Raw genomic sequence first — 144179 nt, 5'->3', positions numbered from 1 at the left:
TGTGTATGATCTGGGCTGGGGGTTGGGGTGCTGAAGAGTAAGAATCTACTAAAGATAACTCCAACATTTCTAGCTGAGGTGACTGATGGATACTAATACCAGTCAGAAAATTAGGAAAAAAGACTGTAGGGTAGGGGTGTCGAACTCAATCAGAGAAGGGGCCAAAATCTAAAATCCAGCCTAAATCGCAGGCCGAATGGTTTACTGAACAGTCATAAACTGTCATTGTGATGGAAATGCAGCGGAGTGCAGTGATGACAGCGCGGTGCGGGCCACATTGCAAGGCCTGGTGGGACGGATTTGGCCCGCGGGCCTTGTGTTTGACACATGTGCTGTAGGGGAACAGGGTAGAATGAGCCTAGTTTTGACAAGGAAACTTTAAGTAATGAGCAGGCAATTAGAAATACAGTTGTGTGGTATTTAAAGCTGCTGATGAAGTAGCACTCTAAAACTACTCTCAGTAGTAGTTGCTACTGCTGCTACTACCAGTAGTAGCTAGTTTCTGAACTGAGAGGCTCTGGGTCACTAACAATTCAGGGGGTGAAAAGACATCTTATATGGAGATACAGATTTCTTATTAATCCAACATGAGGAGCTCAATACCCCCATTTCAATATTTAAAAAGCTGTGATCTCATTTGTTTCAAGGCTGGCAAAGAGAGTCAGCCTCCCACTCTGACTTCCAATCTCCGTGACAAGCAGCAATCGCCGTAGTCAGTACAGGTGCTCTCCTGCCCGGACACCCAATCCTTCACCCGGGGCACCGCACTTACACTTGGTAACCCACCTCCACAGAAGGACTGACAGAATCTTACAAACACAAGGGACAATTCCACCACTATATTCAGTATTGGTCGACTTTATTATAGCATCATTTCTGGTTCTGTATTATTTTAAAGAGGCTGCTGAGAAACTTAAGGAGATAATGAAAAAGTCAACAAAAATATTACAGGAACAAGGAAAGATGAAAGGAAATGAGGTGTTTCACTGAGGAATAAACAGCTATTGAATGACTTAGTTATCTTCAAGTATACTAAGGGTTATTATGGATAGAACGTTGTTCTGTACCAACAAGGAAAAAACTGGTTGAAACTGTGGCTTCCAGGCAGGAGGCTGGGCAACAGATGATCTTAAAGAGCTGGACCCTTCCGGTTCACAAATACTAGAAACTGTGTGGAGGCACCCGAGAAGATGTGCAGGAGTGACAATAAGAATGCTTTTCTGATTGGGATGAGAAAAAAGTTCTGGAAACGGATAGTGGTGATGATTGCACAACCTGTAAATCTATTGAATACTTTAAAAAAAAAAAAGCAGCTTTAAAACTCCTTACATTTCTCAGGTACTGACATGCTAAAATAAGCATAAGAAGTTGGGTATACCAGTGAGAAATACTAAGATAATCAGGACTTGTAGTAAATGGTTCAAATATCTCCTCTCAAATACTAGAAGTTGATACAGAGCCATGGTGTAGAAACCGAACTACGGCCTGTCGCATGATAGCAAGAGGAGGAGGAGGAGAAAGGAGATAGGGTCCTTGCCTGTGTGACAGCCTTCCCTAGAAATCTCAGCCGACGAGTCTACAAGCAAAGAAATTTGAAGACTCAGTGCTATGAAAGGCCCTAGAGTTGGCACTGATTCCAAACCCATGTTGACACACAGATGCTATCAAGGACCCACCTGGCCGCCCTCACGGGCAACAGCCATGCTTATAAGAGACAAGACTGGGATTCTAACTCAGCAAAAATGGTCTGAAAAGCATTAGCTTGTAGAACAGGGAATGGTTTCTAGGTGAGACCTTTTTTTCCAATGCAATGTTAAGCAGAATCCCAATAAATGAAGAAGAACACCGTTCTGCTGAAGAGAACATGCTAGAACACACATTCCTGAATCAGTGCTCGCAATACATTCAAGAATTCCAAGTGCGATACACACACAGTCTAAATGTCACTGAGAATGAAAGAGGCAAAAAAGTGGCTAAAGAACCATTTACTTGGTTGGATCAAATACTATGATTGGGAGCATCTAGACTGCAAATTTATTGCCACATGTTTGAGAGCACTGTTAAACTGAAATAATTAAGTAGGCCAATGTATACATGGCATTTTCATTTAAAGGACATCCAAATTCCTTAAAAATCTATTTAGATAATATTTAATTCATTCATCCATTCAATCAATGTTTATTGTACTGTTACTAAATATAAGATACCGTGACCAAAAAGAAAAGAAAAAGAAACAGGCTCTCCCTTTCAGGGGTTTGCAGTCCGACATGGAAGACAAATGAATGCACAGATAATTCTAATTCAATGCCTCTCTTCAAACACATGGGCAGGCTTACCCAGTATGGGCTGCCTGCTGCCAGGGCGGGAGGCTGGAGCTCTGTAAGCAGGCTATGAAGGTGAAGCCAGCCCAGGACAGGTGCAAGAGGGAATGGATCCTCGCTGGAAGATAGGTCTTCAAAGCAAAAGGGGCTAAAAAACTTTGAGACCTGTATTAAGGGCCAACGGAGCATAGAAATACCTGGAAGTGATCAAGGACCAGCAATTGAAATGGGCTGTCAAGCTGCTTCTCAAATGTGCTCCTCAAAGAACACTTTAAAGAAAAATAAACATCCATGAAAGAGTCTGGGGCAACGTCCTGCGAGGGGAATAAAGAACAATTTTCTTTGATGTCTTTGTTTTACCTTTAAAAATTAATGTCAATATTATACCCTGCTCTCTACCCCCGAAGATGTGCAGATTCCCATAGCCCATGAAACAACACAGGGCCCACAGTTACACACCTGCCAGGTAAGATGCACTGGCCAATGGGAGGGTGGGCTGGACTGTCAGAGGCAGCAAAGGGCTGCTGCTTTTAAGTAGGGCTTTTAAATGTCCTTCCTGTGTTCTAGGAACACAGGTGCCTGTTCCCATAATGAAACAGGCAAACCAAGAGGATGTATGATAAATTCCTTGGGCATTGCATAAATTACGAGTGTTTCAGAAATCAGAGAGGAAGAGAGCATTTAAACTGGGAGGATGAAAGCCTGCTTCAGGAAGCTGATAAGATTTGAGTAGTCAATAAAAGATGCTCAGCATTTCCATGGGTGGTTTTGGAAAAAGGGAATTAAACTGAGGGCAGAGGAAAACAAAGAGGATGATGGTGAATAAGCTTTGTTGAAGTAAAGGCATTGAATGGGCAAAGTCAGAGACAGAAGGATTTTGATGATTTTACTTTATCTTGAAAATAACAGGATATCAATGAAGATTTTTCATAAGAGAATGGTATGACACGGCTAGAACTACCCAACTGATTCAGGGTATCTTCTATCCCTCCGCCAAATGTTCTTACATGAACAACTAACTTTTATTTTATAATAACTATAACATGGTTGTCCTACCGAATATTCCTTTCAAGTGTAACTCATCATTAAGTGACTAGGTCAGAAGCCACCATTTCAAGTAATGTTCAGGAGTAATAGGGCCAAAAAGTTAAAATCCCAAATATAGAGAGGTATTATAAATCAAAGAAGACAAATACTAACAATGGAAAAATGAGCAAAGAACATGAACATGTAATTTATAAGAGAAACTAGAGGCCCAGTGCATGAATTCCTGCACTTGAGGGTGGGCTTCTCTGCCTGGCCTGTGCTCTCTAACAGTCCAGGAGCCCTGGGGGATGTCTGACTGACAGCTTAGTGGGCCTAAGCCGTCAGTTGGATATCATTAGCATTGCCACGGAGGCGGGAGAGGCTCCCATCACTGCCACTGTGCTTGCCAGCCATGAGCCGGGCTTCTGGCTGAGCGCCCCTCCCCCCCCCTGTGGGAGCACACTCACCACCAGGGGGCCGCTCCTGTGTTGAGTGTCTGTCCCCTGGTGGTCAGCACTCATCATAGTGACAGGTCATTCCATCATTTGGTCATCTGCATATTAGCCTTTTATTATGTAGGATATGCTGTAGATGAGGCCCCCTAGAGCCATAAAAAATGCAAAAAATTCACTGTTAACTCATTCTCGAATTGCCCCCACTTAAAATCAAATCGACCTACTGGAGTGTGTGCTGCACTTAGGGAACCAGTGGGCTTGACGCTTTTCCTCTCTGAGCTTCATTTCTGAACACACACACATATACCACGGGAATTGTAATCTCTTCTCTGCCTGCCTCACTGGGTTGTCATGAGGAGGTTCTGAGCTAATAAACCTAGAAATGTTTCATCACATAAGTGATGTCTAAACAGGAAGGGATTGTTAATTTTAAGCTCACTGGTATCCTTGCAGGTAGCAGGTGCTGATTAGGGGAGGAGGGCATGATTGTTTCCTGGGACTGTAGCTGTGGAAGCTTTGCAGAGGGTTCCGCAGCCCTGTAGTGGTGGTGGTGGTCGTCTCTGGAGGCACTGGGGGGGGGGGGTGGTGGTGGCAGGGAGTTTGGGAAGTGCTAGGAGGGAGGGTGGTGAGGCCCAAGGGGGAGTAACTGTCAAACCTTTCTGGTTGGTGCCATTCTTTAAATTGTATGCGGCCATTTTGCAGGTGTACGTGTTCAGGTTGGAATTCCAATCTCCTGGAGTGGGGTGAGGGCCTGGCCTGGGCAGAGCCAGGTGGGCTAGGAGAACAGGTTTAGCCGTGCCCCCAGTGAGGTTCAGAGCGCTTCCTCTGCGGAGACAGCTCAGCGCTGCTGCTGTCAGGGGGAAGGGTCTGACCCTGGAGGACCGCTCAGGCCTGCCTCCACCCGGGTCTGGAGGAGACGTATGCCTCACCCCAGGTGCCTCATGGGCGCTGAGAGGTGGTCACCGGCGTGCTACTGTTGTGGCCCCCCTGGCGGGGATGGCAGGGGAAGAGATTGGGAGTTGGAGATGCGGGCTGGAGCTACCCTTGAGGATGGGTCTTCTCCCCGTCTGGTCAGCCTCCCCGTCCTCCCAGGGGTGCAGGGGTTGGGGTAGGGTGTAGGGTGTCCGTCCGTCCCCCAGGGAGTGCGGGGCTGGGGTAGGGTGTCCGTCCGTCCCCCAGGGAGTGCGGGCTGGGGTAGGGTGGTGGTCCGTCCCCCAGGGAGTGCGGGCTGGGGTAGGGTGTCCGTCCATCCCCCAGGGGGTGCGGGGCTGGGGTAGGGTGGTGGTCCGTCCCCCAGGGAGTGCGGGGCTGGGGTAGGGTGTCCGTCCATCCCCCAGGGGTTGCGGGGCTGGGGTAGGGTGTCTGTCCGTCCCCCAGGGGGTGCAGGGCTGGGGTAGGGTGGTGGTCCGTCCCCCAGGGAGTGTGGGGGCTGGGGTAGGGTGGTGGTCCATCCCCCAGGGGGTGCGGGCTGGGGTAGGGTGGTGGTCAGTCCCCCAGGGGGTGCGGGGCTGGGGTAGGGTGTCCGTCCGTCCCCCAGGGAGTGCGGGCTGGGGTAGGGTGTCTGTCCGTCCCCCAGGGAGTGCGGGGGCTGGAGTAAGGTGGTGGTCCGTCCCCCAGGGGGTGCAGGCTGGGGTAGGGTGTCCATGCAGGAGTTTGGGAGAGCTCCCCGTGGCCGCTTCCTCTTCCTTCTTTGCAGTCCAGGCTCCTGTCAGGCACTCTCCTCAGAACCCCAGGAACTTGGCTTCAGCTGCCCACACCCCTGCTCACATGCATCAATATGCAAATTGGTCATTATGGGTACACTGTAATGACAATTAGCATATTACCTCTTTATATGTATAGATAAGCAGTTTAAACCTCTTAACCTCCCTGATTATTAATGTAATAAAAATGAATTAATTCTTTGTCTATTAATTTGGCAAAGACCATCCTATCTAATAAAGAGGTAATATGCAAATTGACCATCACTCCAACACACAAGATGGCCACCCCATGTGGATACAAGATGGCCACCACAGGATGGCTGGCAGGGAAGGGCAGTTGTAGGCAATCAGGCCTGCAGGGGAGGGCAGTTAGGGGCAATCGGGCTGGCAGGGGAGCAGTTAAGTGTCGATCAGGCAGACAGAAGTGGTTAGGGGCAATAAGGCAGGCAGGCAGGCGAGTAGTTGGGAGCCAGCAGTCCTGGATTGTGAGAGGCATTTCCAACTGCCCATTTAGTGAGATTGGGCCTAAATGGGCAGTTGGACATCCCTCGAGGGGTCCTGGATTAGGGAGGGCGCAGGCTGGGCTGAGGGACACCCTCCACCCATGCATGAATTTTGTGCACTGGGCCTCTACTATTACAGATTCATAAAGCCCATTTATGGTGAAAGTGAAGACTTATAGTCACTTTCATATGTTGTTGGTGGGAACTTTTTTGGAGAGAAATTTAGCAATCCTACTTGGAGGAATTTATCCTACAGAAATATGTACAAGGATATTTACTGCATCATCATTTTACTATGGGAACACTGGAATCAATCCAAACATTGTTCAACAACTGTTGTGAAAAGCACTGCCTTAAATATCAAAGTTTTTCAGGACTCTGCCCTCCACACTTTCTGGGTCCTCTCTCCTGGCTCCAGTGACTATCTCCATGTGTGGACTCCAGACCTGACCCCACTTCAGGGCTCCAGACCTGTACATCCAATAGCCTACTGGACAGCCCACTTGGACATTTAAAAGCAACCTTAAAATTATGTTCAAAATGTATTATTAAAAAAATTCTCATGCGAGGATATATGTATTATTTTAGAGAGAGAGAAAGAGAGAAACATCGATTGGTTGCTTCCTGTGTGTGCTCCAGCAATTGAACTCACAATCTAGGATGTACTCTGACTGGGAATCAAACCTGTTGGTGGACAGGACAGACACTCCACCACAGAGACACCAGCCAAGGCTCAAAATTTATTTTATAACAATCATTTACAATCCTTAATGAATAGCACCTACTCTGCTTTCCATGCTAGAAACATTGGACTTGCCTCTCTCCTCCTCTCCCTCTCATAGACAATCACCGGGCTGTTTATTATAGCTTGTGAAATACTTTGAATCCTTCTATTTCTCTCCATTCTCCCATTATCACTTAATGGGGCTACTGTCAGAGGCCTTCAGTGTTGCTTCCCCCTGAAGTCAGAGTGATCTTTCAAACATGCAAATCTCAGTACATGACTCACCTCAGCAGAATGCAATAACTCAGGATGGAGCCCTGCTCCTCACCCAACTTATCCAGTGGCCCTCCACATCAGGCCTCCCTCACCACTTTCTGCAGCCTTGGCTCTGGCCACATCCTGCCTTATCCTAAATTAGTGGCCCTCAGGTCTGGTTGCACATATGGTTCATGGGGACAGCTTTAAAATAGCAGTAATCAGGCCTCACTTCATGACAATTAAACCAGAATCTAATTAATGACTAGGATGGACAGCCAGAGGGCGCTCTGTTTTACATATAGCAAGGTCTCAGAAGTGGTCTTACTTCATGGATTCACACACCACTTCCTGGATTCTTAGCACCAACCCCCCAGACTTATCCTAACAAGACTCTGCTTAAATGTCATGTTCTCAAAGGTCATATCCATTAATGAGATATGACCTCGGGAGGCCCCCATTCCATGTTCCTGTAGAATCCTTTTCTCTTATGACAACCTAGTAGGCTTTAAATCATCCTAGCCTGCCACTAATGGCTACTCCATAAATAACTACAAAATTAATACAAGAATGAGTTAATTCTAGTATCAGATATGACAGGAAGCCACAGTTGAGGGAAGCTAAAGAAAAACAACAACAACTATGTGCAAAAAAACAATGATACGCAAGACATAAACCAACACCCGTGACACCTCTGAAAGAATTTCCCATTTCTATGGAATTGTGTGGTGGTGGCTAGCAGAGGCCACGTAGCACCCATATTCATCATGTCTTCTCATGAAAGCTTTCCCAAAGGTACATGTCTCATCATTGTCTTCTTAGTTCATCAAAGAGGCTAGATAGAAAGTGGTTTCACCCATTTGACAAATGAGGAGACTAAGTCGCTTGCCCAAAGTGACCAACATAAACCAGAGAAAGACATCAGATCTGGCCACACACCTGCTGTTGCTCCAGGCATCATGTTCTCTCTTCCAGAGCAAAAGTGGAGCAGCAGACAGACTTACAGAATGCTGAAGCTAACATTCCTGTAGCAACTTTTTCTGAACCGTATTTCATGCAGTACTTATTAAGGTGCCCATTAAAGTCTTGCTAGTAATTGAAAAATTATATATGTGCAATGAGGATGAGTTAATGTTAACAGAAGAACTTTAACTTTTGCATCTTCTGACTTTTTACTTTTATGTTGTACCTTGACCTTGCATTTTTTAGGGGTTCTTTACATTTTATATGTAGATATAAAGTCGTATTTGAGATATAATTCCATTAGCCATACAAGCAACTGCATAGGCTATTATGTTGCATCAACTTCTTCCATAGAAATAAATTGTTAAAGATATTATTCCTGGAACAGAATAAATTCTTGGAATTACTGAGTAACTTATGTGCTGTACCACTGTTCCAAGAACACATTACTTATTTTATCATGACAAACTAAAGTTATTAATCTTCTGGCTTCCATTTCAACAATGAGAAATGCTGGGAGATGCACAGACACCTGCATTACATTTCGGTTCAACTTTATATCACCCGTAAACATCTCTGTTTTGGACACCTCGTCCAAACAAATGTTCACAGAATATCCTATGTAGCATTCAATTTTATGAAACTATAAAAGTTCCTTGCTGTTAATTACAGAGACAAATGTCTCATCACACATTTGGTTACCAGATAACATAATTAGTTTTCTCCATTAACCTTTCAGATATAAAATTTGATTTCCAAGTAAAAAAAAAATAACATTGTAAAACCCTTGGAATTCAAATAGCACAGTATATTTGTACACATTTGGAAAAATAGGCAATACTAAAAAAATAATTTTATGGATTATTATATATAAGGATACTGATAATCTGGAATACTGAAATAAAATCTGTCTAAACTTCTTAATGATTTTATAATATATAATCAAATGTGCATGTAATAAGCTGTCCCTGCATAGAAATGAGGCACAATAACCTGACCATGAATGGAATGTGCCCTTTGATCTCTCTCTTTTGGGTATGGTGATGGGTTCAACTGATCCATCACAATCTCTCCTTTGTTCCCCAGTCATTTGGGCATCTGAGACACAACACATGAGTGAAGGGTCTCAGGTCTATGGCAATGCAATCGGGTTTTTGGTTTTTTTGTGTTTTTTTTTTTTATTCAAAGCTAAATGACCCCACAACCTTGGCTTGCTAACAACCACGCTCTAGCTCACATATGTAGGGGTGTTTTTGATCGTCACAATGACTAGATGGGTGCTCCCAACATTTGTGTGTGTGTGTGTGTGTGTGTGTGTGTGTGTGTGTACTGCCAATACTCAGAGGCTGGAATTAAGACCTTCTGTAATGTGTGACAGTCCTGCACATGACTATCCCAATTCAACAGACCATCATTTTAATATGTTTTTAAAAAATTATTTTTGCTGATTTTTTTTTTTAATAGAAGAAGGGAGATGGAGAGAGAAAGAGAAACATTGATGTGAGAGCTGAACATGGATTGACTGCCTCCTATACACTCTCTACTGGGGATTGAGCCGAAACCTGAGTATGTACCCTGATGGAGAATCAACTGGCAACCTTTTGGTGCTTGAGACAATAGTCAACCAACCAAGCCATACAAGCAACATCATAGGTTATTATGTTGCATCAACTTCTTCCATAGAAATAAACCGTTAAACCAAGCCACACCAGCCAGGGCAATTTTAACATGTTTTAAATGGTACTCATTACTTTATTCAAGATTACTTATTCAGAGCCTACTCTGTGCCAAGTATTGTGCACTAAGAATACAGTAAACTCAAGGTCTTGTCCTACAGGAATTCAAGCTAAGCCCTGAGGGGTATGAAGAGTCCTTAGGAAAGACCAGCAGAGCAGATGCCAGGGCCACAGCACTGCGACAGCCCAGAGGCACCTTTGCTTCCTGCAGTGACTCTGCAAGGCCCTGGAGGGGCTGGCACACAGAGGCGCATTGGTGCATCCCATTTTAGAGCTCAAGTTTAGAAAGGGTCTGCCATTAACCAAATGAAAAAGAAAAAAATACGTGATGAAAAATAAACATTCCCTTGTCAGTGTTGACGTATTTTACTCCTTGATTTGTGAGGTCCAGTAAGCTAGTAAGAGGATGTATAAATTTTCACCTTGAAAGCCAGGGTGGGAGCTTAGAGATAAGCATTGGATGATAAAGTTTAAAAATGGATGACTTGGCCACTTCATTTTAAATTGGAAGCTGGACTCCTCACTCACTCACTGAGCATCTAAGGATGTTTGTTATGTAACCAACATGGTGCTGGGCAGTGTGGACACTGAGATGATCTATGGAGTTTCCAACCCAGTGGCAGAGGTATGTAATAAGCTTTGTGAGAGACGTGCTCAGGAGGCTGTGGAAAGGCAGAGGAGAGGGAATCAGAGAAGACTACCTGGAGATTACCTCAATTTGGAGACTTTAGGGATTAACAGAGGGCCAAGGAGAGGGAGGAAGTGGTATCCAAACAGAGGAGGTGGCATGTGCAGCCACTGAGGTGAGAAAGTGACTGGCCTAGAGAGAGGAAGTAGGGCCACTGCAGGCAAGAAAAGAGGTTAAGTGTGGCTGAAGCCCAGGAGGCAGAAAGGACGTGTCACAGGAAAGCTCCAAGCAGACAGGTGGCAGTTCAAGCTCGGTCTTATTGGTTATGCCTGCGAGCCCAGGTCCTAATCTGAAAGCCACAGACAACCAAGACGCTCAGGCAGGAGCGCAACCTCAGAGTCATGCACGTGCACCAGGAGCTAAAGGCAACCAGATAAACTGCTGCAGGTTCCGCTTACTCCTCTCCCCTCCCACAGCCCACCCCAGCCACTGCTGCTACACACCTGTCCAAGGAATGTTCTCTCTAATCATCTGCTGACTTATAAGAATAACAGACTTGCCATGTAAACTCCTAGGTCTATTTTTAACCTTAAGATGCAAAACACACTGCTCCCACATCTTTATTTTATCTTATATGTTATTCTCTTCCAAAAGTAAAAATCCATATTCCCATGGGAACCAGGAAAGCTAAATTGTTAACATATCTCCTTAGAGTCTGTCCTTCTTGGAGATTTTTTTAATGCTTTGGTCAAGATTAGGGGAGGAAAAGCAAACTATCACAATATATCACACGAATCAATCATGGGGTGGGGCTAAACCACACCAGCCTTTGTGAGAGACAGAAGGCCACAACTTTCCCTCAAGACACTGCCTTGGGGAGCAGGCCCCCTCGGAGCAGCTGTATGCAGGGACTGTTCCCACACAAATGTGACTTCCGCCAAGTTGTCTTGGCTAATGCATGGCTTTGTTTTCTTAAATTAAGAAATGCTTGCCTCCTATGGGCCAGAGAACTAGACAATGCCAAAATCAAGTTATAAACAGGCCAATATTATGTTAAGCACCTTAATATTATAGAGAATTCCGAACTGACAGAGCATATGCTATTTTTCAATTTTGCTTTTCAACATGTAGCTGACTTTCAAAAATATTTCAAGTTAAGTCTCACAAATCAACATCAGAAACCCAAAATTTCTATGTTAGTTGAGTATCTTTAAAAAGCTTCTTCCAGTTAAATTCAGCACATTTTAGTTTGGCTCACTAAATGTCATTAAAGTCTCAACATAACAGTTTATTTTGAAACAAATCTTCAGAATGCTGTACAACAGAGTCCAATATATTCATGCATTTAGGTAACGAAGATTTGAACTTTTTCTTGATACATTTCTATTCAGAAGAAAGAGAAGGGGATAATAACAAGAAGATAGCATTTTTATTTTGAAAAAGTGTCTTACCATATAGGATTTCCTATATGCTGTAAGGAAACCTGGTAGGGCCAATGTTACTATCACAGAAGATAAAACCTTCAAGAGTTTTATACAAGGTGTTATTACCTGTTCACCTGAGATCCCAACTAAGGTTTTCTGACTTTAAACCTTACTTCTCTCTACTATGCTTTATAACTTGAAAAGGCTCCTGGGTAATGTTTGAACTGGGCTTTAAAGACTGATAGGAGAGACAGGTTTGTAAAGATGAAGTGCAGACTGAGGTAAGACATGGGAGGAGACTGGTATGGAGAAACTTAGATGGTGAGAGGAACAAGGTGAGAACAGGAAGATGCTTCAGGAAGGAGTGATGAGAGACCAGTTGGGCAAAAGCAAATGTTTTTTAGTAAGGAGGAGGAGGGAAATAAGGCTAGAAGGTTAGCAATAGCTAACAGCAGAGGAGGGAGCTGAGTGGGACTTCACTTCCTCAAAGGCTGTATGGCCAAGTATAAAGAAATGTGGCAAGCCAAATCCAAATCCAGGCTCCTATCTCCGAGCTATCTGACCTTAGGCAAACTGACATTTCATCTGAAGATGGTCATAACAATATCTTCTCAGAATTGGTGCAAAGGGTAAATAAGATACAGAATGGGAAGTGCCCAGCATACAACAGATGTTAAACAAACCTCAGTTTTTCTCTTCCCAGATGAGCCCTGGGGCTGTCCCATGTCCCCCCTTCTTCCTCTATCTATGGTTCCCCTTCACATCTGAAGTCCCATTCTGTGGAGGAGAGGATGAGGGGTTATGACTAAGATCAGTCTGCTTGGTTAGAAGGGGAGGGGTCAGGACTGCAGGCAGCTCTGACATAGTGAGGAGTGAAGAACTGGATGCAACCACTAATTACTGTGTGACCATGGGCAAATCACTTCCATCTTTGAGCTCAGCTACCCATTTGTGTAACAGATATAACTCAGACCTTACGATGTAGTTGTGATATTAACTAAGTGGTAGTAAGACAGACCTAACTGCAAATGCCTCCCAAACTCTGGGCAGTAGGTAGTATCTAAGAATGACTAAGTCTGCATCTATAACTACAGAAACACGTTAATCTGTGCACTTATACTAGTATGTTCAAAGATGCCATTAGTGCTGAAGTTTCCTCAAGAGTCTCATCTTTCTCTTTGCTTGCAATCAGTGTGTGTGTGTGTGTGTGTGTGTGTGTGTGTCCCCTCCTTACTAAAAAACATTTGCCTTTGCCCAACTGGTCTCTCATCACTCCTTCCTGGGGGATGGGGAGAGAGATTTATTTATTTATTTACTACATTGGTTAATATAAGTTATGAATCAAATGTTTTCTGATCTCCTGCATCCAGGAGTGAATTCATTAAATTCTCAGGTAGTAATCCAAAACAATAGGTCCTATTCTTAAAAATAGGCAAAGTGAAAAGGGACCAAAGCCAGCCTGTCTGTGTGTTGAACAACATCCAATGGACTTTCAGGTTGTCTTATAATGAAGAGTACTGTGATTTTATGAGATTAATCAAACTTTAAAACAACATCGTATATAAATATCACTCTTGAAGCTCTAAATGCCTTTTAAACAACTAAAGTAATAAAGCAAAACTAAACATGGAGAGCTATCATGACTTCTCATTTATGAGGTAACTAGCTAGTAAGTTAACAGATGGCATAAAAATTAAGACTTACATCTTTTTTTGAAAGGAGAAAATGTATGCTAACCCTAGAATAGTTTTGAAGCCACGTTTTGGATCCGTAGTACAACCAGATATACTTTTAGCGCTGCAGGAAACTTTGGAAACAATCTATTGTAGATGGAGGTTTTAAAATTGTGGTGAGGGCACCCTAGAAGTTCTGTAGAGGCCGGCAGGGATGGGGAGGCAGAGGAATGTGAGACATGGCACCAGGTGCTCTGGGTCTCCCTGACCTGCTTCAAGCAGCCCCACCTCTCTTATCTGTTAGACACATTGGGGGTCCCACAGGGGAGTGCATTAAACAAAGCATTTCTTGGGGTTAAGGGCATGATTCTGGAGACAGACACACCCTGGTTTTATCCTGGTTCTGTCACTGAGTAACTGGGTGAACTCCTCAAATTCCTCATCCATAAATGGCAAGTGATAATAACTTTCTTGGGACAATTAATGGGACCACATACAGGAAGTTGGGAACATAGTGCCTGACACACAGCTAGCTCTCCATAAATGACACCTACTATTATTGGCCACATTCCTAACCTCAAGAGCCACTCTCACTGTACTGTCTCCTTCACTCCACCACCAAAAAAGGTGAGAACTGACATGAAAGGGTCAGGGACATGGGGACAAAGTGGGCCATGGTGCTGAGTGTGGAGCTTTAGAGAGAAGCAGAGAAGAAACACTTTTATTTTCAAATGATGTGCTTTTTTGTGTGTGTGTGTGGGGGTGTGTGTGAGAGTGTGTGTGTGTACGTGTGTGTACGTGTGTGTGTTTCTTTTCCTCTCTACTGGACCTTCCTTTATTTATTTATTTATTTATTTTTAATCTTCTCCAAAGCATGTTTTTTTGCTGGAGAGAGAGAGAGAGAGAAACTCCAACTGGGGATGGAGCCTGCAATCCTTTGGCATACAGGATGATGTTCTGACTGACTAAGCAACCCAGCTAAGCTTGGACCTCTATTTTATTTGAGGCTTCTGCCCACTCTGAGAACTCCAGCCCCAGAGCAGTGGAGACATTAGAGCTTGGAAGGAGGCCCAACTCCCAAGCCCTTTGAAGCCAAACAGGAACAGGAAGGTACCCAGGCATGTGGTCTCTAAGGGGAGAGCTTCCCATCTCAAACATGGACCCATCTACTTCTCAGGAAGGAGAATCACACTGTGATTGGGGCCTAGCTCTCTCACTTGGAAAAGTGGTAAGGAATTTTTCAAGTGTGTCATTTTTGAGGAGACTCTGGGGACCCTTGAGCTGTCCTCAGGAAAGCCACTGAAAGCAGACTCAAAAGTTCAGAGATCTAGCCTGGCCAGGCGTGGCACAGTGTTTGAGCATCCACCTATGAACCAGAGTTCATGGTTCGATTCCTGGTCAGGGCATCGATCCCCAGTGTGGGGGGCATGTGAAGGAGGTGGCCCATCAATGATTCTACCTCACTAATATTTTTCTCTATCTCCCTTCCTCTCTGAAACCAATAAAAGTATTTTTTTTAAAAGTTCAGAGATCTCAACCCTGGTCACTGGGTATGGCTACTACACCTGTACTTTTATTTTCTGAAAGTTGTATAGCTGAACCAAATATTAAAAAGAACAGGCCGCCCTCGCCAGTTCGGTTCAATGGAGTGTTGTCCCATTGATTAAAGGGAAGGATTCCAGGTTCAATTGATCCCCGGCCCTGGAGGGAACCAATTGATGAGTGTGTGTATGTGTGTCTCTCTCTCATCGATATTATCTCTCTGTCTCTCCCCTTCTCTTCCACTCTTTCTAAAAATTAATGGAAAAATATCCTTGGGTGAGGATCAACAACAACAAAAAATATTTGTTAAGTGAACAAATGACTGACATTAAACCCTTGAAAAATATAAGGTTTAAATTTATATACTACAGTAATAAAAAACCAACATTCATTGTCAACAAAGAGATTTTATTAAGTGTTTCTGTTATCGTTCTGAATAATAAGTTCATTAACTGCCTCATTAAAATACTTTTAAAAGTGCCTTGCTACCAGCTAAGGTTTCTTCGATGATCCTTGAACTTGCCTGGCTCAACTTGCTGGAGGAAACAGATCTTTGGACAGGAGATTTGGGTTTGCTCCAGGTTCTGCTGTTTATGAGCAACTCGCTTTTAACTCTGAGCTTGTTTCCTCTGCTGGGTAGCAGGACTGATAACACCCACCCTAACTACTTTGCAAGAGCACTGTAAAAATCAGGAGATGACAGATACGAAAGCAGGATCTGAACTGCAAAGTGCAGCCCACACTGAAAGTCTGGGTAGAATGACCCTTATCTCCTGCTGTGGCTCACATCACCCCTCCCACCTGCAGTCTTGTCAGCCAAATCCCCATCATCCAAATCTCCCCATAGTTCAAGGTCTAGCTTCTGAGTAACTCTCCACCAGAACCGGAACTGGATCCTTCCCTTCCAACTCTGCTTTTGCCTGCTGCCTGCTGCCGTAATGGTTCACAACTGTCATTTAATTCTCCGTCACACAGAAAGGTAGCACAGTGGGGTGCTTGGAGCTCAGGCGGACCTGCAGGGGATGGAGGCTATAGCATTTGCTGGTTGAAACCTCTTGCACCTACTTAGCATCTCTAAGTCTCATCTACAAAACCCGGATGACAATGACTCTTACAGATTTGCTCTAAGAGGAAATGACATTATTCCCATAAAGCACTCAACTCAAGGCTGCGCATACAGTAAGTGCTCAAACAACTGTAGGTGTTATGACTACTGAATCTTGTTCTTTCACTGTGTCCTGAATTTGTCTAATCTTCCCAACTGAATTTTTATCCTTGAGAACAGGGACCCTGTCCTATCCATTAATTTGGTTACCCCCCAAACCCACTTCTTTTTCAGAAAAGTGCTCAGTTCATAGTTTTTCCCTACAAACACCTGTTGAATTGAGTAAAGTGGATTAAGTTGTTTTCTAAGCAGTGTTCAAACCTTACAATAGTCCATCACAACAAAGTCAACGTGCTCAGGATAAAGTAACTTACTCATGCTAGCCCTATTGTCACACTAAAATGTGTGATACCCATAGCACACAGCCCAGCAATTCCCACTACTCAGCTGTCCTCCCATGTTGGACACCCTACATAGTCAACAGCCCAGAAATATTGCAGAGAAATAGATTTCCTGTGGGGACCTCTGAAAAATTCTGGAGCACTCTCTTTTCCCAAGACATGACCTTTAATCTTTTAAGTGTAGATAGCATCATGGGTGACACACGTGTGAACACAGAAAATGCTGAACAGCAACCTGAAGGCCATGTTTTAGGGCTGCAATAAGGGTGAAACAGTTCTTCTGGTGTTTTGCTAACAAACTTCCTTGAATGTCATAAACCCCCCACCGATCTCTATACCGTGTAATATTATGGATAGATTCTGGTGACTTACCAAACAAACATGATTTAACTCTATGTTTTCAGAAGAGTAATTATAAACTATAAAAAAAAAGTCCATTTTATAGCAACGTCAACAAAATTCTTAATTTTATTTGCTATCCACAACTATTCCCAACTGCCCTAGAAATTATGCTTGCTTTTCCACTTAAAAAACTGACCTGGAGGTAAAATAAAAATGTTCTTTAGGAACCATATCAATTCTTGCCCAGATTGAATGAAAAATTGAAAAGTAACCCAGGCACACTTTCATGCTGTTCTGTCTTTCGTCTCCTGATGTCTGAGGGCTTCCTGCCCAATCTGGAAAGCTTATCCCATCCCTGGTCTGTCGCTGGAGTTCTCTCAGCTTCCTAGACTCAAGGTAGGAAAAATGAAAACAGCAATTACTCCCCCTTCAAGAGTGTACATTACTGAATTTTGAGCACTAGTATCTTCTTGTTCTTCATCCTCCACTCTCTCACACCCAGAATTAACCTACTGTAAAGTTTCCTTACTATTTTCCAAGTACACAGCAGACTGGGGGGGGAGGGGGGGGAGGGAGGAGAGCCTGCTTCACTGGAGCATACTAAACCCGTCATGCTGCTCCATTTTCACGATAAATGTAAATGTTTTACTAATAGGCAAATTCTTTATTTCAAATGGATAAATCGGGTGGTATCGAGATATAATATTCCAACCAATCAAGTTTAGGAAAACGAAAATACAGAATTCCATACTATTAAGTTTAAGAAACTGGCAAGAGTACAATTCCAGAATATTCTCTTTCTGGGTCATAGCATTTCACTTGACTATTAACCTTTTGGTTTTTAGTTCTCTTAAGAGTACACAGGTGCCGAGAGCAATGCTGGCTCAGTAATATTCTCCCTCTCGATGGAAAGATCCATGTGCCTTCAATGACCACTCGTGTAAGAAATGCTATGTCCCTCCTATTTCACCTCTATTAAGTGTCTGTTCGATTTCTCCATCCTTTGTTACTAACCCTTTTTCTTCCTCAAAGCAAAAAAGAGAGATCCTGGTGACAGACCACTACGCCACCTGGCTTTCACACTGTTTTAATTCGTAGTACTACTCACCCGAGTTCTGAGCAGCAATTTGCTTCCTTAAACTCCGTCAACTCTCCCCCGTTCTGACCTTTGCTTTTAATCACTCAAGCCCACACTTTCCCCCATTCTCTGCTTCCTTACTGTGCAGCATCCAGTCCTCCCCCTACCAGCGGCTGTGAGGCATCCAGGATGGGCAAGGTCACAGCCAAATGCCACCATTTACTCTCCACTCTGATGTTATGGCTCCTTCACTCCTAGAGGCAAAATCCTAATTTGGGGCTCCAGGTCTGCAGATAAGGAACTGCACAAGCCAGGTACCCAAAGCTGCAAACGGAAAGAGTGGCAACATTTTGGGCTACCTACTCATTCATCATGCAGCCACACTTGTCAAAAGGGCTCAGAGGTGCTGCTTGTGCTCTCTGTCCCTGAGCTGAGCCAGGGATGAGGGCAGTGAAAGCAAAGCAGGGCCAGTCTCTGACCCCAAACGTTGTCATGAAAAGAACGCAAAGCCAGGAAAATGAGGAGCTGCGCAATGATAACTCGCACTATCAAGAGGGGGTTAGGCAGCCAATCACACTTTTATTTTCCTTGCGCTCTCTGACTATAGATTTAATTTAATTTTGTCATGGCAGGATTAGCAACCAGGACACAAAGGCAAAGGGACACAATAATAAGACAGCATATTAATCCTCTATCCCACCCAAGGCAGAAGCAAAACCAAACAAATAGCGGCTTCCTGGAAATTGAATTTCTGTTATCCAGATGTCAAAGATGTAATACCCCAATTACACAAACTATTGCCAGTGAAGCGTGCCAGCGAATATGCAATGTAAATGGGGTGAGCACAGAGCGACAAAACTGCACCGTCAGCATCTGGCTCTGCGAGTGAGTGATAATTAGCACTGTGTGCAGACACTAATAAACATTTATGTCTGAAATTACAACTTTTACCCATGTTAATAAGGGATATATTGGCAATCTGTGAAATAAAAGGTCTTGAAAAGAATGTCATACATTAAGCAATGACAGACGTTTCCCATTCGGGCACAACCCCTTTCTTTCCCCCCCTGCTAATTGGAAATGGCCGCCTTGTTTTACTGCGGAATTTACTGATTTAAGAACCTACCTAAGAAAATGGACTGTGTCTCTTTGGCCTCCCCGTTGACATCACTGTTGAATTCTGACATCTTATACACCTCATGGTGGTAATCTGGGATGAGAAAACAACCAAAAATTAGAATTCTAATGACCTACACAATATGAACAAACAATATAGACTAGAATCTCATTCTACATATAGTATGGGTAATCTATACTTTTATTTTACAAGTATAATTTTCCTGAACTCGGTCCATCACAGAATTTGTAGTTACTAATAATCATCTAAAAATTTTGCTTACTCTGAAGTACACAAAGTTGAAATATTACTTTGACTTCAGAAAACAGCTTCGCTTGACCACACGGTTTTCAGAGTAAATGTGGCCCACAGATGCCAATTACGAGACTTCTTTTCTTTCAAATGACAAGGGTGTTTATAGGGAAAAGAAAACCATGCCCACGCATAGGCCAGGGGAGGGTTCCAAATTGATCTCCACAACCCATTTTCATGAGCATGTGAATAGCAGTATGCTTTAATTCCGTGGTACTCTCCGTTTACCCAGAAAAATCCCCACCTTTAAGCAGCTTAGCGGCAATCACACTGGGAAAATACTGACGTGTTATTTCAAATATAGTATAATTGGAATAAGAAAGCAAGATTTACATCTTTCACACAAGTGAGTCTTCTGCATTCAGCTACTGTGCTTTAATATGCAATAGTTTATTTTCTAAAAAGCACCTGCAGAGAAAAGAATCAGACCCATAATTTAAGGGGAAAAGGAAAGAAAAAAAAAAAAAAAAGGAAGAAAAACTTGCTATGTCAGTCAACTTTAAAATACAATTTTTACAGGTTTCTTTATAGAGGCTACTGTTCTTTCACGATCCATTTCTAAAAAAGTAGGATCAACTAGGTAAGCAAAGAGCTGTTCCTTCTTAACAGCTATTTTCATGGCCTTGAACCTCACAGGACAAGGTCTACAGAGGTACTCTCACTTTTAAGATAAAGTAGTAAGTTCCCTGAGGTCATAAATAAGTAGGCAGCCTACATTCCTGAATGAATCAGACAAATAGGCCAATTATACATGGAGAGATTTTTAAAGTACAAATGACTGAGCAATCAGCACTGCTAGGAGAAAAATGTACACAGAAAGAGGACAGAGCCAAATATTTTGAATTCATAAAACTATTTCAGACCTCTTTCATTAAGACGTGTCAAACTAAAGCAGGGGAAACAGATACAACTAGATCTTCAAAATCTGCAAGAAAACCATTTTCAGATCAACTGAAAGCAAGCTTTATTGCCTTTATTACATGATAGTTAGGTTAGCTTGCAATTGCCCTCTAATTTTCACCAGCTTATCCGTGACTCCCCCAGATTGTAAAAACAATTGCCTTGCTCTCTACTCTGATACCAAAGTTAGACAGAGCAACCCAGGAAAAAAGGATAGGTTCTGTGGTCTGGTTTTGGCCTCAAGTTGATTCAAAGATATTTAAACCGAGTGGTTGTAAACTCAGTATTAGGACTTGTGACATTGCCATAAAAAAAAAAAAAAAAAAAAGGCACCTGCCTCTCATTTAAAGAGACACGATGCATTTCCATAGACATGTTTTACATCTGTTCTTAAGTTCTGACCATTTTTTTTTTTTTAAAAAGGTCAAATCAGGAAAATAAAGACTCTAACAAGTAACAGAACACACTGTTCAGTGATGACAGGATTCAACTTTCCCCTCCTCTGATACAATCAGCCCCAGCCCAGACACTGCGGTGCACACCTGTTAAATCATCAGGAACTGACTGTTGTTTTTTTTTCTTTTAAAAAAATGATACTTATCTGACTGATAGGTGATCTATCCTAAGATATCTTTGCAACTCCAATAACGTCCCTAGAAACGGCTTCGGAAATGGACCATTCTTATAAGGGTTTGTACGGCACATGAGCTTCTTTCTCGTTCTTAAAAAGAATCACCTCCACCCTCTTCCTTTCTCTTTGGGGGTGAAAATCCCAAACCAATAACCCAAGCCCACGATCCCCAGTCGGATGGGGTCCGCACGGCCCGGGGAGAGGCGGTTCGCCCCCGGCCCCCGCCCGGCCACGGGAGCGGAATACCAAAGAGGGCTCCGGCTCCCCAAGTGTCATTGTTTGCTAATTTCCTCAGTGGCCTCCGACTTGTTTACCTGGAACCACCGCCGCCCGCCGCCCCCGGACAACTTTGCCCGCCCCCGGGTGCGGGCCGCGGAGGGAGCGGAGGGAGCGGGGCCGGGGGCCGGGGGCCGGGGCGGGGGCGGGGAGCGGGGGCGGGCCGCGCGGGGCTGCGGACGCGGCGCCACGTCCGGCCGCGGCGCTCACCTCGGCTGGGCAGTTTGAAGCTCTGGGATTTCCTGCTCCGCTTCCTCTCCGAGAACTCCATGGCGCGGCGGCCGGCGGCGGGTCACCGCGGCGGGGGCGCCGGGACCAAGGTCCGGCCCCGGCTCCGCGGGGGAGGCCGGCGCGGGGAAGAGCCGCCTGGGGCCGCGGCGCGCGGGGCTCGGCGGGAAGCGCTTTCCCGGCAGAAGTTGCCCCTCCCGGCCGCCGCCCGGGCCCCGCCGCACGCCCCCGGCCCCGGCGCCCTTCCCGGCTCCCTTCCCGGCCCCGGGGGAACGCGGCCGGAGCCCAACTTTCCGCGGGGAGCGCGCCGGGGCGGGGGCGGCGGGCGCCCCGGGTGTCGCCGCGGGCCGGCCTGGGCGCAGCTCGGGGCGCGGCGGGGGCGGCGGCGGCGAGCGCGGCCCCGGGGACGCGGCGGGCGGGCCGGAGGCGGCGGCGGCGGCGGCGGCGGCGGGTGCGAGCCGGGTCGGGGCGCTGACCGCCCCCGCGGGAGGAGGGGCGCCGGGAGGGGGCGGCGCCGCGGGGACCCCGGGGCCACCTGCTGGCGGAGCGCGGCCGCGGCCATCCCCGGGCCCGGCCGCCGCCTCCCGCCCACCTGGCCGCGCGCGCCCCGCGGAGGAGCCGGAGGCCGCGGCTTCCTCGGCCCGGCCCCGCCGGCACCCGGGGCCCGAGCCCGCGCGGGTGGGGAGGGGCGCGGGGAGCCCCGGCGCTGGGCTCGCCGGCCTGTGGCTGCCGCTCCCGGGGGTGGATCTGGTTATAAACAGTCCTGGGTGTCGGGGACCCTCCTGGCCGGCCCCTCCGCCTGCAGATCCAGGATGACCAAGGGTGAGACTCGCTGGTTTTAGGCAAGTTTTAGGGAAAAACAGGTACCGGAAACTTACCCATCTGCGCTCTGCAAGGAAACGAAGAGATTTTAGAATTGATTGGTGAGAAGAGTGTAGAAGGAGTGAGCTTCAATTCTTTACCCCAATGCAAAGAGGGATGTGGGAAGATTCAGAGTTACATTCAAGAAGAGAACTTGGAGCGGGTGGAAGGGTCAGGTGCAAAGTGTGTGGGTACATGATCGCCCTACTGTCTCTTAGGGAAGAGACCGGCAAGGCAGGTGCATGGGACGCTGCCACTTGATAGGATAGTGCCACAGTCATTGACATAAACAGAATGCTTTGGCAGTTTTATATAATATTCTTTTCTGGGGGGCTAATAGCTTTAAGGTGGGGATGGGAAAGAATTTCACACCACCTGGGAATGGCAGAATGGGATACAACAAGCCAAAGTGATCATTAGCCGAAACCGGTTTGGCCCAGTAGATAGAGGGTCGGCCTGCTGACTGAAAGGTCCCAGGTTCGATTCCCGTCAAGGGCATGTACCTTGGTTGCAGGCACATCCCCAGTATGGGTTGTGCAGGAGGCAGCTGATCGATGTTTCTCTCTGATGTTTCTAACTCTCTCTAGTCTCTCTTCTTCTCTGTAAAAAAAAAAAAAAAAAAAAAAAAAAAAAAAAAAAAAAAAAAAAAAAAAAAAAAAAAAAAATCAATAAAATATATTTTCAAAAAACAAACAAAGTGATCATTAAAAGTACCCGGCCAAACTGATCATGTCTAGACCCAAATACAGAGAGTGAAGAAACGGACAACAAACACATCCACCACTGTGGCAAATTCAGGTGGTCCCCAAAGAGTAAAGAGGAATAAGGGGAAAGGGTATGTTGATAAATGTGGTAGATACTACTGTGAGTCTCGCTGAAATGAGACAGCCACTCAGGGTCCATGTTGGTGAGTAGGACAACTGGGAGAAAGGGGAAGTTGAAGGCAACTAGCCAAACATACACAAACTGGGAAACAAAACTAAGGAACTAGGTAGCCAACCAAGGAGCAGAAGCAGGGCGTGGTATGCATCCTGAAGTCTTAGGTGCTATGCTGCTAGGTGCTGGAAGAGCTGTTCTTTCAGTTCCTTAAAGCAAACCCTTAAACAGGAGGTTTTAAAAATATATTTTATTGATTTTTTATGAGAGGAAGGGAGAGGGATAGAGAACTAGAAACATCAATGAGAAACATTGACCAGCTGCCTCCTGCACACCACCTACTGGTGATATGCCCGCAACCAAGGTACATCCTTGACCGGAATCGAACCTGGGACCTTTCAATCCGCAGGTCGCAGGCCGATGCTCTATCCACTGAGCCAAACTGGTTTTGGTTAATTTTTTTTTTTTAAAGAGGGAAAGAAAGGAGGGAGGGAGAGTGAAAGAGAGAAGAGAGAGAGAGAAAAGAGAGAAAGCATTGATCTTTGGTTCCATTTACTTATGCATTCCTTGGTTGATTCTTCTATGTGCCCTGACTGGGGATGGAACCCAAAAACCTTGATGTATCAGGATGACACTCTAACTAAGCTATCTGACCAGGGCCTGCAAACTTGAATTTGTCAGTGTAGTAGTATCCTAAGGCTTCCATAACAAATTACCACAAACTTGGTGGTTTAAAACAATAGAAATGTATTCTCTCACAGTTCTAGAAGTCAGAGATCACTGTCACTGGGCCAAAATCAAGGTGGTAGCAGAACTGCTATCTCCAGAGGCTCTGGAGAAGAATTCGTTCCTTGCCTCTTTCTATGCCTTGCTTCACTTAACTTCTGGAGGCTGCAGGCATTCCTTGGCTTGTGGCCACATCACTCCAATCTCTGCCTCTTTCTTCACAATACCTCTCCTCTATGCGAGTGAAGTCTCCCTGTGCCTCTCTCGTAAGAACTCTTACAATGGCATTTAGGGCCCACTTGATTATCCAAAATAATCTCTCCATCTCAAGATCCTTAATTCAATCACTTCTACAATGATTATTTTCCTTATAAGGTTATATCACAGGCTCTAAGGATTAGGATGTGGGTGTTTTTGGAGATCCATGTTTAAGTCTTAGTCAGATTGCCTCCAGATTAACTAAATGATTAAGGCAAGATAGTTACATTATAGACAAATTCTGGTTGGGAGTCTGGAAATGAGTGCAACTACTCAGTCAAAAATTTTAATATCTGTGGGTCTCTGTTTCTTTATCTGTAAAAATAATAACATGTCTTATCAATTCTACAAAGTTCTTTCGGTGGAATCCTTCATGTAAAAGTGATTTGAAATATTAAAATTTAGGGTCATGTGATATTACTCCATGCCATACTTGAGAAGAAGAAATTGAGTATCTTACCTAGCTATCAAAGTTCAAATTTTTGCCAATGCATGAAATTCCTAGGTAGGTGAATACTTCCTGTGACATTAGAGGTATCCAGGGCATAGGGGAAGTTAGCCTGGATTTTATCCCAAATGTTTAAGACAGTGTAGCATCGTAGTTTAAAATGTGTCCTCTGGTATCAGACTTCCCGGGTTTGAAACTCAGCATGATTGCTTCCTACTGGCACAATCTTGGGCAATTCAGGGACTGTTATAAATGAGTTACCCTCCCAGCACTATATCCAGGGATGATTAATAGAATTGTTAACTAGTACAAAGGGGGTTAGTGCTAAAGGCGTAAAGGTGTCTAAGGGGTACAGAGTATAGTCTCTACTTTTGTCTGAGGGAGAAGGAATAATAAAGGAACTAAGGACGGCCCACCCCCATCCCAAGGCTGGGATTCAGTCCTTTTCAGAGAAGCTATGGCTACTAGAAGGACCTGTAACGTGCTGGTAGCAAAAGACTTTTAAGAAATGGGGCCAGAGTTGCTCTGCAGAAGCAGTAATCAGTGAGGAGAAGGTGGCCAAAGGTGTAGCTGGGACTCCCCCAAGCTGGCATCTGGGCTCCCACATTAAATAAAGATCTTCGGGGGTCAGAACCTGTAAGGGAGGGTCTTCCTGGGGATGCAGCCCTGCAGTGTCCCTCTGGTGCCCTTTGACAGAGCCTAACATCCTGCCTGCTCCAGAGTACAAAGAGCAAAGAGGGGTGGGTTTGGAGCTGAGAGGCAATATATTGATAACTAACAGTTATTTATTCCCTTATGTTCTTTATGCCCCCTTCGCCCCCCCCCAAAAGTCTAATTTTCCTCATCAGAATGATTATAAAAAGTAAATGTGTTAATGAATGCTTGTAAGTGCCTAGATTGGTGGCTAGCACAGTCAGCTTTTTCAATTGTCTCTTATTTGTTGCCCCTCACAGGCCTGTGTCACAGCTGATCTCGATAAGAAATCAGGTCACTGCCCGCACCCTCATGAAGCGTCATCTTTAGCACCTTTAATTAGATGGTCAGATTTGAAATGCTCCATGGGTTATATTTGAAGGGTCAATACTATCTCAAAACCTACCTTTAGAGATGTAAAGACTTCAATAGTATAACAATTTGGAGGGAAGGTTAGCTCTTTTCATCAAAAATATTTATGATACCTTTCTGTTTGAGTCTTTAATTAGAGAAGTCAGTGCCAAGTAAGTTAATTCCTTCAGTGTGTATTAATTGCCTACTGTGAGTCAGTGTTCTAGGCCCCTGGGATACTGAAGTGAACGAGACAAAACATTTTTGTCCTCATGGAACTTGGATTCTAGGCGGGTAGCTGGGGGAGATAGGCAATAAACAAAATGAATGAAAATATGGTATAAATGATCCATGTATGGAGAAAAAGAAAATTGAGAATGAGGATAAATTTGATTCTTCTTCTTGTCTCACTACTTTAAAAAAGAGCATTTTGTGTGTGTATGTATGTGTATTTTGATGCCAGTTCCATGTGTATTCTTGTGGAAATCAGAAACCCAGGATCCCAGGAAAGCCTGTGATGGGAATGTTTCCTTTTCCACATAGAGATTTGTGTTAAATTTGAGTTAGGTTTTCCTGTTTTAAATCTTCCCTTTACAGTATAAACATGTTCACTTCGTCAGTCAGTTCAGGTTTATGGTACCACGCTGCGCATATTACTCAGGGGGTAATAAAGTTCTTTCCCAAGAGCAGCAGTTTAATACTCTTTTAAGTTCCAGATTGGTGTGATTATGCCTGATGAGCTTTAAAGCCAGTTTTTCCCCCCCACCTGTATGTCTAAATGTCAGCATCTTAAGTCTGAGGCAGGCCTCTGTGTTAAATTCTCTTTTAAATTTGTTTCCTCTTTTAAATGTTCATGGCAATGGCTGATCTTCAACCTATGAAATAAAAGTAGTTTTAAACTAATCTCTTTCATTTAATCCCCCCATTTCACAAACTTTAGAAACAGGCCTGAAAATTATAGGAACCACAATTTTAAAAAGTCTTAGTTTGATATGTCTGAAATTAATGCTTTAATGTATTCACCACAAATGTCTTTATACATCTCTGTTTTCTGTAATTTATACCATATACTGTCTACTCAAGTTAATGTGTGAAGCGTGGTTAAATTATGCCTAAGAAGGAATGTGAACATTATCTACAATAGAGTGACAGGAAAAGAGGTTGAGCAGGAGTAATGGGACAAAATTTAAATAAGACAAGTTGAAACAGAAGTTTCAGAAAAACTGTCAGTTATCTAAGATGTGTCTAACTGGATTAAGCTCTTTAGAAAAAACTATAAAACATTTAGAGGAAGTTTACTGGAAAAAGATTAGACAAAGTTATAGAAAATATTTCTATAGGGAACAATTCTAGAACATGTGGACTAAATGTGGACTATATAATCTAAGTTTATGTGTATCTCATATCTTCAGTTTTCAATCTTTGGTTTATCATGTCAAAGAAGGTTTGTGATAAAGATCAAATGACCTATAGAAAAGAGAGACAGACTTTTGTCAAAATTATTTATTGGTCTCTTGCCAGGTGGCTCGGTTGGAGGGTCCTCTTTATACCAAAGGTTGCAGTTTGATTCCTAGGTTGGGGGGTAGATCCCTGGTTGAGGTGGGAAGCAACCAATCAATGTTTCTCACATCAGTGTTCTCTCTTTTCCTTCTATCTCTAAAATAAAAATTAAAAAACAAACAAACATGCTCTCTGGTGAGTATTTTTATAAAAAGTTATTTCATTTGTTCTTTTTGCCAATGTGTCTAATATGCTGACAGGACTTTCATTCATTTTATCATGGCTAATTTAATGCTGGTGAAGGGGGCCAAATCGATGACCTGAAGACTGCATTCTGTTCTCTACTTCCCTGACTTGTACTTCAGTCTCATTCAAAAGGATTCTGGGTGAGAACTGTAAAGGCAGGGCAGTCTCTATGTCATTCAGTTTTCTTTGATTTTGAGTTTAATAGTGCAATACTAATTAGTGTTCTTAAATATTAATATTTAATTTGAAAATTAAATTCATTAGTTAGCTGAAACTCCTACCTATGTGCAGAGCACTTGCATCTGGGTTTTAGGCCCTATAGGAAATACAGCTCTCTGAGATACTGCTCCTGTCTTCAGTGACTGTACAGTTAGTTAGTTTCTAAAATGAGAAAGAGCTATTGTCTTCATATGGGTCATCACTTCTAAATAATAAATGAAAAGTGGGAAATGGAATTCAGACAGGTATGTGGGTATTGGGGAGAGGGTGTGTGCAGGATAAATAAACTTATTTATCTCCATCTACGATGGAGTTTATTTCCATCTATGATGTTCAATGGACTTGTTTTTAGTCTTGGATAAAGTTTCCAGAGAACAGAACCAATAGGAGAAGTGTAAATATAGAGATGGACATAGGTAAAGACAGATTATATATATATAAAGAGATTCATTTGAGGAATTTTCTCATGTGAGTCTGAGAAGTACCACAACCTATGTCTGTGAAGTGGAGTCCCAGGAGAGCTGCCGGTATTATCCAGTCTGAGTCAAATGGCCTGAGAACCAAGAAGAGGATGGTGTTGGTCCTAGTCCAAGGGCAGAAGACTGATGTCCCAGCTCAAGCAGGCAGGAAGAAGCAAAGGCAGTGAATTTCTCCTTCTCCTGCCTTTTTGTTCTATTCTGGCCCACAGTGGGTTGGATGATGCCAACCCATACTGGGGAGGGCCATCTGCCAAGTCCACTAATCCAACTGCTAATTTCATCTGGAAATAGCATCTGAAATAACATTTAATCTGGGTGTCGCAGGGCCAGTCAAGTAGACATACAATATATATATTTTTAAATATATGTTTTTATTGATTTTAAAGAAAGTTAGGAATATCAATGAGAGAGAAACATCAATTGCCCTCCCCTGCTGGCCTGATCGCCCCAAACTGTCCTCCCCTACAGGCCTAGTTGCCTCCTACACCTCCCCTACTGGGGATCAAGCCCACAAACTGGGCATGTGCCCTGACCTGTAATCAAACCAGCAACTTCTTGGTGCATGGGTCAACACTAAATCACTGAGCCACACCAGCTGGGCTAGGCACATAACATTTAGGGAGATCCAAGATGGCTGCACAGGTAAACACCTAACCACAGCCTCACACAACAATTTCAATAAAATACAACTAAAATACAAAATGGACATTACCCAGAACTACAGGAAACTCGACTGACTGAAAATTCTACAACAAGAAGGAAAGAGAAAACCAGAAGGAAAAGCTGAGGAGCTGTAAAAGCCTAAGGTATGGAGACACACTTTGCGCGTGCGCGGAGAGGACGGAGCCGGAGAGGAGGGGGAGGCTGAGTGCCTGGCTGGCGTTCCCTGGTGGAAAGGAGATAAAAGCTCCAGACTGTGCTGAACCCCAGATCCAAGAGCACTGAACCCCAGTTCTAGCTAGACCCCGGGGACCCAAGCTCATATGGAGGGAGCCTGGGCTGTGAGGCGGAATCCCAGGGGAGCGGTGAAAGGAAGTCCCGGAGGCACGCACATTGCGCGCAGAGAACAGACAGTTGGCTGTGCTGCTGATTGCCCTGTCGGGAAGGAGACAAAAGCTCCAGACTGCTCTGAACTCCACCTCCAACTCCACTTCCAACTGAACTGAACCCCAGTTCCGGGCTCATTGAGGGAGAGCCTAGACTGTTTGGTAGTGAGTGAAACTCAAGGGCACCTTTCTCTTAGAGGTGCTTGTAGTGAGTACCGAAGTTACCCTGAGGAACACTGAGACTCAGGAGCTTCATAGGGTGGGGCTGAGGGAAGCCAAGGCCATAGGCTCCACCCTGAAACTCTGCCCCATCCAAGCTGAGCACAGAGACTTTTAAGGCTACCAACTCAGGGAAGCTGTGAAAATGCTGAGACAAGGAGACAGATCACAAATGAAAGAAATGGAGGACAAAAAGCTACTGGATATAGAGTTCAAAACCACACTTATAAGATTTTTCAAGAATTTCCTAGAAAAGGCCAATAAAATAAATGAGACCTATGAGGATATGAAAAGGGATCAATTAGAAATAATAAGGGATCAACAAGAAATAATAAGGGATTAACAAGAAATAATAAGGGACACATAGCATTTAACCATCACAACTGTGATATCACATTTTAGCAGAATAGCATTCCTTTCAAATATAGAATTTGAAGTGGGAAACAACTTTTGGACTTGTTCAGAGGGGTATAAGCAGGACAGTCTTATCAGTGGCTGCCTGGGGCTTTACTCCAAAGCCTTGCCCCATCCCATTCTTCTGACACGCTCTAAGTGCATCTCCTTGTTTCTCTGCTCTTCTCAGAGCTCTGCTTTTGCTCAGGCTGAATCTCATCATTGACCCAGCCTCCTCCAGAATCCCCAAGTCCCTGGGCAACAGGAAATAGCTGTGAGCAAGGAGGCACTCATTATCCTCCATGGAGGTTGCTTCCTCTGAGCAGCACATGCCCTGCTCATCTCATCTCATCTCATCTCATCTCATCTCATCTCATCTCCAGGATCCTTTGTAGTAGAACCTTTGCTCAAGAATGCTTCGATGGGCCCTGTATCTTATGGGGGTAATGCAGTTTAAAAACAGCAAAGGAAAAATAAATAAATAAATTGATATCTGCCATGAAACTTGGGTGATGTAGTGATTTATCTGTTTTTTTTTAAAATTTGATTATTAGTAATTAATAATCTATATAGATACGTTTATGTGTTTTTTCTCTCTCTTTATTGATTATGATATTATATATGTATCCTTATCCTCCCCATTACCCTCCACCCTCCTCACTCAGGCCCTCACTCCCCTGGTGTCTGTGTCCATTGGTTAGGCTTATATGCATGCATACAAGTCCTTTGGTTGATCTCTCCCCCTTATCCCCACCCTCCCTACCTGCCCTCTGAGGTTTGACAGTATAATCAATGCTTAACTGTCTCTGATCTGTTTTTGTTCATCAGCTTATGTTATTCATTAAATTACACAAATGAGTGAGATCATGTGATATTTATCTTTCTTTGACTGGCTTATTTCACTTAGCATAATGCTCTTCAGTTCCATCCATGCTGCTGCAAATGGTAAGAATTTCTTTCTTCCTTTCTTTCTTTCTTTTTTTTTTTTTTTTTTTTTTTTTTTTTTTTTTTAACCACAGTGTAGTATTCCATTGTGTAGCTGTATCACCGTTTTTAAATCCACTCATCTGCTAATGGGCACTTAGGCTGTTTCCAAATCTTAACTACTGTAAATTGTGCTGCTATGAACATAGGGGTACATATATCCTTTCTGATTGGTGTTTCTAATTTCTTGGGATATATTCCTAGAAGTGGGATCACTGGGTCAAATGGGAGTTCCATTTTTACTTTTTTGAGGAAACTCCATACTGTTTTCTACAGTGGCTGCACCAGTCTGGTAATCCTGGAAATGCTAGCCATAGCAATTAGACAAGAAGAAAAAATAAAAGGTAGACAAATTGGAAAAGGAGACGTAAAATTGTTATTATTTGTAGATAACATGATACTGTACATAGAAAACTCTAAAGACTCCATCAAAAAATTATTAGACTTAATAAATGAATTTGACAATGTAGCAGGATAGAAAATTAGTGCTAAGAAATCAATGGCATTTTTATACACCAACAGTGAACTTACAGAAAGAGAGATTTTAAAAAACAATCCCATTTACCAGCGAATCAAAAAAATTAAGATACCTAGAAATAAACTTAACTAAGGAGGCAAAATATCTGTACTCAGAAAATTATAGGACACTGAAAAAAGAGATAGAGGAAAACATAAACAGATGGAAGAACATACCCTGTTCATGGATTGGTAAAATCAACATCATTAAAATGTCTATACTAGAGAGAAACCAAGATGACAGCATAGATAAATACCTGAACTTGCTGCCTCACACAACCACATTAAAACTACAACTACAAGACAAAACAGTCATCATCCAGAACCACAGGAAAGTTGGCTAGGTGGAAATTCTACAACCAGAAGGGAAGAGAAAAGCACACTGAGACTCTGAGGAGGTGAGGAATTCAAGTGCAGAGGTACGAAGGTGTGTGTGAAACGGGCTAGCAGCTGAGTACGCGGCTGGCTTTTTTAATCCGCAGGGAGACACAAGCTCCCAACTACTCTGAACTCCATTTCCGGATAAGACTCTGGGAACCCAGAATCATACGGGGAGAAACTGGACTTTCTGGCAGCAGGCAGAATTCGAGGGCGGCTTTCTCTCAGAGGTGCTTGCAGTGATTACCAAGGGACACTGAGACCCAGGGGCCTCTTAGGGCTGGGTTTGATGGGAAGCCATTGCTGTTTGCTCTGCCCTGAAACTGTGCACAGAAGCTTTTGCATATGAATGGCCTGGTCCTTTGAAATCTAAACTTAACTAACTGCAGCTGAGTCAGAATATCCAAAAGAAGGCCCAAGGCCCTGCAGCAGCTTGCATTGCTTCACAACTGGGCCTCATCTGGCACCTCCAAAATCCAAACAAAGAAGAGGAATCTGCAGATCTTTCCATAGCTCCTGCTGGATAGCCTCAGGCAGAGGCTAAATTAGCACCCCCTTGGAGATCCAAGAGCCAGTGTACCCAGTGGTCAGAGTAGGACCATCTAGATTACAACTCCTCAGATCCATATGGGATACACTCAGGGGACAGACTCAGTGAGAACCAAAGTCCCATTGAAGCAAGTCTTGCCTCATAAGGGTGTCTCCAGCATAGAAGTTCTCCCATCATAGACACAGCTGATCCTCACAGCCAATTGTCCTGGAGGTCAATTCCTCCCAGTGATACCAACAACAATCAAGGCTTAACTATAACAAGACTGTGCACACAGCCCACAAAGGTGTGCATCAAGAGTGTCCACCTCAGGTAACTGGGGAGGCTGAGCCATTGGGCCCTTTGGGACACCTAGCACACAAAGCCATTCTATCAACTCAGGGAAGCAGCAAAAATAGTCACAAAAGAAAGAAAAGGAGGAAAGAAAACTACCAGGTAGAGATTTCAACACCATGGTTTTAAGGTTTTTCAAGAATTTTCTAGAAAAGGCCAATAAATTTAGTGAGACCCTCGAGGATATGAAAAAGGACCAACTAAAAATTAAAAACACACAGACTGAAATAAAAAATAATATACAGAGATTCAACAGCAGACTAGAGGATCACAAGAATCAAGTAAAAAATTTGAAATACAAAGAAGCAAAAAATACCCAACTGGAAAAGAAAAAAAAAAAAAAAAAAGAATAAAAAATATGAAGATAGTGTAAGGAGCCTCTGGGACAACTTCAAGTATACCAACATCTGAATGTAGGGGAAGGGGGAGGAGGGGAGGTGCTGCCAGAAGAAGAGAGAGAGAAAGATACTGAAAACCTATTTGAAGAAATAATGATAGAAAACTTCCCCCATCTGGTGAAAGAAATAGACTTACAAGTCCAGGAAGTGCACAGAACTCCAAACAAAAGGAATCCAAAGAGGACCACACCAAGACACATCATAATTAAAATGCCAAGAGCAAAAGCCAAAGAGAGAATTTTACAAGCAGCAAGAGAAAAACAGTTACCTACAAGGGAGCATCCGTATGACTGTCAGCTGATTTATCAACAGAATCTATGTAGGCCAGAAGGAAGTGGCAAGAAATATTCAAAGTGATGTATAGCAAGAACCTACAACCAAGATTACTCAGCAAAGCTATCATTCAGAATTGAAGGGCAGATAAAGAGCTTCACAGATAAGAAAAAGCTAAAGGAGTTCATTACCACCAAACCAGTATTATATGAAATGCTGAAAGGTATTCTTTAAGAAGAGGAAGAAGAAGAAAAAGGTAAAAATAACAATTGTGAACAACAAATACATATCTATCAACAAGTGAATCTAAAAATCAAGTGAATAAAAAATCTGAGGAACAGAATAATCTGGTGAATATAATAGAATCAGGGACATAGAAAGGGAGTGTACTGACAATTCTTGGGGTGAAAAGGGTGTGGGGGCTGCAGGAAGAGACTGGATAAAAATCATACACCTATGGATAAGGACATTGGGGGGTGCGGTAAGGGCATGGGGTAAGGTGGGAACCAGGTGGAGCGGAGCTATGGGGGTGGGGGGGGGAAGAGAAACAACTGTAATAATCTAAACAATAAAGATTAAAAAAAAAACCGTAAAATGCCCATGCCACCCAAAACAATCTATAGGTTCAATGCAACCCCCATTAAAATACCAATGGCATATTTCACAGACATAGAACAAACTCTCCCAAAATTTATCTGGAATAAAAAAAGACCCCAAATAGCTGCAGCAATCTTGAGAAAGAAGAATAAAATAGGAGGATCTCAATACCAGATATAAAGTTGTATTACAAAGCACTGTTCTCAAAACTGCCTGGTATTGGCACAAGAACAAACTTATAGACCAATGGGACAGAATAGAGAATCCAGAAATGGATCCAAACCATTTATATACTTTTAACAATTTTTACTAATATAACTGGTATCTTTTATAGTTACATAACAAATAAAATGTAAATATATCCCACATTGTCTTTCAGAATAATGATTAAGTCATATGAAGTTACACGATACTACAATTGTTTCCATCTCTTAAGAATTAGGGTGAGATTCCTATTTTTCTTTTTTTATGAAAATGATCAGAATTGAAGGTAAGAAAGTGAGAATTAGCTAGATTAAACTGCATTTAGCACTTCAGATTTTCACTTTTTCCCCACTCAATATGTATTAGTGTTTTTTAAGAAAAAGAATTACGAGGTTGTTTTTTTTTCTGATTAACATAAAAGTAAATTTATCCAATTTTTCTTCATCCTCTTGCCCAAATAATCATATATAGGCACTTAAACAGGAAAGATATAGCACTCTTTTTCCACAAAACAATTAGTACTCCAGTAGAAGTTCCTTTCTCCTGATAGGAGTGCCACTAAATATATTGCTAAGCTTGAAGCAGAGGCTAAATGGTTTGATGAGAATAGTTAGTTCTTTGAGGGAAGTCAATGCTTTCACACTGTTGTGGTTCAGGTTCTTAAAAGGTTGAACATTTTCCAAGGTCCTTCTCCATCTCAGCATATTGTTCTTTAAGCCTCTCCACAGCTTTTCTGTGCTCTTCATCCACTTCAGCTTGTTTGTTGTGTTGTTCTTTCATGAAGTCTTCCCACTGGATTATATGGTGGTTTTCACTAGCTATTAAATGGTCATTATAAATCTTTTTTTGTTTCTGCTCCTCCTGTTGGAGTCTATAGACTGAGTCAGTAGCTGTTTGCATTGATTCAGCAGACCCTCAAGTTCCACCAAAAGTTTCCAGCCATGTCTGAGAGGCAGCCTTGGGGCGGAGGCAGGCGAGGAGCGAGTTGTTCCGGGCCTGGCTGCTTCGGGCCTGGCCTCTGTTGCTCTGGTCCATTCCACAACCAGCTGCTCCGGGTCTGGCCACTGCCGCTCCCGACCTGGCTGCTCCGGGCGTGGCTGCTGCTACTCCAGGCCTGGCTGCACCCGACCCGGCTGCTCTGGGCCCGGCCACTCCAGGCCTGGCCGCTCCCAGCCTGGCAGCTGCTGCTCCGGGCCTGGCAGCTCCCGACCTGGTGCTCCGGGCTTGGCTGCTGCTACTCCGGGTCTGGCCGTACCCGACCCAGCTGCTCCGGGCCTGGCCACTCCAGACCTGGCTGCTCCAAGCATGGTTGCTGCTGCTCTGTGCCTGGCTGCTCCCAACCCGGCTGCTCTGGGCCAGGCTGCCCCGGGCCCGGCCTCTCCGAACCTGGCAGCTCCCGGCCTGGATGCTCCAGACTTGGCTCCTGCTGTTCTGGGTCTGGCTGCTCCCGACCTGGCTGCTCTGGACCCAGCTTCTCCAGGCCCGGCCACTCCGGGCCTGGGTGTTCCTGGACTGGCCACCCTGGGCTTGGCCGCCTCCGCCTCAGGCCTGGCTGCCACTGCCCCAGGTCTGGCTGCTCCAGGCCTGGCTGTTGCTGCTCTGGTTCTGGCTGCTGCTGCTCTGGGGCCTGGCTGTTGCTGCTCTGGGGCCTGGCTGTTGCTGCTCAGGGCCAGGCTGCCACTGCCTTGTGCCTGGCCACTCTAGGCCTGGCCGCCGCCGTTCCAACATTCTGTCCCTTTTTTTTTTTTTTTAAAACAAACAAACACGCATTTATGTTGCAATGTTGGCTGCTGAGTTGAGTTCTGACTTAGTCTTCGATTTTTCAAGATCTTCTTTGTATTCTTTCTTAAGTAATTTTACTATCTTTTGTTCTCACTTGATTTCTTCACATTGGAAACTTCTTCGGTTTCTTCCTCCTTGTCCTAGAAGCTCAGCAGGTTGGCCTGTGGCACCCCTTTGTTCTCTGCAGGCTCCTGCGCTGCTTCAGCCTGTTGCCTGGTTCGGTGCTGCCCAGGAAATAGCCCCCGGGCTCCGTGGCCCATGCTCAGTGGTTGAAGGCCCAGGGGCACCCCCCCCACCCCCAGGGGCCCTGTCGCCTGGCTCCTTGCTGGCGCCCGGCTGGCCAGTGTCCGGGAGGGGCTCCTGCTCCTCGTCGCATTCCTCCAATCTGGAGCTTTTTTTCTTCTTCCCACTAGGGGAGTCTAGCATCAGAGTCAACAGACTGTCCTCTGCGCGCAGTGTGCGCGACTCTGGGTGCTCCGCTTTTCGCCGCTCCCCCAGGACTCCACCTCACAGCCCCATCTCCCCCTGCCTAAGCCTGGGTCCCCAGGGTCTGGCCTAAAACTGGGGTTCAGAGCAGTCGAATCTGGTGCCCAGCAAGGCTGGAGCTCCTGTTTTTTTCCCTCCAGGGCAATCCCACATCAGAGTCAACATTCCTTCCCTTGAGCGCAATGTGCGCGACTCCGGGGCTCGGCCTTTCGCCACTCTCCTAGGACTCCACCTCACAGCTCCGTCTCCCTCTGCTTGAGCCTGGGTACCCAGGGATTGGCCCATAACTGGGGCTCAGTGCTGCCGGTTCGGGGGTTCAGCCCAGGCTGGGGGTTTTATTTCCTTCCTGCTAGGGAACGCCAGACAGCACCCAGCCCTCCCCTCCTCTCCGGCTGCGACCTCTCCGCGCGCGCGTGCGTGTGAGTGCGTAGCATGTCTCCGTACCTTAGGCTTTTTCAGCTCCTCTGATTTTCCTTCTGGTTTTCTCTTTCCTTCTTGTTGTAGAATTTTCAGTCAGTCGAATACCTGTAGCTCGGGCAATGTCCACTCTATATTTTAGTTGTATTCCATTGAAATTGTTGTGTGCTGCTGCGGTTAGGTGTCTACCTGAGCAGCCATCTTGGATCCTCCCCCTTATGAGTTTTTTTTTTTTTTTTTTTTTTAACAAACTAATTTATTTTAGAGTTATAGTTGACATATAATACTAGTTATAGTTGACATATAATATATTTCTAAGTTATAGAAATGTCTAATCACTATCAGGTGTACAAGATAGTGATTAGGCATTTCTATACCTTACAAAGTGATTACCATGATAAGTCTAGTAACCATCTGTCACCATACATAGTTATTACAATGTTATTGACTATTAGAGGTCTGATGCACAAAGATTCATGCAAGAATGAACCTTACTTCCCCTGGCTGCCGCACTGCCTTTGACTCCGGCCTGAGCCACCTTTCTGCCTTCCCACACTGCCCAGAGGCCCAGAGCGCCTAGGGTGGTGCAGAACACCTGGGTTGTCGCTATGGCAACAACACAAGCATCCTGCCACCCCCCACCCCTTTCACATGCCGCTCAGTGCCTGTGTATGCAAATTAAACCACCATCTTTTTTTAGTTAATTTGCATATTCCTTCTTGATTGGACAATTTACATCTTACACTTTTATTAGTGTAGATATTTCTTATGCTGTGCATTACATTCTAATGACAGTTCACATTTTTTGCAAGGTTACATGATGAAATTTTAGGTTTCTATGGCAGCAGATCCCAAAACTTATTGCCTTAAGATAGGGGTGTCGAACTCAATCAGAGAAGGGGCCAAAATCTAAAATCCAGCCTAAATCGCGGACCGAATGGTTTACTGAACAGTCATAAACTGTCATTGTGATGGAAACGCAGCGGAGTGCAGTGATGACAGCGCGGTGCGGGCCACATTGCAAGGCCTGGCGGGACGGATTTGGCCCGCGGGCCTTGTGTTTGACACATGTGCCTTAAGACAATAAAACAATAGTTTTTCTAATATATCTGCATTTGGGGCAGGCAGAGCTTGCTTGCACCAGCTTGTGTTTGCTCTACTCAGACAGCAATTGGGGCTCCTTAATGCCGAGCACAGGCATCACCTAAAACATCACTCAGCTGCACATCAGGCGGTTGATGCTGGTTGGCGGTTGATGGCTGGTGGTTGAGACCTTAGCGGGGATGTGGGCCAGAACACCTACATGAGGCCTCACCATGTGCCAAAATTAAATGGCACTACACTGGAAAACTTAAAGAGGGGTGAGGGTAGGCATCAAAGTGCTACTCTTCCCCCTGTCCCCCCACCCCCCACCATGCCAAAAGAAAGTCATGGAAATGTAATGTACAGCATAAGAAATATAGTTTTGTTCATCTGGGAAGTTATAAAATCACTCCCAGTTTCAAGGATGTATAGACCTCACTTGATGAGTAGTGAAAGTTCTAGAATTTCTGGGATGAGAAACACTGCAGTAGCCATTTTTGGAATGGACCACAGGTGCATATGCTACATTTACATAATACCACCTCTGGGTCTGAGGCTTCATTCTGAATGAAACCCATTAATATTTCTGCAACAAAATTAATGAACATTCACACAAAGTAGAATAAATTCAAATTACAAATCTAAATGCTTCAATTCCGTTTTTGCCATCAAATGAGTTACCAAAAATATTTTAGTTTTCATATATTTTTCAGACTCCAGTAAGTGATTTTTGATATGTAATATATTTTGTGCTGATGGAGGCTTTAGGTACCCGATACGTATCTGGAAAGACAGTAGAAGGACTAGGGGAGTAAGAAATCTTCACAGAAGAGGTAACTAAAAAGGGATTAGTGAGGAAGGACATTCTAAACCAAAGAAACTGTGTGAAGGAGTGTGGTATACGGAGAAAAGCAAGAGTTTCCGAATATCTGGAATATATACATGAGAGAGCATCAGGAGCCAGATCACAAAGAACCTTGAATACCATCCTATGGAATTTGGATTGCGTCTTGTAGAGACCGTTGAGTCAGTGTTTTAATCAGAAGAGGATGCAATTGTATTTGCCCTTTTGGGATGATTATTTTGATGACAGGCAGTAGATCAAGGGAAAGAGGATGGGCTTCACTTAGGAACTCCTCAGGAGGCAGCTAGAATTGATGATGGTCTGAAATAAGAGTGAGGAAGAATTGCTGCATTTAGCTGCCATTTCTTTTTGTACTCTAAGTCAGAGTGAATCAAGAAAAGCATGCTGTGGGGATGGTACTGAGTTGTCAGATTGCCTCTTTTCTAATTTAATTTTTTATTTGAGTAATGTATATATCTTGACAATGTAAAATAGCAAAAGGCGAATAAATACCACATCTCATTATCGCCACTCTTTTTTCTTAAAGGGTCCTACTTTCATTCCTTTAATTTTAATTTTAATTTTTTAACATAATAGAACATACTTTCACTTCTTTAAATGATTTCTTCTGAGATTTACCTTCATGATCTAAATAATATGCTGTACTTGAAAAAAAAACACAACTATTGAAAATGACTTAAGTAATAGAACTAATTCTCACATAATAAGTCCAGATTGGACAGGCTTCAGACTGTGTTTGCCTCCATCTCAGCGGGCTCCTCTCTCAATCACAAGATTCACGATTTAGTTCCAAGAGTCACATGGAAGAAAAATCCAGTGGAAGAAGAGCGGCTGTTCTTGTGAGTCTTTGTTTCGTTTAGTTTATCAGCAAATAAATCTTCAGAGGCTCTCCGGCTGCTTCCCCTCCTGTGCCCTTGGCTAATTTGGGTCACATGCCCTGTGTCAGATTATCAGTGTTGAGTTGGCATCACCACTACCCCTTCTAAGGTCTCCTTTGCTTTGAAGAGGAAAAGTGAGGAGCTTTTGCCAGAATTCCCTTTGTCGTGTGTTTTTAGGCTAGAGTGTGTTGATGGGAGACACCCTTGAGCCAGTCTGCTGGAGAGATCATTATTCTCTAGTTAATTGGAGCCAGAATCATAAGTGGATGTGACACTCCTAGGAACTTCAAGGTGAGTCTTGAGAACAGCCTGCTTGAGCGCTTCCAGTTGAGAAGGTCAGCGGTGATTTTTCTGACCATTGCTCCCTTAGGCCCTTTCTCTGGATAAGCCACCAATTTCTTATTTAAAAACCCTTTATGTAAAGAGTAGTTTCTGGTTGCCTGACTGATGACCCTTCCTAAGCATATCATTGATGCAAGGGAAATGAGTTATAGCACTGACACAGATTAATCAGGATTTATTAATCAGGTATGTGGGAGGAGGATGGACATCTGAACAAAATTCTTGTTCTGCCACTACCAGCACCACCACCAACAAAAATGGGTGGATACCGAAGTGTGATTTCAGAATGGAGCAAAATAGTGATGCTGGGAAATCTGGCTTTTGGTAATGGTGGTATAACTTAGTTGGACTAACCCTCCCATAGAAAATAATGGTAAAGTATGTATAAAAATATTGCAGATCGACTTTTTAAACACATTGGACAGAGATAAAAAGCAGGCAGAAATCGGAGATGAATCTACACTTAAAAGATTGGAACTGCACTGTGGTGATTTTTTTAGTTTGCAGTTTTTGCAGTTTTTGCTCAGAGATGCTCACCAACCCACTAGGTAGCTCAGGATGAAGTTTCAGCTTTACTGGATAGTGGTGTCAAGAATACAGCGGTCAGAACTAGAAGAGCAGCTGGGAAGCAAGGAGGGATCCTAGAAGGAAGGGAGCTGTGGAGGTGGTGAGTCTCCAAGTATGCGTAAACCCTGCTCATATTCTGGTCTTACCACTGAAGTTTGCATCAGTGTGGGAGACCACAAAGTGCCCAGTGGAAAAGTGGCAACTAGAAGCTGAAAGAACCGAGTAGGGATTTCAGTTATAGCTCATGGAGAGACAAGCTCTAGGTGAAGATAGGCCGGGGTGGGGGGGGGAGGAGGAAATACCATATATATATATAGATAGATAGATAGATAGATAGGTAGATAGATATAATTTAAACACAATCTATTTACTTTATATTTTTAAATATATAGCCCCAGTTAACATGCCTGCTTAATAATTCTCCTATGCAAAGAACGCTTAAAAAGAAATATTTTTTTTGCATGAATCCAAGTGGATTATTGTAAAATAATATTTGTTTTAGCATTGTTTAAAAATCTACTTCTCCTCAACAAAATATTAGCAAATCAAATCCAATAATGTATAAAAATTATATAACACAACCAAATAAGATTTATTTGCAACTATGCAAGGCTGATTCAACATTTGAAATCAATTAATGTAATCCATCACCTCAGTAGGCTAAAGAAGAAAAGTCATATGATCCTATGAATAGATGCAGAAAAATGTTTTTAGAAAATTGCTCATTTATGATAAAATCTCTCAACAAAGTAGGAATAGAGGGGAATTTCCTTAACTTGATAAAGAATAGAGAAGTTCCCTTCATCTTATTTGTGGTTTCTTTCCACAATGTTCCTTTTTATGGTTTCAGTTACCTGTGTTCAACCATAGTATGGAAGTATTAAATGGAAAATTCCAGAAATAAATAATTAGTAAGTTTTCAATTGGGTGCTATTCTGAGTGTGTGATGAAATCTTCACCTCCCCACTCCATCTCACCCAGGACATGAATCATCCCTTTGTCCAACATCTCTATCTATAATAAGAAGAGTGTAATATCCTTCCGGACGAAGCTGGGCCTGTGAGGCCCTCTAGTACTATTTATAATACCCAACTGTCAGTCACTTAGTAGCTGTCTCAATTATTTGTCTGTTGCAGTAATGTAGTGCTTGTGTTTAAGTGACCTTTATTTTACCTAATAACGGCCCTAATAACTTTTATTAAAGTGTATGTTATAATTCTATCTTATTAGTTATTGTCCATCTTTTACTACACCTAATTTATAAATTAAACTTTATCTTAGATATGTATGTATTGGAAAGAACATAGCATATAGAGGGTTTGGTACTATACACGGTTTCAGGTATCATAGAGAGTCTTGAACATATCCTCCATGGATAAGGGGGAGATATTAAAAAAAAAAATCTACATCTAACATCATACTTAATGGCAAGAAACTAGATTTTTTTCCCATTTGATTGAGAATAAGTCAAAGATGTCCACTCTCACCATTCCAATCCAAGATCATCTAAAAGTCCTAGCAAATGTAATAAGATAAGAAAAAGGAAAAATAGGAATGTAGGTTGATGAAGAAGAAATAAAACTGTCTTTGCTTCCAGATGACACCTATGTAAAAAAATCCCAAGGAAATAACAACAACAACAAAAAAACTGGAACTGATAAATGATTATAGCAAAGTTGCAGGATACTAGGTTAATATAAAAAATCAATTTCTTTCTTATATAACAACAAACAGTAAAATTTGAAATTAATAACATAGTACCATTTACATCCACAACACAAAAAAATGAAATACTAGTCAATATAAGTGTAAGAAAATATGTATGAGATTTATACAAGGAAAATGACAAACTCTGATGAAAGACATCAAAGATCTAAATCAGGGGTGGGGAACATCTGGCCTTTGAACCATATAACGACCGAAAAATCATTTGGTCTGACCTTGCCAATGCATTAGGGTTGAATTAAATAAATGTTTGACAAAATATAGGAGGCTAATTTTTTAAAAAAATTGTTTTTATTGATTTTTAGAGAGAGGAAGGAAGAGGTACAGAGAGAAATAGAAGCATCCATGGGAGAGAAACATCATCGATTGGCTGCTTCCTGCACACCCCCTACTGGAAATTGACCCCACAACCTGGGCATGTGCCCTGAATAATTAAACTGCTGACTTCTGGGTCATGGACTGATGCTCAACTACTGAACCACACTGGTCAGGCATAATTTTTAAGTTGATAATTTTGTATGGCCTGGGAATGATGTTATAAATATCCAAATGGCCTTTGGCAGAAAAAAAGGTTTTCTACTCCTGATCTAAATAAATGGACAGAGATTCTATGTTTATGGGTAGGAAGACTCAATATTATCAAGATGCCAGTTTTTCCCAATTTGATCTATAGATTCACTGCAATCCCAATCCTATATAATTAAAGCCCAGTGACCAAATGACAAAACTACCAGAATGACCAGTCAACTAGTTGCTTTGACATGCATTGACCACGGGGGGGAATATACTCAAGATAGGAGCTATCCCCTAATGATCAGTGTGCTACCACCATGGGAGCACTGCTCGGCTGACTGGGATGAGCAGCTGCTCCTGCTGCGAACCCCAGGCTGATGGGCAGGAACCCTGGCTGCGATCATCACCTCCTCTCCTTGGGGTCCTCTTCCTCACTCCCTGCTGCCTCCTCCAGATGCTCATAGGCCACGTATCACCACCTTCGAGTTCATGGCTGCCATGGGACTGAGACCTACTCTGCTGCCTCTCAGTGCTATTTTCCCTGGGCCCAGCCCCAACTGGGTCCCCTGGAGAGGCATGTGCTTTGGCTCCACAGAAGATGCCAGACCAGGGAGCAGCCCCTCAGAGGGCGAGTCCACAGCCACTTAGCTGACCAGGATGAGCAGCACTCCCACAGCAGGCTGGTCCCTGCAGGCCATGCCCCCCACCTGTGCACAAATCCCATGCACTGGGCCTCTAGTCTCTCTCTCTCTCTGTCTCTCTCTCTCTCTCTCTGTCTCTCTCTCTCTCTCTCTCTCTCTCTCTGTCTCTCTCTCTCTCTCTCTCTCTCTCTCTCTATATATATATATATATATATATATATATATATATATATATATATATATAAGCCTAAGCGGCTGAACGACTGGTTGACTGGTTGCTCTTATGTGCACTGACCATCAGGGGTCAGACATTTAATGCAGGAACTGCCCCCTGGTGGTCAGTGCACTTCCATAGCCAACCTCCTGTGGCTGGTCAACCTCCTGCGGTCCCTCCCCCAGGCCAGCTGGCCAACCTCCCATGGTCCCTCCCCCTGGCTGGCTAACATCCTGGGTCTCTCCCCACAGCTGGCCAGCCCCCCTAATTGGCCCCTCTTGCCAGCCATCCGAGGGACCCCACCCATGCACAAATTCATGTACCAGGTCTCTAGTCCAAGAATAAAAAGGTAAGAAATAGATCCACACAAACATAGTTAAGTGATCTTTGATAAAGAAATAAAGGCAACTTAATAGAGAAAGAATAGTCTTTTCAACAATGGTGCTAGAACTGGACATCCACATGCAAAAATATGAATCTACATAACTTTCACACCTTTTACACAAAGTAACTCAAAATGATCATGGGCTTAAATGTACAAAATGGCAAAATTCCTAGAAGATAAATTAGGAGAAAACCAAAGTGACTTTGGTTTTTGTGATGACTTTTCAGATAAAACACACACACAAAAAAAAAAAGATCTGTGAAAGAATAATCTGATAAGTAGGACTTCATTAAAATTAAAAGACTTCTGTTCTTTGAAGGACACCATTCAAAGAATTAATAAAGCTACAAACTGAGAGAAAATCTTTGCTACATACATATTTAATAAAGGTATGCAAAATATCTAAAGAACTCTTAAAACAGAACATTAAGAAAATGAAAAACTTTTTTTTTTTTTTTAATGGGCAAAAAATCTGAACAGACATCTCAAAAAGAAAATATACAAATGGCAAATAATGATGAAAGAAGGTACTCAAGCCATGGCTGGTTTGGCTTAGTTGGCTGGCCCGTTGTCCCATGCACCCAAAGTGGCAGGTTGGATTCCTGGTGAGGGCTCATACCCAGATTATGAGTTTCATTCCCAGTTGGGGCACACACCAGAGGCAGCTGATCAATGTTTCTCACAGCCATGTCTCCTTCTCCTTCCATTTTTCTCTCCCCTCCCCTTAAAAGTTAAAAAAAGAAAAGGTGATTGATATCATGTATTTAGGGAATTGCAAATTAAGACAAGATAGCACTATACATCTATTAGAACGGCTAAAATTCAAAACACCGACAACACCAAATGCTAGTGAGGATGTGGAGCAACAGGAACTCTTCCGTTGTTGGTGGAAATACAAAAAAATACAAGTATATACTTTGGAAGATAGCTTGGCAGTTCTCCACATCTCACACCTCCAAAGTAAAAATACTCTTACCTTAAGATCCAGCAATCAAACACCTAGCCAAATGAGTTAAAAATGTCCACAGAAACCTGCACACGGATGTTTATAGTAGATTTATTCCTAATTACCAAAATTTGGAAGCAACCATGATGTCCTTCAGTAGCTGAACAGATAAACAGGCTGGGGTACATTCATACAATGAACATTTGGCAATGAAAAGAAATGAGCTATGAAGCTCTGATAAGACATGGGAGCAGCTTAACTGCATAGTGCTAAGTGAAAGAAGCCAACTGGGAAAGCTATGTACTGTACTAGAGGCCCGTTGCACGAAGAGATTCATGCACTAGGCCTTCCTTCCCTTGGCTTCCAGCACCGGTTTTCCTTCGGCACCCACGACCCAGGCCTTTGCTCTGGCCAGAGTCTGCCGCCTTTGCTGCAGACGCCAGCAGGAGTCTGCCCTCTTCTTCGCTGCAGACTCTGGCTGGAGTCTGCCATCTTGGTCTTCGCTGCAGACTCCTGAGTCTGTAGTCTTGGTCTTCGCTGCAGTCGAGTGCCGCTCATGGAGATCCCTTTGCCCCCTGCCCTCCCTCTCATAGCAGGTGCCCTGCCCCACCTGGACATTCTGCACCAGGCCAGCTTTGTCCTTCTAATTTACATATTCTCTCCTGATTGGCTGGTGGGCGGAGTGATGGTCAATTTGCATGTTTTTCTTTTATTAGTGTAGATGATTCCAACTATATGACATTCTGGGAAAGGCAAAACTATGGAGACAATAATAAGATTAGTAGTTTACAGAGGACAGGGGGAGGGAGGGATGGATGAAGAGGTAAAGCACAAGGGATCCTTAGGGCAGTAAAACTATACTGTGATGGTATACACATATTTTTATATATTTGTCAAAACAGATAGAATGCACTAGAACAACACAAAGAATGAATCTGAAGGCAACTTTGTACTTTAGTTAATCATAATGTGTCAGTGATGGCTGATCAATTATAACAGATGTACCATACTCATGCAAGATGTTAATAATAGGGGAAACTCAGTGCAGGGAGTGAAGAGGGGTGTATGGGAATTCTGTATTTTGCTCATTTTTCTATAAACCTAAAACTGCTCTAAAAATATTATATTAATTGAAAAGATAAACAAAAAATCTTAAAGAAAAAACATAGCTATTGATATGTTTTGTTTTTAATATATTTTATTATTATTATTTTTTTTTACAGAGAGGAAGGGAGAGAAATAGTTAGAAACATTAAGATTAATGAGAGAGAAATATCAATCAGCTGCCTCCTGCACAACCCCTACTGGTATATGCCCTTGTCTGGAATCAAACCTGGGACCCTTGGGTCCGCAGGCCAACACTCTATCCACTGAGCCAAACTGGTTAGGGCTTGTTACATCTTGAGAGATGCTGCAGTGTTGTTGAGTGTCATGAATAGTGGAGACTGACTCTCCCAACTGTAGACCCTTGTGGAGGTGGACTTCTTCAGGTTAACTAACATGCAGAGGGGAAAACTTTAGGTCTAGGTTTCATTTCTCTAACTGTGGCTTTTTTTCTGATGATTAATTATATCTTTTCTTTTTCATTTAGTCAGAAGGGAAATGCCGCCTCTCATTTAAGTGCACATGTGAAAAAAATCTTGGTTGAGAAGCAGTGCTGTGAGCATATACTTGAAAGAAGTGGGAGATCTGGATAGGCAGAGATTGGGATTCATAAAGCAGGAGTAGCCATAGCCCACTGGCGAGTGGTGGTGAGCTGGAGAGAGGCAGAGCTGGCCTGACTCGATGAGTGAAGGTTTGTATTCAGGAGCCATGAGAAGTAAATCCTTAAGTCCTTAGATGTAACAATGAGAAATTTGGATTTAGTCACAATCTGGGAAGAATTGGTAGGAGCATATTCATCTTTATCATTTGCCCAGGCTCAAGAGTTCAATGACCTTGATTTGTTTCACTGTGATGCTTAATTTTATGTGACACATAAAATTATCTATATCTATAAAAGGCTAATATGCTAAGTGTCCAACCGTCTGACTGGTCGCTATGACAGGCACTGACCACCAGGAGGCAGATGCTCAACACAAAAGCTGCCATGACTTGCACTAGCATTGCAGACCTGGTGCCCACAAAGCAACATTCGGCTTCCCCCAAGTGGTACACAGGCCCTGCCACCACTCTGGAGCGACAGCCCACCAAATCACAGCCAATGCTGGCTGTTAATTTTGTATCCTGCTACATTGCTGAATTCATTTATTAAGTCTAATAGTTTTTTAGTAGAATCTTTAGGGTTTTCTTTATACAATATCATGTCATCTGCAAATAATGACAGTTTTGCTTCCTTCTTTCTAATTTGGATGACTTTTATTTCTTCTTCTGGTTTGATCACTGTGGAAAGGACTTCCAGTACTATGTTGAATAAAAGTGGTGAAAGTGGACATCCCTGTCTTGCTCCTGTTTATAGGGGAAATGCTTTCAGTTTTGCCCATTCAGTATGATATTGGCTGTAGGTTTGGCATCTGTCACCTTTATTATGTTGAAATATGATCCCTCTATTCCCACTTTGCCTAGAGCGTTTATGAAAATATAATATTGGATTTTGTCAAAAGCTTTTTCTGCATCTATTGATATGATCATGTGATTTTTTTGTCTTTCAATTTATTTATGTGATGTATCACATTTATTGAGTTGTGAATATTATACCAGTTTTGCATCCCTGGAATAAATCCTACTTTGTAATGATGTATGATATTTTTAATATATTGCAAGAACCGATTTGCCAAAATTTTGTTGAGGCTTTTAGCATCTATTTTCATCAGGGATATTAACCTGTAATTCCCTTTCTTTGTGGTGTCTTTATTTGGTTTTGGGATTAGGATAATGCTGACCTTGTAAAAAAGCTTGAAAGTGTTCTTTCCTCTTGGATTTTTTTTGGGAATAGTTTGAGGGGTATAGGTATTAATTCTTTGAATATTGGTAAAACTCCTCTAAAAGAGCCATCCAGACCAGGGCTTTTGATTACTGCTTCAATTTCATCAGTTGTTATTGCCCTATTCAGGTTTTATGATTCTTCCTGATTCAGTTTGAAAGATTGTATTTTTCTAAGAATTTGTTCATTTTATCCAGGTCTTCCAGCTGGTTGGCAGATAGTTATTCATAGTATTTTTTTTAAAGATCCTTTGTATTTCTGTGGTGTCAGTTGTTACTTTACCTCTTTCGTTTCTGATTTTGTTCTCTTTTTTATTCTTTTATTTAAAAAATATATATTTTATTGATTTTGTACAGAGAGGAAGGGAGAGAAATAGAGAGTTAGAAACATCGATGAGAGAGAGTCATTGATCAGCTGCCTCTTGCACACCCCCTACTGGGGATGTGCCTGCAACCACGGTACATGCCCTTGACCAGAATCGAACCCAGGACCTTTCAGTCCCCAAGCCGACGCTCTATCCATTGAGCCAAACCGGTTTCAGCTATTCTTTTATTTTTAAATTCTTTATTGTTTAAAGTATTACATAGTCTCCTTTCCCCCCATTGATTTCTCCCCAGCCATTCCCATCCTCAGCATATGCCCCCACTCCCCTGTGTCCATTGGTTGTGCTTATATGCATGCATATGAGTCCTTTGGTTGATCTCTTACCTTCCTGCTGGCTGCCTTTCCTCTGAGGTTTGATGGTCTATTCAGTGCTTCTATCTCTGGATCTATTTTTGTTCATCAGTTTATCTTGTTCATTATATTCCACAAATGAGTGAGATCATGTGATATTTATCTTTCTCTGACTGGATAATTTCACTTAGCATAATGGTTCCCAGGTCCATCAGTGCTGTTGCAAATGGTAAGAGTTCTTTCTTTTTTATAGCAGCGTAGTATTCCATTGTGTAGATGTACCACGATTTTCTAATCCACTCATCTGCTGATGGGCACTTAGGCTGTTTCCAAATCTTAGCTATTGTAAATTGTGCTGCTATGAACATAGGGGTGCATATATCCTTTCTGATTTCTTGGGATATATTCCTAGAAGTAGGATTCCTGGGTCAAATGGGAGTTCTATTTTTTTAAAACATGTGTTTATTCTTACTTTTTTTTTTTTTTTTTTTTTTTTTTTTTTTTTTTTTACAATATACATAAATCTATTACCAGATTGTAGATACAAAATTTCAAGAAAAATGAACTTAAATATAATAACATTACATGCAATAAACATTAATATTTCAAGAAAAAAGATTTAAATATAATAATATTACCAAAACTGTACTAACATAATGTTATAAATGTTGTAGGACATATTATAAATATGCAAATAACAGGATTACTTATATTCTAAAATATCGTTTTTCTTTGGCTCATGAGATTATTGGGTCAAATGGGAGTTTCATTTTTAATTTTTTGAGGAAACTCCATACTGTTTTTCACAGTGGCTGTGCCAGTCTGCATTCCCACCAGCAGTGCACGAGAATTCCTTTTTCTCTGTATCTTCGCTAACACTTGCCATTTGTTGATTTGTTGGTGATAGCTATTCTGACAGGTATGAAATGGTTTCTCATTGTCACTTTGATTTGCATCTCTTGGAGGATTAGTGACTTTGAACTCCTTTAGCTTTTTCTTGTTTGTTAAGCTCTTTATATGACCTTCAATTCTAAATTAGAGCTTTGCTGGGTAGAGTAATCTTGATTGTAGGTTCTTGCTATCCATCACTTTGAATATTTCTTGCCACTCCATCTGGCTTGCATAGTTTCTGTGGAGAAATCAGCTGACAGTAATATGGGCTCTCCTTTGTAGGTAACTTTTTTCTCTTGCTGCTTTTAAGATCCTCTCTTTGTCTTTAGACCCTGGCATTTTAATTATTAAGTGTCTTGGTGTAGTTCTCTTTAGGTTCCTCTTATTTGGAACTCTCTGTGCTTCCTGGACTTGTAAGTCTATTTTAACAGGTAGGGAAAGTTTTCTGTTATTATTTCTTCAAATAAGTTTTCACTATCTTGTTCTCTCTTTTCTTCTGCCCCCACCCCTCCCAATATGAATGTTGGTAGGCTTGAAGTTGTCCCAGAGGCCCCTCATACTATCTTCATATTTTTGGATTCTTTTTTCTTTTTGCTGTTCTGATTGGGTGCTTTTTGCTTCCTCATATTCCAAAGCATTGATTTGATTTTCATAATCCTCTACTCTACTGTTGAATCTCTGTATATTATTCTTTATTTCAGTTAATAAATGCTTAAGTTCTGATTTGTCCTTTTTTTTTTCATTCTCACTAAGATTCTTGAAAGTCTCACTAAATCCTTTGGAGGTCTCAAGAAGAGTCTTGAGTAACTTTATAACCATGTTTGTTTGTTTTTTGTTTGTTTTTTAACTCTATATCCAGTAGTTTGCTTTCTCCCATTTCTTTAATTTGTGACATGTTTCTTTGTCTCTGCATTTTGGCTTCTTCCCTGTGTTTGTTTCTATGTATTAGGTAGAGCTTCTATTTTCCTTGAGTTGGTAGAGTAGCCTTGTGTAGTAGAGTAGCCTTGTATAGTAAGCCCAGTAACATAACCCCCCCCCCCCCCTCCCCTGCCCCAGTTATCTCTGCTGGGCACTCTGGGTGCACCCCTTGTGGGCTAGGTGCAGAGTATTATTGTAGTTGAGCTTTGATTGCTGTTGGTGTCACTTGGAGGAATTGACCTGCAGGCCAGTTGGCTGTGAGGACCAGTGCTGTTCAGGTGACACCCTTATGGAGAAGGACTTGCTTCAGTGGGGCTTTGGTGCTCACTGAGTCTGCCCCTTGAGTATTGTCAATTATGGATATATAGAGTTATAATCTGGTATGGCTGTCACTGTCCACTGGGTGCCCTGACTCTTGGGTCCCCAGGAAGGTGCAAAGTCAATCACAGCCTCTGGCCACCTGGTAGGAGCTGCAAAGAGATCTTCACATTCTTCCTATTTGTATTGTGTTTAGAAGTACCCAGGTGAGGCCCAGCTATGAAGCAAGGTAGGCTGGTACTAGTGCTGGGTCTTGGACCTTTTATTGATAAGTTTGGAGCACCCTGACCCAGCTGCTGTTTTTTTGAGAGATTTTAGCAAAGTCTGAGGCCTGAGCAAGGACATGCCATTCATATGCAAAAGCCATTGCACACAGGTTTGGTGAGGCTGTAAATTGGATGCAGTGGGGTCTCAGAGAATCACCAAGGCAGAGCAAACAGAAATGGCTGCCAGTCAGCCCTGAGACCAAGAGATCCCAGCACAAGGACAATGACCCCTGTGAGCACCTCCATCTGGGAGAAAGCTGCCCCCAAGTTCTTGCTCTGATGGCAGACAATCCAGGTCCTCCCCATATGTGTTTGCAGCCCCCAGAGCTGCGGCCTGGCCCTGGAGCTCAGAGTAAGTAAGTCTGAGTAAGTTCATGTGCAGGCCCTTTAAGAGGAACACCTGAGTCTCCAGAAGCCTCCGTGTCACTGGGCTCCAATCCCTGCTGGTTTTTACAGCTCATAATTTTGGGGAGTTCTCTTCTCAGATCTAGAAGCCTGGCCTGGGTGTCTGGTGTGGAGTTGGGACCCCTTTCTCCTCACAGGGGGCCTCTGTAGAAACAATCTCTCTCCCAATAAACAAACAAACAAACAAACAAACAAACAAAAAAACACACCACACATGGAGGTTGGACCAGCCTGTTCCACACCTCTGCCCCCTTACTGTTCTTAATGTGCTTTTTTCTTTGTTTATCTGATAGTAGGACTTCCATTCAGCCAGCTTTCAGGTAGTTCTGGATGATAGTTATTCTATATTTTAGTTTTAATTTTGATGTGGTTGTGGGAGGTGGCAAGTAGAGATATTTACCTACACTGCCGTCTTGGTCACTTCCACCCTTCTTACCAGTTTCTATGGGGTCTACACTTTATATCCTTGGTTATAAGGTTTCTTTCCAAATAGTCCAATGTGACTAACATTTAAATCAGTAATTGTGTAAAGCAGATTACCCTTCATAATGTGCCTTAAAAGAAAATGACGGAGATTCCCTACCTCCAGTCTGCCTTGGGAGTCAGGACTGCAATATGAATTCTTTCATGGTCCAACCTGCTGGCCTATTCTCCAGATTTCCCTCTCTCTCTCTCTCTCTCTCTCTCTCTCTCTCACACACACACACACACACACATATATATTATATTTTCAGGTATATATTTCTAGATATAAATCTATATATTCTATTGGTTTTGTTTCTCTGTAGAACCCTCATTCTTAGGCTAATACAATGGCCAATAATTCACTACTTATTCTGAATTCCTCTTGCCCCCCATTTCCCTCTTAATCTAAATCAGCTTTCAGCTAATTCTCAATTTGTGGAGAAACAGATAATTTACATTAAGGTATTGTTTTTGTGAAATTGACAGAGCATTATATATGTTTTTTTACAGTATAGTGCCTTCATATAAAAAGAAATTAGTGCTAAAAGGCTGGTGGGCTGTACCATACAAGCATTTGATTATACACACATACATATATATGTGTGTTTTCATTATTTTGTCTTCATTGAAGGTTCTTCCTGATTGTCTGTCTCTACTTACCTATCGATAGTGGGTACCTACATCAGCAGGCTGTCTTCACAGTATTTGAGTAATAGATTTTTCTCAGACCATTAATAATAGATTAAGAAGCCTTGTCCATGAATTCCAGATGTACTGCTCTCAACTGAAATCTACTGTGGTGATTCTCTCAAAATCTGATTGCTTACAAGCCTGCCTGCTGCATATGGGCATAGCCTTCCCTATTGTTCCCCAGGAAGGCCTGCTTTATAAAACTGGGCTTCTGCCTTGGTTCCACCTAGCAATGTGATATTTCTGGAGCCATACCACAAACCTAGACCTATTCATATGGGCTTTGACTTCGTGTCTAGTTTTTGCTGTGCCCCAGGGTGTCTGACATTGCTCACTCTACTCTAAGTCTAGGTCAACCTGGACACATTTCTCTGAGACTCTAATTTTTGGTTCTACTTGACTGTGGATGTTACCATTACTCAGGGACAATCAATGCTGTGCCCTCAACTTACTGCATGAAGTCTACACATGAAGACACTGTAGCATGTGTCTTGGGGCTCAATATTTTTTAGTTGGTGTATCCTAAATCTAGTATCATTAGTTCCAGTTTATTTTCTGATTTCTGCTTCTTAGCCTTTGGGGGCCTGATCTGTTTCACATTTTGGTCTATAACATTATAAGAGTAATCAAATCATACTACTTGGAAGATAGGCTCATAAGTATACCTTAAATATGAAAGTGACATGATGAAAGTAGAGTTAGCATACCTTAAGTATGAAAGTGACATGATGAAAGTAGAGTTTTAGGATGAGTAATGTCTTCATGTTAGGCAGGATAAAAGCAGGGGAGACTGGCCAGCATGTTAATCCATTAATTCAGGTGTGTTATGCTTAAGATCTGGCATAGAGAGGTAGTGAACATAAAAGTAATGAATCTAAAATATTTTATGCAGATAAAATCTTATTTGCATGAAGATGTTTAAATTTATAATAGTAAAAATTTTCAACAACTTAAATATCCAACAGCAAGGGAATGATTTAAATAAATTTTACTTATAGCCCACTTAATGAAAAATTATGTAACTAAGTGAACAAACTTATAAAGACTTAATCAAAATGGGAAAGCACATATATAATATTAAGAAAAAAGCAGGATACAAAATAGTATGCACACACTTATTATAAAGTCTAAAGATATGTATATAAATATATACATAAATTATATCAAATGGTAACAGTGATTGTGTGATGGAGTTGAAATTGTGTGATTTTATGTTTTCCAAATATCTATAATATGGTTATATTGATTTTAAAGATTATCCTATATAATAAAGAGATAATATGCAAATTGACAATCGCTCCAACACACAAGATGGCCTCCCTCATGTGGTCAAAGATGGCCACCCCCATGTGGACACAAGATGGCCACCACAAGATGGCCGGCAGGGGAGGGCAGTTGGGGGCAACCAGGCCTATAGGGGAGTATAGTTGAGGGGGACCCAGGCCTGCAGGGAGAGCAGTTGGGAGGACCAGGCTGGCAGGGGAGCAGTTAGGCATCTATCAGGCTGGCAGGGGAGTGGTTAGGGGGTGATCAGGCTGGCAGGCAGGTGAGCAGTTGGGAGCCAGCAGTCCTGGATTGTGAGAGGGATGTCCAATTGCCCATTTAGGCCCAATCCCAGTGGGATCAGGGATTGGGCCTAAACAAGTAGTCATACATCCCTTGATGGGTCCCAGATTGGAGAGAGTCCAGGCTGGGCTGAGGGACACCTTACCCTTGTGCAAGAATTTCATGCACTGGGCCTCTAGTATAATTATAACTTCCTATTTAGACTAATTCCTTCTCTTATTTAAATGATTATTTTGATCAGTTAATTGTATTCTAATGTATCCTAGATCCTGGAATGAGCCTTGAGTGAATATAAATGTAGCCACTTTCAGCAAGTCATTATTTAACCACCAAAATAAAAACAAACAAACAAACAACAACCAAAACATCTATTTCTAAGCACCTCAAGAAAAACCTACTTGCTGAAAACCTTCACATTGGGCTTAATTTATTGATTTTTAGCATAACTGGGCTTCAGTGCCTTTCTAGGTCACCAGGTGACCATAATTTAAAGCAGTCACTTTCCCTTCCCTTTTGGCCATGATGGGAATTAATATTGAAATCAAAAGCTCTAACCATTGGCTTTTAGCTGTGTTTCTCTGTATCTACCTCGACACGGTACTAGCATATGAATAGACTTGATAAGATCATGGACTTTGAAATAAGGCATACCCAGGTTCTAATTTTGTGTCTTCTGCTCATAGTTGTGTGACTGTGGGAGCGCTACTTAATCATGCCATATTTAATCAGCTTAACAATAACCCACAACCTTTAGACCAACTAATCATGCCATATTTAATCATGCCATGTTCTGTTTGCTCAGGGGGTGATGTTATTTACCTTGTGGGTTTGGAGGGTGGTTCTAACAAGGCTAAGGAAGAGCTATTGATAGAGCTGTCATTCAGCCCCACCAAGTTACTACTAAGGGAAAAGGGCTCTGGGTAGGTCCTGTGTAGGTCCTGTGCCCCACATTCGGGGGAGGTTAGGGCAGGGTTGTGCTCATTGCCTTGTAACTCAATAGGGTCTGAAATATTGTCTACATTAATGATTTTCTTGGGGTAGTTTGAAAGTCATCATCATCCAGCGCCCAGATATTGTTATGTAGCTACAGAATTTTATTTATTTATTTATTTATTTATTTATTTATTTATTTATTTATTTATTTATTTAATGTTTTTATTGGTTTTTAGAGAGAGAAGGAAGGAGAGACATGGAGATATTTTATCAATGAAAGAGGAACATCAACATCAATCAGCTGTCTCCTGCATGCCCCCTGCTGAGGATCAAGCCCAAAACCTGGGAATTGAACCTGTTACCTCTTGGTGCATGGGTCAGTGCTCAACCACTGAGACATATTGGCTGGGCTACAGAATTTATTGAGGACAGCAATATTCAGAGGAGGCTAGGAATGTGGCAGTCTTTGTCCACCTTAATGAGAGCAAAGATGAACAGATAAGTGAATAGTCCAGAAATAACCCCTGAATTTGTTTATAATACCTCTCAGAACTCAACCCGCCTAAATACTCCTTTTTGTGGTATTTATGGTTTTACCACCACCTCTTCCTAGTATCATCCAGAACCTCTGTGAACCCAGCTGCCGGCCAAATCTATGTAGGAATTCTGGCTGCTCAGAAACACCTACAGCACAACCTCTACTACCACAATGGGCATTACAGTACCAGGCCATTGTCATTAAGTACCAAATCACAAGGGGGAATGATTCAGATGAGAAATCTCCTTTTACCATTCTTTCTATCATTATTTGCCAGAGAATCTAGGGCCCTCTGTAATTACAAATGTTATAGCTCTGATTGCCTTCCATATTTAGTTCCCTCTGTACAAGTTGTACCTCAACTATCAGCACCTGTCCTCTATTGCACACTCTAAAAACTCTCCCAGCAATCTTATATGAGGTCCCAAATAAATAGTGAAGATGATGTAGCACAACCTCCAAGACAAGTTTCAACTCTGATCCAATGGGAGGGGCACACACAGAATGAACCTCAAAGGATACTCATATGTACCTCAAAGAGCAATCCACCTTCCATGAAGAAAACCCAGTTGGAACCTATCCTGTCTGATAGGAGGGCACTATTTGAGGACACTAACTTGATCCTATGCCCTTAAACTGGCCAGCTCCCCCAGCCATCAGTCCAATGTTCAAAGTAAATAGATGGCTGCTCTGATATATTGTGTATAGCCTGGAGTACCAAATGTTTATTTCAAGATTGCACTCTGATGCATGAAGTAGTATGGATCCCTTTGGCTCTTGATTCCCTGCCCCTACCTCCTACTGTACTCTTCTCTTGGGGCATGGACTTCTGATATATCTTAATAGCATCTTTCATTTACCCCTAATATTATCTCTGCTTCCACCTCTCAGAATTGACACGTTTGTCTGGTTCATACCAACCCCCACAACACCTGACATTACCTACTAATGGCAGGTATTTCTACTCCAGCCCTGTTAATAGGAACCACATATAAGAAACTAACATAACAGCCTATTATCTACTGTAATGACAGCAGTTTCATAGACACTTTCACCTCTTTGTCCCATAAAGTCCCAACCTGATAACACTCTGGAGAAAGGTCTCCAGCGAGCATTCAGAAAGCATTTAAGTACGAACACTCTAAGGCTGAGAGGGTACAGTAAAAAAGAGGTGTGGAGTGCCATTAAAACTAGGAAGCTATAAATACATATTTATCTCCTTGTTTTGCTAATGGACTTTGATCTCTGCACTGGGTTGCCTACATCTTTTCTCTATTTGTCCCTTACTGTAACTTGTCTTGCTATTGGCTGGATCCTTGAACTCGCTGGCTGTATTCTTGGCTTACCTATTCCACTTGGCATTTTAACCATGGCCCATATTATCTCCCTCTTCCTATCCCCGATCCTGCTTACTCAATGTGGAATGATCAGGTCCTTCTCCCCCAACTGCCACCCTTTGCTCTCTTTCAAGGTCTAGCTTTCTTTGAACACTTTACCAAAAGTGATCAGAAACAATGCTCCCAAACACCCCTCCCATTTAACAACTGATTCCTTTGACTAGGGCTAATACCCCAATGGGGAAATTAGAAGAAGGTGGTTAAGTAATAGGGGAAAGGAATGAGGCAAAGAAATAGTAGAATGAACCATGGAGGGAGAGGGAGGATTGTCAAGCTGTTTCAGTAATATTTTGGGGATAAAACACTTGAAAGAATGAGGATGATTGGTAAATGGAAATCTATGAGAACAAAAATAAAGTGTGTGAGGTGAGAATTGAAAATAGGAAAAGGTTATTGGTGTAATAGAGGGAAGGTGTATGTTGGGAGAGAAGGCTAGAAATATGGATGCAGGGCCGGCCATTCCAAGGTGAAATTATAAGGTGGGCAACTGAAAGACAATAAACAAGGTACTGACATTAAAGGGCGCTGTCATATTTCTTGCCTTTAAGTAAGGTAGTTACTGAAATATGGCTTAAATATGTACAAAAATAGCTACACAATAAGACAGTCTATTGGTCACAACAAGAACATTATAAAAGAAGTGTTATGGGGGTTTAAGAAAAAGGATGCACTATAGTCAACACTTAGTGCTATACCTTATATGGAGTATGCATGTACTTGACAAAATCTTTTCTGGAGAGATAACTTGAAAAGTATATTGTAATACATGTGTGATATTCACACTGTAGAACTGGTGTTTAATTTTCTACCAGTGATTCCAAATTGGTGGATGCACATTAGAATCATCTGGGAAGATTTAGAATGACTAATGTCCAGGCTCCACATTGAGAGATTCTGGCACACTTGGTCTAGAATAAGATCTGGGCATTAGTATTTTCCTAAAGCTCCCAGATAATTCTAGACAGCAGCCAGGTTTCACTTTGAATGGTTAAGAGGCTTAGAATTCAAGGGGAGAAATGCAAACTTTGGAAGTATAGCTTCTAGGTGTAACATCAGGGCACACTAACACAAACACATCTTGGATAATTTTCTCTATTCAAGACCATAAAAAATGACATATAGTCCTAGCCAGTTTGGTTCAGTGGATAGTGTTGGCCATGGATTGAAGGTCCTGGTTTCCACTCTTGTCAAGGGAACATACTTGTGTTGTGGGCTCCATCCCCACTCTGGGGCATGCAGAAGGCAGCCAATCAGTGATTCTCATAATTGATGTTTCAGTCTCTCTCTCCTTCTTCTTTCCTCTCTGAAACTACCAGTTGAGTATTATTTTTATGTTCAATCATCATTAGAGCAATGCAAATTAAAATCACAATGAGATATCACCTCACACAAATGACTATCATTAATAAATCAACAAACAAATGATGTGCAGGATGTGGAGAAAGGGACCTCTCATGCACTGTTGGTCAAATTGCAAATTGGTCAGACTACTATAGAAAACAGTATGGAGGTTCTTCAAAAAAGTTAAAAATAGAACTACCACATGACCCAGTAGTTCCACTTCTGCATATATCTGAAGAAATCCAAAACACTAATTTGAAAAGATACATGCGAGGTTTGTTTGTTGCAGCATTATTTATAACAGCAAAGATATGGAAGCAGCCCAAGTGCCCATAAATAGATGAATGGATTAAAAAATGGTGGTACATATATACAATGGAATATTACTTGGCTATAAAAAGAATGAAATCTTACAATTTGAGACAACATGGATGGACTTAGTGGATATTATGCTAGTGAAATTAGTCAGATAGAGAAAGACAAATGCCATATGATTTCACTTATATGTGAAATCTAAAGAACAAAATAAATGAACAAACAAAATAGAAACAGACTCATGCATGGTAATTATGCATGGGTAAAAGATCCATTCAAAGTTCAAAATAGGCCAATGGATTTTTAATGTAATAGTATGAAAAGTTTGTGGATATGGTTTCAGATTCCACATTGCAATTAGCTCTTAGAAAACTACCATTTGTCATGTTTGGATATAGTATCAAAACAGAATGTCCACAGTTATCTGATTAATGTACTCTTCTCTTTCCCAACTACATATCTATGTGAAGCTAGATTTTCTTTGTATACATCAAACAAAATAGCATGTTAAACAGATTGAATGTAGAAGCATGAGAACTCAGGATTCTTTTATTTAGGCTAGACAGTATAGAGGTTGCAATAGTGTAAAAGAATGCCACTCTTGCCCAGTCAATGTGACTCAGTAGTTGAGTGTCGACCCAGGCACCAAGAGATCACTGGTTCGATTTCTGGTCAGGGCACATGCCTGGGTTGTGGGCTTGTTCCCAGATATGGGGTGTGCAGGAGGCAGCCGGTCTATGTTTCTATCTTTTCCTTCCTCACTCTAAAATCAATAAAAAATATATATTTTTTAAAATGCCACTGTTCTTTAAAAAAATATATATATATGTGTGTGTGTGTATATATATATATATATACACACACACACACACACACACACACACACACATATATATATATATATATATATATATATATATATATATATTTTTTTTTACAGAGAGGAAGGGAGAGGGATAGAGAGCTAGAAACATTGATGAGAAAGAAACATCAACCAGCCACCTCCTGCACACCCCCCACTGGGGATGTGCCCGCAACCACAGTACATGCCCTTGACCAGAATCTAACCCGGGACCTTTCAGTCCGCAGGCCGACGGTCTATCCACTGAGCCAAACCGGTTTCGGCAATGCCACTGTTCTTTAAAAATTTCTGAAAAACATCTTTTTCACAATAATGTGTAATTTGAATTAGTACATACTGTGTTTGTTATTGTTATTTTAAAATGAACTAATCATTTTACATTTTTTTGTTTTAATTTCTGTATGGTAAATATTGATAGTTATCACCCACATACATGCAACTTTTCTTAAGTCTTCTTAGGTCCTTTTTAAGAAAAAAAAGGGGTTCTGATATTGGGATGTTTGAGTTATCTGTTCTTTAAAGATGACATGGATCTCAGCAATAAAAGCATCTGGATCTGGTGCCCTTTAAATAGGAGACCTACAATCATCTCTTCTTTCTGCTGTAATTGCTCATTTCAGTTTTCTGCTTTTTGTTGAACAATTTCTATTTTTTATTGAACAATTTGGTAGATTAAGATATGTTAGGAAAGCACATCTTTTGGGTTTCTGGATTTATTGCTATTGATTTACAGGATATATATCATATTTTCTTTAATACTTTTTGTATCTTGGTTATTTCTCTTTTCTTATTCCTCATCTTGATTTTTTCCCCCTCCTGAATGCCCTCTTTATTTCATTCATTTGCACATACCACTAATAAAACAGTGTGAAAGCTTTGGGACAGGGAATAAAAGGGGAGAGCACAGTTGACAAGAAATGGCAAGAAGGAAGGAAGGGGGCTGATGTACTGTAGGGCTGTCTCCCTCTTTGGATCACTGTGAAAGCTCAAGAGAAAAATATGTCAGTGGGGACTGTCAGTTGGTCTCTCAGCGCCAGCTTCACGGGCCATTGATATTTGTAGATTCACCGGGATCCAAGCCCTGCCTCTCAACTTTTAACATCCGTATATGCTATTTTGCTGGTGTAACCAGGCTTGGCTCAGGCTCTGGAGTAACTCTGGCTAATCATGTTCACAAAAATGACTGATGTGCAAGCTAGAATGGCAGTTGAATAGTTCCCTAACAAATGAGCCAGAATATCCATGTCTACCTGTCAAAGCACTTCTCTTCTTTGCATACAAGTGTTTGTGGTTTCCTAGGGACTGCTTTGGGAGATGTCTTTGTAAGATCGAGGAAGGCAGGACTTGGCAGAGGGAGAAACTGGACTGAAATGAGGTTGCAACAGACACTCCTGTGATCCCATGGGGAGCTCTGGAGCTAGAATGACCACTTAAAATTGACCTAAGTTAGAGCAATGGTCCTGGGCCTCGAAATCTCCATGTCAGGCAGTCACTGGTTGTGAGGGCCCCATCACTATTTCTGAGGCAGGTCCCTGGAGCTTGTGGCTATGCCTGGAGAGAGAATGTCGGTGGGCTCCCTATACACAAAACTTGGGGGTTGGCCCTGAAGAGAGTGTTTGGACAGAATATCATAGCCCTCACTACAAACATATGCACTGTTGAGGCGCATCCTGAATTAAGAAATGTAAAAATGTGTGTGTGTGTGGGGGTGGGGGGGGAAGTGCACCTTTATAAAGGTAGGAAGATGGTAGTAGATTTTGGTGTGAAGATGCAAACTAGACTGCAGGAAGGACCGGAGTAGAGAACCGGAAACCCAGGGGCCCTCAGGGTTTTCTTCATTGCATGTCATTCATGATTCTTCTTGCAAATCTGTTTTGTTCCTGTCTTGATGTTCCAACTTTCTTTGCCAAACCACTTAGCAAAGCCTACATGGGAGATGGATAATGGACGATGCTGTGCAGGTAAATGTTTAAAAACTGGCTCTCTGGAGGAAAATAAGTGTGTGGATATATTAATGTATTTTTTACTGATATAGATAATATGGAGGACACAATTTATAAGTAATAGTGAATGGCACAATATCTTTATTGTAAATTCCATATAACCAATTGATTCTCACAAAATGCTAGTCTAACTGATTTTTGCAGAACGCGTATCCCTAGCCAATCTGTGATGGATGAGTATGGCTTTAACATGAACGTTGGTTGCTATTTTTGCATAAATTAATGAATAAGACAAAAGTGAAACACGAAGATGTATATTCGAACTTCCCTTGCTTGTCAATAATGTGAGAAACTTCTTAACTGAATCAGATAATAGTTTTCTAATCCTGGAAGAATATCTCCTCAAGACTTTGTCCTCTGCTATGTAATAGCTACAGACATAGCACTTTCATATTTAATTTATGTCATTGATTCTCAAGTAGAGAGAGATGTTGCTACTCGGGGACATTTGGCAATGTCCAGAGACATTTTTGGTTGTCAGAACTGAAGAAGGTGTGTTACTAGCATCTAATTATAGACTCAGGGACCACCCTCCCCCTTAAAAAAAAAAAATTATTTGGCCCAAGGTTGAGAAACTCTGGTCTGTATTCTGAACATTTCTTCTATAAATTTTTAAAATTTATACAATCAACAAAACAGTAAGTCAAGTCCCTATTTGTAGCATTTGCCAATTTTTGTGGCACAGATTCTTCCACTGTGGTTGATTTCAAGTATGACATCTCCAAGTGTGGAATGGGTAAAAGCTATGCAGTAGCCATATTATACAGTATCTAACTCCGAGAGCATAAAAAAATAGTAAAATGTAGTAATTTAATTAGTAATAGGTTCTGTGTATTTATTACCTTTCTTTACACACAGGTAATGTGTTTAATTATAAATAAATAATTTAACTGTTAATAATGGCTATGTTTAATGACTCACAAAATTCTTTAAAATTTAGCAATGGGCTCTTGCAAGTCACAATGGACTGGTCTGGATCCAGCATGCCACTGACATAACTCCACTATGAATTTCCAGGGAACTGGCTCTGACTGCCCAGATAGCATTGGTACCTGCCTGTCGTAGAACCACACAAAGCAAGCACTTGAATGTGGGTGCATCCAAAGGTAAATGGCCCCCTTCCAATAAGAAATTGATAGATCCAGTGATCCTACTTCTAGGAATGTATCCTAAGAAACCCAAAACACCAATCAGAAAGAATGTATGTACCCCTATGTTCATAGCATCATTTATAATAATACAATAGCTAAGATCTAGAAATAGCCCAAGTGCCTGTCAGTAGATGAGTGGACAAAAAAGCTGTAGAACATTTATACAATGGAATACTATGCAGTAGTAAAAAAGAAGGATATGTCACCCTTTAAAACAGCATGGAGGGATATGGAGTATTATGCTAAGCAAAATAAGCCAGTCTGAGAAAGATCACATGATCAAGTATCACATGATCAAGTATCACATGATCTCACTTATACGTGGAATCTAATGAATAATATTAACTGTTCAACAAAATAGTTGCAGAGACATAGAAACATAGAACACACTGTGAAATCTCAGAGGGAACGTGGGAATCAGGGGGAAGAGATTAACCAAAGACCTTCTATGCATAACCCATGGACATAGACAATGGTGTGGTAAAAGCCTGGGGCGGGGGTTGAGGGTGGGCTAGAAAGGGTCAATGGGGGAGGGAAAGGGGCATCTGTAATACTTTCAACAATAAAGATTTGTTTTTTAAATATATTTTATTGATTTTGTACAGAGAGGAAGGGAGAGAGATAGAAAGCTAGAAACATCGATGAGAGAGAGAGTCATTGATCAGCTGCCTCTTGCACACCCCCTACTGGGGATATGCCTGCAACCAAGGTACATGCCCTTGACCGGAATCGAACCCGGGTCCCTTCAGTCCCCAAGCCGACGCTCTATCCATTGAGCCAAACCGGTCTCGGCTAAAGATTTTTTTTTATAAACAGAAAAGATATATGCATCCCTAAAAATAAAAGATAAAAAATAAATGATAGAAATGTCACTGTGAGTGGGTGAGCACTCTGAGAGGCACCCATGGCAGTGCTCAGACACAAGCCCCCTCCTTCACTCCTGCCTTTCAGGACTCCATGAAGACTGAATCTCTGACTCACCCACCCCTCCCCAGAGGGATTCTAATCTCTCTATAAAACCCCAGCGACTGTTATGGTGGAATGACTAGAACAACCGGTCACTATGCAGGAGCGGCCCCTGGTGGTCAGTGCGCTCCCACGGGGGAGCGCTGCTCAGCCAGAAGCCAGGCTCATAGCCTGGAGCACAGCGGCGTGGCAGGAGCCTCTCCTGCCTCTGCGGAAGGGCTAAGCAGTGGCAAGCCAAGTGGTAAGGAGTGAGCAGGCGGGCAGTTAGGAGTGAGGGATCCTGGATTGTGAGAGGGTGCAGGCTGAAGGACCTCTCACCCCCATGTTTGAATTTAATGCAACCCTCACCCTAACCCTAACTCTAATCCCTAACTCTAACCCTAACCTTATTTGGGAAACAGATATCCATGTAAGAATATTACATTCTTATTAGTTCAAGAACTTTTTCTTTGTAAAATATCTTAAGCTTCCAAAAGCTCTAAAAAAATTAGCAAATCATTTTAATCCAGAAAGAGAATTACTTTCTATATTCATTTATTCCTGGCAAAAGTCAGATATCTTTAGAGGCAAAATAACCAACACACACACACACACACACACACACACACACACACACACACGTATACAATAAAATCTAAATTTAAATGAACAATTCTATCTCATCTTTTATTTTGATAAACCATTTTATCCATTACCAATGAACTGAAATGAATGATATTTCTTTCCTTTTGATTGGGAAAAACATGTCATATATTGTTCAGTGATGACTTAAGTAGAATTTTTAAAGGAAGACTCAGTGGCTTACAACCAAAATAAATGCATTGTAAACAAATTTAAGGGTCTTTTAAACATAAGATATCTGGTGTAATTTTCTCCCCAATTTATTTTTTTTCTTTGATTGGACCGAAAAAAAAGAAAGAAAGAAAAAAAGATTTCTGATTATGTCTTCAATCATGTCACTGAAAATCTTGATTGCTGAACAGATCAACCAAAAAGATTATTTCAGCTTGGAGTAAATGTTCAATTATCACTAAGATATGTACTCAATACGCATACAACTGAGAAAGACAAATTTACTTCCAAAAAAAGAGTTAAATGGATGTAGTTGCTTAACTTTATAGGGAATGTAACAGTCTAGCAATGAACACCACCTTTCCACTTTATATTCATGAGCTGGTGGTATAGTTCTGGTTTTCTCCCTCTCTAGTACATTGATTTTGGCAAGCAGGGAACTTCAGAAACTCTGATGTGATAACTAAGGATCTGGCCTTATTCAGCATACAGAAATTGAGATGTTCTGCGAAGCAATTTCTGGATCTGAACTACTCGGTACAAGCAGATATAGTGTCATTAAAAATGAAATATGTCGACCTCTACATGACTCAGAAGACTCGTGTTTCCTCTGGTCCACATTTCCATCTGTTGTAATGGAAACTACAGACGCGCTTCAGGAGGGCGCCGCCAGGGGGCGCTCATCCACGGCGGCTCCGTCAACAGCAGGCGCCGGGGGCGCTCTCTTCCCTCCTGTCGCTCACCTCAGCTTCCGCCGGAAGCGGCCCCTGTTGGGCTCGCAGTTTCTGGCGGATTTTCTGTAACCGTGGGGGCTGGGGGTGGGGAAACTTGGCCAAGGACCTGGAGAGGGAAATTCGAGTTTGACCCCGGGCTGCGAGGTGGACGCTGTGAAGGCGGAGGTCCTCCGGCCCGGCGGCTGGGGGAGGCCGGGGCCTGGTGGGGGCGGAAGGGGACCCGGGAGTCGGGAGGTCTGAGAGGGGTGCGGGCGGCGCGGGGTTAGCGAGAGGCCTTCTCCCCCCTTTTCCTGGAGCGGCCCCGCCGGGTCTCCCCTAGACTCCTTTCTCGGGAGCCGGAGGGAGGAAGCGGTGAGGGAGGCGGGGGAAGTGTTTGCAGGAAAACTCAAGATATTGGCAGCGTTTCCCCTAAACTGCCCCTCAGACCCACTCCCAGCTGCGATGTTTGCGGAATTCTGCCCGCTCCTCTGGCCGTTCACGCCTGTGGCTTTACTAAGGGTTTGTGCCCATCTGAAATTTAAAGGGCAGAATCAGAATTAGCTTTTGAAAATCTTCGATTCCTTTCTACTGATAAAGCCCGGCTTTTTATATCGCCCCTCTCCACCCCTCTTCCCAATACACACAGCTGTTGGTCAGCTCTGAGAGGAAGGCTGAAACCTGGTGGAGAAACAGTGGAGAAAGAGGAAAGAAAAAATTACCTGTTTTAGAAAATTTCTTAAGTTGATCTCCATACTTTATTTCATAACAATAACTTAGAATTATTGAGAATTCCAAAGGGCTTTTGTTTGTGTTTATCAATATTTTTACTGTATTAGAAGTTAAAACTGACAATCTTTAAAAGTATTTATGTATTCATTGATTATTTGAAAGTATTGGATCAACTGAGTTATGCAGATATTCAAAATGTCAATATGTTTCATTACACAACTAGAGACCAGTGCATGAATTTCATGCACTGGGGGGGGGGGGGGGGGGAGTGTCCCTCAGCCCAGCCTGTGCCTTCTGGCAATCTGGAAACCCTCGGGGGATGTCCAACTAACAGCTTAGTCCCACTTCCCGAATTTAGCTCTGCCATGGAGGCAGAAGAGGCCCCCACCACCATCACTGTGCTTGCCAGCCATGAGCCTGGCTCAGGGCTCTGGCTGAGCTGCCACACCTGTGGGAGCACACAAAGATGGCAAGCGCCAAGGAAAGTCCACCTACAGGGGTGCCCGATGTGCCAGATGCGCCCATCCACTGCAGGAGTAGTGCCCCTCAAGTGTCACTGCTGTGATGGATAAGTCTTTGGGGAGCACAGGTTCTTAAACTGACCCCAGACTCCCATCGCTGACTGACTACAGGGGACTAGCCACAGCAGGGAGCCCCATGTCAAGAGAGCTGGGTGTAAGCGCAGACAAGGAAGTTAGGCAATGGAGTTGTCCTGGTTTTCACAGTGAAGAGAAACGAGTGATTATAATCTGATAAATACATTATTCCTAATACAACCTTAAAGTCAAATGTTTTCCCTTTTAGACCAGCTTTTATATTTGGGGTGACTCATCCTATCTAATAAAAGAGTCATATGCAGATTGACCATCACTCCAACATACAAGATAGCTGCCCCTGTGTGGTCAAAGATCCTGTCCCCATGTGGACACAAGATGGCCACCACAGGATGGCCAGCAGGAGAGGGCAGTTCAGCAGGACCAGGCCTGCAAGGGAGGGCAGTTGTGGGCCATCAGGCCAGCAGGGGAGGGCAGTTGGGAGGGACCAGGCCTGCAAGGGAGGGCAGTTGGGGGCGATCAAGTCTGCAGGGGAGGGCAATTGGGGTTGACCAGTCTGGCAGGAGAGGTCACTTAGGGGCAAACAGGCTGGCAGGGGAGCAGTTAGGCATCAATCAGGCTGGCATGGAAGTGGTTAAGGGGTGATCAGGCTGGCAGGTGGAAGCAGTTAGGGGCAATCAGGAAGGCAAGCAGGCGAGAAATTGGGAGCCAGTAGTCCTGAATTGTGAGAGGGATGTCCAACTACCCATTTAGGCCCGATCCTATTGGGATCATAACAAAATGGGAAGTAAGACATCCCTTTAGGGGTCCCAGATTGGAGAGGGTGCAGGCTGGGCTGAGGGACAGACCCCCCCCCCCACTCTCTGCACAAATTTTGTGCACCGGGCCTTTAGTATAAAATAATCTTGTAGATCTCATTCTGACGAGTTATCTGATGAAGTCCTGATATTTTCTGGAGCCCAAAACAATTGGGAAATGGACCCGAAATCAGAGAGAGCAGTATGTTTAGGAAGGCATATGCCTTGTCTTTTGCTTCGAAGTTCAGAAAGCAGTGATACTCACAACCCCTTTACTTAACTCCAAGGCTTGAGTTTCACAATGATCTCCACATTTATCATAAGGTCCTTTAAAGCATGTTTCCATTTCAAGATTGGGGAGGGGAGCAAATAATTAAAATTACAAATAAACCATTGTAATGTTTTCAGTTCCTTGTTGTATTATGAAGAAAATCCTTGAAATCAGCAATAATAGAACTTCCATTCCTCAAAAGTCCCCACTCTGGAATAGGATTTTATTTTGGGTTTGTCTAAAGACCAAAAAACTGTCTGCCTCCATAATGCTAACACCTAGTCTCCAGTAGGCTTGTCTGAATCATCTATTGGAATGCTGATTCTGATAAACAAATCTCATCTGAGCCTGAGCTAGCTAAGTCAATCAGTTTAATTCAGTTCACCTGTGGTTTGCTGAATCTGAATTTTGCTGTATACCTGTCACCATGGAAGTATGTCTCTAAGTGTCAGTATGTTTGGGAGTAAAAAAAAAAAAAAAGCCCATGTTTCTAAAAGTAATGGAATGTGTTTGCCAATCTCGGGAATACTAATTACTTACTTTTAGCTTTTCTCCCTACCTGTCCCTCAAGAATTTGGCAGTGCTTAATTGATAAGTGATGGTAACACTTTTCTTTGTATAAATCCAAGAAGACCAGTTCCAAACTATGGTCTTATTGACCAAGACTTTGACATGAAGAGAGATTCATGCCTGGATTCTGGATGTCACCAAAATGCCTTACAAAATCAAGACTGACCCTCAAACTGATCAAAGCCAACCAAAAGCCATTGGCAAAAATGGCCTGACATCTTGCTTGGTCACATGGTTCATGACAGTCTTTCCAGGGAAGGACTGAAGGTTGCTTTCCTGAAATACAACACTAAACGAACTTCAAAACACCTTGGGGGACCTCAAGGATGTAATGACTTGACCCAAATGTATAGGTGTTCTGGGCATAGCCTGGTGGAAAATGGTCCCTGGTTTCTGCCGTGAGTGGCTGACTGCTGACTAAAAGTCAATCTACAGATTCCTTATAAATAAGTAAGATTCTAGGCAAACAAATTTGATCAATTGCTACTCTTGTGTTTATGCAAATAAGTCAAACTAAAACTGGACTTAATACAATCTTCTTAAACATGAGAGAGAAAAATTGTGTTTCAATGAAAACTATAATGCCCAATTGTGTGTATTGGTCTCCAGTGCAGTTAACTGTCTTCAAAGTTTTGTTTTTAAGTCTGTGTCTGTGTATGCCATACAGCATCTAATGACATCACCAGAGATGTTCTAACTGCAATCTATGAGATTGTCACTGCTTACTTTCATTCCAGCAAAGCTTTGCATATAGAAATCTTTGCAATTGGTTTATGATTTGCTGTGTACATTAACCTTTCTTGCTTCTGTTATAGAATATGTGCCTATGTCCTCATTTACCTGAGTGCTTGGTCACAAAATATAGGCCTCACTTTAGAAACTGTCTACATCACTGTCTTCTGAAATGAGACTCAATGAGACTAAGTCGATGAAAGATGAATGGTCTATCGGCTTCACTTGAAACTTTTCTGTTCAAACAACAGAAAAGACTAAGAGGGCCCACAGTTTCTCATGGGGGAAATCTCAGTATATTTCCTTACCTTAATTAAGATAAACTTTGGAGAACAAAAAGACTTCAGACAGCTACACACATCTACCTCCAGGGAATCCACTCTAATCTAATCAGGGAAACTAAGTTAATCTTTCCCTTTATCAAATGGGTTTTGCCTCTCACTAGACCTTTAGATGTTTCCTCATTTCCCCCCCTCACTTTTCAATTGTGTCTTTTAACCTTGTCAAATTGGTCATTTCTAGGCTACAAGGACTCCAGCTTGTCCAAAAAGTCATCATCCATGTCACCTCCCAGGGGACACTAGATTCACCTGGACTTTGCAAAATTCCTCTTCTCTGCACTAGAACTCCTTTCCTTTTTGCTTCCCCTTTCCTCTGGCAGATGGAGAAGAACCTCTGAACCTTGGGACAGATAGGTTTTCACCCCTTGGTAGCAGGAAGCAGTTACAAGAAGACAGACCCTGTCTGTTTCTCCTTTATAAGGTTACAAGAGATGTGTCCCTCCCTCCCCTCCCCCGAGTGTAATAACCTGGTTATTAATGAACTGGAAAGGAACAAGGGAGGCCAAATATTATAGGCATACCCAGTAAATAAGGAATAAAAATAGAATGAAACCTGAAAGCCAGATGGATTAGAAACACAGGGCTGGAGCTCCCAGGTTTTCACACTCCTTTCCAGTTGTCCAGAGGAGCTCATGTAAGGACTTTTCCTTTAGATCACATGTGTCAAACACAAGGCCCGCGGGCCAAATCCGTCCCGCCAGGCCTTGCAATGTGGCCCGCACTGCGCTGTCATCACTGCGCTGCGTTTCCATCACAATGACAGTTTATGACTGTTCAGTAAACCATTCGGCCCGCGATTTAGGCTGGATTTTAGATTTTGGCCCCTTCTCTGATTGAGTTTGACACCCCTACTTTAGATAAAAAGATACACACATACCAACTAACCAAGATTCCTAAGTCTAATCACATATTCTTCAAGGTCAGAAGCACACTGGATAGGAAAAATGAAAGGGACAATTCTAATGCTGTTTTTACTTAAAATTTTATTGAACTCCCCTCTCATCCCATTTGAGCTCCATTAAGTGAATGAAGAAACGTGTAAAATCTGAGCCTAATGGTGTTCTTTCCAAATTATGTCTTAAATCTCTGAAAATGTGACTTTTGAGAGTTGGGAAAGTGAAGCTAGGACAAAGGAATACTGATTACTTATTTTACATGGCTGCTTCCTTGTTTATTCATGAGCAGAGCTAGACTAAGAAACCTTTCTATGAAAATGGAAAGCTTGTGTGCAGAAGCATAATGCTTAATGCTGACCTATCTTCTCTGGCCAGGGAAGGCAAGAAACAGTGTAGGTAGGGTAAGAAAAGACCTTAGAAAACGGGATGAAAGGAGTTTCCTTTTCATTATCCATGACAGGTTATTCACAGAGTCTGTGTGCTACATCAATGCATTTATGTCACCAGCATTAGAGTCTTTGTGCTTCTGTCAATCAGTTTCCTCTTTAAACTATTTTCTTTCTATAACCTACTGTAGAATTTGTAAGCCCAGTTTTCCTTGTTTAAGCCTATGAAGAATTGGCCAAAATGACTAAGTTTTTTAATATCTTTTATCTGTCTCTAGTTGGAGGTGTGTGTGTGTGTGTGTGTGTGGTTTTTAATAAGAGCAATAACAAATGCCATAAAATTATTTAATGTCTTTATATCTACTTGTAGAGACAATCCTCTGTAAGAGATCATGAATAGTTTCTCACATAGTCAAGTCACTATTTTTTAAAGTATTACATAAATTTGAAAATATTACCTAAAGGTACTTTACATTGAACAAATCTAGAGTATACCTAGTTAAAATATTTAGGAAGTCCTTTATTTAACTACTATTCATAATTACTCTGCTGTGAATTTGAATATATAAATATAACTTTGCTTAGTTAGTAAGTGGTTGATAGCTGTCCACTCTTTGCAAAAGTGTATCTGAATATCCAGGAGAATAATACCTGAAAAAGAAAAAAAATATTAGATACTGGTAAAAAGATTTAGCCCAGGAGGCATAAAAGATTCAATAAAAGGTTGTATTTACCTCAAGTAATTCTAAGCATCAAACCTCTGAATAATTATGCTCCAGTAATGCTTGTGCACAAGGCTAGAGCCTTTCAGGAAAAGAACATTGCCCTGGCTGGCTTGGCTCAGTGGATAGAGCATCAGCCTGTGAATGGAAGGGCCCCAGGTTCGATTCCAGTCAAGGGCACATGCCTGGGTTGGGGCTTGTCCCAGTGGGGGGCATGCAGGAGGCAGCTGATGAAGATTCTCATCACTGACGTTTCAATCTCTCCCTCTCCCTTCCTCTCTGAAAGCAATAAAAACATAAAATAAAAAAAAAAAGAACATTGCTCTGGCCATGTGGCTCTGTTGGTTGGAGTGGCATCCCATACACCAAAAGGTTTCAGGTTCGATTCCCTGTCAGGGCACATACTGAGGCTGCAGATTTGAGGTGCATATGGGAGGCAGCCGGTCAATATTTTTCTCTCTCCCTTCTTTCCTCTCTTCCTCTTTCTAAACATATCCTCAGGTGAGGATTAAAAAAAAAAGAGAGAGAGAACACCAACTCACAAGATTGTGCTAGGTAAATAAAACACTTAAGGGTTTTCAATGCAGTGGCAAAGAATGGATACTTTCAAAGTAAGATACTTGGACCCAGTGATAGTATTTATTAAAGCAAGTTGTTTTATTATGTCAAGTGACTGATGTTGCTTTAATCTTCATAACAAATAGATTTTTTATAATAAGTTAGACAACACAATCTATCATTACTAACCATCTCCTGCATTCAGATTGTCGTAGGGATTATTCACAAAGCAGTTTTAATCAGGTCTGGTCAAACAAAAAAAAATTTTGGGGAGCATAATTCATATTACAGAACTATTTCATAAGTGTTTTACAAATATACATCATACATACCTAGGAAGTTAATTGATTTTATTTGTTCTTGGGCATCTATAAATTTGTATTTATAAATAGAACATTTTATAAAAGACAGTATAGAAGTATTAAATATATCGATTAATATACTGTGGGATGATTCATATACTATGGAAAGAACTTACATGAATATAAAATATGTCAAATAAAATTTGGCAGACATTCTGGAATATAATAAATGACTAAAAAACTAAACTATAATTTAAAACTTTAGAAAACACTTAAAATAACGAATACTCATAAGGTGTTTTCTCCAGATAAAACCTAATGTTCGAGACTGCGTTGTCCTTTGTTAGTTATCTTTATCCTTGGATGCTTGACTTAAAAATTCATAACTGAGAGTATACTAATTTATTCCATAATTTGTCAAGTTATAGGACTAAAGAGCTGTATTTTCTCAATAGTGTGCTCTTATAGGTAGCCATAAACAGATACCTACAAACGTAAAAAGCTACCTTAAAGAATGCTGTTTCTCTAAAAGCCTCTTACTCTAGAAAAGTCCTTCAACAAGTGGATCTCTTCAAAGTATTCATACACTGAGGAATTCACAACTGCTTTCTCTGAGTTAGTCACAAATTTTAAAGTAAACCTCACCTTCCTCGGCCTTATAAATATGTCAGACACAAGAAAGGTACTTTTTAATTTTAATAGCAAGAAGTAGATTACAAATAAAAACCCAAACTTTAAAAATTGTGCTACTATATGGTAGGTACTAACCACATATTCTTATAAAGGAATTGAAATGAACCTCCAAAAAAGAAGATGAAATTCCTTTTTTCCTGCCCGTCAACCACTGCTATTCCACTTTATTTCTCTATGGCTTTAAAAAAAATAGTTGTTCAAACTTTTAAAAAAATATCTTTATTGATTTCAGAAAGGAAGGTAGAGGGAGCGAGATGGAAACATCGATGATGAGAGAAAACCATTGATTGGCTGCCTCCTGCACACCCCCAACTGGGGATCAAGCCCATATCCTGGACATGTCCCTTTGGCCAGGAATCAAACCTGGGACCCTTTAGTCTGCAGGCTGAGTGAAACCAGCTAGGGCTCTCTATGGCTTTTAAGAATATAACTGAATTAACCTTACCATAGATCCATGTAGAATTTGGATTATTATACAGTTACCATTACCAGAAATGTGCCAAATGGAAGACTTGCATGCATGCTTCTCTCCCCAGATTAGAAGATTCCTAAAAGCATCTTCCACTCCCTTATTTAGGCAGAGATTCAAAAGACAAAAGAGTTCCAAAAATATCTCTGACTGTGGTGTGAATGAGGATTAGAACTTAAATCTTCTAACCTCTAGTCCTGGGTGCCTCCTCTCTAATCATACCAACTACCTTTATTAGAAAATTTTAAAGATTATTAAAATTGGAAATATGATTATAAAAATAAAACCATTTAAAGGTTATATTGTCTCTTTTCATAAACAATGTTTTAAAGATTTCTATAAAACACCATTTATAGAATTCATAAACAATGTTTTAAAGATTTTCTATAAAACACCATTTTAATGTTTTAAAAATATATCAGAAATTTGAAAAAGTCAGCTAACCAAAATTCTTCATGATAATTAGCCTATCTATCTATCTATCTATCTATCTATGGCTAATATGCAAATTGCCCCCATAGGAATTTGACCAGGAGACTGATCACATGCTATTGATGTGTGTTGACCACCAACGGGCACTACAGAATTAGGGGAGGCCCTGGATAGCAGCTGGCAGCAGGGAAAGGAGACCCTGGCCGACAGCTGGAAGGCCCTGATAGGCCCTGAATGCTAGCCAGGCCTAGGGATCCTACCTGTGTACAGATTTCATACCCAAGCCTCTAGTTTTAAAAATAAAATACCAGATCACAGAATATTAGAAGTGAAAAATTTACAATGGTATTTTGACAAAATATCAAATTAGATTCTAACATGACAGAGGTTTTTTTGTTTTTTTTTTTCCCTTTGTGCTCTGTAAAATAATCTTGGATAGGTGTAGAAAGACAACTTCTGTTCAAGAAAGTTCTTTACCATTGGTTAATTCTTTTTTTTTTTTTAATATATTTTATTGATTTTTTACAGAGAGGAGGAGAGAGGGATAGAGAGCTAGAAACGTCGATGAGAGAGAAACATCGACCAGCTGCCTCTTGCACACCCCCTACCGGGGATGTGCCCGCAACCAAGGTACATGCCCTTGACCGGAATCAAACCCGGGACCCTTCAGTCCGCAGACCGACGCTCTACCACTGAGCCAAACCGGTTTCGGCCCATTGGTTAATTCTAATAGGCCATTTCATTTGGGGGCCCTTTAGTTTTCATTTTTCTATAATTTTGTTTATGTTAGAAAATTGTATTGGAAGTTATTTTAAACTTACCAAAATAACATTCTTCCAAAAGGGATGTGCAAATGTGTAAAAAGTATTTTTTTCTTGAGAAAAGATTTTTATATTTTCTCCATTTAGTAGTTTTACACATAATGTATATCCTATATAATAAAAACCCAATATGCTAAGTGCCTGGTCAACTGGTCGGCCATACAACCAAAAACAGCATAATATTCTAATGATATGCTAAGGCTGCTTAACTTTTTGCTATGACGTGCACTGACCACCAGGGAATGTGCTCTGACCAGTAGGCTAGCTTGCTGCTGGGGCCCAGCCAATCGGGACTGAGTGAGACGGGCTGGACACTTTCTGAAGCCCTTCTGCGATCCCTCCTCAGCTGGCCAACCTCCCATGTTCCTCCCTGGCCCTGATTGTGCACCGGTGGGGTCCCTCGGGCTGGCCTTCACCCTCTCACAATCCAGGACCCCTTGGGAGATGTCAGGGAGCCGGTTTCATCTCCATCCCACAGGCCAGGCCAAGAGACCTCACTGGTGCATGAATTCATGTACCAGGCCTCTAGTGTTATATAAACTTTTCGATATATTTGTAAAGTATATATAGTAGAAATACATTTTATGATATACTATTCCTTGGGTATATTGGAACTCTTTTGGTCAAGGAGTTCTCATAAACTTCCAAAGGGCATAAACTTATCTCTTTAGAAAGAATTTATCTGTAGAATATATGTGAACAGAAGACAAATTTTAATCTTAAATAAAATTATTTTTGTGTTTTTAGAATCAATGTTACCATATGTATTAAGAATCACTAATATTAAATAGGGAGAATCATTTATACGTTACTAGAGGCCCAGTGCATGAATTTGTGTATAAGCAGGGGACCGATTGGGGTTGGGGCTGGCTGGGCAGAGGGGCCCTGGGCAGTTGGCTGGTCAGCCCTGCCCCCTAATTGAATTCCCAGTTGAACTCCTGGTCAGGGAAAAGAGTTTGCATATTAGCCTTTTATTATATAGGATAAAAAAATTTTTTAATTGGAATTATATTCTCTAATATTAATTATAGAAAGTAAATAATAAGTATAGGATGAGAAAAATATGGCCTTTAATTCTGCATGTGTTGTGGGCATTTTTTCCATATAATTATTTTGGGGTTAGTGATATGGCTCTCTTTTAGGATTACAAGATCTGAGGCTTAGGTTTAACCCTCTTCAAATCAACCTCATTAAAAAAATTAATCTTAAAAGTAGCTTCCTCCTACATTACCATAAAACACCTGCATATCATAGACAACATTATTTATTTATTTTTCAAATATGGATTGTTTTCTTTTTGACACTCAACATATCTCTTTTTCTATTGTAATACTCCTGTTAATAGAAGTGTGAGCTTAATTATATATCTGGGGAACTATGAAAATCAGAATCCACAGGCCCTTTTCTAAATCATAATGTATATCCTATATAATAAAAGTATATAATAAATTAAAGATTAAGTTAATTTGAACTCTGTATTTGGGTATTTTTTAGTGAAGCATTCTTAAATTAGTACAGAAATGTCTCAAATGCCATTCCAGTTTAATTTGGAAATGTGTGTGCCAATCAGAACATTATTTAATTTGAGGGGGAGAAAGTGATCAAGAGCAGGGGTGAAGATATGCATTAGTTTCATGCAATATTTTGACAGAGTGGATATAAAATATAGATTTGAAAACAGAAAAACCACATTCTGGTTTTGAACATCTCAAAGTCTGTTTTTCCCACCTTACTATTTCCTCTGGGTAGCAGTTGTTAATGCTGTTGATGTATTCCTGTAGAAGAGACCCAGGTTCGGCTTTTATCTCTTGAACCTTTTTAAGCCCACCACTTGTTACAAACAGTCGTCGAGCTTTGCTGTCATGCGGCAGCACCTTGAAAAGGGAAGCACATTAAGATGTCAGATTTGCTTTTCCAAGTGGGAGTATTACTGCTGAAAAGCAATAATATATCTGAGAAAATGTAAGAGAGAATGTGTGTCTACCATACCTGTAACATAATGAGCCTAAATTTGCTGGTGACTAAAGGTAAAATTCAGTCTTTTTAGAAATGTATGAACTTTTTATGTTGTGCATATGGAATAAAGGCAATGAAAATGAGCAAAGGCAATGGAGATCCACTCATGTACATGAAACAGAGTGTTGTGTCTCCTTTGCTTTCCCCCATTCAACATCTTCCCACTACCTACAGAATTAAAGGCACACACCTTAACAAGGTGCAGAAAGCTTTCCGTGACCCAGCTTCCTTTCCCACCAATCTCTATCCAAAATTTTGTCCAATAATCTCAAAGGGTACATGACAGGCCATTTCTTGCCTTTGTCCATGCTGTTCCCTCTCCTAGAATGCCCTTCCATCTTTCACGCACCTCCCCCCATTTCCTGGCTAATGCTTGCTTGTCTTTTAAGATTCAGCTCAGGTGTTACCTCCTTTAAGAAACTTCCTCCGAGACATCCCTACTCTCTTTTCCCAGGATGACAGGTACTTTTTTTCTCTCATGGCATTGTATTAAGCCCCATACACTTGCCACAAAACATTTAAATGATCAGTCTGCACACATAAATGTCATGAAGGCAGAAACTGTACATTTATCCATTAATTTATTTCTCTAATGCCTGGTGCCTAATAGATGCTCAATTAACGTTCAACAAAGGAATGAAGTACGAAGGAGTAGGCAGGGAAAGGAAACTGAGGAGATGTTAAAGAGATAGAAGAATCAGGAAAGTTGAGAAATCAACCCAAGAGAAGATTTTAAGATTTTAAGAAGCAGCCAATAAGAACTACAAAAAGTCACTGGGCTTGATAGCGGATGTGTGTGTGTGCTGAGAAGAAAGAGCCAGTGCAGATGAAGGAACTGATTATGCACGACAGCAGCTGACCAGACAAGGAAGGTCCTGGAAAGGGGTTTCTCAATGTGGGGATTCCTACTCCCTTCTGTGGTCCTCGCTACTATTCCCTCTGACAGAACACCCTTTCTATCTCCACCATTCTGACTCTTTCTTAAATACTACCAGCTTTTATTCACTTGCACTTCCTCCACTAAAACCCCCCAGGAATACCTCAGACTACATCCACTTATTCCTTCTTTTTAGAAAAGTTCATTATGAAGCCTCCCACACTGAAGTACTTTCTAATTGTTTCTTCTGGTCTCCCCAGCTAGATTGCAAAGTCCCTTGAAGAACATTGTCTTACTCTTTTTTGTTTTATCTCTCAAAGCTTCACAGGGTACGTGTAGGCATTTAACAAATACTGAAAACTACAAAAGGATCAGGCTAATAGAATGTTAATACACATCACCTGGACAGTAAAAGATTTCACTATCATATATTTTTAAAAAGTGGAATGGCCCACAGATATATCAGTTTTAAATATTCTTTGGTCTGGAGAGTTTTCATGCCTCCTATGTCTGTCCCCAGGCACAGTAAACTACTATCTTTTTACCTTATGCCTTGCTTTCCCATCTCTTTCTAATGTTCTGGTATCCTTACATTAAGAAAACACAAAATTCTGTCTGAAGTAAATATTCCCATAGGCATATTTATAGGAGTACATAATATGAGGTACTGTCTTTTTTATTGTAGCTGTCTAACATTTCAAAAATTTCACTGATTTATTTTTATTTACTTCAATGACTAATTTTTCTTAAGTCAAGGCTCCTGAGCACAGTTTAACCAGTTCTTGGTAGATTAGGGTCACCATCCTGGCCATTAGTGGCTGTGGCAATGCGGTCATTCTCTTTGCCATTAGCAGTCAGTCCTGCTGGCTGCTGCCCACCGCTAGCAACCTGACCTTCCTACTTTACTACTTTTAATCTGTACCAATCTAAGAAATGTAACAGCTGCATTTGTTTAAATTGTTCATAAAATAATTCAATTAACTTCAAATGACTGTCGGAGAGGACTCTGGTAATTGCATGACCTTTGGGAAGAATAATTCAGTGCCTCAGAGATCGTTCTTGTTTTCTTCATAAGCTCCTTGCAGTGTTCCCAGATGAGTGAATCTAACAGACAGCAGGGGAATTACTAAACGTTACCAGTATAAGTTATATTGTGAGGTTTCATGTGTTGACATACTATTTATTCCCAAGAACACTAAAAAAGGTGGTGAATAGACCATGAGAAAGAAGGAAGTGTGGACTGTGTATGTGTGAATTTATTAATTTGTGTTTCCATCCCTGTCAATACAATAAATGAAAGTGGGAGAACCCTGCCCCCATCGTATAGAAAACATTGATTCACCAGAAAACACAAGTTAATTCATCTTCATTTTCTTCCCCTCCTTGCAGGCTAAGAGCACTTCTTACCTTACTGAACTGTCCAACCACATGCTTTAGAATATTGGGAGGAGCATCATAGAGAAACGGCTCCAGGGCTGGTAAATAGGTGCATTTCTGTAAGATACTCTTTATGGCCTTTTTACTCTATTAAAACACACAGCAAAATACATATCAAAATAAGCAATCCATTAAAGCTTGACCAGATTTCATTTCTCGTGTTTCTGGAATTTCCTGAACTAAGCTGCAATTGTTTCATTTTAAAAAATAGTTGTCAGAAAAACTATCTTTCATTGGTTTTATCATAGAACTAGAGGCCCAGTGCATAAATTTGTGCATGGGTGGGTCCCTCAACCTGGTCACTGATCAGGGCCAATCCGGGCCCATCTTACCCTGACTCGATAGGGCCAATCGGGGTCAGAAGGTTGGCCAGCTGAGGGGAGACACCACAGGAGGTTGGCCATTCTTGGGAGGTTGGAAGATATGGAATGATGGCAAATGGAGGAATAAAAATGTCCTAAAATTAAACTGAGGTGTGGTTGCACAATTCTGTGAATATACTAAAAGCCAATGAATTATACATTTTCAATGGGTAAACTATATGGTATATGAATTATATTTCAGTAAAACTGCTAAAAATTAAAGGGAAGAACCATCAAATAATTATCTTAGAAATAGTTTTATAACAAAAGTGATAGAATGAACTTATTCAAATGCCAAAATTAACATTTCAATAGGATGCCTCTAAGTCAAAACAAGTGAAAATGCAATTGCCTGAATATTTAAAATATATATATATGGGTAAGCTTATTAAAAAGATTTATTTTTTTTCAGTTTTTAATCAGGTATTTGAAATAACATATGTACAGTCAGAGAGTAAGACTATATAAAAATATGCAAGAAATTCCAAGGGATTGCTCATTGGTTCTCTTGGATCAGAACCAATTAGAGAATGCTTATAGAAGTTGACGTCTTTGGGACAAAAATAAACTTAAACATGGCCTTATAATTTGAAATATGCCACAGAGTAACAAATGAGAAATACCATTAGACAGTTCCTGAAGCTTTTGGTTGCATTTTGAGTTAACGTTAAATCAAACAGACTTGATCTCTCATCCAACAACTTATAGAATCTAAGAGACATTGGGGAAGAAAAGAAAAAGGATGATCAAGTCTCTACATTAAGAAAATGTTTGCATGGACGTAAAGCAAGCATATATTGATAAAACTCGCAGCCTGAAGGCTGCATGCAGCCCACAATGGGCAATATGCTAATTGAATTGGGAGACCTTCTGGACGTCCTTCCAGACAAAGTTACCGTGGCAGGACTGAGGCAGAGGCAGTTAGGGGTGATCAGGCCAGGAAGGGAGGGCAGTTGGGGGCAAGCAGGGTGGTGGTGGTGGGGCAGTTGAAGGTGATCAGGTTGGCAGGTGGGGGCAGTTGGGGGTGATCAGGCCAGCAGGATGGGGCAGTTAGGGATGTCAGGCAGACAGGTGAGTGGTTAGGAGCCAGAGATCCTGGATTTCGAGAGGGTGCAGGCTGGGCTGAGGGACACTCCCCGTCCCCCCTGTATAAATTTTGTGCACTGGGCCACTAGTAATGAATAACGAACTACAACATTTGCTAATGATGGATTACTATAATCATGTTGCACTCGTTTCCCTTACGCACCTTATGAACAGGTGCACCATTTCTCTCCACTAATACTAGCAGCTAATATTTTAGCAGCTGATTGCCATGTCATTAGTCTTGGACTGACTTGTTTGGTGTGTGCAACCGGAAATATTTTGCTTTTGGAGTACAAGAAAAATAGGTTTATTTGCATTTCTTATTAATTTATACAGTTATTCAGTGTCTGCTAAGTCAATATTCAAGACAATATATTACTTTTTATTAAAATGTTCTATTATTTAATGTTAATGATTACTCATTTATTTCAGGCCTTTGTATTCAGCATGTCTCTAGAGAAATAAACCTACTTTTCTAGGAAAATTGAAGCTTTCTTCTTTAAAGTTAAACCTTGTTTATTTGGCCTGTGTTAGCCTTTTAGTTTGATATGCTTGACTTAAAGCCTTGGAAGATTGCTAACAGTACAATGATTGATAGACTTTAATTTAATACCTAGTGTATTTTCTAAAAGTAAATATTATATCAAATATAGGCAGGAGGAACCTTAACTTCTATTAGTAAACCTAAATATTTTACTAAAACCACCTTTGTTAAAATAAAACACAATAAAAATTATGTTTTACTCCAGTGATATTTATACATCATAATATTATTATAATTTATTTAAAGCTAAGTTATATATATAAACTCAGTAGTATATAAAGTATATGGGATGGGCAAAGAAGGTTTACAGTTGTGAGTATGTGAAACAGTTTATTCTTGCATTATTAATTAATTACTATATTTATTTGTATTATAATTATAAACCAACTTTTGTCCATCTATTTGTTAATTTGTTATTTTAATTAAAAATTAAATATAATTTAACACTTAATTTTACTTTGAATTATTGTCTTTTTTGTGAACTTCTTTAAATCCAACTCAATTCTAAAAGTTGTTTTAAAAAAATAACTTTCTGAATGAGGTAGTGTATTCTTTCTTTAAAATTCTATAATTATTAAACAACCCATCTTACTTTATAGTCATGTTTTGTGAATCATTTTAGTAGCTTGTAATATTTTTTCAGAAAGCTGGACTTAAAAAATACATATTTTAAAATGTCTAATTTAGTGAATAATGTGGACATTTCTCTTTTAGGGAACAAATTTAAAGACATATAATTTAAAAAATAGGCAGACTTGGAGTTAGGAGAAGTGGATCATGGCTCAGAACACCCCTTGCCGAGTTACATTTACATTTGAAAGCACCTTAAGTTCTTTTGGAATCAAATTTTAAAATAATATATATTTTTATATCAGTTTATATTGATATTTTTATATTTACTTCAGAGAGGAAGGGAGAGGGAAAAAGAGAAACATCAATGATGAGAAAATCATTGATTGGCTACCTCCTGCACGCCTCCTACTGGGGATTGAGATGCAAATGGGGCATGTGCCCTGACCAGGAATCAAACAATGACCTTCTGGTTCATAGGTTGACCCTCAATCATTGAGCCACACCAGCTGGGCTGGACTCAACTTTTAATGTAAGATGGATTTACTCTGCAGCCAATTCTAACTCCAAGATTCTATCAATATTATTCTTCAATGCCTATTCTATAAGAAAAAGCAACAGGTGTGTAGAAGGCAACAACCTGACATTCATGTCACAAACAACTTTGCATCTGCAAAGATCTCTCTTTAAAACATATCACTGGTGTTTAGAGACAAGGGTAACCCATTTTCAAAGAAGACTCTCAGTTTTTCTGATAAATTTGTATTTCTTGACTCATAAAAACAATATTGTCCATAATGAAAATTAAGATATTTTAAATTGCACATTGAGTCAAAATCTAACAAATCTTCACGAAACTATAAGAATTAAGCACTTGCTTTTACTTGAAGATCCTCAGAGCTTTCAGGCGACATGTACAAAGACAGCAGCACTGGCAGAATGTTTGTGACTGCGACGGCCCGTGCATGCTCCGGAGTGTGTCTCCCGATCTGTGCCAAGGCCCAGGCAGTGGCAGCCTTAATGTGATCTTCTGGTTCTTCGGACAAGCAGACTGACAGCTGGGGCACACCCTGCAGCGTTGGTCAAAAGAGCAAGTGTTATGAACCCAGACCAGGATGAGAGAGTCTCTATGTCTCAAACATTAGAAGAAATCATTTGACCTTGATCTTTCCCCCTAGATGGTTCAATGAATGGGCACAGCACAGGGGCTGTCACTTTTCAAGTCAATAAAATGACTAGAGCAAATTTACCTTAATTATTTGTTACAATTCAACTAAATTATCTGTGATAGCATTTACTTACCAAATACAGAGGTATTTAACCAAACAATAGGTGCCACAGATTAGTATATAGGCAAAGCCAGATTTCACTGTGATAAATTTAAATGCTTAGATTTTAAAATATTTTATTTTTACTTTGTTAAAAAACTTAATTTAGAACCCTTTAAAATTGCCTTTTCACTAAGTATAATAGATCTGACAACAAAACAACTATAGATTTGAGATCCAATGAATAATATGATCCAGAATTCTACTTAAGTAACTTTTAGATTAAATATGTTCACTAAGACTTTTCCTGAACTAGTAAATAAATGTTCATTAATTTTGGTCATATTTTATTTTATTTTAAATACGTTTTTTAAATTTATTTTATTTTAGAGAGGGAGAAAAGAGAGAAGAGAGAGAGAGAGAAAAGGAGAGAGAGAGAGAGAGAGAGAGAGAGAGAGAGAGAGAGAGAGAGAGAGAAACCTCCCTGTGAGAGAGGAATCATAGATTGGCTGCCTCCTGCATGCCCCATTCTAGGGATTAAGCCCTCAACCCAGGCATGTGCCCTGTCAGAATTGAGTGGTGACCTTTTGTTGTATGGGATGATGCTTAACCAGGGCATGGTCAACTTTCTTTTTTTTTTAATATATTTTATTGATTTTTTTTTTACAGAGAGAAAGGGAGAGGAATAGAGAGCTAGAAACATCGATGAAAGAGAAACATTGACCAGCTGCCTCCTGCCCACCCCCTACCAGGGATGTGCCCGCAACCAATGCACATGCCCTTGACTGGAATCGAACCTGGGACCCCTCGTCCAGAATTGGATGCTCTATCCACTGAGCCAAACCGGTTTCCGCCATGGTCAACTTTTAAGTGATAGCTTTGCCCATTTTAACACGACTGAATGTCAAAACAGAAATTATTACTTTTGTTACACAAATAGTGCATGCTTGCATTTTGCATTTCAGGCTTCAGTTTTATCTAATTAATCAAAACAGAATTAATTAAAAGGCCTCAAGTACATCTATTTCTACAATATATCTAAGGGAGAATCCAATTGCCAAATCAAATTATAATTCCAGATTCTGTATAGGAATAACTTTCTAATTAATTTGAGACTATAATAATGATCACCTTAAATTCAGTACCACTAAAGTCAATGTCACAGCATCATGCAAAACCCCAATGATCATGTACACTTTTCCCCTCTGTGCCTTTAAATTTGTTTTATTAAGACCAATTTTCTCAAGAGACTTGCCGTATTTCTTCCTTGGCTTCTCTTTTTCCAACTAAAAATGTCTATCTGCCAATACAAAATGTTAGATCTGTCTTCAGAATGAGGCAACTTTCTAGAAAGGCCATATTCTGGGACATAACAAGACTGAAGAAGCAGGAGGAAAAGATGTCAGCCTCCTCCACCCCAGCCTCAGTTGTTATGAATGAATAGTGAGATAAGAAGCATGAATGTGCTTTGAAAATTATAAAGTATTATTTACACATGAAGTACTGCTACTAGTCCTTAGAGTTCTATGTGGGAAAAAGAATGACTCATAGCTGTGTGGTTTTTCTCAACTTTAACTGAGATCTTCAACTAACTGAGTGACAATGAGGTGGACGAGGCCAGCAGCAGCCCTGGACCAAAGGAGGGGGGAACCTCCTGTTTAGTTTGGAGAGGAAATACAGGAAGCAAAAGCAATCGCTGCTTCTTTCATCATTCTGCGCATATATATATATATATATATATATATATATATATATATATATGCTTTCTGAGATCCACAAAAGAACCAAGAATCAAAAATCCCAGTGCTATCTCCACAGTCACCCTTCAGAAAGCAGAACTCCTGTTCTAGTCACTATAATAGTCTGTGGTAATAGAAGAACAAAAGGAAAAGCGTAGGATAAAAAGTGAGTTAAGCAAAGAATTATCAAGGAATAGGTAGGAAATAAACATCTGAGGCTCCCTTTTATTCTGAGGATTAGCAAGGGATTAAAAAAATTCCTCACTTCTATTTAACACACAGCAGCAGATTTTCTATGCTGATGAGAAACCTGAACCCCAGGGCAGTGGTCGGCAAACTGCGGCTCGCAAGCCACATGCAGCTCTTTGGCCCCTTGAGTGTTCTAATGCCACTTCTTCAAAATAGACTCTCCCAGGCCAAAAACCGACTTCTGCGCATGGGCCACAAAGTTTCAGTCTCATGGTATGTGCATGCCCGCACGTGGTATTTTGTGGAAGAGCCACACCCTAGGGGCCAAAGAGCTGCATGTGGCTTGTGAATTGTGGTTTGCCGACCACTGCCCTAGAGGGTTGCTGGAGACACTGTAAGCACACAGCTTCTGAAGTGTTTCTCAGGAGATCAATACTTTTTCATTTAATCAATATTTCTGGGCACCTACTATGTGTCAGGGATACACTGTATGTTGTGTTAATACCAAGTTATAAATTGAAATCTTAGAGCAAAGACACAAAACATCACTATCTGACGTGAGCTCTGAATTGCCTACATCTAAAAAGAGAAATTAGTTCATGAAAGCTGAAGGAAAGTGGATAAAAGGGGATGTTCTAGCCATTGTCATCTCCTGCCCAAATGGCAGGTAAGGGATGCATGACCACCTGGCATGTAATTTATAAGAATGGTCTTTAGCCAAAGTATGCTTCACATGTTTGTAAATATGTAGGTTACAAATACACTGCAGGTGTCAATAAAGGTAACACTAATACTCAGAGGTATTGATATTTTGCAGATATTAACTACTGAGTAAAACTATAAACTGCCTGAAAGTAAAACTTACTACAAGCATTTCTTTTGGAAACTTTCTAATGAACCCTGAATAATGCCTCAGGTTTCTTTCTCTCTGGTCAGTTACGTTTGATGATGGGTGGGAGAGTATGCCCGTGGTTCTGTCTTGGAATGACTCACTGCAGTAACGAGAAGAAAGCCGAGCAAGGACACACCTTGCTGATGATCACCGCCATGGCCAGGTTCTCAGAGTGAGCCGCCACGTAGCCCAGCATCATGATGCCAGGCAGCCGGATGTTCCCTTTGCAGGACCCGATGCAGTCGATCACGGCCGCCACGCCGCCTGCGTTCACTATCAGCTGCGAAAGCTGGGGAAGGAAGGTGACTGTGAAGCATACGATGATTAAACACTACTTCACTATTGTCAAACACTTTTACTTAGGACCTGAAAACACCCGGTAAAGTTTGAAATAAGATTTAATGCGATTTCTATAATTATTAAAAAATACAAATATAATAATCCAAATTTTTTTGTGTGTCAATCCTCACCCAAAGACATTTTTCCATTGATTTCTTTTATTTTAATCTTTATTGTTGAAAATATTACATAGGTCTTCTTTTTCCCCCATTAATCTCTTCCAGCCTGCTCCCATCCTCCTCCGACCCTTGAAGGCCCTCACTACCCCATTGTCTGTGTCTATGGGTGTTATGCATATATGCATACAAGTTCATTGACTGATCTCTTCCACTTACCCTCCCTTGCCTTCCCTCTGAGGTTCAAATCTGTTCATGCTTCTATGACTCCGGGTCTAATGTTTTATCAGCAGTTTATTTGGTTCATTAGAGACCACATATGAGTGAGATCATGTGATACTTATCTTTTTCTGACTGGCTTATTTTGCTTAGCATAATACTCTCCAGGTCCATCCATGCTTTTGCAAATGGTGAGAATTCTTTCTTTTTTATTGCCGAGTAGTATTCCATTGTGTAAATGTACCATAGTGTTTTTATCCACTCATTTGCTAATGGGCATTAGGCTATTTCCAAGTCTTAGTTATTGTACATTGTGCTGCTATGATCATAGGGGTGCACATATCCTTTCTGATGAGTTTTTCATGTGTTTTAGAATATATTCCTAGAAGTGAGATGACTGGGTCAAATGGGAGTTTCATTTTTAATTTTTTTAGGAAACTCCATACTATTTTCCACAGTGGCTGCACTAGTTTGCATTCCCACGAGCAGTGTACAAGAGTTCCTTTTCTCCACATTCTCTCCAACACTTGTTGGTTGATTTTTTTTTATGATAACCAGTCTGACAGGTGAGAGGTGATATCTTATTGTTGTTTTGATTTACATCTCTCGGATTAGTGACTTTGAGCATTTTTCATGTGTCTCTTGGCTTTTTGTATGTCCACTTTGGAAAAGTGTCTATTTAGGTCTTTGCCCATTTTTTAATTGGGTTGTTTGTCTTCCTTTTGTTAAGTGGTATGAGTTCTCTATATGATTTGGAGATTAACCCCTTATCAGATGTATCATTGGCAAATATGTACTCCTATGTAGTGGGGTCTCTTGTTGTTTTGATAATGGTTTCTTTTGCAGTGCAGAAACTTTTTATTTTCATAAAACTTTTTATTTTCATAAAAAGTCCCATTTGTTTATTTTCTCCTTAATTTCCATTATCCTAGGAGATGTATTGGTAAACATGTTGCTATGAGAGATGTCTGAGATTTTGGTGCCTATGGTTTCTTCTAAGACTTTTATGTGTCTTACATTTAAGTCTTTTACCCATTTTGAGTTTATTCTTGTGTATAGTGTAAGTTGGTGGTCTAGTTTCATTTTTTTTGCATGTATCAGTCCAATTTTCCCAACACCATCTATTAAAGAGACTGTCTCTGCTCCAATGTATGCTCTTATCTCCTTTGTCAAATATTAATTGAGCATAGTGGTGTGGGTCAATTTTGGGGTTTTCTGTTCTGTTCCATTGATCTATAATTAACCCAATTTTGAATGTACAAATATACTCACTGTGTGGAGTTTACACTGTGCTTCAATTTTCATGCATCGATGGCACAACTTTTATCCCTATTCTAATGGATATCAAAATTTCTCACCCAGACACGTATAAGCCTAGAGCCAGTTCCTAACTAACTAACTACTGAAAGCCTCAATCACAGTTAGTGACTATGAAGCAGATTACTCATTTGAATGCTGAGTGACAATGTCAGACTTGAAATATCTTAGCCTAATTGTCCCACTATGCAAACAGTGATTACTAGCTGATTATTACATTCCAATTATAAAAAATTTCAAGCAAGTGAAGATGTTAAGTGAAATAAAGAATGAGACTTTAAACCTCAGCGAAAGGACAGGACAGCTCCCCATAACAAAGAATTATCTAATGCAAAATGTGCACAGTGCTCTCAATGAGAAGCCTGCCCCAACCAAATCATGTGGTGCAGCAGCTGGGCCTTGTATACAAAATGATGTTTTACTTTACAACGAAAACTAATATATATATATATATATATATATATATATATATATATATATATATATATATATATATATATATATATATTTTTTTTTTTTTTACCTCAGGTGTATGTTTTGCAATCTCTCGAATTAAAGTAGAAGCATTTTTCTTCACATATTCATCTTTGTCCTTCAGGCAGGTAAGTACAACTGGAAAAATCTCTGCTTCTACCACCATTTCAGCCAGATCCACAGAATGTTTTGCAATCTGACTGAGAGCTGAAAGGACCTGACGCTATCAAGCAAAATCCAAAATGAAACAAAGCATTACATAAAGTCCACTGCAGAGATCAGATATAATTTAAGCAGCTTAACACAAATTTCTTTACCAAAAGAAAAAACAATTACATATGCAACATAACATAAGAGTTCTGAGTCTTGAGACATTCATATCCTACCCTTAAACCAAAATACTCAATTTCTTAAATTCCCTAATTTCCATATCAAATGTCACAGTTTTCTGTGGACTATTTAAATCTCTATCACAAATGATCAAGAATATAACTTCTGGATAAATACTATTTCTTAATTATGTAATACTTAAACTGTTCATTTACAATATACGTGGTAATATAGTACAAAAAAAAATCAGGCAGAATGAACATCTTATGTTTGGCATGATGCTGATAATATTTCAAAGAACTTTCTATTGCTTAGTTAACATTAACAATTTTAAAATATTAAAGATATAACTATTAGCATATGAAAGTATAATTGGAGACTATTAACTGAAAATCAGATTTAGGAAGCTATAAAAAAGACAAACAAATACATGACAACTTTCATAACAAACTTAAATATGGCGGTGGGCTAGAAAACCTTTTTTAGGTGCCTTCCCACTTCGAGATTCAATCGTTTTGTGATTCCTTACTTTAGTATTATTAATACTGATGCTACTTCTACTTTTTAGCATTGTACATATTTTACCCAGTCGTGTCTTTATTATCTAATGCTTACAGCATATTTTTCACATATGAAAAGACCAAATACATAACATAACATAGACATATCTGTTTTTAATAATAATTTACAAATTATTTTTGAAAATATATTCATTTGTACACATTTTCCATTCTCATAGATTAACAAAAGTCTGTTTTTAAACTCATTTTTAAATACCTTCAATTTAGCATCAGGGTTCAGAATCATCTGGGCTAAGTGAGCAATAGCTCCTGCATCCACTACTGTCTGTGCTAACTCTGGTGAATGCTTTGAAATATCACTGAGGTCTGAAGCAGCAATCCTTTTCAAAGCAATTTCTGGCTCCTGGATACAAAGCACTAACAGAGGAACTGCTCCCGCATCCACCACGGCTTGTGACAGTTCTGTGGGCCCAAGAAAAGGAAGTGAGTGTGGGTGACTGACCCTCTGCAAGTCATTCTCCCCGACAGATAGAGCAAAGCAAAAAAGGGGAGGTCGTTCACTGTCTCGACATCTGTATTTGCTTCATAAACCATGTGGACCAATCGGAGCTGAAAAGAATACAGGTCAATAGATGGACCTCCATCTACATGAACACATTTGAGATAGATTTGGCTAAAATGGCTTGTTTGTTTTTTTAAGAGAGTACACAGATGCCAGCTGTTGAAGCTCTAACACTTCTGCATTTCTAGTAGGCAAGCATTTTGTACATGGTTTACAATAACAGAGAAAATAGAAGTATCAAAAATTTACCAACCATGCTAATTGGGTAGTATTTTATACTATTTATATGAGTAAAGATTAACATGAATCTTGTGCTAATAATGTCAATTTTTAAAATATCTTCATCTTACAGTATTTTAAAAACTCCAAGGCTTGAGTTTCACAATGATCTCCACATTTATCATAAGGTCCTTTAAAGCATGTTTCCATTTCAAGATTGGGGAGGGGAGCAAATAATTAAAATTACAAATAAACCATTGTAATGTTTTCAGTTCCTTGTTGTATTATGAAGAAAATCCTTGAAATCAGCAATAATAGAACTTCCATTCCTCAAGAGTCCCCACTCTGGAATAGGATTTTATTTTGGGTTTGTCTAAAATATATTTTTTAAAATATATTTTAGACAAACCCAAAATAAAATATATTTTATTGATTTTTTTACAGAGAGGAAGGGTGAGAGATAGAGAGCTAGAAACGTTGATGAGAGAGAAACATCGACCAGCTGCCTCTTGCACACCCCTTATCGGGGATGTGCCCGAAACCAAGGTACGTGCCCTTGACTGGAATTGAACCTGGGACCTTTCAGTCGGCAGACCGACGCTCTACCACTGAGCCAAACCGGTTTCGGCTTTAAAAATATATTTTAAAGCCCTGACGACTGTGTGTCTACCCATGCACCAGAAGGTCACCTGTTCAATTCCAGTCAGGGCACATGCCCAGCTTTCAGATTGGGTCCTCGGTTGGATCAATCCCATTAGTATTATGTAGTGACCTTTCTTGTCTCTTATGATGGCTTTAATTTTAAAGTCTATTTTGTCAGATATAAGTATTGCTACTCCAGCTTTCTTTTTCTTTTCCATTTTCATGGAAAATTTTTTCCCATCTCTTCACTTTCATTCTATCTGTGTCTTTTGTTTTGATGTGGGTCTCTTATAGATAACATATAGTTGGGTCATATTTTTGTATTCATTCAGCTACCCTACCCCTTTTAATACATTTAGGGTTATTATTGAGAGCTACTTATTTATTTTGAATGATAGCCTTGATGGACATAGTAACCTTGTTCTCAGATCCTTGGTTTCCATTACCTCGAGTACGTCATGTGATTCCCTTCTGGCCTGTAGAGTTTCTAATGAGAAATCAGGTGTCAGCATTATGGGAACTCCTTTGTAGGTAAGAATTTTCTTTTATCTTGCTGCCTGTAAGATTATCTCTTTGTCTTTAATTTTTGGCTTTTTAATTATGATGTGTCTGGGCATGGGTCTTTTTGGGTTCTTCTTGTTTGGGGTTCTCTTTGCCTCCAGAACTTGTGTGACTTTTTCCTTTACCAGGTTAGGGAAATTTTCTGCCATTATTTCTTCAAACACCTTCTCTATGCCTTTCTGCCTCTTCATTGTCTCACAGTTCCCTTAAGCTTTCTTCCATTTCTAATTTTTTTTCTTCTTTTTGGTTCTCTGATTTAGTGATATTTTCAACTGTCTTCTAATTCACTGATTTGATCCTCAGCTTCCCTTATTTTGCTGTGTATTTCTTCCAATGTGTTCTTTGTGTTATATCATTCTTTATCTCAGACTGTTATTTTTTCATAGTTACTATATCTTTTTTCATACTGTTGAGCATTTTTACCATCAGTACTCTGAACTGTATTTCAGATAAATTTCTTATCTCTGCTTCATTTATGTCTTCTTCTGGAGAATTCTCTAGTTCTTTCATTTTGGGATTGTTTCTTTGTCTCCTCATTTTGGTTGTCTATTTGGGTTTGTGACTATGTATTAGCTAGGTCCTCTACAGCTCTCAATCTTTAGTGCAGGACAATGTTAAAGGCTATTTCTGACTAATTGGATCAGGCAAAGATTCAAAGCCACCAAAGATGGCCTCTCCCTACGGATTAATAGGATTCTGATTTGAATTGCCCCCAGGCAATCATCCTGAAGTGTAGTGAGAGTTTTTTCAAAAGGGTGGGGCAGTTGCTTCTGCCTGGAGGTTGATCGTTACTTTTAATCTCTTAAGTGGCTTCAGGGCAAGGTGTTTTCCATTACAGTATGTCGATTGTCTTCCCCTCAGGCTAGGCAAATGTCTATGTGAGAAAGATGTCCTCTGCTGTGTGAGGGAATGACTCAGCAAGAAACTTGGGGTGTCTGCCTTCTGAGCTCTATTCCCTGACTCCCCAGTCCTGGGTTCTGCTCTCATAGTTTCAGTCCACTTCACCTTCCCTCTGACAGAACATAAGGTGGGTGGCTTCAAAGAGAATTTTTATGCGTTGGCCCTCAAGAGGGTGCCTGAACTTTTAGCTGCCACATCCTGGCAGAAAGCACCCACTGCTTTTCCTCAGATTTGATGCTCTCTGCTGAGGAGCCTAATTTGAGGATTAGATCCTAGAGTTCTCAGTGGCACCCCGCCCCCCCTCACAGCTGAGATATCTCTCTAGGACTTTGTGTTATATCATTCTTTATCTCAGACTCTTCTTTTTTTCCATAGTTACATCTTTTTTTCATACTATTAAGCCTTTCTGCTATCTGTGGGTGCCCAACCAGCCCTTCCACACCTCTGCTCCTCCTACTAGTTTCTATGCTGTCTCCACTCTTGATCCTTGGGTATCAGGTTTCTCTCCTGTGAGTTTTTCTTTTTTTTTCTTTTTTTATTTTTTTTAATTAAATTATTATCTGTGCACATATTTTAACATTGCCCCCCCCCCCCCCATACATACCCTCTCTCCCCAGAGTTTTGTGTCCATTGGTTGTTTCGTGAGTTTTTCATTGATTATTCAGGAAGCCTTTCCATATTTCAGTTGTAATTCCAGCTTGTTCCAGGGAGCATGTCCATGCAGCATCCACCTACTCTGCTGCCAACTTTAATCTTGATAACAATTCCTTTTCCTTCAGAGAAGTCCATGCAGTAATCTCCTCTGGGAACTTCTGGGTCCCAGGCCTTTAAGTACCATTAGAGGGGGGATTCCATGTGGGAGCTGGTTATAGCAAAAACAATTGGAATGGAATCCCTCAACAGACCCTATATTATAAGGCATTTCTTTATTATCATTTAGCCTCAAACTTAAGAAAGGGGAGGTCTGGAAAGGTTACCTATGGGCACCTGCCTGAGAATGTATCTACACAGCTGTCTCTCCAAACTTTTTGGCACCACCCTTTGTAATACTCATGTTACAGTCTGTTTACCATTAAGACCTCTGGCTTAAAAAAAATTACTAAACACATGCGTGTAGTTTCCCCATTATAACCAGCTTCTGATTTAAAACAATGCCTTAGTTTCCCCAATCAATATGTATTAATCAATAGTCTTAAGGTGAACCCACCTGGGAAACCAAAATTCCAGATATGAAGGAAATAATTTTAATATACTAATTCTGAACCATTCTAAGCATGATAATAATGTTCTTTCTCTATTTACTTTTATATCACTTTATTTCTTTTTGTCTCCAATAGTGTCACCACTTTAAGAACCATATTAAACATAACCACAGTAGAACTTCTTACTGTTTCTGTTTTGACTTCCTTCTTCAATACTTTCACGAAGTACTCAGTGAAGCTTGAATGTCACAATGATTAAGATGGGCTTGGATTCAGACAGATTTAGACTCAAATTCCAGTTCTGCCTTTAACATAATGTCAGACATCCTCTCTAAGCTCCACTTTCTTCCTCTGTTTAACAAGGTGAGTAATACCTACCCTAAGGGTAGCACCGTCAAAATGAAATAATGTATTTGACATATACAATATAGAGCCAGGCACATAGTAATTACTCAATAAATGGTAGCTAATATTTTATACACGTATACACATTAAAATCTGGAAAAAGAAGAAAAATATCCTTAATTCTATCACCTTAGTAACACAAACACGAATCTCTTTATAATTTATGTCCACATAAAAATTTATTTTTATCCTAGAGGCCCAGGGCAGGAAATTCTTGCATGGGTAGGGTCTCTAGTGGCTGCCAGCTGCCGGCCAGGGCCTTCCTTCATTCCATATTGCCCCCTGATGGTCAGTGCACATCACAGCAAGCAATTGAACCCTGTCAGTCAAACTCCCACGGGGACAACTTTGCATATTAGGCTTTTATATATAGATTATTATAACTGGAATATACAATTTTGTCTTTTTTTTTCTTTACATTATAGTCATCTTTTCATGTTACCATGTAGGATTCACAATTGCCTTTTTAATTTGTTGAATCAAAGTCTATTATATAAACTACCATAATTTAACCTCTGAATTTCCTGCAGAATAGTTGAGGTTTTTTGATATTATGAATAATGCTCCGATAACATTTGCATGAATATAGTTTTTCATTATGTGAAATTCTTTCCTTAGGATGAATTCCCAAAGCATTCTTTTTAGAGTAACCATAAACTCTTTTGTGACTTAGATTAGTTTTAACAAACAACTTTCCACATGTTGACCCAATTTGTAGGGCATACACATTATCAAGTCCTCTCCAACTTTCAATATTAATACTAATACCTTTCATTTATTGAGTATTGATCATGTATTTTCATCCTCACAACAAATCTTGAATAACTCTGAAGTATTTACCCTCTTTTAGCACATGAGGAAGTAAAGGTTCAGCAAGTTAAAAGCCATATCCAATGTCAAATAGCAACTAAGCAGGAGAACTTGGACTCAAACTAGGTCTTGTCTAATGCCACAGTGCCCTTAACCACTTGCTTATAGTTCTGCTTTACTCTTTCCCGGCCAAGTAATAACAGGTGGGAAAAGCCATTTGCACCAATATTTTAATATGCAGTTCTTGATAACGAGCAAAGTGATCATTTTTGCATATTAGTAAAACTGCATATTCTTGTGTTACTTGTTTATGTTCTTTAGCAACTTCTATAAAGTGGTGGGGCAATTTTGGTCCCTATATATCTTTTACTAATCAGGTGTGTCAGCACAGCCTTCACATGAGCTGTCAGTTTTGAAGAGAAGGTGATTCTTTTCTTTCTCCCTCTTCCTGTCCAATGTGGGCAGAATACAAACATGTTCTAGAAAGTTAAGTCGAGGTCTTTTCAACATTACTCACTCATATGATATGGCGCTGACTGATTAGGAACACCCTGGGTTAGGAGGAAGAGTGAAGACTCAACCTACCCTGAGGAGTGACAATCTAAAATAATTCTTAACTGAACCAATTTATCAAGGTTTTTGAGAATATCTCATTTGTCCCCTTTCCCACCCCATCCCCTTTCTCTTTCTGTCTATAAATTTCTCTTCTGCTAACTAAGATAAGACTGGAATGTGTTGATTTTTTTTGTGTGAATTTGTAATCCAAATAACTTGGGCATCACTCAAAGATTATCTCCCATAATGTATAGAAGCATGATTAGAACCTCACTTATGCTTTATTAAGCAAAACCAGACTTACCTAGTAAATATATACTTTAATAACCCCACTTTAAAATATGCCCCATTACCTGAGTTATGTCTTGCAATATATCCAAGAGCCCAGGCTGCAGCTTCTTTGACTCCTGGGTCAAAATCTTCTAAGCATATCACTAGTGTGTCCAGTGCTCCACAGTCCACGATCGCCTGGGCTAGCTGTGGGGAGTGCTTAGCAACTGCTCGCAACACAAAGGCAGCTGCTTTCTTGTAGAAACGCTAACAAGGATTAAATAGATAAAGCACAAAGTGAGTTGAGCACTTATACAATGAAAGTTTAAAAAAACCAAAACCAACGTAATAATAACATTAATATAACAAAGATCAAACGCTTTTAAATACTAAAGAAAAACATCCTGTAACATCATTTTGATTTGTAGACATTCCTCATTGCTTTCGTTCAGTAACTAAACAAAAACAATGCAAGTCATATTACATTTCAAATGTTTTACTCTAAAACATACATTTATAAAATATTTTATTTCCTGCAAATTTTATTTTCTAAAAATTCATAAAGCACTGAGATTTTTATGTGTCTGCATTACACTGAAGGTATTTGTTTGACACCTGAAACATGTTGGATTGTTAACATATGAAAGAAACTAAACTGTCAACTGGCAAATTCGTTTCCTTCACTTGCCCTCAGTCTCTAAGGCTGGTAGGCCTTTCATAACCTCAAATCATCTTTCTGGTGTCCTAAATTTAAAGGCAAACATCCATGATACATTTTAACACTTTTTCTGGCAGCCCTGGCCGATGTGGCTTAGTTGGTTTGGTGTTGTCCAGGGCACTGAAAGGTTGCTGTTTGATTCCCAGTCCATTATGGGTTCGATCCCCAGTAGGGGGCATACACAAGGCAGCCAATCAATGTTTCACTGTCACACTGATGTTCCTCTCTCTTTCTCCTTTCCCCCTGCCTGAAATATTTGTATACATATTAAAAAAACACACCTTTTCCTGGCAAATAAACTAGTCAAATAATGAGATATGTTATTTATCCCTTTTTAGAAATGCTTTAAAAAAAAAGATAAATACAAATGACTATTATGTGAATGCTTTATATTTACAATATTTTCTACATATAAACTTTATAAGGTTAAGAAATAAAACTGAAACTTGATTTTCTTTAAATAGCTAAGAAAATTAAATGTTTAGGAAGTGTTTAGCTGTAACACACACTGTGGTTTTATGGTGCACATAATTACATAGCAGTGGTCTCCTAAATCTTCTTTTAACAGAATCCAGTTAACCCCACATTTAAGATTCTGTTTCTGTTTCTTTACAGTGACTACTAAAAAGTGATTGGGTGTTATAGCACCTGTTTTGAATGCATTCCATTTACTTAGGCTAAAATATTAAGATGCAAAAAATTTATAAGAGAGAAAATATACCAAGTATATTTTTAACATTATAGCTCAAAAACTGGTATGTATTGATGATGTAAGCCATATATTAGCCCCGGCTGATATGCTAAGTGGTTAGAGCTCTGGAGCAGGGGAGAGTAGCAGGCTCAACTCTGGTCAGGGGCAAGTACCTGGGTTGTAGGTTCAACCTCTGGTACTGATCTGGGTGCATGTGGAAGGCACCCAATCGATGTCTCTTTCTCACATTGATGCTAGTCTCTCTCTCTCTCTCTCCCTCTCCCTATCTTCCTCACTGAAAATCAATGGGAAAAAAATCTCCTCAGGTGAGGATTAACAAAACAAAACAAAACAAGAAATATGCTACTTAGTAATGCTGCTTTAATTTCATGTATTTCTTTAGTTTCTTAAATGTAACACATGTAGATATTTAAATATTTGTTGTAAAGTCTAATTTTAAGTAGGTAAACCAAATAGTTACTAATTTATTATAAGAACTAGAGGCCTGGTGCATGAAATTCATGCATGGGGGGGTGTCCCCTCAACCCAGCCTGCACCCTCTCCAATTCGGGACCCCTCAGGATCAGGTCTAAACTGGAAGTCGGACATCCCTCTCACAAACCTGGACCGCTGGTTCCTAATTGCTTATCTGCCTGCCTGCCTGCCTGCCTGCCTGCCTGGTAGCTCCTTACTGCAACAACCCCCCTCCCCCCTAGCTCCCCCTCCCCCGCCAGCCTGATTTCTCCTCACTGTCTCTGCATGATGGCCTGATCACCTCTAACTGCCCCCTGCTGCCAGCCAGGTTGCTCCCAACTGCTCCCTCCCAGCTGGACTGGTCGCCCCACATAGCCTCCTTGTTCAGTCATTTGGTTGTCCCTCACTAACCCCCCTGCCGGCCTGGTCATTGGCAGTCATCTCAGGAGGGTGTGATGTTTAATTTGCATATTACCTCTTTATTATATAAAACTAAGGGAAAACTAAGAGTTTTAAAGTAGCTCTTTCTACAGATTTTCTTATAATTGTGTAAAAATTAATGGTGATGCATTTCTTCTCATTGCTTTAAGCTATTTTAACTTATTATATTGGAGAATTTTCAAATTCACTGACAAATCCTTGGGTTTTAATTGTCACTACTAACTACAGAGCCTTAAAAGGCCTGACATGCTTGCATACTTGGTAAAAATGCTTCACTAAACCTTCCATAAATACATTCTCCTTTTTTTTTTTTGATACTTATCTCCCCTCACTTTAAAGCAATTTCCTACAGTTGCCATTAACCAAATTTCCCCTGTATATAAAGATTTCTGTAAACAACTTTCTGTTTGCCTAAGGCTTTATATACCTAAGGCTGATCCTATAATTTTAACACTCCCACACACAGAAATACTGCTTGATGTATAATTCCATTAAGTTTTAAAATCTCTTTCTCTTTATATTAACAATAATGGAAAAAACCTCAAGTAGACTGCCCTAAGGATATTATGTTCAGTTCAAATAATTGAATGTAATGTGCATTAACATCCTAATAATTCTAATGCCTACAAGCTTGCAAATGTACCTAAACTACCCAATTTTCTAAGTAAAAAACATAACTTATTTTAAAAGAATTCTTACATTCTGTTCTGCCAATGAATAAACAAGCTGTGGAAGAATGTCGCCTTTGACAACTGCCTCCGCCAGGTCGTCATTGTAATTAGCCAGCCTCCCAAGCGCCAGAGCGGCCGTCTGCTGGATGGTGGGGACCACGTCCAGAAGGAGAGGCCTCAGCAGAGACATGACACCTGAGTGACATGGTGAAAGGACACAAACCAGCAAAACCTAAGTTAAAAAGCAAACGTACAATTTCATATTTACAAATATGAAAACGAAGGGAAAAAAATCAGCAAAAACAATTAGCCACTAAAAAAACGAATGGGATGTTTAAAAGCATATAATCGGCCAAGACACAGAATATAACCTGTAATTATCAAAGAGCAGCATAGTGTGGCAATAAGAACGGCTGTGGGGCTAGAGAGGATTTTAAATCCCTGATTGGTAAACACTAGCTGTGACCTGAAAGGCTGTCACGAGGGAGGAAGAGAAAGGTTGTGAAGCACATTGGCACAGAGTATAGGCTGGTTCGCCTCCCCGCTTACGTCCCTCCCCCTCATCTTTGCAAATTCTGTCTTTCAGGGCTCAGCTCAGATTATTTCCTCTCAGCAAAGTCTTTCATTTGGCTAGGACCTCACATTCATGAAGGACTACAAATCATATTTCTGACATTATCTCCAAAAATAAAATCTTTAATATAAGAAAGTATATCGTATTATTGGGTCTCACAATATTCATTTTAGGACTAAATACAGAGAAGGTGTATCATCCTCACAACAATAATAAAAGTAGCTTATATTTATGGAGCACTTGTATGCATGCATTGTTCTAAAGATTTCTTTTCCAAATTAATCCACTGACCTCTCATAACAGACCTATGATGTAGGCCTTATTACTATGTCTATTTTACAGATAAGGGCATGTAGTCAGAGAAAGGTTTAAAAAATTATCACACAACTAATAGGTGGTGGAGCAAGGTTAGAAATTCTGACATTTCTTTATTTATAATTGCTAAGCAAATAATATGTATTAAAATTGAAGAGGTAGGAAGGGGGAGATAAATAATAATGGCATTTTGGTCATTTCATTGGATATTACATTTTTTAATATTAACTTTGCCTTCCTAGAAATGTATAAAATAGTCAACAGCTATTTGTGCTTTATGATGGTGTGTTAATCTAACTTTATAAGAAAGTTAAAGATGGAATTTAAACTGGAACAAAGTGCCCCTTGATTTTCTAAACTTTATGTAATTTACAGCCAGTTAATCAACTGATGTTATTACATCTTTTCCATAAAAACATATTCCAGCATCTATAAAAGCATATATTACCAATATTCTTTAAAAATATTTTTAATGAGTTCAGAGAGGAAGGCAGAGGGAGAGAAAGATAGAAACATCAATGATAAGAGAGAATCATGGATTGGCTGCCTCCTGCAAGCCCCACTGGGGATTGAGCCTGCAAGCCGGGAATAGGACCATGATCCCCTGCTTCATAGGTCGATGCTCAAACACTGAGACACACCTGCCGCGGCATCAATATTCTTTTTTTTTTTTTTTTAATTATTATTATTTTTTTAATTAATTTTTTTTTACATATTTTAATGATTTTTTTTTTGCCCCCCTCCCTCATCAATATTCTTTTTTAATGTTACATCCAGAAACATTTGAAATAGAATAAAAGAAAAACATTGACTGGTACAATAACATTTAGGATTAGACTAAAGTAAGATAAATAGTATTAACTAAATAACATAAACAGACAGAAATGATGCTTATTTCAGAGACATTTTCATAGCCTCCCACTTCATTTAATGATCATTTCATGTCTACGTTGCTTGGTTAGACCACCTTCTACAAGGCCCCAGTTGCGAGTTTAAAACCTGCACAGGCTGGTTAACTTTGCAGGCACAAAGCAGTCCTGCTCAGGCCTGGGCCGTAGCTCCTGTGAAACAGTTCAGCATGCCTCTGCTCATAAGGGTTGCTTATATTATTATCTATTCTTCTTCTTAGAGATAATTTCTGAAGGACCTCACAACAAAAAGCTTAAAGCACAGAATAAGGTATTAGAATTACTACCAAGTTAACATGGGTTCTTCCTAGAAAGTTGGGTCTAAAACAATTTGTCGAACTCTTCTTTGTAGTTTGCTTTATTACTTCATTTTGTTCTTAATTGTGGTAAAATAAACATAACATAAAAGTCACCAATTAAGCCAATTTTAGTGTACAATTCAGTGGTACTAAGTACATTTCCAATGATGTGTAATCACCACCATCATCTAGAAGCTGTTAAACTGTTTTCTACAGAAGCTGCACCATTTTACATCCCACCAGCAAAGTGCGAAGGTTCAGATTTCTCCACATCCTCACCACCACTTATTTTTCCTGTTTTTTTTTTTTTTTAAATATATTCTTTATTGATTTTTTTTTTTTACAGAGATGAAGAGAGAGGGATAGAGAGTTAGAAACACAATGAGAAAGAATCATTGATCAGCTGCCTCTTGCATACCCCCTACTGGGGCTGTGCCCTTGGCCAAGGTACACACCCTTGTCCTGAATCAAACCGGGGACCTTTCGGTCCTCTGGCCGCAGGCTGAGGATTATCCACTGAGCCAAACCGGTTTCAGCTTCCCTGTTGTTTCAAATTAATAGGCATTCTAATAGGTGTGAAGTGGTATGTCATTGTGGGTTTGATTTACATTTTCCTAGCACTAATGAGGGTGGATGTCTTTTCAAGTGCTTGTTTACATCACCTTTGCTGAAATGTCTCTTAAGTCCTTTGCCCACTTTGTTGAATACAGCTTGACAGTGTTGATAATAAATATGCTTCACTTAAGAAACAAAAGCTGAATTTGTAAACATATATTGAAAGTTTTACACTAAATACATTAATAAGGCAAAAAATATAAAGAATAAGTATTCTCAGAACACAATTAAAAAGAACCACAATTAAAAAAAAAAAAAAGAATAACAATTCCGGTTCATGTTATTCCCGCCCCCCCCCCCCCCGAATCTGTTATTTCCTTTTTTCCTCACTTGATAAATTTATGTGAAGGAAGTCACTTATTGTCTTTTGAAATATAATTAGAAAATCAATCCAACCTAGGTAGTTTAAATTAAATTCTTAAGAACTTTGACCTTCTATGCTAAGAATTTGATAAATTTATCTCTCCAGGTTTATAGTACTTAATTTGATTATGCGTTTATTATTAATTACAGTATTTAGCTAATTTACGAAGAGTCTCCAATTCTAGAAAATCTCCGTTAGCAATTTTAGCAGTAAAATATTTTACCTCCCAAAGGTATTTCACTTGTTCATATAATCAAAGGAACTTTCTACTTTATATATTCTCTCCTCCGTATTTCCACAGCATTTGGCCCTGGAAAAATAATGTCAATAAAAGAACACATAAGCCCTTTCCTTCTATTCCTGTATTCAATATCCAGATTAGGCTTCTGCATGGAAACTTCTGCTCTGTCACACTTTCCCTATATTTCTTAGTCCAGACAGTAGCACAATAAGGATTTTGAAAAGTTTAAAATCTCTGAACCTATAAAAGTAACAGCTAAAGCTTCCATTTAAAATATCTTTATTTTGCCGAAACCAGTTTCCTCAGTGGATAGAGCGTTGGCCTGCGGACTGAAAGGTCCCGGGTTCAATCCCTATCAAAGGCATGTACCTTGGTTGCAGGCACATCCATAGTAGGGGGTGTGCAAGAGGCAGCTGATCAATAATTCTCTCTCATCTATGTTTATAACTTTCTATCCCTCTCTCTTCCTCTCTGTAAAAACTCAATAACAAAAAATAAAAAAAAAATATCTTTATTTTGGGGGGTAGGGCAGGTAGAAGTGGGTAAACAGGGAATAAATTGTGATGGAAGGAGATTAGACTTTGGATGGTGAACACAAAATACAATATACAGATAAAATTAGTTATAGAATTGTACAGTTGAAACCTATATAATTTTATTAACCAATGTCACCCAAATAAATTCAATAAAAATAAATAAATGTCTTTGTTTGAATAAGATCATTCTTATTAGAGAAAATACTGCCCCAAATTTATACTCCTTAAATTTTCCTTAGTGCTTTATAATCATTAAATTCCAGGGACCTGGTTTTTTATTTTATCTTTTACACAGAGTAAGCATGGAGACTTTGTTACAGTTACAGGTTTGTTCTAAAAATGCGACAATGATCCAAGAGATGAGGGTAGGGGATGGGGGTGGAAGAGGAGAAAGGTTGAGGGAAGGTGGAGAGAAAAGGAGAAATTAAGTAAATATGACATAAAAATAAAATTTTCCTTACCTGCCTGTCCATTAGAAATCCATAGTAATTGATCCTTGGTGAGCGAATGCATGAAAATTTAGAGTCCATCAATTACAGCAGTCTGAATAGTTGCTATTCAGATATACAAGGTCCCTAGGGAGCAGCTAATGACCTCATGGGGAGTCTACACTGAAGGAGCCAACATGATCTATCTAATACCTAATATTAAAAGTAATTCATGTATTATACCTAATATTTATAATAAAACAATTTAGTATACTCTATACTAGGGGTGTCGAACTCAATCAGATAAGGGGCCAAAATCTAAAATCCAGCCTAAATCGCGGGCCGAATGGTTTACTGAACAGTCATAAACTGTCATTGAGATGGAAACGCAGTGGAGTGCAGTGATGACAGCTCGGTGCGGGCCACATTGCAAGGCCTGGCGGGACAGATTTGGCCCGCGGGCCTTGTGTTTGACACATGTGCTCTATACAAACTGGTAAACCATTGTGAAACTATTTTTGAAATTTAACTTATAGGATAAATCTTTACAACCCTCTCTCTCCTCCAGCTTTATAGCTTTGAGCTCCTTTTCTATTTTTCTTGTTCTAGTGCCATGCTGGGGACATTGCTGCTAACACCTACACTGCCATCCAGTTAGGCCCCAAACAGAAACAGCCTTGCTGGCCCTGCCCACAATCATTCACTCAAAACACAGGTCAGTGTTTACCAAGTGGCAAGGAGTAGAACTACACAAGAGTTAAGGCAGCTCCTACTCTCAAGGGACTAATAATCAAGTGGAGATTATAAAATAGCCTCGAAATAATCCCAGCTCTTTAATTCCCTTCAGAGCAACAAAGACCTAATTACTTTGATTTTGCATGCCTATTACATACAAAAAAATTACCCATTCATTCTCATATTACATATAATTTATATATGTATTACCTCAATCTTCTGTTTATAAAGATATTTAACATCTCACCTTTGTTTATTTAAAAACAAGTGTCTATAAACACCTCCGGGGAATTTAAATCATAGTAAAGTTTTCTGGTTGCTTTTTATCTTTTTGTGTTTCAATTTTATTTATTTTTATTGTGGTAAGTTACACATAACAAAATTTATTATTTTAACCATTTTTAGATGTACAATTCAGTAGCACTATGTTGCATAATCATCACCCACTATCATTTCCAGCACTTTCTCATTATTGCTTACAGATACGCTATTCAAATTAAACACCAACTCCCCATTTCTCCATACCGCAGTCCCTGGTAACCTCTATTCTACTTTCCGTCTCTTTGAACTTGTCTACTGTAGATACCTCATATCAATGGAATCATATACTATTTGTCCTTTTGTTTCCTGGCTTATTTCCTACTTAGTATGTTTTCAAGGTTCATCTATTGCAGCATGTATCAGAATCTCATTACCTTTGTAAGATGAATAATATTCCATTGTATGTATATATTGATACAACATATTGTTTGTCCACTCTTCTGTTGATGAGCATTTAAGTTGTTTCCATTTTTAGGTTATTGTAAATAATGCTTGTATGAGCACTGGTGTACACGTATCTATCTGAGTCCCAGGTTTCAATTCCTTTAAGTGTACCTATATACCTAAAAGTGGAATTTTAGGTCCTGGTGGTGTGGCTCAGTTGATTGGGCATCATCCCCTACAATGAAACGTTATCTGTTTGATTTCTGGTCAGGGCACATGCCTGGTTTGTGAGCTTCATCCCTGGTTGGGGCACGTACAGAAGGCAATAGATTGATATATCTCTCACATAAATGTTTCTCTCTCTCTCTCTCTCTCTCTCTCTCTCTCTCTCTCTCTCTCTCTCTCTCTTTCTCTCTCTCTCTCTCTTCTCTTCCCCCCCCTCTCTTTCTTTAAGCATGTCCTTGAATGAGAATTAAAAAAAAAAAAAGCTGTGGTACATATACCCAATGGAATACTTCTCAGCCATAAAAAAGAATGACATCTTACCTTTTGTGACAGGATGAATAGACCTAGAAGGTATTATGCTAAATGAAATAAATCAGCTAGAGAAAGATAAATACCACATGATTTCACTTATATATGGAATCTAAAGAACAAAATAAACAAACAAAATATTGAAGTAGAAATAGAGAAGGGAGTGTCAGTTGACAGAAGAAAGGGAGGTTGGGGCAGATGGGTGAAAGGTAAAAGAATTAAGAAGTACAGATGGGTAGTTATAGAATAGTCACAGAGATGTAAATTAGGGAAGACAGTCAATAATATTGTAATAACTATGTATAGGGCTGGGCAGGTAATTGAAATATTGGGGGAACCAATCTGTAAAGTACATGATTTTCCAGTCACTATGCTGTACATCTGAAACTAATCTATAATAATAAAAGCATAATATGCTAATTAGACTGGACAGCTGAACCACCTTCCGGGTGTCCTTCTGGATGACCTTCCGGACAAAGCTAGGGCTGCAAGGACCAAGGCAAGCCGCTGCGGCTGGGAGAGCTGAGCCCCTTGCACAGATTTTGTGCCTCAGGCCTCTAGTATAGAATAATGTTGAACGTAAATTGTAATTAAAAATAAAAGAAATACCTATTCAGAATAGACAAGGTGTTGAAAACGCAATTGTCTTTAACCTCAAAGAACTTGTATAGGGGCTTTGAGAGATAACAAATGGAACACATTATGATGTATGCAATGAAATAAGTGGAGTGCGCTCTGCAAACATGGGAGAGCATCGAGCCCAGGCTTTGAAGAACACGGAAAAGGCAACCCAGGAGCAGTGACACCTAAGTTGAGATCTGAAGGTTTTGGAGGCATGTTGCCTGCTAAAAAAAAGAAGAATTAGTGAGGTAAATGGATTACAGAGTATTCCAACCAGAAGGAACTATATAAATGAAGCTCAGAACCAAAAACAGTTTGATATATTGACAAAACTGAGAATGCAGTATGACTACAGTACAAGAAGGGAGAGAGGAGGCTGGAGAAAGAAGGTTAATTAAAAGGAACCAAAATCCTGAAGGGTCCAATAAACTATTTTAAGTATTTTGAATTGTATCTGAACACCAGTGTCAGTGCGGTGATAGGATCAAATTTGTACTTTGGTGAAGAAGGATCACTCTCATTACACTGGGAAGAAAGGATAAAAATAGACACTATTGGGGGCAGGAAGACCACAGAGGAAGCTGTTGTAGGAACTACACTGGTTGTGCAGATAGCCTGAAGAACAGCAATGGCAAAAGGGAAAGAGAAAAGTGAATGGCCTAAGGAGGTATTTAGGAGAGAAACTGATTAGTGTGAAGATGGAGGAATCGGTGATACTTCCAGGTTCTGGCTTGGACAGGGATGCAGGATTGTGGCAGACTGTTGAAGAAGCCATGAGAAAGTCAGACCAGTCTGAAATGTCAAGTGGGAGGGTAATGGGGCAAGAGACAAAGCTGGAGAGCTTGGCCGGGCCAGCTCAAGTTTGGCTCTAGGTCAAATTAAGATCTTGTTACGATAATCTTTTTATTTTTAATTTTTTAAATGTTTTTATTGATTTTTTAGAGAGAGAGGAAAGGAGAGGTATAGAAAGATAGAAACACTGACTGCCTCCTGCATGCCCCATACTGGGGATTGAGCCAGCAACCTGGGCATGTGTCCTCTCTGGGAATCAAACTGGTGATCTCTTGATTCCTGGGTCAATGCTCAACCATGAACCACAGCTGCTGGGCTTGTGATGCCACTCTAAGGGAAATGGGAAGCCATGGAGAACTTTGGTGTTTGCACTACTTACTTTCAGTGAAATAAATGAAAATGAAGACTGAATAACCCCCAAGTCCACCATGTATGGCTGTGTACTGCGCAAATCCAGGGGCTGCCGTTCACATTGACCATGATATAAATGTACACCCAAAGTCATGCAAAGCACAGCAGCCATCCTTGACATCACATCTTATGTGGTCCTCTAGTTTTATGTGAATAAATGTCTTATCTCCAGAGTAAAGTAATAAGCAGTGTTTACATTGAATCTAGATAACATAAAATATGCTAAAATAAATTTCTCAGGAAAAGAAAAATCTTAGTGTTCCATTAAGATATTAAAGTGCAGATAACTTTAAGACATTGTTATATTCCTTTTTTAAAATATATATTTTATTGATCTTTTACAGAGAGGAAGGGAGAGAGATAGACAGTTAGAAACATCTATGAGATAGAAACATCAATCAGCTGCCTCTTGCACACCCTCCACCAGGGATGTGCCCGCAACCAAGGTACACGCCCTTGACCTGAATTAAACCTGGGACCCTTCAGACCGCAGACCAACGCTCTATCCATTGAACCAAACTGGTTAGGGCAGTTATATTTCTTTTGTATTCCATTCCTTCATAAGTGAGAACAGGTGGCTGTTTAAAATGTCCAATAGCCGTGGCTGGGTGCTTAGTTGGTTAGACTGTGGTTTCCACGGGCAAGGTTGCGGGCACATACAAGAATCGACCAATGGATGCATAAATAAGTGGAACAACAAACCCATGTTTCTCTCTCTCCCTCCCTTTCTAAATTTAAAATATAATTAAAAGTTCAATGTCATCTCTAAGTCACTTCTACTTCACTGATCATTTAGCCTGTTTGGATTGCTACATCCCATAGAATATTCTACATTGTACACTTATGGGAAGAGAAAGCCTGCCACTCTTATACTAAACCATGATATTGTGTATTTTAAGTATTACCTATACTTCCATTTTTCTGTATCAAATTTTTAATGTAATGTCAATAATCTTCCCTATTTTAAAAATGTTTTAGATGAGCAGTATATTGTCCAAAAATTAAATATTTGTAAATAGTAAGTGTCCATTAACAAAGGGCATTGAGTAGGACTAAAAGAGAAAAAAAAATCCCTAAAATATAAGTGCATTTTAAAATGAATTATGCTGTAATAAACTTTATTTAGTTAGTACATATGAAACAGTATGTATGTTTAGTTCTGTTCTGAGTACTTTGAGGAGTATACATGCATGCATAAAAGCACACACACACATGCAGAAGAAAGTAAATTAACCCACAGGAAACAACTGCAGAACAAAAGATTATCAATTTTGAAATAGTGAAATTTTAAAAGTGGATGAGAGATTAGAGCAAGTTGCCCAGGGTTAGGGACAGGAGGGATGTGGGTGTGGTTAGAAAAGGGCAACACAGGGAGGCACCCTTGGGTGATGAAAGAGGTTTGTATCTTGACTATGGTGATGGGTACACACAGGATAAAACTGCATAGCACACACACAAACACATCAGTCCCAGTCAGACTGGGAGAACCCGGATTAAATCAGAGAATTACCCATGTCACCTCCTGGTTGTGATATCATCCCACAGTTTCCAGGTATACAGGATCTTGTACTGTTTCTTACAATTACATGTGAATCTACAATTACCCCTAAACAAAAAGTTTTTAAAACTGTTATAATATGCACTTTCTCCATTCTTAATGCATGTACTGACCCAAAATGAAAACATACAAGGAATAAACACCAAAATTCCTCCCACTGATAAACAACAACAACAAAACACATAAAAATGCTGTAGTATCTAGTAACCCTAAAAAATAACCCACAGTAAATTTATGTCTAAACATTCTTGCCCTTATTTTAATGTTCTTAATTTTCTTTTAATTGCATGTGAATTTAAGTGAGTCTTAAAGATCATATCCTATAAATTGAAGGTTTCTCATGACACAGTAATGATAAGATGCTCTTACTTTGAGTGCAGATCCTGGTGGATCATGCTTAATGAGAGAAGAAAGGGAAGGGAGAGGAGAACCACCACTATCTCCTTGTTATTAGATAAGAAGCAAATCATCTGCATGAGTTGGGCTGAGGGGTGAAATGAGAAATATTATGAGGGTTTCTCAAAACTAGATCTTTACTGACTTTGAATATCCTGGAAAAGACTCAAGCGTATCAAGCTCTTTCACTAATGCAAAATGAAAAATAACAGTGGCTCTGGAGTACCTTGGTGTGAAGTTAAGGTGATCAAGGCAGGGTGACGGGGCAGGGGCACCGCACGGTAACCGGGCCTGATTAGGGCAGATTCCCGTTCACATAGAATGACTTCAGGCTGGTTTGGCTTTGACTTTCCACCTGACACTTGCCTGGTTGCAGTAAAGATGGAAACAGGGCTTCTCTCACACCAAACTGTGAGCTTCACCCGCTCAGCCTCACCCCCAAAGGCCCGCTAAAGAGACTGAATGCTTCTACCACCTTCGCAGTGAACTGGAGGCATTCCTCCAGCCCTCCTCCTTCTCCCCAACTCAGCCGCAGGGGATAGGGGTGGGATGGGATGGGAGGCCGGGGTCAGGAAAGGTGGGGGTGGGAACGCGGCAGGAGAGCCCAGTGACAGGCAGTGACTGGCCTGGGGTGCTGTGATGGGCGAGGCAGGGCTGAGGACCCGGCAGACCAATGGCTGCAGGCGCAGGGCACCAGGTAACGACAGCCCCAGGGGTGCGGGCCACGCGGGTGCAGGGAAGGGCTCACCCGCGTTCTGCAGGGTCTCGATGTTTTGGGGTCTGGTCGCCAGCTCTGCCACCATCTGCACGAACTGGGTGCGGGCTTTCTGGTACTGCTCGAACACTGCGGAGAGAGACACGGTGGAGCGAGCTGCTCAGACACCCCCTGGCTCCCGTCCAGTGCTGTGGGGCAGCCGCCCCAGCTCCTACCTTGCAGCACCTGCCTCTGGCTCATGGTGCCTGCGGCTCTCCGCTGGCCAAGCTGGGGGCCACCTGGCTCGTGTGTCCCGGGCCTGCGAGTCCCAGGAGAGGACCGCGCACGGGCCTGGGGACGGAGGCCAGTCCTCTCTGTGTACCCGGGTCTCCCGAGCAACCGACCCGAACAGCGGTCCGGCTTCAACTGTCAGTCTCTGGATTGACGTCACGGGGGCGGGGCCCCGCGCCCCCAAGAATGGCCAGTCCGGGGAGAACCTCACCTGCAGGGGCTCCCGGACGCGCCAACGCGCCCACCCGCGGCAGGAGCTGCACCGTGGAGGGCCCCATTCTTCGGGGCAGGGCGTCCGGGCCTGGAGGGTGCCCTCCCCGCGGCCTCTGCTCTTGGCCCGCCCTGGGCCGCCAGGAGCGGCGCTGCACCCCTGTTAGCAGCGGGTGGGGGGCGTGCCCGCCTCTCTCAGGCGCATCAGGTGCAGCTCCTGCAGGTGGATGTGGCCCCGGCACTTGGCCAGCGAAGCCACCCAGGGCCCGCGCGGGCGGCACGGGGGCGGGTGCACTGGTGCCGCCCACCCCGCCCGCTGCTGCCCCGAGCCCGGCCGCTGCGAAGCCCCCCGCCGGGCTCTCGCTGCCGGGAAGCCGAGTGGAGTGGTGTCTGGAGCTGGCCTTGGCCGCCCGCTCCCGGTGCAGCTGCGTGTACCCATCTTGGTCCTCTCCACCAGGCTCAGGCCAGGGGTCCCGAAGCTGAGCGCCGCCTTGCCCCGCACCGCTCCGCGCGCTTGTGCCTGCGCCTGCCCAGGGCTCCCTGGAGAGGGCGCGGGGCGGCGGACTGGGAATAGGGGTGGCGGGGGAAGGGAGGGGTGCCGAGCGTCTGGGCCGGAGCCCACAGAGGCGCAGGCGGGGTGCGGGGTGCGCGCGGACAAGCTCTGGCCGAGGTGCCTGCGCAGTCTGCGGGGGGGTGGGGGGGTGGGGGGTGGGGGAGGGTGGGTGGTGGTGGTGGTGGTGGGGGTTGGTGGGGGTGGGGGTGTGGGGGCCGCGGGACAGGCGGGTTGTACGTGAACGCTTGGCGGGGCTTAAGTGTTTGCATCAAAGGCTAGGGGCGGAGGGCCGGGGAGCGCACAGCGGGCGGGAGCGCTCTCCTGCAGTGGGGACATGGGCAAGCTCCAGTGGAGGTGCAGGTGCCAATAGTGGGGAGGAGGGCTCGGAATGGGTGGGGTCCCATTGACAGGCCGGGGGCACAGGTGCCGGTGCCAAGACTAGGTTGATGGGGGCGACCAGGAAGCGCAAAGCGTGCAGTGGGAGTGCGGGTTCTCTCCAGAGCGCGCCAACTCGTGGGGCTGGGGGGCCGGGTGGGCAGCAGAATGGCACTGGCTGAGCTGGAGTTGGGTCCATAGGCTGACTAAGGCTGTTCATTTCCCTTTGGGGAGAAGACAGCCACTCTGTGTACTTGATTGGTTGAGAACCTCTGACACACCAAAATAGTCATTGGAATTGAATAGAATAAGTTTTTTTTCTCCCCCCACCCCCACCACCAAAAAGCAAAGGCGGTTTTCCAGTCACAGTAACCTAGCTGCAAATTAGGCAGCCAATATTTCTATCTTTATCTAAGCTACTGTCGCCCTCTGCTGGAAAAGTTTATGACTGCTGCTTTAAGTGTTGAGAACAAGAAATAATTGACTCTGGTCATTTTAATTTAACAATGTTTGGGCCACTAACTTTTCTTTGAACTTGTGATTGCCTAAAAAAGCTGCGTTTATATTTATTTATAGAACCAATTTATTTCTTATGTAGTACCCTACAATTTTAGACATTATTTGATAATGATTAAATATTCCCCATCCTTCTCTATAAGCACAGAATTAATTTATGAAGTAGTATCAAAGCTTAATGATAGAAACAACAGCAGCAGAATTTAGAGTGCTCTTTTGAAAATTTTGATTAATTAAAATTTGGAAAAAAATATAGAAACATGGAAGTAGAAAGAAAAATTATGTGCAGTCCTATTTCAGGGGGGGAAAAAAAAGACTTTTTACATTTTGGAATGTTTTCTTCCAGTGCTTTTTCTAGGAATATAAAGTTTTTTTTTTTTAATGTTTATTGTTTTGCCTAGCTGTTACATGCTATAAATAGAAATTTGTGTCCTGTATTTTTTTTTCTCTCCAAACATAATCATTTTCCCATTTCCTTATAAACACTCTGTTACTGTGAGGAACATGTGGGTGTGTCACCCAGACCCCCTTTCCCAGGGAGGACTTGGTGCCCCAGCTGCTGCCGCCCCTCAGGGACTGCCTCAGAGACAGGGAGCCATTTGACCAGCCTATGGCCTTCCCAGCTCAGCCCACATCCAGGGCCTGGCAGGGGCTGGTAGCTGGCCCAGCCACTTCGCCCAATGGGAAGAACTCTGTGGCTTGTCGTTTCTGGAGCTCCACAGCCGGTCATCTGAGGCTGGCCTTCTGCCTCTGGCCAGTCCTGCTTCCCCTCTTACCTTCCATGGCATTCGCTGAAGGCTGTTTCCTGGATACACCCTAAATTCACAAAATTCCCCCTCACCACCTGCCTCCTAGAGAGCACAGCCTATGTGCCTGCGACTTCTCATTTTTTGAATATAGTATATGTACACGTGTTTAGAAAATTTGAACAGCACAAAAGGTTTTCAGTGCAAAAGTAAGTCTCCCTCTAACCCCGACTCCTTCCCCCTTGTTCTCCCCAGAGGAAAATACTGTTATCCATTCTGAGGGGATGTTAACAGGACCGGGCTGTACACACACACATAGATGCTGTGCTGTTCAATTTTGTGTGTCCACTTGCCTGGATCACAGGATGCCTGCATAGGTAGTTAAATATTATTTCCTAGGAGTGTGCTTCCAGAAGAGATTAGCATTGAGTCAGTGAAGTGGTAGAGTGGGTGGCCCTCTCCAATGTGTGAGGCCTCATCCAATCTGTTAGGACCGGGCTAGAACAAAATGCTGGAGGCAGGGAGGGTCTGCTCATTCTCTGCCTGACTGTATGAACTAGATTATTGATTTCCTGTCCTCAGTGCTTCTGGTTCCCAGGCCTCCACTCCTGGACTGAAGACAACACCATCGGGTCTTTGGCTCTCAGCTTGGGAACTACACCATGGACTCTCCTGCATGTCCAGCCACAAGCAACTCAGCCTCCAAAACTGCATGAGCAATTTCTTATAATAAAGCTTTTTTTTTTTTTTTTTTTTTTTTTTTTTTTTTTTTAGAGATATCCATCCATCCACCCAACTACCCATCCATCCATCCATCCACCCAGCATCCACCCATCCATCCATCCATTCATCCATCCATCCATCCATCCATCCACTCATCCACCCAACTATCCTATTGGTTCTGGTTTTCTGGAGAACCCTAATACAGATCCATGTACTTAAAATCTTTATTATGAAATAGTTCTATATTTACAGAAGATTTGCAAAAGCAATACAGAGTCCCCTTATCTCCTCCATGAGCTTCCTTTGTTAACATCTTGCACCATCACATTCAGCACAACTAAGAAATGAGCAGTGGTACAATACTGGGAATCAAACTACAAATTTAACTCAGATCTCACCAGTTTTCCATTGCTGTCCTCTTTCTGACAGTTGGGCGCACTTTAGTGCTTCATGCTTCTCCTTCCAGCAAATGTTCTAGAATTGCCAGTTTGTTTAACTCAAAGGAATTCTGCTTTTTTAAAATGCTAATACAGCCGAAACCGGTTTGGCTCAGTGGTAGAGCATCGGTCTGTGGACTGAAAGGTCCCAGGTTCTATTCTGGTCAAGGGCATGTACATTAGTTGCGGGCACATCCCCAGTAGGGGGTGTGCAAGAGGCAGCTGGTCGATGTTTCTCTCTCATCGCTGTTTCTAGCTCTCTATCTCTCTCCCTTCCTATCTGTAAAAAAATCAATAAAATATATTTAAAAAAAATAAAAATAAAAATGCTAATACAAATAACACTCTGGTTCACAGTTTTATTGTTTTTATAACATTTGTTCTCAATTTCTGGTTCTTTTTTGAGGGTATGGGGCCTGGCCATTTTTTGAGGACGTTGATTCGTGTACGTACCACATTTGCCTCCTACAGAGCTGCCTATTCGCCCCAGGAACGCATCCCTGCACTTTCCCACCACCTCTTGTCAGCAGTGACGACCTCTGATGCAACCCAAATAGGTACGTACTGTTCAGTTCCCTTCTTTTAGCTTCTTAGGATAATTTTCCACAAGCTCAGGCACATCCGATACAAGTCTGTTGCGTTCCAATCTACCTCTGAGACACATCCCTCATGAGGCCTCCATTCTCCTATCTGGCTGGATACTCTCCTGGCTGCTGTCACCCTGGGACTGCCTTCTGCTGCCATTTTGGGGGCTTCCTCTGCTCCTCTCCTGAGCTGGTGTTTTAGCCCGAGTTCCCCCAGAAAGCAGAACCTGAGCCCAGGCTTGCATGCAAGTTGTATATTTCAGAAAGTGATCGCAGGGAGCAGGAGTAGGAACAAGAAACAGGAGGGAAAGGCATACAAGTGCGTTGTTGGGAGATAAAAGGAAGTGCATGTGTTGGCCTCTGCCCAGGCTCCCGGCGCAGGCTCCCGAGACCCTTGTCATGTCCTCAGTGATAAGAAGCATTTGTTCTAATATTTCTGGGTGAAAATACCAAAGGGTTTAAGGTCTAATAAGGTTACTGTGGGATTCACTTAAAAATTGTCAGGTGTGGGAGGGGGACAGATAACACAAGATTGGCCAGTATGCCTGGTAAATCATTGATAATTGTTAAAGCTAAGTAATGTGAATATGGTAGTTTGTCACACATTCTCCATGTTTTAAAGTGTTCACAATAAAAACCCTTTAAAAGGTTCTCTTCCAGCTGGAGTCCTGTACCTGGCAGGAAGGAGGAGGAGGCACATGCAGGCCAGCATTGATGCTGTGAATGACGGGGCTCCAGATGTGTCCAGGCACATGACTGTGTGAGGACAGTGCATTTGAAGGGCAAAGAAAACAGTCCATTAAGAAAGATGGATGCCTTCTCCCAACACCTGCTAGTTCCAGACTTTCCAAGGCACACGTGTCATCCATGGTGCGAATGTGTTATATTTAAGAAATGTCCTAGTGCTGATTTCACCCAGTTCTCCATAATTTATTTTAAAAAGATACAGAACTGAAACAGGTTTGGCTCAGTGGCTAGAGCATCAGCCTGTGGACTGAAGGGTCCTGGGTTCAATTCCGGTCAAGGGCATGTTCCTTGGTTGCGGGCATATCCACAGTAGGGGGCGTGCAAGAGGCAGCTGATCAATGACTCTCTCATTTATGTTTCTATCTCTCCCTTCCTCTCTGCAAAAAATCAATAAAATATATATTTAAAAAAATAAAAATAAAAAGAAACAGAGAATCAAGCCTGAAGTGTGTCCTAAAGGAATGGAGAGGCGCAAGGCCAGAGATGCGCCATCCATTAAAGGCTGGCCATTGTCTAACTTCTCTGTGCGTGCCCGAGCGGCTGCCAGTGCAGGAGGAGCATCTAAGTGGGATTATCTGAGCTATTTGCTGCTGCAAAGATGGTTTCTGAGTGTACCCTCTTCTCACAGTGACCGGGCATAGCATTGAGTAAAATAATGGTCACGAGGACATCACCAAACCGTAATTAGAAGTTGTTGACAGAAAAATTGCTCCAGCATTCATCAAAAAGCCAATAAATGTCAAGGAAGGAACTAGAGCTGCAGCAGCTCATAAAGTCCTTCTCAAGGGGTCTCTGGAGGGGAGTCTCAGGACACCACACCTGCTCTTTTCCCTGAGTGTTGCTACATGCACGTTCAGTCTGGGAAGCTTAGAACACGGAGGGGTGGCTTGCCCTGAGAGTTTTGAAGGGATGTCCATAGGGAGGGTGCTCCAGCTTTTGGTCAGAGGATCCTGGTTTTGGTGGCAATACAAGGTAGGCCTATATTTTTGAATCTTTTGTACCTTGTCTGTGTGATGCCACAGTTTGTAGTTAACTGAGAGCCAAGACCCCATCTGGCTGGAAAAGCCAAAGCTTTACCTAGGTTATCCTGTTTGCTCACCGAAGAGTCAAAGTTGATTGCTCCCCTTGTGTCCCATATTAGTTACTACCTATGGCAGTGGTTGGCAAACTCATTAGTCAACAGAGCCTCAGTTTGCTGACCACTGATCTACCCCCGCTGGCCTGGTCGCCCCTAACTGCCACCCCTGCCTTCCTGGTTGCCCCCAACTGCTCCCCACTGGCCTGGTCACTCCACACAGCCTGCTGTTCAGTCATTTGGTCATTCCTCACTAACCCCCCTGCCAGTCTTGTCACCCCACACAGCCTGCTGTTCAGTTGTTACTGTTACTGTGCCAGCGTCCCAGACAATTTGAATATTCCTCTATTATAAATATAGATAGGCACAATCCATGGACACAGACAATAGTGGGATAAGAGCCTGGAGAGTGGATGGTAGTTGGGAGGATGAGGGTGTCAATGGGAAAAAAGGGGGACATTTGTAATACCTGCAACAATAAAGATTAATATATATATATATATATATATATATATATATATATATATATATATAATATTTATTTATTTTTTAAAAAATATATTTTATTGATTTTGTACAGAGAGGAAGGAAGAGAGATAGAGAGTTAGAAACATCAATGAGAGTCATCGATCAGCTGCCTCTTGCACACCCCCTACTGGGGATATGCCCGCAACCAAGGTACATGCCCTTGACCGGAATGGAACCCGGGATCCTTCAGTCCCCAAGCCGACGCTCTATCCATTGAGCCAAACTGGTCTCGGCAAGATTAATATTTTTAAAAAGAAGAAGAAATAGAGGAGGAAAAATATATAGAAACGTAAAGCAACTGTGACATAATATTAATATATAAATTATGTGGCTGTTCATTGTATTTTTTTCTTAACTTTTCTGTACGTTTAAAATTTTAAAAAATAAATAGCTGACGGAAAACAGGGTAATTTGGTGTCTTGAGCCCAGGTAACTAAGAAAACAGGTGCCAGTGATTGGAGGATGGAAAGAAACCATCTGCTTTCAGACACATGAAGTTTGGGGTACCATCTAGATGTTCATATTGAGCAAGCTGTTGGAAATTTGGGTCTGGTGATCAGGGCAAGGGTGTGAAAGTTGATTGCGGAAAGGTGATACCTAAAGTCACCAGTGGACACTTGTCCGAGGACAGAGTATAGAGGCAAAAGAGGTGTGAGACAGAACCTCAGGGAAGTGTGAGTGGTAGGAGTAGTTTATAGTAGTCAAAGGGGGGAAGGAAATGAAAAGATTATCATATAATAGTTGAGGGAGAACTTTATAAAAGGAAGAAGAGAAAGGCAACAAATACTGAGGGAGGGTGAAGACTGAAAAAAGGCAGAGGGATTTGATGACTAGCAGGTCATTTGTGGCCTTTGGTAAGCAGTTTTAATATAGTGGTTCAATGGAAGATTGGTTGTATGGAATTATGGATGGTAAAAAAAAAAAAAAAAAGAAGGTTCTGGGTATAAATAATTCTTTTCCAGAAACACCCTGAGTTTACATTATAGAATAGAAGGATGATTATTAGGGTTAGGGCACAGAATTTATTTGTGTGGCAAGTGTAAGGAGCTAATATGGAACACACAAAAGAACGGCTTAAAGATGTTTAAGATGCTTAAAAGGAGACAGTGTGATCACCAGCACTACATATATAAGAGTTAAGTGTTGGTAAGGAGGCAGGCATTTATTTCTGCATAAGCAAAGGGCGAGAAGAAGGCTGAACATAAATTCTGAGATGGAGAGAAAGCTCACCTTACATAATTGCTTGTTTCTTTTCAGTAATAGATTACTTGCTAAGAGTGAGAAATGCTGGAGTTAAAGGCAGACAATAGAAAACATTAAAAGCAGCTATAAGAAATATTAAGCAATCAACAGAAGATGAATAAGAGGCTTTTACAGCAGTGGTGAGGGCTCCTTTTATTTACTAACAATACTAACGCATGCTTCCATATGCTTGTTAATCATGCTTTGAAGTTCAGGCATTGCATCAAAGATGAAAGACTTTGGGAGTAATTTGGAACTGGAGATAAGAAAGACAGACACATTAAAGGGAGCAGAATAATTTAGAGCAAAGATAAACAACTGACTCAGGGATGCTGGCTGGGTAGGAGATAGAAGAAGCAATGATTGGGAGTAAGGCCCCTTTCCTTTGGAGACAGAGGCATCTGAAGCTTTCACCTTGGTTTCTCTGCATAGGAGTGGGGGCTGGCATTCACTCCTGTGGCTTCAGCTTTCATCCAAAGCTGATTTGCAAATCTCCACCTTTGTTTTGGCCTCTCATTGGGCTATAGACCTGAATTTCTGCAACTGCGTGCTGCACATCACTGGCATTTCCTGTATACATTTTGTAAGCAGCATGCACCAACTTGGACACGTTGCTTTTACACCACCTTGTTCTCCCTGACTTCCCCACTTTTACAGAGACCCTCACCATTCTCTCAATGTCCAAGCTTTGTAACTTCAGTCACTTACATTAGACGCCTTCTGCCCCTAATTATTCACAAGTGGTTTGATATGTTTCCCGTATCCATTTCTTCCCCCTCCCCCTCAGGTCACTGACAAAGCCCTTGTTACCATTTACATGGCTAGTTGGAATTACCTGCTCACTGGTCTCAGCACTTCAACTTTCCTCTCCATTTTGGCACTGGATAACATGGTCTCCCTAAACTAGTCAGAGCACTGTTTAGAAATCTTTAATAACCCCCTAATGAATTACAGATCCTTTTTATATTGCTGTTGAGGATGCTGTATGGTCTGATCCAAATACCTTTTTCTACTTTTACTTGTGGTTCCACTTTGAATACACTGAGCATGTTCTCATCTCTGTGACTTTTTCTGTCATCTCTTGGACACTTTATGGCAATCCCTGAAGACTCAGTTCAGAGTTTACTGACTCCATGAAACCTTCCCTGATTGCATGACTGGATTTGTATAATATTCCTGATCCTTTATTTCCCTCGCCCTCTCCCATTTCTGATGGCACTATTTCTTCTGTTAGATTATAAATTATTGAGGGCAAGAATTGTATCATTTTCATTTTGGACTTTTCACATTACCTTAAAATAGCATATCCTATATAATAAGGAGGTAATATGCAAATTGACCATCTACCTTCACAAGATGGCTGCCTATGACTAGGCTGGCAGGGGCATTAGTGAGAAATGACCAAACAACTGAACAATCAGGATGTGTGGGGCGACCAGGCTGGCAGAGGGGTTAGTGAGGGATGACCAAACAACTGAACAGCAGGCTAATTGGGGTGATAATGTGAGTGGGAGGGGCCATGAGGGGTGACTAGGTTGTCGGGGGTGGGTGGTGGCAGTTAGGGGTGATCAGGCTGGTGGGGGGGGGGGCAGTTATGAGTGACCAGGCTGGCCGGGAAGGGGCTGTTGGGGGCTACCTGGCCGGCAGTGGGGATCAGTTAGGGGCAAACAGGCCAGCACACAGAGGCAGTTAGGGGTGACCAGGCAGGCAGGTGGGTGATTAGGACCCAGCAGTCCAGGATTGTGAGAGGGATGAATTTCACGCACTGGGCCTCTAGTATTGAATATAATGTGATATGGCTAAGAGAACAGAGATTAGAATACAGGAGGACTTTAGGAGGTGATTAAGCACTAAGCATTATGGAAGCATGCTCTAGAATTTGTTAATAAATGAAAGGAGGCCTCACCACTGCCATAAAGGCTTCTTATTCATCCTGTTAATTTCTTATATTTCTTATAGCTGTTTTCAATCTTTTTTATTTTCTATCTCTAACTCAAGCATTTCTTGATCTTAGCAAGTAATCTTCTATTACTGAAAAGAAACAACATAGCTTAGAGTATGGGATGTCTCATGGGGTGTTAAAGTGGTTTGTGATATACTAGTAGATAATTTGAATTCAAGGTCTAAAAGTTCTGAAAAGTAAGGAGATTTTTATAGCAAGAAAAGGAGCTTAATCTTGGAAGATATGGAAAGAGTATGTAGCACATGTGAGAGAAAAAAATGTATGCCCACATAACACACATACATTTTATACCCTCAGTATCATCCTTGACCTGGTTCCACTTCCCAGGGGGACAAGCGCCAAGTATAATGCCAGGATGTGGAAACTGGAAGTACAGAATGTAACATGAGTCAGCCTTTCCATTATACTTAACTCTAGTCAACCCAAGATTGATTTTAGTTCTGGATCCCACGGTTTTTGAGAAACTTAGACTTACTTGTCAACTACCCTTGGGGGCCATTTAACAAATGAGTGAAGCTGTGTGAGTATAAGAAAACCCAACATTCTCAATGTTAGAAAGCAACATCTGGGGCTGGGGGCTATGCTGGACTAGGGTTTGTGGGGAGACTCCAGAATCTTTTTCTAAAAGGGCAGCTGTCCTTTCCTCCAGCTGATGGCTGCTCTTTACATAATTCTAACAAAATTTTGTGAGCTCATTTTATGCAGCTCATTCTCTCATCACAAATTCTCTCTGTGACTGAATTTCTGCATTAAAAACTGGTTTAGCTAGTAGAAATAATGATTTGCTCCCTGCTTTTCTGGGTTTAAATTACAACATGGAGATATAGTTGGTAGATAAGTAAAGAAGTTGTTGAGTTGGGGAGGCATCATTTTGGGCTGGTGGTTGGAAATGCAGACTTTGAAAATTACTTAACTTCTCTTTACCTTCATTTCCTTGTGTGCTACAGAGTTTAATATGCAAGTAATACTCAGAAACGTAAGCTTTTAGTCTTCCTTATCAATGATGAAAAAAAGTCTCTCCTTAAAGACATTTCAAATAGGAAAAACACACACCTATTTTAGATTTTAAATGTAATGATTGCTGTCTGAAAGTAGGGGCATTTGAGGCATAAACAAGAGTCTTAAGGTCTTTCTTGACTTATGACTTTTGTAAAATTATGTTAATATTTTCATAGATAATAATCATCATAATAACTAATAAGTTGGATTTCTATCATGTTTTGGTCACTGTGCTGAGCGTTTTATTCACTACTATTTAATTATTAAAACACTCCCATGAGGTGTATACTATTAACCCTATTTTTCAGAAAAGGAAATTAAAGCTTTTTAGGTTAAGTAACTTAACTAAGATCACATTGCTAAATTGTGGCAGAGTCCAGTTCTGAACCTAGGCCAGTCTGATTCCAGAATCTGAAACTTTGATCAATAAGCTAAACTGATGATTTCAACTTATGGAATTAATTTGGTAGCCAAGCATTTTACTAAAAACGATGGAATCTAATACCTTGGTTTCCTTTTTGTTGGAAATCAAGTACCCAGTGCTAAGTATAATATTATCCATGGGTGGCCGGAAGAGGGCACCAATGCAACACTGCTTCTGTGATAGGATCCTGAAGCCTCTTGTGTTTCTCCCACTAAATCACATAAAGTTTGGCCCTTTCTGCCTAATCTTGGTTGTATTTCAAAGAGAAAAAGAATGCATTTGAAAGGCTGAGATCAGCCAACTGCAAAATTTTTATAAGATTGAGTTCAGAATTAGTGTTTATAATTTCAAATGAGATCTTCTAGAATGTTAAATTAGAAGAAAAAATATATAATCCCGACTAGGAAAAATAGATCTGGATTTGGATGAATTGAGGTGGAAAATGTGTATAAAATGAAAATAAATTAGGTAAAGAAGGAAAAAAACCAAGAGTTAGCAGGTTAGTATTAGTTTGTCACATCATCGTCACTTTTTCTTCTCTGTTAACTATGAATGGAGCCTAAGAAGAAGTGTTTCAGTATTAGAAAATAACAGATTTTTCAAAAGAGGTAATAATAGTAGCTAAAGCATGTTGCATGGCTACTCTGTGTGGCAAGTATTGTTCTGTTTCTTTATACAATTTAATTCTTCCAGTCATTACAACAGTGAGTGAAACAGGTCCTGCTATTATCCCTATTTGACAGATGAGGAAACTAAGACAGAGAGTTAAGTAACTTCCTCAAAGTCACACAGTCAGTAAGTGGCAGAGCCAGGACTTGTGCCCAGGCAGTCTGGCTCTGAACTTCAAGCTCTTAATGTCTCCCTTTATTACCAAGGTTTTCAAGGCCTCACGGATTAATGTATGAAGGCATGCATAATAATATAATTGAATTTCCTTTATTCAGGAGAGGCATGGCATGTCTGATGCTGTGCAGGTCCAGAACCACAGGAGCTATAAATTCTCATTTCTCACATTTGCCACCAACTTGCTGATCTCATCTGAAAAGTACTTAATCTCCCTTTTAGACTTTCTATATTTCTGATAAATAATAACTTGAGTATCAGGTGAAAATTCTAAAAATTTTGATATGAAGTCTTTTTGTTGTTGTAATAAAAGTTTATTATTAATGGATTGGATTACCAGAGTCATTCTGTCAACATCATTTTCATTAAAATAGCAGGTAGGAATTTCCCCTAACTCTTGTGAATTACTTAGAACCTGCAGAAATGAATTAAAATTAATTCATTCACACTACTAAGTATAATTTATTTAAAAAGTTATATGTTTGCTTCCTTCCAGCTGGCATTTCTGTTAAAAGATGTACAATGGAGTTTTATTTTCATAAAAAGGCAGCAGTATGGAGACTTATTTTTTAGAAGTGATAAAAGCACTGGTTCATTCAAGAAAATTAACACTACTTTGAAGATTAACTCAGATATAGAGCTATTTTTAACACCAGATATGATGGGACCACTTGGAATTAATTCAGATCCCACAAGTTAAAGGCCATGGTCCATAAGCACACTGCCTGCTTTAGATGCCAGCTGTGAGCAGGATCCCAGGTTACCCACACTCTCACCCATCTATCTACAAATCTATGTATGTGTTTAACGGGTTTTCATGACTCCCTTCAGGTTCAACAATTCTATTGAACAACTCTTAGAACCTAGGGAAGCGCCGCATATATGACTAGTTGTATTATAAAGGTTACAAACTAGGGCCAGTTAAATGAAGACACAGGGTGAGGTCTGGAAGGATCCTAGGTAAAGAGCTCTGCCCCTTCTCTATAGAATCCGTGAAGGACTTCCTCCCAGCACATTGATGGGTTTGTCAAACAGGAAACTCCATGAGCTTTGCTATCCAGAGGTTTTTAGGGTGCCCCCTTTCCATAGACGTGATTGAGTGAATCACTGGTGCCTGATTGAACTCAATCTCCAACTCCCCCTTACCCCTTGCCTTCCCGTCCCTCTTCCTTACTAGAAGTCCGCCTGTCTTAAAGCCCCATAAGCAAGTCACGTGGTCTGTCTTCCTGGTGACTGGCCTCCATCCTGAGTCATCTCAACTCATAGAATAAACTCAGGTGTGATCTGAGGGGTTCATGACGAACAAAGACACTCTGTTAGGAAATTTCAAGTACTGAATCCCCTCTGAGTGACCCAGGGACAAAGGCCAGGCACATTCTTTATTATTCAGTGGAAAAAAAGGCATTATTCTTCTTAAGATAATTTCCTTGCTTGTTTTAAACATTTGCTTATAAGTGGCTTATAGATTTGAACGTGCCACAATGATTAAATCATAGCAAACATCTTTCTTTCCAGGGAGTCTGGAGCACCTATTCTCACAGATGATGTTAGTTTTCAAGTTTTCACGGATCATTTGAAAAAACCTGCTGTGTCAAGTGCTGCTTGAAGGGCTAAACATGTTCATGACATTTAAGAAGGTGAAACAATATTTCAATTTTGTTTTCTTTTTCAATTCATCTGTGGAAGTCAACAGAGACCTCTCTAGACTCTTTTTGTATTAGTAAGGTTTGAGACAACATACATTAAAATGTTCACATTTGTAGATTAAACTGGAATATAAGAGCAATATGAACAAACTTACTTTGTTTGCCACAGTGTTATAACTGGTTTTGGAAATTTGAGGTATTTTTAACTTAATTATGTTAAAGAGTAAAAATAGAATTTGTCTTTCACTGAAGAGACATAACTCATTTGTATATTGTAAATACTAATGTAAGTCTAAGTGGCACTGAATGTCTATACTGACTTTTGAAATGTGTTTCTTAATTTTAGCTAGAAGGTAAACAAAATCAACAATAATGATAAATTGAATATTTTGAAAAGTGAATATTTTTGCCTGTTCATTGAATATTTTTCTGTAACTTTTCATCACTTACGTATATACTTTTCAATGCTTAGAAATTACTTGACTTTATATATAGTCATTTTCATGAAGATAGTTTTTGGTCATTTGGAAAAATAGTTTAGAGATGAATAACATTTTTTGGTAACAATCCCCATACTGACAATCCCCCACACATACCCAACTTATGTGACTAAATATGATTTAAAAAAAGGGGAGATAGGAAATAAACCATTTTGTGAGAGTGCACTTTAGAAAGCCTTTGCTGTAAGAATGATGTTGTAGTTAGGAAACCAAATTTGATTTTCACTGCATGACTTTGTTTTTTCCTCTTGTTTTTCTGAGGTAAATTTGACACTAAACCCTTCAGTATTTTAACACTGTTTTCGGAGTTTACACATTACCTTTTGCTTCTGCTTCCATTTTGTGAAATTTATTAAGTTATGGTTCTTATTGAAACAGTATCCTATTTAATGAAAGAGTAATATGCAGATTGACCATTACTCCAACACACAAGATAGCTGCCCCCATGTGGTCAAAGATGGCCCCCCATGTGGACACAAGATGGCCACCACAAGATGGCCAGGAGGGGAGGGTAGTTGGGAAGGACCAGGCTTGCAAGGGAGGGCAGTGGTGGGTGATCCAGCCTTCAGGGGAGGGCAGTTAAGGGTGACCAGGCCTGCAGTGGAGGACAGTTAGAGGTAAACAGGCTGGCAGAGGAGTGGTTAGGGGGTGATCAGGCTGGCAGGCAGAAGCAGTTAGGGGCAATCAAGAAGGCAGGCAGGTGAGTAGTTGGGAGCCAGCAGTCCTGGATTGTGAGAGGGATGTCTGACTACCCGTTTAGACCTGATCCTATGGGGTCCCAAATTGGAGAGGGTGCAGGCTGTGCTGAGGGAAACCCCTCTCCTCCCGTGCACAAATTTCGTGCACCAGGCCTCCAGTCTATATAATAAAGATGTAATATGGAAATTGACTATCACTCCAACACACAAGATGGCCACTCCATGTGGTCAAAGATGGCTGCCCCATGTGGAAAAGATGGCTAGCAGGGGAGGGCAGTTGGGAAGAAACCAGACCTGCAGGGGAGAACAATTGGGGGGAACCAGGCCTGCAGGGGAGGGCAGTTGCAGGCACCAGGCCTTCAGGGGAGGACAGTTGGGGGTGACTGGCCAACAGGAGAAGGCAGTTGGGGATGACCAGGCCTGCAAGGGAGGACAGTTAGGGGTGACCAGGCTGGCAGAGGAGGGAAGTTAGGGGCAATGGGGCCAGCAGAGGAGCAATTAGGCGTTGATCAGGCTGGCAGCGGAGTGGTTAGGGGCAATCAGGCAGGCAGGTAAACGATTGGGGGCAAGCAGTCCTGGATTGTGAGAGGAGTGTCAACTGTCCATTTAGGCCTGATCCCACCCAGATTAGAGATGGTGAAGGCTGGGCTGAGCAAAAAAACCCCTTTCTCCTGTGCACAAGTTTTGTGCACCAGATCTCTAGTTCTATCTAATAAAAGGGTAATATGCAAATTAAATGTCACTCCGTCACAAAGATGGAGCCACCCATAGACACAAGATGGCGGTGCCCAGTCCCCTCAGCCACCTTGGGGGGTGGCCTCTGAGAACGGGCAGCATGAGCAGTCTGGCAGAATGCTTGCTTCATTGCTATGGCGATGAGGCAAGCATCCACCCCAGCCCTGAAGGGCCTCTGGGCAGTGCCTTCTACATGGAAGCTCAGCAAGCATGTCCCTTCCAGGCATCCCTTAGGCTTGCTGCTTAGGCTGTCTTTCCTCCTATGTCTGGAGGGAGGCTGAGGACCCGTCATTGCTGGGTGTTGCTGTACCTGGGACCGCAGCACCACTGGCTGCAGGGTGCTGGCAGTTGGGATGACCAGGAACTGAGTGCTGCTATGGGGAGCAGTGCCCACTCTTTGGGATCCACCTGTGCTCAGCATGTTCGGGGGAGGCAGCTGGGAGCAGACAGATCCTGGGCTCTGGGAGTAGGGGATGGGGTAGGGAACAAGTGGGAGGAAAGGAGGTCAGGGCGACTCATTCCAAAGGATCTCACTCCAAGGCTTCATTCAAATGCAGAAAGCTCTCCAGGGACTTCAGAGCCTCAGACCTCACCTTAGGCTTCTCTGACTCCCTCACCCTTAGGCCGCAGCTCACCAACTTCAAGGAGGAAGGATGTTTGAGAAACTGGCCTGTCTGCATGGAAAAGAGTGCAGGAGCATCCCTTTGTTTGCTTCTGTCTGTTTTCTCTTTGCAATTTTTTTTAAATGTATTTTATTGATTTTGTACAGAGAGGAAGGGAGAGAGATAGAAAGCCAGAAACATCGATGAGAGAGAGTCATCGATCAGCTGCCTCTTGCACACCCCCTACTGGGGATATGCCTGCAACCAAGGTACATGCCCTTGACCGGAATCGAACCTGGGTCCCTTCAGTCCCCAAGCCGACGCTCTATCCATTGAGCCAAACCGGTCTCGGCTGCAAATCCCATTTCAAATTTTCTACACTCTTTCTAAGGTTGACCTGGCTTTTGACTCCTCTACAGTTTCACAGCAGACCTCATGGACTGATTCTGTTGCCTTGCCCTCAGAAACCAGCAGGTGTATACGTCGTATTCATATAAAAACATTCAAACCTATAGAGAACTTTTATGAGTTTATTTGAGCCAAACTGTCCACACTTGCCAGGAAGCAGAATCTCAAGGGGTTGGGACAATGATCCAGAGAATGGATGTTTTTCACTTTGTTTTATTCATTCTTCTTCTTTTTAAAAATGTAATATATTTTCATTGATTTCCAAGGGGGGGGGGGAGAGAGAGAGAGAGAGAGAGAGAGAGAGAGAGAGAGAGAGAGAGAGAGAGAGAAACGTAATCAGTGAAATAGAATCACCTGTCAGCTACCTCCTGCACGTCCCCAACTGGGGATCAAGTCCACAATGATTCAAGCATCCCACTCTGGCCGTGGAGAGCCTCTGGGCCATGGAGAGCCTCTAGGCAGCAGGAGTGGAGTGCCCAGGCCCCAGAGAGCAGAGAACCATGGGAGTGGGCCTAAGATGTCAGAGCTGCCAGATTGGAGAGTGCTCTTCTGAGGGTTCCCAGATTGGAGAGGGTGCAGGTTGGGCTGAGGGACCCACCTCTCTGTGCATAAATTTTGTGCATCAGGCCTCTAGCTATATAATATTTTTCTGAATTATCTCATGTGATGTTCAGTTCTATTTTGATTTATTCATTAGTATCATTCACCTTTACCTTTTAAAGTTTACTTGTAGCAAATATTTACAATGCTAAAACCAGATATATTTAACAATGAAATTTACATCAAGCACTACAAATAAGATGGTGGTATGATACATGCTTAGGAAAGTTTTGATGATTGTACTTGCATGAACACAATTATATGGTGGTGAAAGAGAGAGAAACTTTTAAATTGTTTATATGTTATACTTAATTAGATTAAATAAATGTTCTTCCATCTTATTTGAATTGAATTATGCTAAGCATAAATACCAATGAAGTATACCTGTTTTCTGTTTCCCTGCTTATTTTGAAATCTAGTAAAGCTTGAGTAGCCTAATGTAAAAGCAGAACATTTAAAATCTGCTCTAAGTAGATTAATATAAAAAAACAACCAGCTTTATTGACATAAAATTCACTTACTATACAACTCACCCATTCACTTATTATACAGCTCACCCACTGCATTTGAATGAAGCCTTGGAGTGAGATCCATTGAGGTGTACAGTTCAATGGGTTTGAGAATAATCAGTTATGTTACCATCACCACAATCAATTTTAGAACATTTTTGTCACCCTCAAATAGTTATTTATTTATTTATTTTTTCTGTACAGGATTGTGTTTAAAGTTAACATGTTTTGAATTGAGGAAAGACCTTGTGATGATAACAGGTGTTTAATTTGCCCGGCTCCTTAACTTATGTCCTTTCAGAATACATTATTTCTTCCCTTGAGTGATGTTGATACCCCTACCCTGTCCTTTACTTCTCAGTTAATTAAAGTTGAAGGTGTTAAAGTGCCTCTATTTAAGGGATAAGGATGAACAAATATATTATCATACCCTTTTAGCCTGCCATTTGAAAGAGATCACTCTGAATCATTTTTGTGTATAAGTTAGCTATTGCTAAATTGCTAGCTATTTAAATAGACTGTTGATGGAAGAAGTGTTTAATCCTAACTTTTAGTGAACTTAGAGTAGGTAAGGGATATTTGCTAAATTACTAGCAGCACTGAGCAGCTTTGGTATGTTCAGAACTAATTTAGAATTAATTCCCCTCCCCATTACTTTTTACAAAATCTGTTGACAGTATTACCCTCTCCACCCAGTCCCACTCCAGACCTTCCTCACACGATTGTCTGTGTTCATGGGTTATGCATCATATCCTATATAATAAAATGGTAATGTGCAAATTGACCCTAAGGGCAGAACAACCCCCTGAAGTCATTAGGAGGCACACTGACCACTTCTTGGTCCCTTTCCCTGGCCGGCAAGCTCCCATCGCCCAATGGTGAACAAGGAACTGGGGGTGGAGGGCGGGTGAAGCAGGCAGCACCAGGTTAAGGCCCCAATCTGCCCATTATCCCACACACAGAGGGCGACCTGCAGTGGAGGCTGGGCTGGCGAGCAGGTGGGAATGGCTGACCTCTCAGTCCCTCCCCCTGGCTGGCAGGCTCTGAACACCCGATTTTGAATAGGGAACTGGGGGTGGGTGGCAGCTTGGGGTGGGGGTGGCTATGGGCAGCCTGGGAAGATGGCCCTGATCCCAGGCCAGGCCTAGGGACCATACTGCATACGGATTTCTTGCCCTGGGCCTCTAGTCTATATAATAAAAGCGTAAGTGACCATTACGATGGAATGACCAGAACAACCAGTCACTATGATGCACACTGACCACCGGGGGCAGACGCTCAATGCAGGAGTGTGCTCCCACAGGGGTAACGCCCCTCAGCCAGAAGCTGGGCTCACAGCTGGCGAGCCCAGCAGTGGTGGCGGGAACTTCTCCCTCCTCTGCAGCAGCACTAAGGAGCAGTGAGCCAAGTGGTAAGGAGTAGCGAACAGGCAGGTGGTATGGAGCAAAAGGTCCCATACTGCAGAGGGCATGTCAGCAGTCCCAGAGGCGGCATGTAGGCCTCCTGTGGAAGTGAGCAGAGTCATTAGTTTTTAAAATCAGTAATTTTCAATGGAAACAACTTGATCAAAAATCTGTCACAGAATTTTGAGATCCATTAAATCAAAGTTTAATGAGAAAAAAATTGAATTCCAGCTCTCCCCTAGAAAAATAGTATAAAAGACACATTTGAAAGGTAGCATTGCAGATGGGTCTCTGTTCTATCTACACATAAATCTTAGGGGTGGTCTTTGGGATCTATAAAGTGACAAAAGCAAATGCATTCTTTAATGTTACAAATTAAATGTAGTGGCTTTATTGCACTTGGTTTTATTTTAAATGAACATGATTTTTTTTTAGTCTTTGTTCAAACAACACTGATGGATTAGGATTATTTGCTTTCTAATGCCCATGTTTACATTTTTATTTTCATTTTCCATGTCTCTAATATATATACATGCATACTTTGTGTACTCTTACCTGTTTGATTTGTACTCATCTTGAGCATTTTATCAAGTAATTCTACAGATGTTTCTGTTTCTCTTGTTTGCTTTTTAATAGTTTACTTTATGAAATTAAAACATTCTCCTTTATTATGTTTAGTCTTCCTCCTTTGTTTAATCTATTGAAACAAAAGCTGGTCTAGGTTTAATGCATTATTATATGGTGAATATGATAATAGCATGCAATACCAGGTATGGAATAATGAAATTACTTTACTAAATCAGATCTTCTTTTACTCATTTATGTGCTATACTGACATAAAGCCTAATTATTTGGATGAGAATGGGATACTGGGAAATTGAGATCTTCTCCACTAAGAAAACAGCAAAAAAAAAAAAAAAAAGTAAATGGTAATACTTCTAAAACACTTGGAAGATGGGTAAAAACATTAACTTTAGACTTTGTTAGATAAAAATAAAGCTATGTATTTTTAAAAGTTAAGGCTAAAGACCAGACTAAGATATATAACTTTCAAACCAGACTATGTAATTTCTAATCAATAGAGAAAAAGAAGCAATAAAAGTAATTTGATTAACCAAAAGGAAATAAAAAAGATTAAAAAGGCAACAAAGGGAAAAAAATTCTTTGGAAACCAAGGTGTCGGCATAGGTAAACACCTAACTGCAGCCTCACACAACAATTTCAATAAAATACAACTAAAATACAAAATGGACATTACCCAGGACTACAGAAAAGTTGACTGACTGGAAATTCTACAACTAGAAGGAAAGAGAAAACCAGAAGGAAAATCAGAGGAGCTGTAAAAGCCTAAGGTATGGAGACATGTTGCACGCGCATAGAGGACTGAGCCAGAGAGGAGGGGGAGGCTGAGTGCCTGGCTGGCATTCCCTAGTGGGAAGGAGATAAAAGCTCCTGACTGTGCTGAACCCCAGTTCTGACAGCACTGAACCCCAGTTCTGGGTGAGAACCTGGGGACCCAGACACATAAGGAGGGAATCTGGGCTGTAAGGTGAAACCTCAGGGGAGCGGCAAAAGGCAGTCCCAGAGGTGCGCACATTACGAGCAGAGGACGGACTGTTGGCTCTGCTGCTAGATTGCCCTAGCAGGAAGGAGACAAAAGCTCCGGACTGAGCTGAGCCCCAGTTCTGACTATACTGAACCCCAATTCTAGGCCAGACCCTGGGGACCCAGGCTCATATGGAGGGAGACTGGGCTGTAAGGCAGAAACTCAGGGGAGTGGTGAAAGGAAGTCCCGGAGGCGCGCACATTGTGCTCAGAGAAGGGATGGTTGACTGTGCCGTTGGATTGCCATAATGGGAATGAGACAAAAGCTCCAGACTGCTCTGAATCCCACCTCCAACCCCACTTCCAACTGAACTGAACCTCAGATCCGGGCTCTTTGGGGGAGAGCATAGGCTGTTTGTTAGCGGGTGAAACTTGAGGGCACCTTTCTCTCAGAGGTGCTTGCAGCGTGTACTGAAGGACACTGAGGAACACTGACACTCAGGAGCCTCATAGAGCGGGGCTGACGGAAGCCAAGGCTGTAGACTCCAGCCTGAAACTCTGCCCCATCCAAGCTGAACACAGAAACTTTAAAGGCTACCAACTCAGGGAAGCTGTGAAAATGCCGAGACAAGGAAACAGATCATAAACAAAAGAAAAGGAGGACAAAAAGTGACTGGATATAGAGTTCAAAACCATGCTTATAAGGTTTTTCAAGAATTTCCTAGAAAAGGCCGATAAAATAAATGAGACCTATGAGGATATGAAAAGGGATCAACTAAAATAATAAGGGATCAACTAGAAATAATAAGGGATCAACAAGAAATAAAGAATACATTGTCTGAAATAAAAAATATTATACAGAGTCCTAAAAACAGAATGGAAGATCGCAAGAATCAAGTCAAAGATTTGGAACATAAAGAGCCAGAAGACACTCCTCCGGAGAAGCAAGAAGACAAGAGAATCCAGAAAGTTGAAGATAATGTAAGAAACCTCTGGGACAACTTCAAGCGAACCAACATCAGAATTATGGGGGTCCCAGAAGAAGAGAGAGAGCAAGATACTGAAAACATACTGAAAGAAATAGTGACAGAAAACTTTCCCTACCTGGTGAAAGAATTAGATTTACAAGTCCAGGAAGCACACAGAACCCCAAACAAAAGAAATCCAAAGAGGACCACACCAAGACATATCATAATTAAAATTCCAAGAGCAAAAGACAAAGAGAGAATATTAAAAGCAGCAAGAAAAAAGCAGGTAGTTACCTAAAAAGGAACACCCATATGATTATCAGCTGATTTCTCAACAGAAACCATGCAGGCCAGACAGGAATGGCAAGAAGTATTCAAGGTGATGAATAGCAAGACCTACAGCCAAAAATACTCTACCCAGCAAAGCTATCACTCAGAATCAAAGGCCAGATAAAAAGCTTCAGTAATAAAAAAAGCTAAAGGAGTTCATCACCACCAAACCAGAATTATATGAATTGCTGAAGGGGGTTCTTTAGGAAAAGGAAGAAGATAAAGATAAAAATTATGAACAACAAATACGTAACCATCAACAAGTGAATCTAAAAACCAAGGGAATTAAAAAAATCTGATGAACAATATTAACTGGTGAATATAATAGAATCAGAGGTACGGAAGGGGAGTGAACTGACGATTCTCGGGGAAAAGGGGAGTGGGGGGTGTGGGAAGAGACTGAACATAAACTGTGCACCTATGGATGAGGACAATGGGGGGTGGGGAAAGGGCAGGGGGTGGGGTGGGAACCTGGTGGAGGGGAGCAATGCAGGGGGGAAAAATGAGGAACATTTGTAATAATATGAACAATAAAGATTTATTTAAAAAAAAGGCAACAAAGGAAACTTAAGGTAAATAAGAAACAAAAAACCAAAAATGATGGATTAATATTTTTATTGTATTTTATGAACATGAAAAAATATTTATTGGCCTTTTACTATAATAAACAACATTCAATGTACTAATTTTCAATTGCTCACATGCCTGCCTGCCTGATCTCCCCTAACCGGCCCCCACCTCCCCCGACCCCCTGCCAGCCTGATTACCCCTAACTGCCTCTGCCTGCTGGCTTCATCATCCCCAACTGCATCCCCTGACAGCCTGGTCACTCCCAACTGCCCCGCTGCTGGCCTAGTCACCCCTCACTTCCATCCTCTGCTGGCCTGGTCACCCCTCACTGTGCCCCATGCTGGCTTGGTTGCCCATGCAGCCTGTTGTTCAGTTGTTTGGTCACCCCAATAGTCCTCCTCTGCCAGCCTGGTCACTCTTAACTGTGTCTGACAGCCTGGTTTCCACAAACTCCCCCCGACCCCAGCTGGCCTGGTCACCCCTCACTGCCCCCCTCTGCCAGCCTGATTGCTACCAACTGCCCTTCCTGCTGGCCTGGTTACCCCATACAGCCTGCTGTTCAGTTGTTTAGTTATCCCTCATTACCCCCCTTGCTGGCCTGGTTGCCCCATGAAGCCTTCTGTTCAGTCATTTGGTCGTCCCTCACTAACCCTCCTGCTGGGCTTGTCACCCCACACAGCCTGCTGTTTGGTCATTACTGTTACTTTGATGGTGTCCTGGACAATTTGCATATTCCTCTATTACTAGTATAGATGGGTCTTGTTTCTTATCCATTCAATCATCCTATATATTTCGATTGGAGCATGTAATTTATTTACATTTAAAGTAATTCTGGTTAGGTATGCAGTTATTGATATTTTATTATTCACTAGAGGCCCAGTGCATGAAATTTGTGCAAGGTAGGGCTTCCTTTCCCTGGCTGCCAGCACCAGCTTCCCCCCGGCTACCAACACCTGGGCTCCCTCCAGCTGCCAGCATCCTGGCTTCTCCTGGCAGCCAGAAGCTGGTTCCACCTCCCACATGCACCTGCCTTGACCTGGTGCTGTCCTCTTCCGCCACCATCCTGCCTTCCCCTTCAGTTGATCACCCTGCCAGCTAGTGGCCTGGGGCTCCCTCTGCAGGGCAATCATGGGGTGATGGCAGAGCCCCCCCAACCAATCGCATTGCACCTGCCTTGGAGTGGTGCCAGTGCGTGTCATAGAGTTGTCGTCTGGACAGTCGTTCTGCTGTCGGGCCATATTACGCTTTTATTATTATAGATTCCCCCTCCTTCTCTCTTTCTCTCTCTAATCAATATCCTTGGATTTATTGTGATCTCTTTTTTTTTTTTAATACAAAAAAGAGATCACATGACTCAATATTGGTGAACATTGACTTTGATCCAGTGATTAAGAACAAGTGTCCAGCTACAGTGAAAAAAAAAAAAATCAAGCACTTGAACCTTGCTATTTTAATTTATTCTGGTCATGTAATTTTTCAATTTTCTTAGAAATGTGAATCTTCTATGTAAACATTTATTTACTTACATTTTGTCATTGCATAGTTAATTCACTTGTCTATAATTTCTGTATGCCAATCTTCAAGGAACAAATTCAAAGCTCAGTGCTACATTGTACATTGTTCAAGCCTGGTTTAGATCGCAACTACTCAATTTCTTTTGTCCAGTCCATTAAGAAGCATCATTGCTTAGTTGTTTAATTACCAACCCATTTAAATTTTTTTCTCCAATGAATTTCAGGGAAGACTTGATGTTACAATCATACACATACCACAAATGAATATAGAAATAGTTAAAATTTGAAATTGTAGAATTATGGAGTTAAAGGGTCCATTGAGGCCATCAAGCCCTATCTTCTTATCAAATTCAAAAATTCCCTCATAATATCCCCAGTGGTTGGGCATCTGACCTCTGTAGAGCACTTTAAGTGACAAGTAAAGGAAGACAGTCATAAATTGCTGAATGCTATGAGTGACACTTTCAAAGATGATGTTAGTGAATGGAGAAGGATTAATATGTGACATACAAAACTAAGCCTTGACCAGAGTTTGATGGAAAACATTTGAATCTGTTTTACACAACCCATTCTGAGGGGCTATAACTATTGACCTGCAGAGCCATCTGACATTTGATTCTGTAATTAAAGGAGAGCGGGCCAGCCTGTAATGCAGCAGGTGTTTGCCAATTTAGAGATATGCTTCCAGGCAGGATATTGTTCATCCAGTTTCCCTCCAGCAGAGAGCCATTGATTTCCCAGCTCAGTAACGGGAATATGTCAGCAGAGGAAGTGCATGGCAGAACCTGGTAGGACATGAGCTCTGCTCTGGTGGGGAGATGCTGTTTTTTCATCTGTGTCAAGATTTTGTTCAACTGCCTTGACAGGTTTGAGCAGCACAGAATGATCCTGCATATATATTTAACCTGTTCTGAGGATTGCACTGTTTGTTTTAGCAAAATAGGGAAATCCATAAAGTCAGCAATTTTTGAAGGTGTTAGGAATTTTTCAAATCACAGATCTTGAGTTTACTTTTGAGTTACAGTGAAGATGTCATTTTGAAGTGATAAGTATACAGATGAAAGAACCTCCAATAAAAAGGGTCACATTTTACTTTATACAAAGATGGGCAAAAGTAGGTTCACAGTTGTGAGTATGTGAAACAGTTTTTTTCTGTATTATTAATTATTAATTATTGTATTATTTATTTGCATCACAACTGCAAACCTACTTTTTTTTCCACCCCATATATAGTGCTTTTCAGTAGATAGTTTTTGCCTTCAAGACAATTGAAAAATAAGCTCATATTGAAAAGAGAAAAAAAAATCCTAATCTGCAGAGATTTTAAAATTATCCACAAAATCCCTGTAAGATGCTTATATGTCAAGTATTTTGCATGTTTTAAAACAATTGTGAAGAAAATAAAATTCAAAAGAGATGAAAGAATCATGGAGTAGTGCTTCTTAACTTTGATCGTGCATGGGAAACACCTGGAGATAATGATAAAATGCAGATTTTGAAGGTTTGAAACTGAGTCTGAGATTTTGCATTTCTAACCAGTCCCTAATGATACCAGGGTGCTTTTCTGGATCACAATTTACAGAGCAAATTTAATTAAAAGCAAGATTTTCCACATGTTTGGGGACTTCTCTAGGGAGAAGTTTCAGCAGCCAGTTGGAAATGTGCATTCCAGGATCAGAAGACTTTTGGGAATCATAAGCATAAGATTCATAGTGAGAGCTAATTACAATAGCTAGGATCTGGAAACAGCCCAAGTGCCCATCAGTAGACGAGTAGATAAGAGAGCTGTGGTATATTTATACCATGGAGTACTATGCAGCTGTAGTAAAGAACACGCTCTTACTCTTTGGGACAGCATGGATGGACATAGAGAGTATTAAGGTAAGTGGAATAAGTCAGTTAGAGAAAGACAAGTATCACAGGATCTCACTTTTGTGTGAATCTAATGTACAAAATAAGCTGACAAACAAAATAGGTCCAGAGGCATGGATGCATGGAATAGAATGACAGATCTTAGAGGGGAGGTGGGTGGAGGGGACTGGAAGGGATTAATTTATATGCATATATGCCTATAAGAACATATACACATATATTCATAACCCATATACACAGACATAAGTGTGGAGAAGGCCTAGGTGGGAAGAGCTGAGTGGAAAAGGGTGTGTGTGAATGGGGGATATCTGTAATACTGTCAAAAATAGAAAACCAAACCAAATAAAAAATGGCTATCTAGTTACTGAAATATTAATGGTAGTACAATATCATGTAATTGAAGAGCATGCTTTTATTGAATCTTCAGCTTTGATAATACCCAGAATCTGTATTTTAACAGGGGTGTTGAAAAAATAAGATCCTGAGTAATAAACTGTACAATGGCGTAATTAACAATTATCTGTAATTATTTGAAGGAAGATGTATTCCCTTTTTTGGGCCACAAAATGGATTGCCAAGGTGTTTTAAAATGTTATTAATTGGCTATGTTTATTATTTGCTTAATCATTATGGGTTAATAGATATGGATCTTCTTGGGATTAGAGAAATAAATTTGACAATTTGAGCAACTAGAATGTGTGTGTGTGTGTGTGTGTGTGTGCTGAATCTCTCATTTACAGTGAGCCTTTTAATTATGTTTACTTACTGAGTGCTATACACACTTTTGACATGGCTGGTTGTAAATGACTATAATGATTAGTTTCCAGGTGGAGTCTAAAGTCCAGCCTGGCTTCAGGGAGCTAATGTTTTTTATTGCAGGTTCCCTGGCAAGAACATTCATGGTGCCTGCTGTGCTTACTCAGCCTACACAGGTGATAGCTATATTTGCTTCTCCATCTGCACCTTTTGGCTTTAAGTCGGGATCATTAGCTGTCTGCCATACTTAAGAATCTGACTGTATTTAATGAAGGTAAATATCTGGATTGAAAAAATCTCCAGACCCAGAGAAAGAGAAGCAGCGATCAGACTTTCAAATCTCAGAGGGAAAGTAAGGGAGAATGGGGGTAAGGGGAAGAGATCAACCAAAGGACTTGTGTGCATGCATATGGGCCTAGCCAGTGGCCATGGACAACAGGGGAGTGAGAGTATATGTGGGGAGGAGTTTGGGATGGGAATGGGGGGGATGAGGACAATTATGTGATACCATAATCAATAAAAAAAGAATCTCCACTGTCATATAAGACCCTTCACAAAATAATAGTTCTATGGAATGATGTGGGGGTTTCTTATGATTGAATAGGTTATGAAGCTATGATTGTACTCATATTTAAACACCAGATACCTGGCACACAAAATTCATGTACTGGGGATGGGGGGAGGGTTTCCTCAGCCTGGCCTTCACCCTCATGCAGTATGGGAGCCCTCGGAAGATGTTCGACTGATGGGGGATGTCCTAAGCTGTCAGTTGGACATCCTTAGCACTGCTGTGGAGGCAGGAGAGGCTCCCGCCACTGCTGCTGCACTTGCCAGCAGTGACCCGGCTTCTGGCCCAGCGGCACGCCCCCTGTGGGTGTGCCCTGACAACCAGGGGGCAGCTCCTGCATTGAGCATCTGCACTCTGGTGGTCAGTGTGTATCATAGCACCTGTTCGTTCTGCTGTTTGGTCAATTTGCATATTACGCTTTTATTATATAGGATGTCCAGACCTTTTATTTATTAAGAAAAGTGTAATTACAAAATGTGTTTAATAATAATGTATCTATGCTATCTAGTTCTCGCTTCTCTTCTTGTCTGTCATAGATAAAACTCACTTATAAATAAAATCTAAAGTTACTTCTGCAAGGTAAGGCAAATCAATCCTTAACATAGCATACTAGACATGTCATTCATCATGCCTGCTACACTGGGCATGCTCCCCTGCTTGTAGCCTCTGCTGAGTTAAGCAGCCAGCCTCTGCCTCCTCCTTAAGCAAATGGATGGGATTAAATTTTGTAAAGGCCCCTAATAGGCTGGCTGCTGACCTATGAAATGACTTAGTATGAAAAAGTTTCTCCAGTAAATATAAAAGTAATTAAATAAACTAATTATACTCTTTTCCTCTAAAATTCAGAGAGCGGCAGCTATTCTGTAATGAGAGAAAAAAATAGAGAAGAAACAAGGATTGGAAGAGGCACATTGATGGTGGAAGATGAGGGGGAAGATGGCTTGAAAATGGTGACACAATGCAGCAGCTTTCTGCAGAGTGTTGCGTGGTTATGTCCTCTGTCTGCTGGGTCTGCTCTGCAGGGTGGGATGCTTTGCAGGCTACGGCCATGGGAAGGGGTTTTGGTAATGAAGATTCCTTCCTGCTTGGAGTTTGGGTTAACAATGGGCTCTCCTTTGCACAACTCTATGACACCTTGTGTATTATGAGTGTTTCTTGGCAGTTGCAGTTGAAAAATAACTCAGAGAGAGTATCTTTCAATACTTTTTTACGCAATAGTATGTAGGTTACATATGTGCTGATAGACTAGAGATGAAAAAGATTTATAGAACAAAGCCTTGTGCTAAAAATATTAGTTGCTGATGATTCTAGAAACTTAGAAAAAGAACTAACCTACCAGTCAGATATTTGCAGGGAGGGAGTCAAGGATATTTAATTATTTATCCTACTTTAAAAAAAATTATAATTTGAATCCAAATAATCAATAAAAAGATTTTCTATGTGTTAAGTGACTCATACATTAGAGTATATTTGTCCTTTATTTACGAATCCTGTGATTTAACAAAATTAATATTACAACTTTATTTCTAGCTGTCTTTTTTTTCTATTAAATTTTAGAAGGACCATAAAACAAAACTTATCAAGATACATTTATTCTGTTCTCTTCTTTCTGTTGATATATGTTATTACATTTTCTGTATTATTTTCACTTTCTATTTATTTGTAGAATTGCTGAACTAGCTCTTGAATTGAGTGAAAATTTTAATTAATTTTTTATATTATTGAGCCTTCAGTGAACAAAGTAGATATTTATTAAAGGAATAAAATAATGAATAATAAAAATAACAAGAAAGACATTTCACAGAACATTTTAGAAAATAAGTATTAAAAAAAGGAAAATGCTGAGTATAAATTTCAATCAAGAGGTGAATATGGTGCCCTTGCCGGTTTGGCTCAGTGGATAGAGCATTGGCCTGAGGACCAAAGAGTCCTAGGTTCATTCTGGTCAAAGGCACATTGCAGGCTTGATTCCCACTAGGGGGCATGCAGGAAGCAGCCAATCAATTATTCTCTCTCATCATTGATATTTCTATCTCCCTCTCCCTTTCTTTCTGAAATCAATAAAAATATATTTAAAAAAATTAAAACAAAGAGGTGAATATAGTTTGAAGTCACTAACACCTTTTCTCCACAGCGGGGCAGTAGCTACCACATAACTGGAAATTCAAGTGCTGTTTTACTATCTCCTCCACTTAGGGACTTTTCTAAATCTTTGAGATTTTTTTTTTTTTTTTTTAAATCAACACCAATGCCTTAGTATTTGATTTTTGAAAGATAATCCCTACTTCTGTTTGAAATTATTGGACCCCAAAAGTAAAGAATAGTTTGTAAATAGGATACAAAATTGTAAGTATGACTTTAACTTCACCTTGGGCATGAAAGCTTTCAAAATATGAGTTATTGAAAGTAAATTATAAGTACATTAAACTTTTCATTTGCTGTGAATATTTTCTTTAAAAATCAGCGATTGTGGTCTCTGTAGCACAATATGAGAGGCTCAGATGGATTTGGAAGTCACACATCATCCTAGAAGCTCCAGATGTGACTATATATCTATATATAATAATATAATATTTTGTTTTCTATAATTTTGAATAGAATATTTAACATTCTGGTTACATTTTTATTTTGGTCACAAGTTAAATATAGATTTAAATTATGATGATACTTCTAATTTATCAAAAACACAATAACCATAATCAGAATGTTTTTTTGTCAGACAGTATTTCAAACATGAAAACTGAACAAGAGTGAGAGAATTTTTAACATCTTAGAATGTCATGAGTGTAGGTTTTTCGCGGGGATAAACACCTTTGGTAAATATTAGAAATAGTGGGTGTTTCAGCTGTTTTTAAGCTTCAAGGTTGAGTCTTGCTATTTCCGGAAGGGTAATGCAACAACGTTTAGATTCAGAGATGTTTTCTTTTCTTTCTTTCTTTTTTGTTTAGTAGAATTAAATATATTTTCACATAGAAAGCAGGGAAAAGAAAGACATAGTTCATATATTTAATGAAAAAAATTCACCTATGTTGACTTTAAGCATAAATGTAGGGTAGATGTTGGCAGAGTGAGGTGCTTAGGAGTACAGACTCTGGGGCTTGGCATGGGTTCAAGTCCTGCTTTGTCACACCCTACTTGATTTACTTTGGGCACATTTTCTAACCTCTCTGGGCCTCTTCCTCAGTGTAAGAGGGGGACAATCATAGTATCTACCTCTAAGGGTTGAGTGAAGGTTAAATGATTGAATGCCTATACTATGTTAGAACACTGCCTGGCACTTATTGAATGCCCTTCAAGTGTTGGCTGTCATCACTGTCATGGGAGGACTTATTCCTCTCCTACTCTTCATTGTCTATTGGACAACCCACATTATCATCTGCCTTTTATGGATGAAGAAACTAAGGCTTAAAGACCTTATAAATGCTTGCACAGATGGTAAGTAGTAGAGTCCACAGATTATACTGTACAGATCATATATAGATGCATAATGAAGTACAAATGAATCTGCTTGATAGTAATTGCAACATGAATTGAGCACTCAACCTGTGCCAGGTACTGTTCTACATGCTAAGTATAACCTCTAAGATAGGCACAATTATTATTCCCATTTGCCAATGCAGAAACCAAGGAACAGAATTATTAAATAACTTACTCAAGATCACATACTTACTAGCTGGTAGACTTGAGATGTATTAACCGGTGGTTGTTGGCATTGAATTGCTAGATTTTTTCTCAGAGTCTACAGATGTAAGTCCAAGTAGCTTGCTCCAGAATTCATGTTCTTTTTCTGCTCTTTTCCCTGAGGGTGATCAAAATTCCTATGGAGCTTGTGAGAAGTCCTGAGATCAGAGAAGGGTGTTGGATGAGGTCATCCAGAAGTGACCTCTGACTGGACCCAGATAATTGGAGGCTCCTCACTGCTTCCCTTGTTCATGGGATGTACTGTTCTTCCCACTGTTCCTACCACCGGGAGTGAATACATGACCTAACCAGATTAAGGCCTCTACCTAAACGTTTGATATTCTGGCAGGTGGGTGGGGAGATCTACTTGTCTTATTGCCACCAAAGGCAAGCCTAGTAAGCCAGTTCTCTTGCTTATTAAACTTGCCACCTACCAATCTGGAGAAGTTTGTCTCTGTCTTCAGTCTCTGCTTGCCCTCCATGTATAGGACCAGTTTATGAACCAACAAAGAGTATTTGGTTACTCCTGTTTCATGACTAGAAGGCCATTCCATTTGGACTTTGGCTTTTCCCTCACTGTTGCCCCTGAGACTTGTGGGCTGCTTCTCTTGGTGGTGCTCCAGGGTTGCCCAGCCATGACCCCCTGCTGACCAGGCTCCTAAAGCCCACTAACACTGGTTCTGCTGATCTTCCACCCTCAGCCGGTCCACACTCTCGCTGCTGGCTGTGGGGCTGTCCATCGCTGCCTTGCTCAGTTTGCTGATTTGAAAATATCTTCTTCATCCTTTATTGAGGGCTTTGAAACTTCTGTGGTTCTTTCCAGCTTCCTGATCACACCCAGGCACACCTAAGTAGGGATAAGGTGCTATTCACTTAGGCCATCTCCACACTAACTACTTAATTATCATAGCCTGTTGGTGTAGAACTCCAGGCAAGAAGAAAGACTCAAGCTCCTTTTGTTTGGGGATTTACACTGATCTGGAATCTGTGCCACTTACCTTCTCCCGAAAACATTTTGATGCTGGGTTGAGGCACAAGGCCTTACACTCATGTCCAAAATTTTCATCTTTTACTATCATCAACCTCCTACTTTCCTCACCTTTATTGAGGGCCCTGATTTCTTGATTTTTAATGGAAATAGAGTCTATATCCCTCACTATCACTGTCCCAGACTCTGTACTATATTAGGTACCTGTTATGAAGACAATGTGGGTACCTGCAGAACATCTAACAAGTAATTCACTTGCAAAATTCTAGGTGGTTATTTCAATTGGCTAATTTATGTTCCTTCCAATAAATACACTCAGAAATATAGTACACGAAATAGGTGAGATAAATATGGATCAGATCTTGAAGGGACATGTAAGCCAGGTGAAGAAGTTTAGATTTTATCTTAAAGGCAGTGAGGATCCTGTGGCAGATTTAAGCAGGACAAAATGTGGTCAGAATGGGAAGGTGAGGCTGGATGCCATAAAGAAGCAGGGCAGAGGGAAGTCCCTGTGGTCATCGACACAGGAGGGGTGATGCTTGCAGGAGGGTAATAGAAGTCATAGGACCTGGAGATTGGTTGTGGGAGGGAGGGGAGACAGGCAGCCTCTTTAAATAGAAATATCATATGTTCTCTTTAATTTTTAACAACTGTATTGAGATATCTTTGATATAAAAGTTGTATATGTTTAAGGTGTAAAACTTGATGTTTTGATATATGTATACAAGCTAAATAACTTATTCATCACCTGTACATAGTTACCATTTTTGTGTCTGTATGTGTATATGGTAAGAAGATTTAAATTGAGATCTATCCTCTTAGCTAATTTCAAGTACAGTATTGATGCAAATGTGTTTACATGTTTATATACTATATGTATGTCATAGTAATATATAGAAATGTTTAAAAATACTTTACAAATGCCTAAAAATATTAAGAAAGTTTTAAAATGTTTAAATTAACCTTCCCTGAAACTTAAAGTGTGATATTAAGAACACATTCTCCACTGCCCTGAAGCATGTGTATCTCATAGATAAGGTTTTGAACTTCAGTAAACAACTCAGACTTGTCAAGATAACCACTTGAATGATGTAATCTCCCTAGATAACCACTGTAGCCCCTTGCCCTGTTTGAGATAAACATGTGTGCATTGACATAATTCTGGTCTCATTTTTGGTCCTAAGCCTGCCCCTTGGTCCTGCTTGTGTAGAGTAGCCTCTTTGCTAGCAACTACTTGAATGTCCCACACCTGGCTAAAGTCAGCTGAGTGGAACTCCTGCTGTGGGAGCGCAGTGACCACCAGGGGGAAGCTCCTGCATTGAGTGTCTGCCCTCTGGTGTTCAGTGTTCATCATAGCAACTGGTCAAACGGTCAAATAGTCACTTACACTTTTATATATATACCGTGTTTCCCCGAAAATAAGACATCCTCCAAAAATAAGACCTACTTACAGGTTTCCTTCTGAGTGAAATATAAGGCATCCCCCCCGAAAATAAGGCCCCCCTAGGCTAAACATGAGAGTTTTGGTCCACTGATTCTGAAAGAAATGGAGTCACAAGAAATTCACCAGGAAATTCAGGAATTGGATTGTTATGATGATGTTCCAGAAGATGATAACATGATTGTCATTGAACAAAGAGTAAATTCTTGATACTGTAGGATTCACAGTTTGTCTGGTTTGTGTTGACAACTACTGTACTACTGTATACAGGTAATAAATTTCCTTTATTTTAATTTAACAATAAATGTGTAATTTTTTTCATGGAAAAATAAGACATCCCTGAAAATAAGACATAGCGCATCTTTGAGAGCAAAAATTAATATAAGACACTGTCTTATTTTCAGGGAAACAGTGTAGATGCTTTACACTGACTATTTGTTGGACTGGACTGGACTTTAATATGGGACAGAAATTCTGGGCAGTGGCCTTAATTCTAGCTCTGCTAAAGACAAGATTGAGCTTCTATGGCAAAATGAACAGAGATGGGACCTTGAAGGGAAATCCTCTTAATTTTACATCATCAATAAAACTTTCCATGAAATCCCATCGTCCAGTGCGAGCTTAAGGAAATTCCTTTCCACACAGCACCCCAAGAACCCCACTTCCACTGGTAACAGTGGTGTTTGGCTTGTGGGATGCATTATTTGATAAGCATATCCATTTAATTGATCTTATTTCTTGAAATATTGTCCTTGTTTATTTTTTTGTTTTGTCAAAGATGGCTGAAGTCTGTGGCAAAGTTCCCTCTGAGTTGCTGAAAATGTATCCTTTGTATTTCTAAGAACATATGTGATGTATGTATTTCTTTTTAAAAAAATATATTTTATTGATTTTTCACAGAGAGGAAGGGAGAAGAATAGGCCTGTGGAAACTTAGCTTTGGTTTTCCCACTACGTAAGGGATAAAACTGATGATGGTATTTAACCTCTTGGATTTATTGTAAGGATTCAGTGAGTTAATGTATATAAAATACTTAGCCAAGTACCTGTTACGTAACTCAATTATGATTTATTTGATTTCCCCTTCTGTTTCATTTTGGACATTTTTCTGGGGATATCAGTTGTCTAAATTTCAATCTCTCCCTTTTCCCCCCTGCCATGGTCATCATCTTACCTCTCATTGTTTTTATATTTAGTCTCTATATTTTATGAGTATACAAGTTTCTCTTCATTTTTTTTTAATTTGATCAAACTTATCTTTTTCCTCAACCTAGATTTTAATTATGCTAACATATTTCTAAAACTTTTTTTTATGGTCGCGAAATATAATCACATACAGAAAAGTGTGTAAATCATAGATGCACAGCTTGAGAAACAAGATACTAAATTGTGTGTAAGAACAGGGCACTGCAGCATCCCAGGGCTCCCCACAACCTTGTCCAAGCACAAGCCCTTTGTTCTCAAAGGTAATATTCTACTGTCTTTCTTTTCTAAAGTTTGACTACCTAAGTATGTATCCCTAACTGCATGGTTTAGCTTTTAAGCATTATATAGGGTGGGGAAAAAGTAGATTTATATTTAGTTGCTCATATGGAAAACAATGGAATAATTAATCTATCTATATAAAAGGCTATTATGCTAAGTGTCCGACCATCTGACTGGTTGCTATGATGCTCACTGACCACCAAGGGACAGATGCTCAATGCAGAAACTGCTGTAATGTGCACTGGTCATTTACAGAGAAACAACACCATGGATATGGTGCCCACAAAGCAGCACTTGGCTTTCCCCATGTGGGACACAAGCCTCACCACCACCCCAGAGTGACAGCCCACCAAATTGCAACCGACACTGCTGAGACCCCAAGACAAAAAATGTGGCCCACAGCCCATCCCAGTCTGAAAATGGTCATTGTGGGCTCCAGGTAATGATGTCACATAGCAACGTACTGCTTCCTCTCCCTGGTGACTAGCCTCCTTGGAGTTTCTTCAGCCCAGGAACACAGCTTGCTTTATAGCCAGGTGCAAACATTTTACACTTTAACTAAATGTCTGTGAAGCGTTTTCCCATGCCTTATCTCATTTGATCATCACAGAAGTCCTGGAGTAGGTAGATAGGAGACTTGGTGGAATCCTATTTTCTTTTCATTAACTGGAAAGTAGCAATTTAGAAAGCTTAGAAACTTGACCCAACTGAAAAGAAGTAAGAAATGGTGTACCTTGAAAATGATTTCAGTTTTCTCACTGTGCAGAATATAGTCAAACACTGCTGCAGTTAAATATTTTACTCTTTGTTCTCCCTGTGTGATTTA

General features: G+C 41.0%; 2 protein-coding genes and 1 long non-coding RNA gene across 15 annotated transcripts in view; 1 reads left to right on the top strand and 2 right to left on the bottom strand.

Moving 5' to 3' along the window:
• Nucleotides 1–21549, bottom strand: part of BEND7 (BEN domain containing 7) — an 80516-nt gene extending 58967 nt beyond the window's left edge. For 9 of the 10 annotated variants that reach the window (XM_045585599.1, XM_036452484.2, XM_045585594.1 and 6 more), the window contains exons 1-2: nt 21326–21549; nt 19006–19089 (exon numbers count right to left, since the gene is read on the bottom strand). In XM_045585599.1, coding sequence (XP_045441555.1) covers nt 19006–19089; nt 21326–21386 — 145 coding nt within the window. In that variant the 5' untranslated portion in view covers nt 21387–21549. The remainder of the gene's footprint in view (nt 1–19005; nt 19090–21325) is intronic. The other variant, XM_036452504.2, reaches the window with a different exon arrangement.
• An 18034-nt stretch (nt 21550–39583) lies between these two features.
• LOC118727109 lies at nt 39584–41308 on the top strand. The gene is made up of 3 exons (XR_004990494.2): nt 39584–39693; nt 40144–40231; nt 41162–41308. It is a non-coding gene; the product is annotated as an uncharacterized LOC118727109 (long non-coding RNA).
• A 29330-nt stretch (nt 41309–70638) lies between these two features.
• On the bottom strand, nt 70639–108681 carry LOC118726998 (sperm-associated antigen 6). Of its 4 annotated transcripts, XM_036452447.2 has the most exons (12): nt 108516–108546; nt 108334–108429; nt 101867–101900; nt 97582–97748; nt 94642–94825; nt 88689–88894; nt 87631–87804; nt 85253–85405; nt 81907–82098; nt 78437–78553; nt 75865–76010; nt 70639–70790 (listed from the first exon to the last, which is right to left on the bottom strand). In XM_036452447.2, the coding sequence occupies exons 4-12, from the start codon at nt 97741–97743 to the stop codon at nt 70721–70723; spliced, it is 1404 nt and encodes a 467-aa protein (XP_036308340.1). In that variant the 5' UTR covers nt 97744–97748; nt 101867–101900; nt 108334–108429; nt 108516–108546; the 3' UTR covers nt 70639–70720. The 4 variants fall into 4 exon arrangements, with proteins under 4 accessions (XP_036308340.1, XP_036308313.1, XP_036308348.1 ...); XM_036452420.2 differs by lacking the exon at nt 101867–101900 and having other exon boundaries at nt 108516–108673; XM_036452455.2 differs by lacking the exons at nt 75865–76010; nt 101867–101900 and having other exon boundaries at nt 108516–108681.
• Nucleotides 108682–144179: the final 35498 nt, after the last annotated feature.

Source organism: Pipistrellus kuhlii, unplaced genomic scaffold (assembly GCF_014108245.1).
Source record: "Pipistrellus kuhlii isolate mPipKuh1 unplaced genomic scaffold, mPipKuh1.p scaffold_m20_p_1, whole genome shotgun sequence".
Taxonomy (NCBI): Eukaryota; Metazoa; Chordata; class Mammalia; order Chiroptera; family Vespertilionidae; genus Pipistrellus; species Pipistrellus kuhlii.
The sequence above is the reverse complement of the archived record's forward strand: the minus strand, read 5'-3'. Positions and strand labels throughout refer to the sequence as shown.

Excerpts from the sequence above, each read along its gene's own strand:
- LOC118726998 (XM_036452420.2), bottom strand. The coding sequence starts at position 108,540 with ATGAGCCAGAGGCAGGTGCTGCAAG. Across the intron at positions 108,430-108,515 it reads CCAGAGGCAGGTGCTGCAAG|TGTTCGAGCAGTACCAGAAA; the intron begins GTAGGAGCTGGG and ends CTCTCTCCGCAG. Across the intron at positions 87,805-88,688 it reads ACCCTGATGCTAAATTGAAG|CGTCAGGTCCTTTCAGCTCT; the intron begins GTATTTAAAAAT and ends TTTGCTTGATAG.